Source organism: Eleutherodactylus coqui, chromosome 2 (genome assembly GCF_035609145.1).
Source record: "Eleutherodactylus coqui strain aEleCoq1 chromosome 2, aEleCoq1.hap1, whole genome shotgun sequence".
In the NCBI taxonomy this organism is placed as follows: Eukaryota; Metazoa; Chordata; class Amphibia; order Anura; family Eleutherodactylidae; genus Eleutherodactylus; species Eleutherodactylus coqui.
Window position 1 is genome coordinate 112,955,207 of NC_089838.1, and position 135,835 is coordinate 113,091,041.

A 135,835-nucleotide genomic window follows, 5' to 3' on the forward strand; every position below is an offset into this window, starting at 1 on the left:
CTCCCACTGCGCCGCCCATGTTTGAGTTGGTATTCCACTATAGCTCTACGCTGCTCATAGAGCCTAGCCAACATGTGGAGCGTAGAGTTCCACCGTGTGGGCACGTCGCACAGCAGTCGGTGCACTGGCAGATTAAACCGATGTTGCAGGGTGCGCAGGGTGGCAGCGTCCGTGTGGGACTTGCGGAAATGTGCGCAGAGCCGGCGCACCTTTACGAGCAGGTCTGACAAGCGTGGGTAGCTTTTCAGAAAGCGCTGAACCACCAAATTAAAGACGTGGGCCAGGCATGGCACGTGCGTGAGGCTGCCGAGCTGCAGAGCCGCCACCAGGTTACGGCCGTTGTCACACACGACCATGCCCGGTTGGAGGCTCAGCGGCACAAGCCAACGGTCGGTCTGCTCTGTCATACCCTGCAGCAGTTCGTGGGCCGTGTGCCTCCTATCTCCTAAGCTGAGTAGTTTCAGCACGGCCTGCTGACGCTTGCCCACCGCTGTGCTGCCACGCCGCGCGACACCGACTGCTGGCGACGTCCTGCTGCTGCTGCTGACACATCTAGATTGCGAGACAGAGGTTGAGGAGGAGGAGGAGGAGGAGGAGGGTGCTTTAGTGGAAGAAGCATACACCGCCGAACATACCACCATCGAGCTGGGGCCCGCAATTCTGGGGGTGGGTAGGACGTGAGCGGTCCCAGGCTCTGACTCTGTCCCAGCCTCCACTAAATTCACCCAATGTGCCGTCAGGGAGATGTAGTGTCCCTGCCCGCCTGTGCTTGTCCACGTGTCCGTAGTTAAGTGGACCTTGCCACTAACCGCATTGGTGAGGGCGCGTACAATGTTGCGGGAGACGTGGTCGTGCAGGGCTGGGACGGCACATCGGGAAAAGTAGTGGCGACTGGGAACTGAGTAGCGCTTTGAAAGCCTCCGTTTCCATAACCCTATACGGCAGCATCTCAAGGCTGATAAATTTGTCTATGTGGACGGTTAACGATTGAGCGTGCGGGTGCGTGGTGGCGTACTTGCGCTTGCGCTCCAACACTTGCGCTAGCGACGGCTGGACTGTGCGGTGCGAGACATTGGTGGATGGGGCCGAGGACAGCGGAGGTGAGGGTGTGGGTGCAGGCCATGAGACGGTAGTGCCTGTGTCCTGAGAGGGGGGTTGGATCTCAGTGGCAGGTTGGGGCACAGGGGGAGAGGCAGCGGTGCAAACCGGAGGCGGTGAACGGCCTTCGTCCCACCTTGTGGGGTGCTTGGCCATCATATGTCTGCGCATGCTGGTGGTGGTGAGGCTGTTGGTGGTGGCTCCCCGGCTGATCTTGGCGTGACAAAGGTTGCACACCACTGTTCGTCGGTCGTCAGGCGTCTCGGTGAAAAACTGCCAGACCTTAGAGCACCTCGGCCTCTGCAGGGTGGCATGGCGCGAGGGTGTGCTTTGGGAAACAGTTGGTGGATTATTTGGTCTGGCCCTGCCTCTACCCCTGGACACTGCACTGCCTCTTGCAACCTGCCCTGCTGCTGCCCGTGCCTCCCCCTCTGAAGACCTGTCCTGTGTAGGCGTTGCACACCAGGTGGGGTCAGTCACCTCATCGTCCTGCTGCTCTTCCTCCGAATCCTCTGTGCGCTCCTCCCTCGGACTTACTGCCCTTACTACTACCTCACTGCAAGACAACTGTGTCTCATCGTCATCGTCCTCCTCACCCACTGAAAGGTCTTGAGACAGTTGCCGGAAGTCCCCAGCCTCATCCCCCGGACCCCGGGAACTTTCCAATGGTTGTGCATCAGTGACGATAAACTCATCTGGTGGGAGAGGAACCACTGCTGCCCAATCTGAGCAGGGGCCCGAGAACAGTTCCTGGGAGTCTTCCCGCTCCTGAGCATGTGTCATTGTAGTGGAGTGAGGAGGCTGGGAGGAAGGAGGAGCAGCAGACAGAGGATTCGGATTTGCAGCACTGGACGGCGCAGAACTCTGGGTGGATGATAGCTTGCTCGAAGCACTTTCTGCCATCCACGACAGGACCTGCTCACACTGCTCATTTTCTAATAAAGGTCTCCCGCATGGACCCATTAATTGGGCGATGAATGTGGGGACGCCAGAAACGTGCCTCTCTCCTAATCGCGCAGCAGTCGGCTGCGACACACCTGGATCAGGAGCTCGGCCTGTGCCCACACCCTCACTTGGGCCTACGCGTCCTCGGCCACGTCCACGTCCTCTCGGCCTACCCCTACCCCTCAGCATGCTGTATTACCAGTGATTTCCAAGCCAGGAAAGAAATTGGCGCAAGCCTGCAGCCAAAATAGAATTTTTTCCCTAGTTTTTCAAAGGACAAGCCACACTGCGTGTATTCAATGAATACTGCTAAGTTTAATAACTGTGTTGTGGCCCTGCAAATGTGTCAGAGAACTGCAGTGATGCAAAGTTATTCGCTCCAGCAGATCAGGGATTTCCCATGCAGGAAAGAAATTGGCGCAAGCCTGCAGCCAAAATAGAATTTTTTCCCTTGTTTTTCAAAGGACAAGCCACACTGCGTGTATTCAATGAATACTACTAAGTTTAATAACTGTGTTGTGGCCCTGCAAATGTGTCACAGCACTGCAGTGATGCAAAGTTATTGGCTCCAGCAGATCAGGGATTTCCCATGCAGGAAAAAAATTGGCGCAAGCCTGCAGTAAAACGTAGCTGGCTGCGTCTGATTTTTTTTAATGCTCTGCACGCAGCACACGTACCCAGAGCCCTGAGGACTGTCAGAGGCAGGCGAAATAGAATTTTTTCCCTTGTTTTTCAAAGGACAAGCCACACTGCGTGTATTCAATGAATACTACTAAGTTTAATAACTGTGTTGTAGCCCTGCAAATGTGTCAGAGAACTGCAGTGATGCAAAGTTATTGGCTCCAGCAGATCAGGGATTTCCTATGCAGGAAAAAAATTGGCGCAAGCCTGCAGTAAAACGTAGCTGGCTGCGTCTGATTTTTTTTAACATTCTGCACGTAGCACACACGTACCCAGAGCCCTGAGGACTGTCAGAGGCAGGCGAAATAGAATTTTTTCCTTCTTTTTCAAAGGACAAGCCACACTGCGTGTATTCAATGAATACTACTAAGTTTAATAACTGTGTTGTGGCCCTGCAAATGTGTCAGAGAACTGCAGTGATGCAAAGTTATTGGCTCCAGCAGATCAGGGATTTCCCATGCAGGAAAAAAATTGGCGCAAGCCTGCAGTAAAACGTAGCTGGCTGCGTCTGATTTTTTTTTTTACGTTCTGCACGCAGCACACACGTACCCAGAGCCCTGAGGACTGTCAGAGGCAGGCGAAATAGAATTTTTTCCCTTGTTTTTCAAAGGACAGGCCACACTGCGTGTATTCAATGAATACTACTAAGTTTAATAACTGTGTTGTGGCCCTGCAAATGTGTCACAGAACTGCAGTGCTGCAAAGTTATTGGCTCCAGCAGATCAGGGATTTCCCATGCAGGAAAAAAATTGGCGCAAGCCTGCAGTAAAACGTAGCTGGCTGCGTCTGATTTTTTTTTTACGTTCTGCACGCAGCACACACGTACCCAGAGCCCTGAGGACTGTCAGAGGCAGGCGAAATAGAATTTTTTCCCTTGTTTTTCAAAGGAAAAGCCACACTGCGTCTATTCAATGAATAATGTATGTCTTCTGGCCCTGCCTACACAATTCTATCCCTGTAGTATTAATGCCGGATGCAACGGTCTGCACAGCCGGTTTTGAGAAAAAAAAAAAATATGCAACACTGCTAACAGCAGCCTGGACAGTACTGCACACGGATAGATGTGGCCCTAGAAAGGACCGTTGGGGTTCTTGAAGCCTACACTCACTGCTAACACTCTCCCTGCCTAACCACCACTTCTGTCCCTATTGCAGGGCGCAATGCTCTGCAGATCCAATTTTGAAAAAAAAAAAAAAATACAGTGCTAACACAGTACTGCACACTATTAGATGTGGCCCTGAGAAGGACCGTTGGGGTTCTTGAAGCCTACACTAACTCCTAACTCTCTCCCTACAGCAGCTCCAGCACGATACCACTGTCCCTCAGCTAACTCACAAGGCATCTGAGCCGAGCCGCGGGAGGGGCCGATTTATATACTCGGGTGACATCAGATCTCCCCAGCCACTCACAGCAGGGGGGTGGTATAGGGCTTGAACGTCACAGGGGGAAGTTGTAATGCCTTCCCTGTCTTTCAATTGGCCAGAAAAGCGCGCTAACGTCTCAGAGAGGAAACTGAAAGTAACCGGAACACCGCGTGGTACTCGTTACGAGTAACGAGCATCCCGAACACCCTAATATTCGCACGAATATCAAGCTCGGACGAGTACGTTCGCTCATCTCTAAAGTCTACCTCTCCACCTACTAGGATAATGTGGTTAGAGGCACTTGATAACATCAAATATATGGAGGAATTATGTACTAGGGATGAGATGAGGTACAATAAGTACTTGGCAATCTGAGCCAGTTTCGTGACACCCCGGACATGACTATTTGTGTCTCAAATGGAAGCCCCTCCTCAGTCATACTCTACCCTATCTTAGGTTTGCTGGAATATAGATAAAAGGTTTTGAGGTGACAATAAGGTCAGATTCCCCTCCCCTCTCTTACCTTCCATTACCCTATATCCCCCAGCTTCTTCTTTTTCTAACCTTTCATCTCTTCCTTCTTTCCTTATACCTTTACGAGTAGTGATAGTAGTAGTTTTCTTGCAATAAAAAGTTTCTTCGTTGAATGATAGTCAAGACGTTATAGAGTTGGTTGAAAATGTTTGTTACACACGAATTGGAGGCCAATGTATGTAAACCAGTTTTATTGCTTAGATATAAGAATGATGTGACATGGTTGAATCGAATGACCAATGGTGCTAGCTGACATAAATGAATAAATAAAATATATTTTGAACCATAAAAATCATCATTTGGTCAAAAAGTAAACGATGGTAGCATTTACACACAATCATAATCGCTCAAAAGACATTGTTTCAGTGAATTTTGAGTGATAATTGTTGCATGTAAATGGGCCTTTAGTGCGGGTGAAGCTTGCCATCAAACAAGGAAAAATGCACTTGGTAGGAGCTATTACGGTAGCTGGGATCTGGATAAAAAAAGAGTTAATGCAAGTTAAATGGCAGATGTCATAAAAAGGAGGGCGAGGGTGAGGAAATGAGACAGCAGTTTTTATGAAGAAAGGTTTACTATTAGAGATGAGCGAGTATACTCGCTAAGGCACATTACTCGAGCGAGTAGTGCCTTGAGCGAGTAGTGCCTTAGCCGAGTATCTCCCGCTCGTCTCTAAAGATTCGGGGGCCGGTGGTGGGCGGGGAGCGGCGGGGAGATCTCTCTCTCCCTCTCTCCCCGCCATTTTATATGTATGGCTTGAGAAAGGTGCCTTGTTTTGCACCGAAACGCGTTGCCTTATTAAAAGTTTCGTTTGACTACAACTTCTGGATTAATACTATGCACCTTGGAGCATAGCTTTATACTTTGTGGAGGACACTCTGAGGAGGGGGCTTTTGTACATCATACCCCCCTCCTTTCAAGTAAGTGTTATACCAAACTATTACCTACATGTGAACCTGTCCTCAGTTTACTCCTTTTTGAGTGCGGATTTTTTTCTGACGTTTCATTTTCTGTTATATCTGGGGGAGTTCTGGTTTCAGACCCCCCAGTTTGCATCTGCAGCTCTCCTTTGATTCAGAGGATTGGAGTACTGAGGAGAAGACGCATCGTGATTGCATCCGCATATTCCATCAAGTGTGGATTGGATCTACCTGTGGCGCTCTCCACTATTTTTGATTTTCAGTATACTCGCTAAGGCACATTACTCGAGCGAGTAGTGCCTTAGCCGAGTATCTCCCCGCTCGTCTCTAAAGATTCGGGGGCCGGTGGTGGGCGGGGAGCGGCATGGAGGGGAGATCTCTCTCTCCCTCTCTCCCCGCCGCAACTCACCTGTCACCCGCGCCGGTCACCGAATCTTTAGAGACGAGCGGGGAGATACTCGGCTAAGGCACTACTCGCTCGAGTAATGTGCCTTAGCGAGTATACTCGCTCATTTCTATTTGCTATGCCTGTGTAGCAATGCTGCAAAATGTAACCAATCAGCACATATATAGATAAAACAAATTTTTATTGTGTAAGCTGTATAAAAAGTGTATGCCCCTTGTGTTCGGGGTTCAGTATTTGAGAGACTACTCCTCTGAGATGTCACTGGTATTAATAGAATCTGTATTTCCTGAATAAACTGCCTTGGTGTGTTTCTATCCCACTACACAATGAGACTACCATGCCCCACAACATTCATCAAAAAACTCCTGTAAATGAGTTCTGAATATGTAAGGGAATGGAGGTGCACTGGACATCAGGAAAAATACCAGTTTTACCAGAGAGACTGCGTAATCTTCAGGTCAGAGAATGGCTTGTATATGGCCTCATGGTTGGTGGGCTGCTGCAGTGGCCTAGTTCACAAAACCTCCAAGATGTCAGTCCCATCCTTAATGCTGGGAGGATGAGGATACAAAGTTGTCTGTCTCCAGCAGTCCAAAGTCAGTGGACTTGTGTAGATCATTAGTGTATCTACCCTTCCCAGCCATCCCATTGCTCATTAATTACCTTAGTGGCCACCATTGTTACTACCCCTGTAAACAACATGACCACCATTTCCTGCTGCTCTTAAATTACCAAAGCCATGCATGGAGTAACTTGTCTGGAGAGGAAACCTTTCTATCTGTGTATATTCAATAAAGCTTATGAAGTAACATCTGCATATATATTAATATTGTCATTATTAGAGATGAGCGAGCATACTTGTTAGGACAAATACTCGAGCGAGTATTGTCCTCTTTGAGTATCTGCCTGCTCGTCCGCAAAGATTCGGGTGCCGGCGGGGAAGAGTGTGTGGGGGGGGGGGGGATCTCTCCTCCCCGCTCCCCCCTGCTCACTCCCGCAACTCACCGCTCACCCCTGCCAGCACCCGAATCTTTGTGGACAAGCAGGTAGATATTCGAAGAGTATTTGTCCTTAACGAGTATGCTCACTCATGTCTAGTCATTATTTCAAAAATTATTGCAAAAAGAAATATAAGAAGGACACCACTCAATAAGAACCTACATAGACAAGAAGAAAGAGAAAAAAGGGGAAGAGGGAGTGAGTAGCCTGAAAGAGATGAATGGTTATAATCAAAGCCAGGGCAGCATATGACCCACTACCCCTTCTCCTCCAACCATAGAGTCCATTTCCATCCCTGAATTTCATCCATCTAAACTAGGTATTTGTAAACTTATCACACTTCTATTTGTCACAGGCTATCAGACTTTCCATTATCTTAACCAATTAACCTCCACTACTACTCGTTAAACGATGGAGCAGTAGTAGATCTCCAATGCCTGGGGATGACCAGTCTAGCTGCTGATAAGAAATTTTTAAATAACCCTGTTTTCATTTTGGAAAGCGGCACAGGAACAATGAGAGAGGAATAATAACAGGCGTCTCTGAATAAGACTGTTCTGTAATTTGAAAATCTTAGACCAGAAGAAGAATATGAGCAGGCAATCCCATGAAATATGGACTATTGTCCAAGGCGCACCTATACATGTCCAGCTCACATCTGACGCCCTACGAAAGGTAGTAGGAACACGGTACCACCTTGTAAGTATTTTATCTTATTTTTACTGTGTAGAACATGCCATTAGTAGTTTATGAGTCTCTGGCCAATCTGCATCACACAACTGGGTGTGAAGCTCATTTTCCCAAGCCTTGGTAAAGGCTAGTTGTGATAGAGGAGTGCCGTACAAGACTGTATACTGAAGATAGTGAGCGAAATGGGAGAGTCAACTTTAATTGGAAATTTTTCAGAGGGGTTTTATTCTGTAGGAGCTCACCAAGGAGCCCCCAAAAAAGAGAAATAAGATTTTAATTGATTTAGAGAACCTTGATAATTTTTTTTTGGACAGGTGTCATGAAGCATCGTCAAAGAATGAGCCTCTTCTGTGCCTAGAAGCGTCTGCATGAAAAAAGTACAATCTCGTTTATCCGAGATCATGAAAGAATTAGGTCCAACGGTGGGTGGAAAATCTGGATTATTAAAGAACAGCAAGAGAGGACCTAGAATATGTGAATATGTGAAAAAGTATGTTTAGCAATGATCTGGTTCCAGACAGTGAGAAGTTTTGGGTTAGAAAAGAGAGATCTAAGCTATATTGATGGTGTAACGAGCTGGAGTTGTCAGAAATAACTTAAGTGGGTATTCTAGCTCAACCCTAGTCACAGTGGTGGCTACTCTGCACGGAACAATGGCTCTCGAAATAGGCGGGTTACACAAGGTTAGTCGGTGTTAGCAAATGGTATTAGTTCAATGTGACGCCAATGTCTATGAAGAATGGGGTGTTTGCAATAGTCAAATAAAGAGATGAGTCCAGATAAATTGTGGTAAACTAAAGGTATACAGTTTACTGTAACATTGATAAAACTAGCACAATGTTCACACTTGGAAGTCCAGCAGATAGCAGCAATTTCAACAGTCCTGCTATACATATGAAATAGCAGATAATACTTTCCTCGATTAAATTTTTTCTCTCTCTACTGAAGTGCCTGCCAGATTAAATTAAACATGGGTTGTTACCCAGAGATTACTTGTGGAAGAATGGAGGGACTGGTGCAGCTTCCACTACAACCCCACTGCCGTCTGACTATTTGGAGACTTGTTATACTCACGGTTACGCCAACTGCTCTCCGCACAGCCTCCATGGGGTCTGCCCTGGCTCCAGCTCCTTCCAGCAGGGATGAAAAGGACTCCACTCCCGATTCGGGTACTGTCGGATTCTGGCACTATGCTCCTGCACTTCTCACAGACTCTCCAGGTCCTCTCCTTGCTTCCTCTTCTCCATCTTGCCGTACTCTAAGGGCGCCCACCCACTGGCGTTTGCGCTTTCTGCGTGTTTTTCGCGGCGTTTTTCGCGGCGTTTTCGCGGCGTTTTCCGCGATTTTTCCGTTAATTTCCATTGACATTCATGGGTGCATTAGGAGAAAAATAAGGACACATATGCAACTGACAGTTCCTATGTTAAAAACGCAAACGCAACGCAAAAAAAACGCCAGTGGACAGGAACACATGTTATCTCTATGCCTGTGCAGGAAAAACGCAAAACGCAAAACGCAGGTAAAAAAACGCCAGTGGGTGGGCGCCCTAACTGTGCACTTCCTCTAGTTCCCCGCACTTTCTTCTCTCCTGCTGACTCGCTTCCTTTCCTCCTAGCTCACTTTCCCAGGTTTTACTCAATTCCTCCCACTTCAACAATAAGCAAATTGAATGCAAGAAGCCAATCAGAAGATGGCTATTGCTAGACATATTTGCCTTAATCCGTTTCTCAGGGAACTACAGTGCAGGGTGCCGCCTATGTCCCGATAAGGGCTCATAGCGAGGTCTCTAGGAATTACTAACCCTATTGCCTACCTAGTGTTTGATAATATTGCTTAAAATCACGTAAACCTGCTCCTCCTTCTGTTTGTGAGCAACAAAGTGCAATCTATTGACTACAAAGCAGGCTAGTGTCCCAAACAAATTTACTTATAGCTCTAGAAATCTTGTGAAAATATGATGGCGAGCTGGGAAGCACCTAGAGATGAGAGAACATGCTCGTTTAGGGCAATTACTCGAACGAGCATCGCTTTTTCGAGTAACTGCCTACCCGGGTGAAAAGATTTGTGGGTCGCCGGGGGGCAAGAGGCAGCGGGATGGAGTGGGGGTAGCTCTCTCTCCTCCTTGCTCCCCCCCGCAACCGACCGCTCCCCCCCGACGCCCACTGAATCTTTTCGCCCGATTAGACAGTTGCTCGAAAAAAAAGCGATGCTCGATCGAGTAATTGGTCTAAACAAGCCCGTTCGCTCATCTCTAGAAGCACCTGATAGATTAGAATTCCAAGTGTTTGTCCTGGTTTGACTGAATCAACATATATTTCTCGGGTTCGGGTGTTTTTGCACTCGAGCACCGCTTTTTCCGAGTAACTGACTACTCGAACGAAAAGATTCGGGGGGCGCCTAGGGTGAGCAGGGGGTTGCAGAGGGGGGGGGGGGGGGGGAGAGAGAGAGAGCTCCACCCTGTTCCCCACTGCTACCCCCCACTCCACCATGCCGCCCCCCAGTAGTCATTTACTCGGAAAAAAACGGTGCTCGAGTTCAAAAACACCCGAACAGAGCATGCTCGCTCATCTCTAGTGAGTATGTGTCTCTGGCTGGGCACCAGGTCTGATTCCGCTGCGAGATTTCACAGTCGAAATCCGACCTGGCCCTGGGAATTCGGCCTAAGTGACTGTTCCCAAGTGGTTGAATATTACTAGAATTGAGAGACTGTCCCCTATGAGGCCAAAACAGGCATATGGCTCTTCCCAGTGTGACCGATTTATGTTGTTGTGTAGTTTAGCGTAAAAGTTTATTAGAAAATATGATCACTGCCTCCAGTGTCTCTTTGTGATTACCGCACCTTCATGGACCACAAATGCCCTTCTTATCTAAGCAAAGTAAGTCCCTCTCTTGCACTATTTGCCCCTACTTGGCTCTATAGAAAAAGACAAACACCAAGACAAATGCTGCTTTTCATCTCATTTATTAGGCTTTTGATCAACAAAGCTAAACTACATATGGAAATTATAGATTCTTCATGGAAATGTTCATTCCAAGCTCATCTGGATTGTCACCTTGGTTTTCTGTATAAACAAAAGGAAACAAAAAAAAAGTGTATGTAATAGCTGGAAAAAGAAAACTGTAGTAATTAATAACAGCAATGATTAGGTTTATATCGCATTTTACATTTTAAATTTCCTAAAAACTCCTGCTGACCCAATATGGCTTGCAAAATGTTAATTAAAATACTTGTTTAGTTATCATTTAGGGGCCCCGTTTGGTGCAGAGTGTTAAGTCAGCAGAAATTCAGTCCTAAGCTCTCGCTCATGACCTGAAGGTTTCGGGTTCAATTCCCACTTGATTCAGATAGCCGGCTCAAGGTTGACCTAACCTTCCATCCTTCCAAGGTCGGTAAAAAAACAAAAACAGTCTGCAAAGAAAAACATCCTAGGAATGCATACATCTTACATGCAGACCTTGATGACTATGTTGGTGCTGATGTTTTGCAGACATGTTTAGATTTGCTGCACCTTCTTCTCTTTGCTACTCGGTTTAATTTAAAAGAGTAAACTGCAAAAAGGTGCAATACAAAATATACAGTGCAGATGTTTGTCATGCATTTGTTTTCAGTGTCCATTGACTTCTATCGTAAAACAAACGGTTTTGCTGAGTTTAAAATGGTTTAAATATTACTAATTAATATGCTGCTTTGTGTTTGGCTCATGCACACAGCAGCACATTGTTTAGTAATTGCCGTATTTTTTGCTATATAAGGCCACCTGCACACAGGCCGGTGGGACCCTGCATGCAGGATTACCGCACCCGAGTTCAACTTGCTGCCAGGCCGGTGACCCGTGCTTACCTGTCCGGTGTCTTCTCCTTTGCTGCCAGTGTGCCAGTAAGAGAACGCTGCGCCGTTGACTTCAATGGAAGCCGTCCGTGCATAACCTGCAGGAAATCGCAGCTTGCTGCGATTTCTTTCCCTTGAATGAAGGTACCCCTGTGTGGCTGGCACTTTCACTCAGGAACCCAGAAGATGGAGAAGGACCCAGAAGAAGACCGTTCACTCATACTTATAATTAGAGATCAGTGAGCACGCTCGGTAAGGTCAGTTACTTGAGCGAGCCTCACTCATCTCCAGTAACTACCTTCTCCTTCAATCATGCTCTGGAGGGCAGCGGGGGAGAGTGAGAAAGACCCCTGCAGAGAGGGACGCCGTATATCGGCTGGGCGTGAAAACCCAGCCGATATACCGTCATCTGAATGCGCCCTTAGGCTGTATTCCCACATATCTCTTGTATAGCGGTCATGTACCTTTACCATGGCATTTTTTAGGTTCATGTTAATTGGATATCAAAAATGCTGTTGAAAAAACGCTCGCGATTTACTGCGAAATGCCGTAGTTTCCCAGTTTGATTTTCAGCTGATCAGTTTGTACAGGCAAGGCCCAATGCACACAGACGGTTTTTTGCTGCCGTATCAGGAGTGGGCGACCGCCTTCAGGTTCTGCAGCAATAACCCTACATTGCATGCAATGCAAAAAAGATTCTTCATGCACACAAGCGGAAGCCAATTGCGGTTTCCACTCGCAGGTGTAAAATCACAGCATGCTCCATTTTCTTGCGATTCCCGCATGGACAGATTCCATTAAAGTCAATGGAAGCCGTCCGATCCGTGGACCATCTGCAACTGACATTGCGGATGGGCCACAGACTCTGCAGGAAAGCATGTGTTTAATTTAAAAAATCCTCTACTGCACATGTGTGGCGGCACACCGGCTGGCACTTCCGTACACATCTGCAGTGAAGACCTTGACAGGCAAGCACAGATAAGCACTGTCCTCAGCCACGGACAGGGTCAGATTCCGCGTGCAGAATCCAACCCACCTGTGTGCATTTGGGCACATTAGGGCTTATTTACTAATATTGTCTAAAAGTTAAAAAGTGCAAACTTAGGCCGCCTGCAGACGGTGCCGAAATTCCACGGCGTGATTTCCCGCGTGATTTCTGCACGTGGAAGCTGCCATAGGATTGCGTTAACAAATTCAATCCTATGCAGACGGCCACGATTTGGACGTGCGAAATCTCACGCGGCAAACAAATCGCCGCATGCTCTATTTCTGCGAGCCCTGCACAGAAACGTCACTCCCTGGCCGCCGGCTCCACTCTGCGCATGCGCCGGCTGCCCGGTAGCCGGCACTTGAAAGAGCCAGAGCTGCGGGAGAGGTAAGTGCCCGCGCTGCTCTCTCCAGACGCTCGGGTCCCGCTGCGAGAATTCTCGCAGCCGGATCCGACCCGCCGTCTGCAGGCGGCCATAGACTAGAAAGTCTTAAAATTCTGCCAAATTCATCATAGTAGCTTTGCTGAAACTTTAAGATTGTCTAGTCTAAGTTTAGACCACCTTTTAGGGGTTGTCCCGCGGCCAAAACGAAAAAATGTTCACACCCCAGTCCCCCATGTTAAGCAAGCATCACAAACTACCCATGTAAATCGTTTTTTTTAGAGCGTTTCTACTCACCATGAAGCTGTTTCATGAAGTTATAAAAATCTTTTCCAAGATGGCCGCCGTCATTTCCTAAGGTGCACCGCTGGTCTTCTCCCATGGTGCACTGCGGGTCTTCTCCCATGGTGCACCGTGGATGTTCTTCTCCAGTCTGAACTCCACTGCTGATTACAGCCACCTCATTGGCTGATCGGCACCATGTGACGGTGGCGAGCTACGCGATGACGCTGAGAAGGGGGAGGAGCCAGGACGCAGCTTGTGAGCCCGGACCCTCCAGAAGAGGATTCCTCTCTGCGCAAGCGCGACTGTTGCGGCGACCAGAGGAGAAGTTTGGTCGTCGCCATGGAGACGGGGACGCCAGCAGCGGGAGGGGGTAAGTGTATAACTTCTGTATGGCCAATATTTGATGCACAATGTATATTACAAAGTGCATTAATATGGCCATACAGAAGTGTTTAACCCCACTTGCTGTTGTGGGACAACCCCTTTAATTTAGCTTACTCCAAAAATTGTGCCAAAAATCTGGAACAATTTTTTGAAAAAAAAATCAGGCCATGCCCCTTTTTCCGCGGAACACCACTCGTTGATCACAGCCAAAAAAAGTGTCTGAAAGTGTCTAAAACACATAGTAAATGTGGTGCAAAGCTTGTTTGAGAGTTTTTTGGTGGAATCTGTGCCAGAAAACTGTAGAATTTTCAATATTAAATAAGCCCCATTATTACACAGACTTCATCTGCAGGAGCCAATCAGCTCAAAACTGCACTGTCGGAGAATTAAAGGGGTTGTCTCGCGAAAGCAAGTGGGTCTATACACTTCTGTATGGCCATATTAATGCACTTTGTAATATACATCGTGCATTAAATATGAGCCATACAGAAGTTATTCACTTACCTGCTCCGTTGCTAGCGTCCCCGTCGCCATGGTTCCGTCTAATTTCGGTGTCTTCTTGCCTTTTTAGACGCGCTTGCGCAGATCCGTCTTCTCCCTTCTTCTCCCTTCGGCTCCGCTCGGCAGCATCGGCATTTTGGCTCCGCCACCCTTCTACGCATCATCGCGTAGCTCCGCCCCTGTCACGTGCCGATTCCAGCCAATCAGGAGGCTGGAACCGGCACACATCATGGGAGAAGGGAGAAGACCGGACTGCGCAAGTGCGTCTAATCGGGCGATTAGACGCTGAAAATTAGACGGCACCATGGAGACGAGGACGCTAGCAACGGAGCAGGTAAGTGAATAACTTCTGTATGGCTCATAATTAATGCACAATGTACATTAATATGGCCATACAGAAGTGTATACCCCAACTTTGTTTCGCGGGACAACCCCTTTAACTGTTCTTCCTGCACTAGTGTGTGAAAGTTTCTTGAAAGAAGTAAAGTTGCAGTCACTGCCTGTTCCTAGTGATTGAGGCTAGTAGGGATGGCAGTCTACAGTCTGTAGGACAGGGAGCATGTTATTAGGTGGAGTAAAGAGTGGTTTAGTTTAGGAGATGTGGTATGCCTCCCTGAAGAGGTGCCTTTTTAGAGAATGCCTGAAGTTGTATGGGTCAGGGATTGCCCGGATAGCTTGGGGTAACACGTTCCAAAGGACAGGTGCTGCTCTGGAGAAGTCTTGGTAGCAGGAAGGAGAGGTTCAAATTAAAGGGGCAGCGCAGTCCTATGGAGAGTTTTGTGGATGAGGGTGAAGAGTTTAAATTGAATTCTATATTTGACGTGCAGCCAGTGCAGTGACCAGCACAGGGCAGAGGTGTCCGATCAGTGGTTGGACAGGTAGATGAGCCTGTCTGCTGCATTCAGGATGGATTGTAGAGGGAAGGTGCTACACACTGAGATGGAGATGTCAGTTTGAGGTCGGTTAGTAAAGGGCAGAAACACCGGGTCAGTTTTTGAGAGGTTCAGTTTTAGGTAGCGAGAAGACATAGACAGCAGACATACAGTTGGAGGCGTTTTGAAGGAATGGAGTTGTGATGCCCTGAGAGGAGATGCATAACTGGGTGTCATCAGCATAGAGATGGTACTGAAAGTCAAATCTCCTGATGGTTTGCCCAATAGAGGTTGTGTAGATGGAAAAGAGGAGGGTGCTGAGGATCGAGCCCTGGGGACCTCAGCAGCAAAAGAGTGAGGGGGAAGGTAGAGCCAGCAAAGGATACGCTGAATGAGTGGTCGAATAGGTAGGGGAAGAACCAGGGAGAGCAGTGTCCTTTAATCCGATGGAGTGAAGCATACTGAGGAGGAGTTTGGGGTCAACAGTGTCAAACACCGCTGAGAGGTCAAGGAGAATCAGTAGGGAGTAGTCACCTCTCAACTTGGCCATCAGGAGTTTGTTTGAGCTTGACAGAAATTACCCTGACAAAAGTATCAGGGCAGAAATCAAGAAGAGAGTTTTCGGAGAGATAGCTTATAAGGCGGGTTATTGCTCTTACATACAAGTATCAATCAACTATATATTTTTAATTAATAGTGGTGATAGTGTATGATTGAATCTTTGAGTAGGTTATAGCTAGACATGAATTTCTGTAGATATGGTTTGGACAGTTGAAAGTGACCTGTTAAATATGTACCCAGTTTGATTACTGAAGTGTTGCCATGTGAATTGTGTTCCAAAAGGAAAGTGATTGCAATTTGATAAGTTTAGTAAGAGAAAGTGCAGCCCTGTTTGTCAGAAAAATCAAAACATTATTTTAATAAGCTCAAAAGAGAAAAATATAGTTGTTTGACCAGTCCATGCAAAAAATCCCTAAAAATACTGAGTTATAGCGTTAAACGCATATACTGTATATTTACCTTTTTTCTCTTTTAAAGTAACCCACTTGTTCATTCATTGGGGGAGCACTTCCGGCACACTAAATACTTCTCCAAATAAATTATTACCCAGCCCTTCCTTCTCTCCTCCAGGTAATCCTCCAACTAGTCCATCTTTCTCAAGTATGCCATCAAGTAGCTTTTCTCCTCCAACTAGTCTATCATTCTCAAATATACCATCAAGTAGCCCTCCCTTTTCTCCTCCAAGTATTCCCCCAACTAGTCCATCATTCTCAAGTGTATCATCAAGTAGCCCTCCCTTCTCTCCTCCAAGTAATACCCCAAATAGTCCATCATTCTCAAGTGTATCATCAAGTAGCTCTCCCTTCTCTTCTCCAAGTAATCCTTCAACTAGTCCATCACCTTCAAGTGTACCGTTAAGTAGCTCTTCCTTCTCTCTTCCAAATAATCCTCCAACTAGTCCATTCTTAAGTATACCATCAAGCAGCCCTCCCTTCTCTCCTCCAACTATTTCCTCAATCCCAAGTATACCATCAAGCAGCCCTCCCTTCTCTCCTCCAAGTAATCCTCCAACTATTTTATCCTCCCCAAGTAGACTATTACTTAGCCCTGCGTTCCCACCAAGTATATCCTCAGGTAGCTGACGAGTAATACGTTTATTTCCTTGACTAGGCTCCCCTTTACTAGTTTGTTCAGACATAAGATCATCCTGCAACATAGAAAAAGAATAATATTAGTGTTGTAGAAACATCCAGTCCCAATAGTTCTTCCATTCCTGCTCATTCATACAACTGATTTTGGCACATGTTATAGCCATGATGCACAGTCACAGTAAACAGACTTTCATTGATCCGTTCACATTCACGAGTAAACATTACATGTCAAAACGCACGAGAAAGATTGTAGCATGCTCTATTTCTCTGCGTAGCACGCAGCGTTAGCCCTATACATTTGTATAGGAAGCGTATGCAATGCTGTCCATACGCAATACATTGAGATACACGGTCTCTGCCGCTTTACAAAATGACCCCTTACTCATATGTACGGGTACAAATGCAGGCCACATGTGTTCAATCCTGGAATTCTGTAGTAGCTTGAATCATGTGTTCGAACATAAATAACATTTACAGTATAGCACGAAGGTATTGATGAGCTCCATTACTGCAGAAGGACAGTGATGTACAGATTGTAGTTATTCACATTCTAAGAAGTGCAGGCAGCCTTTTACTGCCACTGAGCCATGATGTAACTATGAGGCCACGCTCACACAGGCATTAGTAAAAACACTGCGTTTTCAAATGCAACATTTTACAGCGTTTTTGAACAGCATTTTCAAATGTGTTCCACAGCCTTTTTAATGCACCCCATTATTGCAACAGGTGATGTTGTGTGTTACAAATCGCTGAAATGCACTAAAATAGAGCACACAATGCTAGAAAATCCCGACATTAGAAACGCCGCTCTCGGGGGGCTCTGCTCCTCCATAAAGACCCCTTTGCTAGCCCTAAATTAGAGCCTAAATAAGTGGAAACTCCGGGAGAACCTCCAAGGACCCATTGAAACTACTACCCAGCCTGTGAAGAACTTACCTGGAGATCCTCGCTGCAGCGGAAGGAAACAAGGCTCAGCACAGCGGAGGGTGCCCGGAACCTGCCCCGGGACCTGCGTCCAGAGGCGCCCAGCGGAGGTCTCATCCGGAGTTCCACGCAAGAGGAGAGCGGCGCAAGGTAACCCCCCTGCCTGCAGTGGAGAAGCCCTGACACTCTGTGAAGCCGTGCTCCTACCGCGGCTCTCACTGATTCCACCGCCGCCTCCGGCAGTGTGGTGGTCTGGTGGCCATTCTGCCTAGTGGAAATACATGTATGCTCGGCTGAGTGTGCAAGTTGTCACACGGCATGTGAGCACCACAGACACTGATTGGTTGCAGCAGTCACATGCTGGCTATTTGTAAAGACTGGACCACCTGACTGCCAGCACTGGATCTCTAGGGAAAGGAATATGGGGATAACAGATCCTTTCTTGCTGACCATATCAGTGGGGAATAGTGGTTATTTGTGGTCTCCATGTCCTAGATACTTTAAGTATCCCCTAATGATCCCAGAGACAACCTACACAGGAGTTTGGATACAGTATTGTGTCTTAGGGTTTTGTAGGGTTACACCAGAGTTAGTCTGCGTGGAGTGGGGGTGCTCTTGCTCTTGCCTCACAGATGGCTAGGGCAATCGTAGGGCCTCTTATAGGGATAGTGTGCTATCAGAACATCACCTGAAACCCTTGCTAGTGTAGTGGCCCAGTACATACTTTCCTGACCCCTTCCATAATGTCATACATGTCATGCCTTATGTTGGTGCACTGTGCAAATCTGTCTAGTCATTGTCTTATATGTATTGCAAAGTTGCAGCGTGTAATGGGTTAAGTGTTTGCAAAAGCCTGGGGATTGCCTGTAAATGTATCAAATTATGTCCTGCCACGTGGCATGAGTGAGAATATAAATAGGCATGCTTGAGAGCGGAAAAGGGCTTCCATCTGAGGTTGTTCACACACAGTTATTGTACTGGCTTAAATTTAAACAGTTTACAATGCTTTCATATATTTTGTGCGTCCCAGCCCCCATATTAATCCTTATCCCAGTCCATTTTCTAAATTTAAAACGGACTACACGACCACGAATTAAAGAAACATTTTTCAAACAGTTTTTTATTTTCTGATTGTAGAAGGTTTTATTCTGTTGCCTATACATGACTATGGGGGCGGCCATATTTCCTGAGCTGCATTTAAAGGGGTTGTCCCGCGCCGAAACGGGTTTTTTTTTTTTCAACCCCCCCCCCCCCCCCCCGGTCGGCGCGAGACAACCCCGATGCAGGGAGGTAAAGAAAGCTTACTGGAGCGCTTACCTTAATCCCCGCGCTCCGGTGACTTCAATACTTACCGCTGAAGATGGCCGCCGGGATCCTCTGTCTCCGTGGACCGCAGCTCTTCTGTGCGGTCCATTGCCGATTCCAGCCTCCTGATTGGCTGGAATCGGCACGTGACGGGGCGGAGCTACACGGAGCCTGCATTCTGCACGAGCGGCCCCATAGAAGACTGCAGAAGACCCGGACTGCGCAAGCGCGGCTAATTTGGCCATCGGAGGGCGAAAATTAGTCGGCACCATGGAGACGAGGACGCCAGCAACGGAGCAGGTAAGTATAAAACTTTTTATAACTTCTGTATGGCTCATAATTAATGCACAATGTATATTACAAAGTGCATTATTATGGCCATACAGAAGTGTATAGACCCACTTGCTGCCGCGGGACAACCCCTTTAACAGCATTAAGAGCATTTAGAGATTTGTTTTAGGGCTTAAACAGACAGACGTATTTGCGGAGGCATTTGCAGACGTGAAAATCTCGCCCGTATAACACGACCAAGCAGCAGCATTTTCATGGAACATTCACACAATGGACAGGAGGGGATCCACTGACTTATATGGGAGAAGTTCTAGACATGCTCTGTTACCTGTAAGGAGGTCATTTTGCAGGTAGGTGGAGGAGATAATCACAGGTTATACCTATTATGAATGATGGATCCTGTGTTATCTACATATAGGCCAACTCCAGGTGGATATAGGCTCATATTTTGGAGGTATAGTAAGCAATGTTCTGTGTCTATAGCGCTGACAGATATGCTCCTGCTCCAAGGGAAGCAGTCATGACCGGTAAACCGTCAGCTTTTCTATCCTTTTACTGTAAACAATTCCAGTTACGCTGCATAATATGTCCAATATAAAATATTAGCCTACCCGTCGCGCGTTGCTGCGAAGACAGACAGACATACATTCATTCGTTTTTATATATCTAGATAACAACCAATCATAGCGCAGCTTTCATGTTACCTCAGTGGTATAATATATAACAACCAATCACAACGCAGCTTTCATGTTACCTCAGCAGTAAGAGAAATAACAACCAATCACAGCGCAACTTTTATTCTGCCTCAGCAATATAAAAAATAGCAACCAATCACAGCGCAGCTTTCATGTTACCTCTGCGGTATTATATATAGCAACCAATCACAGCGCAGCTTTCATGTTACCTCAGTGTTATAATATATAACAACGAATCGCAGCACAGCTTTCATGCAACCTCAGTAGTATAAGAAGTAGCCACCAATCACAGCACAGCTTTCATGTTACCTCAGCAGTATAAGAAATAGCAACCAATCACAGCACAGCTTTCATTTTAGCTCAGCATTCTCAATATCCAGCAATTGTCTTGCGAAACGTTCGGCGGTGCATCATTTTCTGGTTGAACACTCATCCCGTTGCTCGTAATGCCTTTTGCTTTCGTGCTTGAGATGGAAATCAAACGATCTTTGTCTAGGGGGCATAACTGTCGACGATGCTCGCACGTGCGCCACCTATCGTAGGATAGTTGTACTATGCCTATAATCTTCCCAGGAGTGTACTCAGCAACTTCCCAAAGTCTCATGGCAATTGGATGAATGGTGTAGTAATGCATAAAGGACAGACAGACAGACATTCATTTATATATATCAGGAAGTGAGAGAATTAGATTCCGTACGTAAAATTTGGACGCTAATTGTTTTGCGCTTAGAATTGAATAATCGAGTTGGGACCCATTAGCTTTTCCTATTTATGACATATTCAATGCCCGTGCCAAATTTCATGTTTCTATGTGAGAAAATTACATTCCGTACGTAAAATTTGGACGCTAATTCTTTGGCGCATAGAATTGAATAATCGAGTTGGGACCCATTAGCTTTTCCTATTTATGACATAATCAATGCTCGTGCCAAATTTCAAGTTTCTATGACATTGGGAAGCGAGAAAATTAGATCCCGTACGTAAAATTTGGACGCTAATTCTTTGGCGCTTAGAATTGAATAATCCAGTTGGGACCCATTAGCTTTTCTTATTTATGACATAATCAATGCTCCTGCCAAATTTCCTGTTTCTGCGACATCGGGAAGTGAGAGAATTAGTGGCAACGATGGAAATCGAACGATCTACGTGGGGGGGGGCATAACTGTCGACGATGCTAGCATGCGCGCCATTTATCGTAGCATAAATGTACTATGCCTATAATCTTCCCAGGAGTGTACTCAACAACTTCCCAAAGTTTCATGGCGATCGGATGAATGATGTAGTAGCGCATAAAGGACAAACAGACAGACAGACACGCATACATTCAATTTTATATATATAGATAGGAAACAAAAGGCGCTATATGCAGGTAGTTATTTGTACAAAAATATATCATAAAGGCTCATCTTATAGTGCTGTGATTGTTATGTTCATGCAGGACACAACTACGGCTCTCTTCGTGGACGTCATCAACAAGTTAGACCAAGACATAATTAACGCCCACAAAGGACCAATATGGACATATATCACTAAAATAAAGGGAACACAAAATACGGTAAATTGAAGTAACAGAAATATGGTGATGAGATACCTAACCAACTTTGGTGAAGCAGACCCAGTCTAGAAGTAGGGTGAACAACATGAAAGGAGCGACCCCACATCAGAAACTTAAGGGCTCTAGTCTGTCCCTAGATGGGAGAAATGGAGGATGTTTAATGCAGAAGGAAAGAGTAATGTATGTGACTCACTATTTGGTAGAAGTGGATAAGCCTCACACACAATAAATAGCCACATAGTTAGCTGACAGGAGTCTGTTGCCCCACCAAACACCTCAGCCTGTATAATAACTGGCACTCATGTAGAGGCAGAAGCGGAATAAATAGACTTCCATAATGGCTAATTGGATGGCTAGGGTGGACACATCCCTGTTGGGAGTTCATACACCACAGGAGATGTTGTAGCAAGGGTGTGAAGAAGGGCACGTTATACATTGATCCAGCCACTTATAAATAAAATAGAGGCATTTTCAGCAGGCACTATAGGGGGCATATGAAGAATGCACTGTATGGTAGCGTCCGTGGCCAGCATTGCTGTAGTAGACATGATGATTAGTTAGCGTAAAATGTCTATTGATATGTAATAAACTACATGTATTACGCAGCTGTAGTAATTTAACTCTGTAGAGGCTAATGGCTGCATAATTTCATTATGGTAATTGCTGGACAATGGCATGGTGAAAGATGTGTGTTTTATAACTTTAGCCTAATGTGAAGCTCTTTTCCAGCCTCCAAGAGTTAAAGTCACATTCCTATACTGTGTGTTTTAAGTGTATCCATTTTGGGTGTCTTCCCAGCCCTTCCCCCACTCTCAACTGCTGAATCAAAAGGAACTACTTTTATCTGACCACATGTTGATAGAACAAGGACTGGCTTATACACTGGACTTGAGAGAGGTGTGGGGAGGGGGTGCGGGGAATTCTATATGGCCCGACAAATGAGAATCCTATATGTTACTGATGTAATCTGTTATACGCCCATAAAGGGCAGGTATTATGTGTTTCAATAAATTAGGGCTCTGGGATTGTAACTCCAGAGAGCTGGTTGAGATTCAAGGCTGATAACTTGTGTCCAATTGGTTTCTTTCATTATATGTGCACACTATACAATTAGAAAGCTACAGAATACCCTGAAACCTACTGGGGAAAAAAATCCAGTACATTTGGCGTCCCTGGGAGGGCAAGTAGGCTGTGATTTCTTCATTCTGGGAAATACAGAGACTGGCAGATAACATGCAGAACTCAGAGGCCCGAAAATCTACAGAACACGGTAAGATTGCTTTACATTGATCTACCTGTGTGAGATGACTTCTGCCTGTTTATCTGCGTATCTCTACTCCAGAGTGACAAATCACTGAAAGACAGGTAATGTAGTTCTGTCTACTCGATTATCACCGTGTAACCTGTCTAGGGGTATTCTGTATGCTGTGAATATTGTGTTTGAGACAGTTAAAGATTGTTTATACAAGACCAAGAGACAGATTCTGTGAGGGTTAATGTGTAAGAAGGGCGGACTTGGCTGTATAAGCCTTGAGGTAGCGCACCGGGCGCATATTCTCCTATGTATGTTGGAGGGTAGCGCCAGGAAAATAGGCGTATTCATTTGCATGATCGAGCACGGTATATGCTCTCATATGTAAGGAGGGATACGCAGGGATTAAAATAGGCGTACTTACCTGTATGATTGAGCATGTTATGTTCTCATATGTGGAAAGGGATACCCAGGGACTGTAGCTGTTGTGTGTCGGCTGGATACTCCAGATACTGTTGAGGTCTTGGTCACTGAATATAATAGTCAGTCTTTGTGTATACTCAAAGGTCTTGTTTAAAGAATGTGCAGTGTTTGTTACTGGGGATTTTACTGATAGTGAGTGGGCTGTTGCACAGATAGTGTGAGATGTATACTTTAAGCCACTGAGCATTCCCCAGTTAACCCGCCAGTTCCTTTTGTTTTGTGTTTTATTGAGTTAATGAGCATTGTGATTTGCGAGGGAAGAAGAGGTAGGTGGAATTTAGTAAAGGAGTTTTACTGTGTCCAGAGATTTCAAAAAGGATAGAATGAGCAGGCAGAGCAGAATACGGCATAGATATAGGTTGTCCAGAGAATGGGAGACAAAGCAAGCAAAGATAAGGAGTGTAGAGCATGTGACTTAGTTGCTAAAAGAAAGGAATGTCGGGTTATAGGCAGATAAGCAGAGGGCTCCAACAGACAGAAAGGTGTTTCAGATTGCTAGGAGGTGGTATAATGTAGGAAAGGGATTCATGAGCAGAATTGGGTGGGGGAGGAGGAGAGAGTGTAGTGGGGGATGTGTATTGCCTGTATCATGAACAATGTAATGCCTTTGTGTTGACTATAGCCCATCCCTATAATGGCGGCCTCACTTGCAATGTTTAAAACCCCACATTGTTCTCAAATCTTCACAAAATGTTCAGGACATTTATTTGGAACAAGCGAAAACCGCGATTAGCATTTTCATACTTAACACAAAAGAAGCCACAAGGAGGTTTTGGCCTACCAGATATATCTACCTATTACAAAGCGATCCACATGGCTAGATGGTTTGACTTGGTGGAACGCAAACTAGACTCGCCCTCCTTAAACCTAGAGAGAACATTAATAGATCAAATCGGTCAATTCCTTCTTTGGACCAACAACAAAATGCCTTATAAAAAACAAACACTCAGCCCGACACTAAGAGGCACAATCAAGGTAATGCATTCTATCAGAATAGAAAAGGGAGATCAACACAAGCTAGCACCAATGATTCCTGCATCACTGGTCCCCTCTATTCTAGCTAACAAGCTAATTAAAATAACCAACACTTGGGCTAAACTAAACTCTCTAACAATCCAAGACATCATTAAGGGAACTAAAATAAACAGCCCCTCACAAATCGATCTGCTCTTACCAAACCACTCCCTAAACTTCCTAGAGATAACAGGCATTTATTCTTCACTCAAAAAACTTCAGGAAAAATATCAGAGAGAACTGCGAGACCCGTATTGGTACGAAGCATACCTCTTTGTCCCGGAGAGACCAAAGAAACTTATGACACACCTATACAAAGGGCTACTTATGAACGCCGCACCCGACAAACCGTGGTTCCTTAGAGTCTGGGAAGGAGAATTGGGGACAACCTTTGACAGGGAAGAGACTAAAAAAATCTTGACAAATTCACATGGCTTCTCAAAATGTGTCCGCATTCAAGAAAACTCATTCAAACTGACAACCCGATGGTATAATACACCGGTCTCGCTCTCCAAACTTAATCCTGCACAAACTGACAGATGTTGGAGATGTGGCACAGATAGAGGGAACCTAATACACATTTGGTGGCACTGTCCACAAATTAAACACTTCTGGCAAAACATCACGAACCAAATAAACAAAATATGTAATACGACATATACATTTACCCCCGAGGAAGTCCTACTCTGGAAACCCTCAAAACAATTTACACCATCAAAAAATTGCTTCCCCACCATACTAATTGCAGCAGCAAAACTACTCATCCCACCACTATGGAAATCGAATCATATACCTACGATAGCACAGTGGAAAGACAAAATTTCACAAATCTATAGATTTGAGGAATTAGCCGCTTGGGACACCAACTCAAGGGAAGAATTCCTCAAACTCTGGTCACCGTGGTATACATACCTAAAAAACTAGATAATATAGCTCTATCCAAGTAGCCCTAAACGGGGTGACGTTTAAGAGCATCTAGCAGCAACAAATTCACTCGGGCGCTCTTCTCCTTTTCTCTTGACGACTTGGTTTCCCCCCCCCCCCCCTCCCCCTGTTAAGTTCCTTACCAATGATCGCAAATAAAAAGCTGGGACGCTGCAGCGGAAGCGGGTAGGAGCCCCTGGTTGAGCGGATTCACTAACCCGCATCTTCCATTGCTTCTTCCCCCACTCGCACGCCCCGTCGTCTATACATTTGAATTGACTCCTAATGAAGGGTGGATGTAGCTCCCTCCCGCTCACACAGCACCTATTGATTGAATGTACCCAACCTATACCATCATATCTTTCAAAGCAAGTTTGGTACATTTCACCGCTAAGCAAACATGTAACACTCATAATCTGTGATTTGTTAGTTACGTCCTACAATGGCTTCATTTGTGTAAGAAATTACTCACTGTTTGTAATCGATTTCTTTTCTATGCTCAAATAAAAACAAGATTGTTTAAAAAAAAAACCACATTGTGTGACTCTGCAGCAAGTGTGGTGAGCCCTGCTCTGATTCTGTAATTATTTCCCTCCCAAGTGCTTACTTTCAGGGTGTGTGACGTTACTTCCGGCCACTCCAATCTGGGACAGGATTAAGCCCTACCCTTCCTCCTCCAGCAGCCATCTTGCCTCACCTGGGAGATTTGTAGGCCCGCCCCTTTCTGCCTCTGGTGGCCATCTTGCTGCACTCGGGAGGCCTACATTCCCCAATGCCACGGTATCCAGTGCTAACATAGTGATTGTCTGAAGTAAGGTCCTGTTTGATCAGACTTTGTTACACTCCAAAATGTGGCCACCTTGGATGTGTGATAATCTCAAGGAAACAAACATTTGTTCTTTGTGAAGATGCAGCTTAGGACATAGTAGATAACTAAGCTGGTTTATAGTGTACAGAAGATTGGAGTTGGTGCACGGAGGACAGAGGACAGGGACCCATGAGCAGGGGATGCCCTCTCATGGAGTTTTCCCAGGGGCTCTGTTTTCCGCTGCCTGCTTCTCCAATGGGTGTTCAGACAGATGATGTTAAGGAAGGCTCCTACAGATGGAATAATTTCCCTACAGTCACCCAGCAAACTTTTTCACGCAATTTGACAAAGTAGTCTTGGTTTTTATGTGAGAAAGAGGAACTTAATTGCTCAGAGTAGGATGTCAATTCATCCGCATTCTTTAATGACACTAGAATATACAAAGACATAACCTTTGTATATTGACTAGAGATGAGCGAACGTGTTCGTCCGAGCTTGATATTCGTGCGAATATTAGGGTGTTCGGGATGTTCGTTATTCGTAACGAACACCATGCGGTGTTCGGGTTACTTTCACTTCCTTCCCTGAGACGTTAGCGCGCTTTTCTGGCCAATTGAAAGACAGGGAAGGCATTACAACTTCCCCCTGTGTTGTTCCAGCCCTATACCACCCCCCTGCTGTGAGTGGCTGGGGTGATCAGGTGTCCGCCGAATATAAAAGTCGGCCCCTCCCGCGGCTCGCCTCAGATGCCCTGTGAGTTAGATGAAGGACAGTGCTGTTTGTACCGGAGCTGCTGTAGGGAAAGAATTGGTAGTTAGTGTAGGCTTCAAGACCCCCAAAGGTCCTTATTAGGGCCACTGATAGCTGTGTGTTGGCTGCTGTTAGCAGTGGCAATTATTTTTTTTCTCAAAATCGCCTCTGCAGAGCGTTGCACCCGGCATTAGGGACAGAAGTGCTGCATAGGCAGGGAGAGTGTTAGGAGTGAGTGTAGCCTTCAAGAACCTCAACGGTCCTTTCTAGGGCCATATTTAACCGTGTGCAGTACTGTGCTGGCTGCTGTTAGCTGTGCTGCATTTTTTTTTTCTTCTCAAAATCGCCTCTGCAGAGCATTGCACCCTCCATTGATACTGCAGGGAAAGAATTGTGTAGGCAGGGCCACAACACAGTTATTATTCATTGAATATACACAGTGCTGCCTTTTGGTGGAAAAAAACTGAAAATAATTGTATTTGTCCTGCCTCTGTCCGTCCTAAGGGCGGTGGACACGTGTCGGCTGCGTGTGCAACGTTTAAAAATCAGACGCACCCAGCTACGTTTTACTCCTGGCTTCGCCATTTGCTTTCCTTAATTGGGAAAAAAAATACCTGCTCTGCCAGAGTTAATAACTCTGCTACCCTCACGTTCTGTGCCACATTAGCAGGGCCACAGCACAGTTATTAAACTTCTCATGTTCATTGAATATACGCAGTGCTGCCTTTTTGGTGGAAAAAAACTGAAAATAATTGTATTTGTCCTGCCTCTGTCCGTCCTAAGGGCGGTGGACACGTGTCGGCTGCATGTGCAACGTTTAAAAATCAGACGCACCCAGCTACGTTTTACTCCTGGCTTCGCCATTTGCTTTCCTTAATTGGGAAAGAAAATACCTGCTCTGCCAGAGTTAATAACTCTGCTACCCTCACGTTCTGTGCTACATTAGCAGGGCCACAGCACAGTTATTAAACTTCTCATGTTCATTGAATATACGCAGTGCTGCCTTTTGGTGGAAAAAAACTGAAAATAATTTTATTTGTCCTGCCTCTGTCCGTCCTAAGGGCGGTGGACACGTGTCGGCTGCGTGTGCAACGTTTAAAAATCAGACGCACCCAGCTACGTTTTACTCCTGGCTTCGCCATTTGCTTTCCTTAATTGGGAAAAAAAATACCTGCTCTGCCAGAGTTAATAACTCTGCTACCCTCACGTTCTGTGACACATTAGCAGGGACACAGCACAGTTATTAAACTTAGATTATTCATTCACTAGAGGCAGTGGGGCCTTTCGTTTTCAAAAAAGGGAAAAAATTATATTTGGCTGCAGTCTTGCGCCAATTTATTTCCTGCCTGTGAAATCAAATCACTGGTAATACAGCATGCTGAGGGGTAGGGGTAGGCCTAGAGGACGTGGACGCGGCCGAGGACGCGGAGGGCCAAGTCAGGGTGTGGGCACAGGCCGAGCTCCTGATCCAGGTGTGTCGCAGCCGACTGCTGCGCGATTAGGAGAGAGGCACGTTTCTGGCGTCCCCACATTCATCGCCCAATTAATGGGTCCACGCGGGAGACGGTTATTAGAAAATGAGCAGTGTGAGCAGGTCCTGTCCTAGATGGCAGAAAGTGCTTCGAGCAACCTATCGTCAACACGCAGTTCTGCGCCGTCCACTGTTGCAAATCCGAATCCTCTGTCTGCTGCTCCTTCCTCCCAGCCTCCTCACTCCACTACAATGACACCTGCTCAGGAGCGGGAACACTCCCAGGAACTGTTCTCGGGCCCCTGCTTAGATTGGGCAGCAGCGGTTCCTCTCCCACCAGAGGAGTTTATCGTCACTGATGCCCAACCATTCGAAAGTTCCCGGGGTCCGGGGGAAGAGGCTGGAGACTTCCGCCAACTGTCTCAACAACTTTCTGTGGGTGAGGAGGACGATGACGATCAGACACAGTTGTCTTGCAGTGAGGTAGTAGTAAGGGCAGTAAGTCCGAGGGAGCAGCGCACAGAGGATTCGGAGGAAGAGCAGCAGGACGATGAGGTGACTGACCCCACCTGGTGTGCAACGCTTACTCAGGAGGACAGGTCTTCAGAGGGGGAGTCAAGGGCATCAGCAGGGCAGGTTGCAAGAGGCAGTGCGGTGGCCAGGGGTAGAGGCAGGGCCAGACCGAATAATCCACCAACTGTTTCCCAAAGCGCCCCCTCGCGCAATGCCACCCTGCAGAGGCCGAGGTGCTCTAAGGTCTGGCAGTTTTTCACAGAGACGCCTGACGACCGACGAACAGTGATGTGCAACCTTTTCGCGCAAAGCTCAGCCGGGGAGCCAACACCAACAGCCTCACCACCACCACCATGCGCAGACATATGATGGCCAAGCACCCCACAAGGTGGGACGAAGGCCGTTCAGCGCCTCCGGTTTGCACCCCTGCCTCTCCCCCTGTGCCCCAACCTGCCACTGAGATGCAACCCCCCTCTCAGGACACAGGCACTACCGCCTCATGGCCTGCACCCACACCCTCATCTCCGCTGTCCTCGGCCCCATCCAGCAGTGTAGTTCAGCGCACCGTCCAGCCGTCGCTTGCGCAACTGTTGGAGCGCAAGCGCAAGTACGCCGCCACGCACCCGCACGCTCAAACGTTAACCGTCCGCATAGCAAAATTCATCAGCCTTGAGATGCTGCCGTATAGGGTTGTGGAAACGGAGTCCTTCAAAAGTATCATGGAGGCAGCGGCCCCGCGCTACTCAGTTCCCAGTCGCCACTACTTTTCCCGATGTGCCGTCCCAGCCCTGCACGACCACGTCTCCCGCAACATTGTACGCGCCCTCACCAACGCGGTTACTGCCACGGTCCACTTAACAACGGACACGTGGACAAGCACAGGCGGGCAGGGCCACTACATCTCCCTGACGGCACATTGGGTGAATTTAGTGGAGGCTGGGACAGAGTCAGAGCCTGGGACCGCTCACGTCCTACCCACCCCCAGAATTGCGGGCCCCAGCTCGGTGGTGGTATCTGTGGAGGTGTATGCTTCCTCCACTAAAGCATCCTCCTCCTCTGTCTCGCAATCAAGATGTGTTAGCAGCAGCATGTCGCCAGCAGTCGGTGTCGCGCGGTGTGGCAGCACAGCGGTGGGCAAGCGTCAGCAGGCCGTGCTGAAACTACTCAGCTTAGGCGATAAGAGGCACACGGCCCACGAACTGCTGCAGGGTCTGACACAGCCGACCGACCGCTGGCTTGCGCCGCTGAGCCTCCAACCGGGCATGGTCGTGTCTGACAACGGCCGTAACCTGGTGGCGGCTCTGCAGCTCGGCAGCCTCACGCACGTGCCATGCCTGGCCCACGTCTTTAATTTGGTGGTTCAGCGCTTTCTGAAAAGCTACCCACGCTTGTCAGAGCTGCTCGTAAAGGCGCGCCGGCTCTGCGCACATTTCCGCAAGTCCCACACGGACGCTGCCACCCTGCGCACCCTGCAACATCACTTTAAGCTGCCAGTGCACCGACTGCTGTGCGACGTGCCCACACGGTGGAACTCTACGCTCCACATGTTGGCCAGGCTCTATGAACAACGTAGAGCTATAGTCGAATACCAACTCCAACATGGGCGGCGCAGTGGGAGTCAGCCTCCTCAATTCCTTTCAGAAGAGTGGGCCTGGTTGGCAGACATCTGCCATGTCCTTGGTAATTTTGAGGAGTCTACCAAGGTGGTGAGCGGCGATGCTACAATCATTAGCGTCACCATTCCTCTGCTATGCATCTTGAGAAATTCCCTGCAAACCATAAAGGCAGCTGCTTTGCGCTCGGAAACGGGGGCGGGGGAAGACAGTATGCCGCTGGATAGTCAGGGCACCCTCCTGTCTATTTCTCAGCGCGTACAGGAGGAGGAGGAGGAGCATGAGGAGGATGAGGAGGAGGGGGAAGAGACAGCTTGGCCCGCTGCTGACGGTACACCGGCTGATTGCCTGTCATCCTTTCAGCGTGTATGGCCTGAGGAGGAGGAGGAGGAGGATCCTGAAAGTGATCTTCCTAGTGAAGACAGCCATGTGTTGCGTACAGGTACCCTGGCACACATGGCTGACTTCATGTTAGGATGCCTTTCTCGTGACCCTCGCGTTGCACGCATTCTGGCCACAACGGATTACTGGGTGTACACACTGCTCGACCCACGCTATAAGGAGAACCTGCCCACTCTCATTCCCGAAGAGGAAAGGGGTTCCAGAGTGTTGCTATACCACAAGACCCTTGCGGACAAGCTGATGGTAAAATTCCCAGCCGACAGCGCTAGTGGCAGAAGGCGCAGTACCGAGGGCAAGGTAGCAGGGGAGGTGCGGAGATCGAGCAGCATGTACATCCCAGGCAGTGCAACAGTCTTTAAGGGCCTGGCCAGCTTTATGGCTCCCCACCAAGACTGTGTCACCGCTCCCCAGTCAAGACTGAGTCGGCGGGAGCACTGTAAAAGGATGGTGAGGGAGTACGTAGCCGATCGCACGACCATCCTCGGTGACGCCTCTGCCCCCTACAACTACTGGGTGTCAAAGCTGGACACGTGGCCTGAACTAGCGCTGTATGCCCTGGAGGTGCTTGCTTGTCCTGCGGCTAGCGTCTTGTCGGAGAGGGTGTTTAGTGCGGCTGGGGGAATCATCACAGATAAGCGTAGCCGCTTGTCAACCGACAGTGCCGACAGGCTAACACTCATCAAGATGAACAAAGGCTGGATTTCCCCAGACTTCTGTTCTCCACCAGCGAACAGCAGCGATACGTAAGCAATACGTAGGCTGCACCCGCGGATGGAAGCTACGTTCTCTCTCACCATCCAAAACGGGGACATTTCTGCTTCATCAATCTGTGTCTAATATTCCTCCTCCTCCTCCTGCTCCTCCTCCTGAAACCTCACGTAATCACGCTGAACGGGCAATTTTTCTTAGGGCCACAAGGCTCACTCAAATAATTTTTCTGAACAATTTTTATAAGTTTCAATGCGCTTAAAAGCGTTGGAACTGTAACTTGAACCAATTTTTCGTTACACTGGGCTGCCTCCAGGCCTAGTTACCACTTAAGCCACATTAACCAAAGCGATTAATGGGTTTCACCTGCCCTCTTGGCTGGCCATGGCCAATTTTTGGGATGTACATTAGTACTGTTGATACAGCAATTTTTGTGGGCCCTCGCCCACAGTGTAATCAAATTAATTTTTAGACCACCTGCATTCCAGCTGAAGTTACCTCAGCTGTGTTGGGCAATGCAATGGGATATTTCTATGTACCGCCGGTGGCTTCCTGGCACCCACCCAGGCAGTGGGTCCACAGGGAGTTTAACCTACATGTGTCCACTTCTAAAGAACCCCAGTCAGACTGGGGCATGCAGTGTGGGCCGAAGCCCACCTGTATTACGCACGACATTACTACCTCAGCTGTGTTGGGCAATGCAATGGGATATTTTTGTGTACCGCCGGTGGGTTCCAGGGAGCCACCCATGCTGTCGGTCGACAGGGACTTCACAATAGGGAGTTGTACCTGCCTGTGTCTATGAATTAAAAAGCCCGGTCTAACTGGGGCATGCAGACACCTTGACAGAATGAATAGTGTGTGGCACATAGGTTCCCCATTGCTATGCCCACGTGTGCAGCTCCTGATGGCGGTGGCACAGGATTATATTTCTCATTGCTTCTGTACAGCATTGTGGGCTATCGCCCCGCCCCTTTTAAAGAGGGTCGCTGCCTAGCCGTGCCAACCCTGTGCAGTGTGTGCCTGCGGTCCCTCGTCATGGCAGACGCACTTCTAAATAGACATGAGGGTGGTGTGGCATGAGGGCAGCTGAAGGCTGCGCAGGGACACTTTGGTGTGCGCTGTGGGGGGGAGGGGGAGCGGTTGGGCAGCATGTAACCCAGTAGAAGTGGCAGTGGAGTGTCATGCAGGCGGTGATTGTGCTTTGTTGGAGGTAGTGTGGTGCTTAGCAAAGGTATGCCATGCTAATGATGGCTTTTCAGAAGTAAAAGTTGTTGGGAGGGGGGGGGCCCCACTCTTGCCGGTATTCTGGCTTAATAGTGGGACCTGTGAACTTGAGATGCAGCCCAACATGTAGCCCCTCGCCTGCCCTATCCGTTGCTGTGTCGTTCCCATCACTTTCTTGAATTGCCCAGATTTTCACACATGAAAACCTTAGCGAGCATCGGCGAAATACAAAAATGTTCTGGTCGCCCATTGACTTCAATGGGGTTCGTTATTCGAAACGAGCCCTCGAACATCGCGGGAAGTTCGTTTCGAATAACGAACACCCGAACATTTTGGTGTTCGCTCATCTCTAATATTGACATAACCTTTCTTCTTTGTGAAGATGCAGCTTAGGACATAGTAGATAACTAAGCTTGTTTATAGTGTACAGAAGATTGGAGTTGATGCACGGAGGACAGAGGCCAGGGACCCATGAGTAGGGGACGCCCTCTCATGGAGTGTTCCCAGGGGCTCTGTTTTCCGCTGCCTGCTTCTCCAATGGGTGTTCAGACAGATGATGTTAAGGAAGGCTCCTACAGACGAAATAATTTCCCTACAGTCACCCAGCAAACTTTTTCACGCAATTTGACGAAGTAGTCTTGGTTTTTATGTGAGAAAGAGGAACTTAATTGCTCAGAGTAGGATGTCAATTCATCTGCATTCTTTAGTTTCTTTCCTTATGTCTTTGTATATTCTAGATTCAGTCTCCACTGAAGCTATAATTTTATTCAGACAGGATGGTCAAAGTTAAACGGTGAAATTCCCAGGATGCCATTTCACTGGGTGACTGTTAATTTTGCTTGTGTTGCGCCCCCTTGTGTTAGAAATGTTAACTGCGACTTGAGGGGAAAAAAATCAAAAGGATATTTTCACTCAGACTTTGCTGCACACAATGTCACCTTGACCTACAAAGTGCTTGTTTTTGTGCCTCTTTGTGTCCTTTTTCAATGTTGTATTGAGTATTCCGGTTCAAAAGGGGGGAGGCATAGGTGATCTAGGTAATAGATGATCTAGGTGTTGTAGATCAGCTATTGTTTTTTTTTAAATAAAAAGGAAATAAATAATTTTGTGCTATAAGATTCTGATCCATGTGAAATAGAACATCAACATGATTATTTAGTACTGATACAGCAAGAAACTGTAGGTATGCAAACAGTTACTGGAACCCCTGTTCACAATGCATATTTTGAGCTTTTTGCAGATGGTACCAGGGTGAGGATTGATGACTCCACATCGGATATGCAGTGGTCACACAACAAGATGTCCTAGAAGCAGAAGCTCTGTCTCTGCATGTCTCAGCACAAGAAGCGAAACTGAAGGCCGTCACTGGGGCATGTAGAGTGGTGAAAGGTAAGATGGCAACCATTTACACTGACTCCTGGTATGCATTTGGCATAGCTCATGATTACGGCCCAATATGGAAGGCCAGACAGTTTTTTACCTTAGCAGGACAACCAGTTAAGAATGGTGCAGCGGTGCAGAGTCTCATGGAGGCCCTACTACTACCTGGCAGTGCAGAGCTCACACCGATTCCTACACTTGAGAAGCGAGAGACGACGCCCTCGCTGACAGCACAGCAAAGGCAGCGGCCCTCAAGCCGTGGAAGAAAGAAGAAAAGAAACTGACAGCATGAGTCAGAGGCAAAAACTTAGACATTGACAAAATTTGGACATTGATATGCTAAGGACTTTACAGTGACAAGCCAACAAGGAAGGAAAAGATAAATGGACTAAAAATGGGAGCAGCAGAAACAGGACAGCGTATGGTGAACAGTCAACAGTACTTGCCTACCACAGTTCCTGTATCCCATGATGGCCCAGCTGACGCACGGAAAGATGCACCTAGTAAAGCAGCAATTATGTCGACACTTGAACGAGGACGGGCGACTCCTGGGTTCTCTGTAGCTGCTGCATCATTTGTCCAGTTTAGCATGATCTATGACATAGGTGAGTCAGGACAGAAGGGAAAAGGTGCCCCAAAAGACACTTGCCTAGACCACTCTACCCATTTCAGGGATTGCAAATTGACTACATTCAGCTCCCACCTGTTGGGAAGTATGAATATGTGCTTGTTGTTGTTGATGTCTTTTCAGATTGGAGGCCTACCCTGCTATCAAGGCAAACAAGTAGGTAACCGCAAAGAAGCTCATGAACGAGGTAAACTGTGAATATGGGGTACCAGAAGTGATTCAGAGTCAGACAGAGGTACAGACTTCGCAAGTGAATGCAACATGTCATGTTTGCTCTGGGTGTATCCCAGGCCTTTTACACACTCTACCACCAGAGTAGTGGAAAGGTGGAGAGACTTAGTGGCACGCTAAAAAGCAAGATACTTAAAATGATGCCGAAAGTGGGGCTACTTTGGAAAGACTGTCATCCAATAGCCCTATTCAGTGTTAGATATGAACCCAGAGGGGATCATGCATTATCTCCCTACGAGATTGTTTGGCCTAGCCCTAAGACTAGGTTGCTATTATCCTCAGTAGTTACAATTACAATCCGATGTGTTGACTAAGTATGTGATTTCCCTTGTTAAAGCACTAACCAAAGCCTATGCACAGGTGTTCTCTTCCTGACCCAAAGGCAGATACTGGGACACATATCTTTCAGCCTGGGGATTGGGTGTGTGTCAAGATGTTCCTCAGGAAGCACCCTCTTGAGCCCCGATTTGATGGCCCCTACCAGGGGCTTCTGACTACTGCCACAGCTGTGAAACTAGCTGAAAGACTTACATGGATCCATGCTTCATACTGTAAGAAAGCCGCACATCCAGGAGACCAATCTTAGTCATGCTGTGGACATTACTCTGGTTAGGGCTAGTGAGAGAGGAGGGTGGCAACTGGAATCCTCAGTCGGAAGAATATAAGGGTATGGTTACCTTCTGGTATAACTCGTCCAACACTCAAGTGGCCGCATATTCCTTCAACTATTGTACTGTGGTCCCATGTCTAGGCGCAAAATCCCACCGCGGGCCAGATTTAGCTCAGTCCAGTGGGTTATATGACTTATAAACCCAGCGAATACAATATGTTTGCGCCACTGATAATGTCTAGGGAGAAGACTGCTGTTATTGGGGATCAGTGGGATGGAACACAGAAACAGACTCGTCCTATAAACCACGAAGTGCCTTAAATAAGAAAGATAAGAGCGGAAAATCCCTAATTAGCCTTAAGAATAATAAGGACAGCGGGAATAGGAAGGCTGAACTTAGTATATTGCTTGGTTTTAATATGGTTCTTACACTAACCATAGAAAATCCAAGCCCGGGGAACGAGGGGACTTACGGTTTGGGGACATACCGGTACGGGAGGACAGATCCCTTAGGGAAGTTTAAAATAAGGGATATGGTAGATGCTCCCGAATGGAGACCTTCACTTAGTCCCGTGCCCATAATTAACCCCCTCCACCCTAAGATAAAGACTTTAAAGAACATGATGATCATAGCCAACCCTACCTCTGAGGACACCTTGACAGTAGAGACTGGCTACTCTGACCAGAATCTCTGGTTGGAGTTGATGAGGTACAATGCTAACAAGAGCAACAAGTCTAACTGTTGCATGTGTGGTAGTGCCCGACCACACTCGGGTATGGTCCCCCTAAATCTCCCTGTAGATGCTGAACAGCGTTTCCTTAGTCTCTTCACAAACATTTCCACTAATTACACTGCTTGTGAGAATTGGAAAAAGGAATACTCTATAACTACTTAAGTGTTTTGCACCGGAGAGAGTATTACCGACTACCCCGGAAACTACACCTGCCATGCAAACGGGCAGGGTGGAGGAAGATTTTTGGGGAACTCACTAACGGGCATTGCTCCTCCTACAGTACGCTAATAGGGGAATGGAAGCAGAATCAGGTCCAGTCCTTAGGAGACGTTTGCTGGCATTGTGGAGACATGAGGTGGAGGACCCGTCTGGAAGGTAATTAGACAGGGGAGTGTGCCTTAGTAAAGCCCTTATGCTCCTCCACATCCTGTCAGACAGCATTGAGGAAAATGAGGTTACCCCCAATAGTTACCTTATCTCGATCCAACTCTACTGTGTTTTGTGGTTTTCCTGTCATGTTGGTCTATCTTTGTTTTCTGCATAGGTACGGCGGTTCCTTCCAGTCTTGTCACTAGGCAGAGTAGGGTCAGTGTTGGCGGCCTGGACCTGTCCACCTTTAGGGCTATCTCCAGGAAGGGTCATTGGTGTGGGTGAAGATCAGGGAGTCCTGCGCCGTGCGTACCTGTGCACACTACTAGTTTTGTAACATTACCCTAGAGTGAGGAGAGAGGCTCCTGGTGGTAGTTTTTATCTACACGTGTACATTGACGTCATAGGACAGCCAAGGGGGGTACCTGATGAGTTTTAAAAATTAGAGACCAAGTTAAAGCTAGATTCGAGTCCATTTTTCTGATCATTATGGTAAATAAAATGTTGACTGGATTAATTATGTTTATTATAATTAGCAGCGGTTAGTCGACCAATAGGACTTACCTTGACTATGACTTTTCAAAATAGAATGGCCTTAGATATGATTTTAGCTAAAAATGGGGGTGTCTGTAAGATGATAGGGGAAACTGTACCTACATCCCAGACAACATGTGACCCACAGGTAAAGACGCAGTTGCCATTAAGAAGCTGACCACACTAACTAAAAAGAGTTAGCCTTTGGGACCAGTACTTTCCATGGATGAGCGGTGGCAAAGGATCCTGGCTCAGATGGGCACAACAGTTCAGATAGCGCCAAAGGATAAATAGCGGGTTACCCGTTTAAACATTTTCCTATCCTCCATAGATGAGGAGAGCTGCAACGATAATGTAGGGGGTTCTCACCAGGACAGTGGTCACCAAAGAAGAAAGCAAACAGCAAGTTTTGAGTAAAAAAGTTTGCGCTCGTGGAAAACGTAAGCAGACTCTAACTCCACCCCTGCAAAAGCGCAGCTCAATTGGCCAATATAACGACACACCCCTACCATGAGGCGGCGTGTGTGAACAGCACGACCACGTCACTAAGCATGTCATGACCGCGTCATCAAGCTACATGACCTCCGACATGACGCGGCGCGCATGAACAGCATGATCGCGTCATCTAGTCTCGTGACCATCGATATGACGCGGCGCGCATGAACAGCGCGGCTACATCATCACTAAATCATGTGACCCATGGCGAGGCACGGCACACACAAGCAGCGTTATAACACTATACCATCATATAGAATACGCTGACACATCCCCAGAGATGCCTCCCATAACTAGAATAGGGTTGGAGTAACATCTAAGACTCCTCCTTTCTTCCCCCCCTCCCTAGAATGATGTGGGAATGACACTCCTCCCCCCAGAATGACACAACATGCTGACGTCACTAGCTCCACCCACAAGATGGCACTGCACATGAAATGAAAGTGATACATATGCTTCTATAAATGTGAGTAGGTTTTACAAATATGTCTATGTATTGGCTTGAGAAAGGTGCTTGTTGCACCAAAACGCGTTGCCTGAAATATTCTACAATAAAATTGAAAACGTAACCCGCCTACCGCAGTAATATCTGCGACCGGAAGGACATAGAGGAGTCAGCACTTTAAGGAGGGAGCTTCTTGTTTAATACACCCCCCTCCTCCCGAGTAAGGGCGCCCACCCACTGGCGATTTTTTTTTCTTTGCGTTTTGCGTTTTTTCTCAAGAGCAATTAGAATTGAATGTACTCCTGTCCACTGGCGTTTTTTTTTGCGGTGCGTTGCGATTTTTAACATAGGAACTGTCAGTTGCATATGTGTCCTTATTTTTCTCCTAATGCACCCATGAATGTCAATGGAAATTAATGGAAAAGGCGCGAAAAAGCTGCGAAAACGGACGGAAAACGCGGCAAAACCGCGCCGAAAACGCTGCGTTTTTCACGCACGAAAATCGCAAACGCCAGTGGGTGGGCGCCCTAAGTGCTGTTTTTATTTAGCTTTTACCAGACTGACGTTTCTATTCTGGGTTATCTGGCTACGTTTTCCACGAGCGCAAACGTTTTTACTCAAAACTTGCTGTTGGCTCAGATGGGCGTCGCTGTTGTATGTGAACTCATTATCTTTTCCGTTCTAGTCTGCTGTGTTATCCCGTGTCAGAGAGACCTGTGAAACTGATGCTGGAAAAGCCGCTCCCACAATAAGTTTGCTGGATGCATCCCCAGAAGGAGTGGACAAGTCCTACACCCCCTTGGAGACCCTAAATCGAACCTTCAACGCGCTCCAGTTATAGGCTCACCCGCAGAGAACTGTGAGAATTACCAGGGAGAGTTAGAGAATAGATATTTTAAGGGGGGATTGTAATAGACATGATGATTAGTTAGCGTAAAATGTCTATTGATTTGTAATAAACTAGATGTATTATGCAGCTGTAGTGATTTAACTCTGTAGAGCCTAATAGCTGCATAATTTCATTATGGTAATTGCTGGACAATGGCATGGTGAAAGATGTGTGTTTTATAACTTTAGCCTAATGTGAAGCTCTTTTCCAGCCTCTAAGAGTTAAAGTCACATTCCTATACTGTGTGTTTTAAGTGTATCCATTTTGGGTGTCTTCCCAGCCCTTCCTCCACTCTCAACTGCTGAATCAAAAGGAACTACTTTTAACAGACCAGATGTTGATAGAACAAAGACTGGCTTATACACTGGACTTGAGAGAGGTGTGGGGAGGGGGGCGGTGAATTCTATATGGCCCGACAAATGAGAATCCTATATGTTACTGATGTAATCTGTTATACGCCCATAAAGGGCAGGTATTATGTGTTTCAATAAATTAGGGCTCTGGGATTGTAACTCCAGAGAGCTGGTTGAGATTCAAGGCTGATAACTTGTGTCCGATTGGTTTCTTTCACTATGTGTGCACACTATACAATTATGAAGCTACAGAATACCCTGAAACCTACTGGAGAAAAATATAATCCAGTACATTGCATTAAAGGGGTTGTCTCGCGAAAGCAAGTGGGTCTATACACTTCTGTATGGCCATATTAATGCACTTTGTAATATACATCGTGCATTAAATATGAGCCATACAGAAGTTATTCACTTACCTGCTCCGTTGCTAGCGTCCCCGTTGCCATGGTTCCGTCTAACTTCGGTGTCTTCTTGCTTTTTTAGACGCGCTTGCGCAGATGGATCTTCTCCCTTCGGCTGGTCTTGGAAGCATCGGCGTTTTGGCTCCGCCCCTTTTCACGGCATCGCGTAGCTCCGCCCCCGTCATGTGCCGATTCCAGCCAATCAGGAGCCTGGAACCGGCACACGTAATGGGGCGGAGCTACGCGATGATGCGTACAAGGGGGCGGAGCCAAAACGCCGATGCTTCCAAGACCAGCCGAAGGGAGAAGATGCATCTGCGCAAGCGCGTCTAAAAAAGCAAGAAGACACCGAAGTTAGACGGAACCATGGCAACGGGGACGCTAGCAACGGAGCAGGTAAGTGAATAACTTCTGTATGGCTCATATTTAATGCACAATGTACATTACAAAGTGCATTAATATGGCCATACAGAAGTGTATAACCCCACTTGCTGCCGCGAGACAACCCCTTTAAGGTAACTCAAGCAGGCATTCTGGAGGGTATCTATGGCAGTGACTGTCTGGAAACATCTGCACCATGAACACTTCCAGTGATTTAAATGAGCCTTTTACAGAATGATTTATGATGTTAAAGGGGTTGTCCCGCGCCGAAACGGGTTTTTTTTTTTTTAACCCCCCCCCCCCCCCCCCGTTCGGCGCGAGACAACCCCGCTGCAGGGGTTAAAAAAACCACCCGCACAGCGCTTACCTGAATCCCGGCGGTCCGGCGTCTTCATACTCACCTGCTGAAGATGGCCGCCGGGATCCTCTGTCTTCATGGACCGCAGGGCTTCTGTGCGGTCCATTGCCGATTCCAGCCTCCTGATTGGCTGGAATCGGCATGTGACGGGGCGGAGCTACACGGAGCTACACGGAGCCCCATTCAGAAAAGAAGAAGACCCGGACTGCGCAAGCGCGGCTAATTTGGCCATCGGAGGGCGAAAATTAGTCGGCACCATGGAGACGAGGACGCCAGCAACGGAGCAGGTAAGTATAAAACTTTTTATAACTTCTGTATGGCTCATAATTAATGCACAATGTACATTACAAAGTGCATTATTATGGCCATGCAGAAGTGTATAGACCCACTTGCTGCCTCGGGACAACCCCTTTAAATACTGTTGTATAAAAAAAAGTAAAGTATTCTGGGGGTAAGACCTTTATTGGCTAACAGACAACTATGTAAGCTTTTAAGGCTGTATAATGCCCATTACTCAGCAGCCTGATGAAGGGACACTATGTAGCCTCAAAAGCTTGCATATTGTATAGAATTTTTCTGGTTAGCCAATAAAGGTCCGACCTCCATAATACTTTACTCTTTTTATGCAAAAATATTTACCATCATAGCCAGAAAGATCTAACCTTGTGCCATACTACAGCGATAGATTTGTTAGATTTCCAGAAACAGTCATCTCCGAGTATTTCCAAGCGAGCAGCAGAAAAAGATATTCTTTTGGTACAGAAGTGACGCATTTACTAACATATGAGGTTCTTGATTACAACACTGAGCAATGTGAGCAGGAAACAAGGTTAATAACATGATTTAGGCTTCTTTCACATGATCGCATATCGGCCGGCCATTTCACGGCTCCCTGATATGCGCTGTGATCTGGTGCATTGGATTCCAATGCATCAGATCACGTGGGCGTATTTGCCAGACGTAAAAACATCCGGCCAGCCAATATAGCACCAAGTGTTTTTATGTTGAGCCCAAAACATAGTTCTGAAACTATGTGTTGGGCATGAATATGTCGGGCCACTGCATAGGCTCCTATGGGAGCGGCCGTAGGTGGGAGGGAGTTTAGCAACGTGGCTGCTAAACTACCTCCCCCTGTTCTCCTCCCCTTCCCCGTACAGGCTTACCTCTCCTCCTCGCTCCGTCTCTGCAATGCCCTGATCCACCCCGCCTCCTCGCATTAATGGCTATGGGCAAGGGGTGGGATGTGGGTGGAGCTAAGCAAGCACCTAGTCACCACCCCTTGTTCATAGCAATCAATGAAAGGAGGCTGACCAGCGCTTAGCTCCACCCCCACCCTGCCCCCTCCCATTGCACAGACCGAGCTAAGAGAAAGACAGGTAAGCCTGCGATGGGGAGGGAGGGGAAATGGGATATGACCTGGTGAGGTCAGCGCATTTTCAATGGCCTCACCAGGCCATATGAACGGGTGCACAAACGTTTGATTTGTGTGCCCATTCACCAGGTTTTCGCCCACAACATAGCGTATATCAGCCGGCCGTGAAAATGGCCGGCCGATATGCGCTCGTGTAAAAGAAGCCTCAGGTGTATCCTAATAAGTGAATATATCACATCCATCTATATATATAAAGTTGAAAGCCCTCACTCGCCAAAAGTTCTCCAACTTCCCGATGTCGTAGAAACATGAATTTTGGCACTAGCATTGATTATCTCCAAAATAGGAAAAGTAATTGGGTCCCCACTCGATTATTCAATTCTAGCGCAAAAGAATTGGCGTCGAACTTTTACGTACATAATCTAAATCTGTCACTTCTCAATGTCATAGAAACGTGAAATTTGGCAAGAGCATTGAATATGTCATAAATAGGAAAAGCTAATGGGTCCCAACTCGATTATTCAATTCTATGCGCAAAAGAATTAGCGTCAAAATCTTACGTACGGAATGTATTTTTCTCACTTTCCGGTGTCATAGAAACGTGAAATTTGGCAGGAGCATTGATTATGTCATAAACAGGAAAAGCTAATGGGTCCCAACTCGATTATTCAATTCTATGCGCAAAAGAATTTGCGTCCAAAATTTTACATGCAGATTGTAATTTCTTCACTTTCCGGTGTCATAGAAACAGGAAATTTGGCACGAGCATTGATTATTTCATAGATAGGAAAAGCTAATGGGTCCCAACTCGATTATTCAATTCTATACGCAAAAGAATTAGCGTCCAAATTTTACGTACAGAATCTAATTTTCTCACTTTCCGGTGTCATAGAAACGTGAAATTTGGCAAGAGCATTGATTATGTCATAAATAGGAAAAGTTCATAGGTCCCAACTCCATTATTCAATTCTACCGCAAAAGAATTAGCGTCCAAATTGTACGTGCGGAATGTAATTTTTTAACTTTCCGGTGTCATAGAAACGGGAAATTTGGCACAAGCATTGATTATTTCATAAATAGGAAAAGCTAATGGTTCCCAATTCCATTATTCAATTCTATGCGCAAAAGAATTAGCGTCCAAACTTTACGTGCGGAATGTATTTTTCTCACTTTCCGGTGTCATAGAAACGTGAAATTTGGCACGAGCATTGATTATGTCATAAATAGGGAAAGCGAATGGGTCCCAACTCGATTATTCAATTCTAGCGCAAAAGAATTAGCATCCAAATTTTACTTGCGGAATGTAATTTCTTCACTTTCCGGTGTCATAGAAACAGGAAATTTGGCACGAGCATTGATTATGTCATAAACAGGAAAAGCTAATGGGTCCCAACTCCATTATTCAATTCTATGCGCAAAAGAATTAGCGTCGAAATTTTACGTACGGAATCTAATTTTCTCACTTTCCGGTTTCATAGAAACGGGAAATTTGGCAAGAGCATTGATTATGTCATAAATAGGAATAGCTAATGGGTCCCAACTCCATTATTCAATTCTAGCGCAAAAGAATTGTCGTTGAAATTTTGCGTGCGGAATGTAATTTCTGCACTTTCCGGGGTCATAGAAACAGGAAATTTGGCACGAGCATTGATTATGTCATAAATAGGAAAAGTTCATAGGTCCCAACTCCATTATTCAATTCTATGTGCAAAAGAATTGGCGGCCAAATTTTACATGCGGAATGTATTTTTCTCACTTTCCGGTGTCATAGAAACGTGAAATTTCACACAAGCATTGATTATGTCATAAACAGGAAAAGCGAATGGGTCCCAACTCGATTATTCAATTCTAGCGCAAAAGAATTGGCGTCGAAATTTTACGTGCGGAATGTAATTTTTTCACTTTCCGGTGTCATAGAAACGGGAAATTTGGCACGAGCATTGATTATGTTATAAACAGGAAAAGCTAATGGGTCCCAATTCCATTATTCAATTCTATGCGCAAAAGAATTAGCATCGAAATTTTACGCACGGAATGTAATTTTCTCACTTTCCGGTGTCATAGAAACGGGAAATTTGGCACGAGCATTGATTATGTCATAAATAGGAAAAGCTAATGGGTCCCAACTCCATTATTCAATTCTACCGCAAAATAATTAGCGTAGAAATTTTACGTGCGGAATGTAATTTTTTCACTTTCTGGTGTCATAGAAACGGGAAATTTGGCACGAGCCTTGAATATGTCATAAATAGGAAAAGCTAATGGGTCCCAACTCCATTATTCAATTCTATGCGCAAAAAAATTAGCGTCCAAATTTTACGTGCGGAATGTAATTTTCTCACTTTCCGGTGCCATAGAAACGGGAAATTTGGCACGAGCATTGATTATGTCATAAACAGGAAAAGCTAATGGGTCCCAACTCCATTATTCAATTCTATGCGCAAAAGAATTTGCGTCCAAAATTTTACATGCAGATTGTAATTTCTTCACTTTCCGGTGTCATAGAAACAGGAAATTTGGCACGAGCATTGATTATTTCATAGATAGGAAAAGCTAATGGGTCCCAACTCGATTATTCAATTCTATACGCAAAAGAATTAGCGTCCAAATTTTACGTACAGAATCTAATTTTCTCACTTTCCGGTGTCATAGAAACGTGAAATTTGGCAAGAGCATTGATTATGTCATAAATAGGAAAAGTTCATAGGTCCCAACTCCATTATTCAATTCTACCGCAAAAGAATTAGCGTCCAAATTGTACGTGCGGAATGTAATTTTTTAACTTTCCGGTGTCATAGAAACGGGAAATTTGGCACAAGCATTGATTATTTCATAAATAGGAAAAGCTAATGGTTCCCAATTCCATTATTCAATTCTATGCGCAAAAGAATTAGCGTCCAAACTTTACGTGCGGAATGTATTTTTCTCACTTTCCGGTGTCATAGAAACGTGAAATTTGGCACGAGCATTGATTATGTCATAAATAGGGAAAGCGAATGGGTCCCAACTCGATTATTCAATTCTAGCGCAAAAGAATTAGCATCCAAATTTTACTTGCGGAATGTAATTTCTTCACTTTCCGGTGTCATAGAAACAGGAAATTTGGCACGAGCATTGATTATGTCATAAACAGGAAAAGCTAATGGGTCCCAACTCCATTATTCAATTCTATGCGCAAAAGAATTAGCGTCGAAATTTTACGTACGGAATCTAATTTTCTCACTTTCCGGTTTCATAGAAACGGGAAATTTGGCAAGAGCATTGATTATGTCATAAATAGGAATAGCTAATGGGTCCCAACTCCATTATTCAATTCTAGCGCAAAAGAATTGTCGTTGAAATTTTGCGTGCGGAATGTAATTTCTGCACTTTCCGGGGTCATAGAAACAGGAAATTTGGCACGAGCATTGATTATGTCATAAATAGGAAAAGTTCATAGGTCCCAATTCCATTATTCAATTCTATGTGCAAAAGAATTGGCGGCCAAATTTTACATGCGGAATGTATTTTTCTCACTTTCCGGTGTCATAGAAACGTGAAATTTCACACAAGCATTGATTATGTCATAAACAGGAAAAGCGAATGGGTCCCAACTCGATTATTCAATTCTAGCGCAAAAGAATTGGCGTCGAAATTTTACGTGCGGAATGTAATTTTTTCACTTTCCGGTGTCATAGAAACGGGAAATTTGGCACAAGCATTGATTATGTTATAAACAGGAAAAGCTAATGGGTCCCAATTCCATTATTCAATTCTATGCGCAAAAGAATTAGCATCGAAATTTTACGCACGGAATGTAATTTTCTCACTTTCCGGTGTCATAGAAACGGGAAATTTGGCACGAGCATTGATTATGTCATAAACAGGAAAAGCTAATGGGTCCCAACTCCATTATTCAATTCTATGCGCAAAAGAATTAGCGTCAAAATTTTACGTGCTGAATGTAATTTCTTCACTTTCCGGTGTCATAGAAACAGGAAATTTGGCACGAGCATTGATTATGTCATAAACAGGAAAAGCTAATGGGTCCCAACTCGATTATTCAATTCTATGCGCAAAAGAATTTGCGTCCAAAATTTTACATGCAGATTGTAATTTCTTCACTTTCCGGTGTCATAGAAACAGGAAATTTGGCACGAGCATTGATTATTTCATAGATAGGAAAAGCTAATGGGTCCCAACTCGATTATTCAATTCTATACGCAAAAGAATTAGCGTCCAAATTTTACGTACAGAATCTAATTTTCTCACTTTCCGGTGTCATAGAAACGTGAAATTTGGCAAGAGCATTGATTATGTCATAAATAGGAAAAGTTCATAGGTCCCAACTCCATTATTCAATTCTACCGCAAAAGAATTAGCGTCCAAATTGTACGTGCGGAATGTAATTTTTTAACTTTCCGGTGTCATAGAAACGGGAAATTTGGCACAAGCATTGATTATTTCATAAATAGGAAAAGCTAATGGTTCCCAATTCCATTATTCAATTCTATGCGCAAAAGAATTAGCGTCCAAACTTTACGTGCGGAATGTATTTTTCTCACTTTCCGGTGTCATAGAAACGTGAAATTTGGCACGAGCATTGATTATGTCATAAATAGGGAAAGCGAATGGGTCCCAACTCGATTATTCAATTCTAGCGCAAAAGAATTAGCATCCAAATTTTACTTGCGGAATGTAATTTCTTCACTTTCCGGTGTCATAGAAACAGGAAATTTGGCACGAGCATTGATTATGTCATAAACAGGAAAAGCTAATGGGTCCCAACTCCATTATTCAATTCTATGCGCAAAAGAATTAGCGTCGAAATTTTACGTACGGAATCTAATTTTCTCACTTTCCGGTTTCATAGAAACAGGAAATTTGGCAAGAGCATTGATTATGTCATAAATAGGAATAGCTAATGGGTCCCAACTCCATTATTCAATTCTAGCGCAAAAGAATTGTCGTTGAAATTTTGCGTGCGGAATGTAATTTCTGCACTTTCCGGGGTCATAGAAACAGGAAATTTGGCACGAGCATTGATTATGTCATAAATAGGAAAAGTTCATAGGTCCCAACTCCATTATTCAATTCTATGTGCAAAAGAATTGGCGGCCAAATTTTACATGCGGAATGTATTTTTCTCACTTTCCGGTGTCATAGAAACGTGAAATTTCACACAAGCATTGATTATGTCATAAACAGGAAAAGCGAATGGGTCCCAACTCGATTATTCAATTCTAGCGCAAAAGAATTGGCGTCGAAATTTTACGTGCGGAATGTAATTTTTTCACTTTCCGGTGTCATAGAAACGGGAAATTTGGCACGAGCATTGATTATGTTATAAACAGGAAAAGCTAATGGGTCCCAATTCCATTATTCAATTCTATGCGCAAAAGAATTAGCATCGAAATTTTACGCACGGAATGTAATTTTCTCACTTTCCGGTGTCATAGAAACGGGAAATTTGGCACGAGCATTGATTATGTCATAAATAGGAAAAGCTAATGGGTCCCAACTCCATTATTCAATTCTACCGCAAAATAATTAGCGTAGAAATTTTACGTGCGGAATGTAATTTTTTCACTTTCTGGTGTCATAGAAACGGGAAATTTGGCACGAGCCTTGAATATGTCATAAATAGGAAAAGCTAATGGGTCCCAACTCCATTATTCAATTCTATGCGCAAAAAATTTAGCGTCCAAATTTTACGTGCGGAATGTAATTTTCTCACTTTCCGGTGCCATAGAAACGGGAAATTTGGCACGAGCATTGATTATGTCATAAACAGGAAAAGCTAATGGGTCCCAACTCCATTATTCAATTCTATGCGCAAAAGAATTTGCGTCCAAAATTTTACATGCAGATTGTAATTTCTTCACTTTCCGGTGTCATAGAAACAGGAAATTTGGCACGAGCATTGATTATTTCATAGATAGGAAAAGCTAATGGGTCCCAACTCGATTATTCAATTCTATACGCAAAAGAATTAGCGTCCAAATTTTACGTACAGAATCTAATTTTCTCACTTTCCGGTGTCATAGAAACGTGAAATTTGGCAAGAGCATTGATTATGTCATAAATAGGAAAAGTTCATAGGTCCCAACTCCATTATTCAATTCTACCGCAAAAGAATTAGCGTCCAAATTGTACGTGCGGAATGTAATTTTTTAACTTTCCGGTGTCATAGAAACGGGAAATTTGGCACAAGCATTGATTATTTCATAAATAGGAAAAGCTAATGGTTCCCAATTCCATTATTCAATTCTATGCGCAAAAGAATTAGCGTCCAAACTTTACGTGCGGAATGTATTTTTCTCACTTTCCGGTGTCATAGAAACGTGAAATTTGGCACGAGCATTGATTATGTCATAAATAGGGAAAGCGAATGGGTCCCAACTCGATTATTCAATTCTAGCGCAAAAGAATTAGCATCCAAATTTTACTTGCGGAATGTAATTTCTTCACTTTCCGGTGTCATAGAAACAGGAAATTTGGCACGAGCATTGATTATGTCATAAACAGGAAAAGCTAATGGGTCCCAACTCCATTATTCAATTCTATGCGCAAAAGAATTAGCGTCGAAATTTTACGTACGGAATCTAATTTTCTCACTTTCCGGTTTCATAGAAACGGGAAATTTGGCAAGAGCATTGATTATGTCATAAATAGGAATAGCTAATGGGTCCCAACTCCATTATTCAATTCTAGCGCAAAAGAATTGTCGTTGAAATTTTGCGTGCGGAATGTAATTTCTGCACTTTCCGGGGTCATAGAAACAGGAAATTTGGCACGAGCATTGATTATGTCATAAATAGGAAAAGTTCATAGGTCCCAATTCCATTATTCAATTCTATGTGCAAAAGAATTGGCGGCCAAATTTTACATGCGGAATGTATTTTTCTCACTTTCCGGTGTCATAGAAACGTGAAATTTCACACAAGCATTGATTATGTCATAAACAGGAAAAGCGAATGGGTCCCAACTCGATTATTCAATTCTAGCGCAAAAGAATTGGCGTCGAAATTTTACGTGCGGAATGTAATTTTTTCACTTTCCGGTGTCATAGAAACGGGAAATTTGGCACAAGCATTGATTATGTTATAAACAGGAAAAGCTAATGGGTCCCAATTCCATTATTCAATTCTATGCGCAAAAGAATTAGCATCGAAATTTTACGCACGGAATGTAATTTTCTCACTTTCCGGTGTCATAGAAACGGGAAATTTGGCACGAGCATTGATTATGTCATAAATAGGAAAAGCTAATGGGTCCCAACTCCATTATTCAATTCTACCGCAAAATAATTAGCGTAGAAATTTTACGTGCGGAATGTAATTTTTTCACTTTCTGGTGTCATAGAAACGGGAAATTTGGCACGAGCCTTGAATATGTCATAAATAGGAAAAGCTAATGGGTCCCAACTCCATTATTCAATTCTATGCGCAAAAAAATTAGCGTCCAAATTTTACGTGCGGAATGTAATTTTCTCACTTTCCGGTGCCATAGAAACGGGAAATTTGGCACGAGCATTGATTATGTCATAAACAGGAAAAGCTAATGGGTCCCAACTCCATTATTCAATTCTATGCGCAAAAGAATTAGCGTCAAAATTTTACGTGCTGAATGTAATTTCTTCACTTTCCGGTGTCATAGAAACAGGAAATTTGGCACGAGCATTGATTATGTCATAAATAGGAAAAGCTAATGGGTCCCAACTCGATTATTCAATTCTATACGCAAAAGAATTAGCGTCCAAATTTTACGTACAGAATCTAATTTTCTCACTTTCCGGTGTCATAGAAACGTGAAATTTGGCAAGAGCATTGATTATGTCATAAATAGGAAAAGTTCATAGGTCCCAACTCCATTATTCAATTCTACCGCAAAAGAATTAGCGTCCAAATTTTACGTGCGGAATGTAATTTTTTAACTTTCCGGTGTCATAGAAACGGGAAATTTGGCACAAGCATTGATTATTTCATAAATAGGAAAAGCTAATGGGTCCCAATTCCATTAATCAATTCTATGCGCAAAAGAATTAGCGTCCAAATTTTACGTGCGGAATGTATTTTTCTCACTTTCCGGTGTCATAGTAACGTGAAATTTGGCACGAGCATTGATTATGTCATAAATAGGGAAAGCGAATGGGTCCCAACTCGATTATTCAATTCTAGCGCAAAAGAATTAGCATCCAAATTTTATTGCGGAATGTAATTTCTTCACTTTCCGGTGTCATAGAAACTGGAAATTTGGCACGAGCATTGATTATGTCATAAATAGGAAAAGCTAATGGGTCCCAACTCCATTATTCAATTCTATGTGCAAAAGAATTAGCGTCCAAATTTTACGTGCGGAATGTATTTTTCTCACTTTCCGGTGTCATAGAAACGTGAAATTTCACACGAGCATTGATTATGTCATAAACAGGAAAAGCGAATGGGTCCCAACTCGATTATTCAATTCTAGCGCAAAAGAATTGTCGTCGAAATTTTACGTGCGGAATGTAATTTTTTCACTTTCCGGTGTCATAGAAACGGGAAATTTGGCACGGGCATTGATTATGTTATAAACAGGAAAAGCCAATGGGTCCCAATTCCATTATTCAATTCTATGCGCAAAAGAATTAGCGTCGAAATTTTACGCACGGAATCTAATTTTCTAACTTTCCGGTTTCATAGAAACGTGAAATTTGGCAAGAGCATTGATTATGTCATAAATAGGAAAAGCTCATAGGTCCCAAATCGATTATTCAATTCTATGCGCAAAAGAATTGGCGTTGAAATTTTACTTGCGGAATGTAATTTTCTCACTTTCTGGTGTCATAGAAACGGGAAATTTGGCACGAGCATTGATTATGTCATAAACAGGAAAAGCTAATTGGTCCCAACTCGATTATTCAATTCTATGCGCAAAAGAATTGGCGTCAAAATTTTACGTATATAATCTAAATCTCTCACTTCCCAATGTCATATAAACGTGAAATTTGGCACGAGCATTGATTATGCCATAAATAGGAAAAGCTAATTGGTCCCAACTCCATTATTCAATGCTACCGCAAAATAATTAGCGTAGAAATTTTACGTGCGGAATGTAATTTTTTCACTTTCTGGTGTCATAGAAACGGGAAATTTGGCACGAGCATTGAATATGTCATAAACAGGAAAAGCTAATGGGTCCCAATTCCATTATTCAATTCTATGCGCAAAAAAATTAGCGTCCAAATTTTACGTACGGAATGTAATTTTCTCACTTTCCGGTGTCATAGAAACGGGAAATTTGGCACGAGCATTGATTATGTCATAAACAGGAAAAGCTAATGGGTCCCAACTCCATTATTCAATTCTATGCGCAAAAGAATTAGCGTCCAAATTTTAAGTGCGGAATGTAATTTTCTCACTTTCCGGTGTCATAGAAACGGGAAATTTGGCACGAGCACTGATTATGTCATAAACAGGAAAAGCTAATGGGTCCCAACTCCATTATTCAATTCTATGCGCAAAAGAATTAGCGTCAAAATTTTACGTGCGGAATGTAATTTTCTCACTTTCCGGTGTCATAGAAACAGGAAATTTGGCACAAGCACTGATTATGTCATAAACAGGAAAAGCTAATAGGTCCCAACTTCATTATTCAATTCTATGCGCAAAAGAATTAGCGTCAAAATTTTACGTGCGGAATGTAATTTCTTCACTTTCCGGTTTCATAGAAACAGGAAATTTGGCACGAGCATTCATTATGTCATAAATAGGAAAAGCTAATGGGTCCCAACTCGATTATTCAATTCTATACGCAAAAGAATTAGCGTCCAAATTTTACGTACAGAATCAAATTTTCTCACTTTCCGGTGTCATAGAAACGTGAAATTTGGCAAGAGCATTGATTATGTCATAAATAGGAAAAGTTCATAGGTCCCAACTCCATTATTCAATTCTACCGCAAAAGAATTAGCGTCCAAATTTTACGTGCGGAATGTAATTTTTTAACTTTCCGGTGTCATAGAAACGGGAAATTTGGCACAAGCATTGATTATTTCATAAATAGGAAAAGCTAATGGGTCCCAATTCCATTATTCAATTCTATGCGCAAAAGAATTAGCGTCCAAATTTTACGTGCGGAATGTATTTTTCTCACTTTCCGGTGTCATAGAAACGTGAAATTTGGCACGAGCATTGATTATGTCATAAATAGGGAAAGCGAATGGGTCCCAACTCGATTATTCAATTCTAGAGCAAAAGAATTAGCATCCAAATTTTACTTGCGGAATGTAATTTCTTCACTTTCCGGTGTCATAGAAACAGGAAATTTGGCACGAGCATTGATTATGTCATAAACAGGAAAAGCTAATGGGTCCCAACTCCATTATTCAATTCTATACGCAAAAGAATTAGCGTCGAAATTTTACGTACGGAATCTAATTTTCTCACTTTCCGGTTTCATAGAAACGGGAAATTTGGCAAGAGCATTGATTATGTCATAAATAGGAATAGCTAATGGGTCCCAACTCCATTATTCAATTCTAGCACAAAAGAATTGGCGTTGAAATTTTACGAGCGGCATGTAATTTCCTCACTTTCCGGGGTCATAGAAACAGGAAATTTGGCACGAGCATTGATTATGTCATAAATAGGAAAAGTTCATAGGTCCCAACTCCATTATTCAATTCTATGTGCAAAAGAATTGGCGGCCAAATTTTACGTGCGGAATGTATTTTTCTCACTTTCCTGTGTCATAGAAATGTGAAATTTCACACGAGCATTGATTATGTCATAAACAGGAAAAGCGAATGGGTCCCAACTCGATTATTCAATTCTAGCGCAAAAGAATTGGCATCGAAATTTTACGTACGGAATGTAATTTTTTCACTTTCCGGTGGCATAGAAACGGGAAATTTGGCACGAGCATTGATTATGTTATAAACAGGAAAAGCTAATGGGTCCCAATTCCATTATTCAATTCTATGCGCAAAAGAATTAGCGTCGAAATTTTACGCACGGAATCTAATTTTCTAACTTTCCGGTTTCATAGAAACGTGAAATTTGGCAAGAGCATTGATTATGTCAAAAATAGGAAAAGCTCATAGGTCCCAACTCGATTATTCAATTCTATGCGCAAAAGAATTGGCGTTGAAATTTTACTTGCGGAATGTAATTTTCTCACTTTCTGGTGTCATAGAAACCGGAAGTTTGGCACGAGCATTGATTATGTCATAAATAGGAAATGCTAATGGGTCCCAACTCCATTATTCAATTCTATACGCAAACGAATTAGCGTCCAAATTTTACTTGCGGAATGTATTTTTCTCACTTTCTGGTGTCATAGTAACGGGAAATTTGGCACGAGCATTGATTATGTCATAAATAGGAAATGCTAATGGGTCCCAACTCCATTATTCAATTCTATGCGCAAACGAATTAGCGTCCAAATTTTACGTGCGAATGTAATTTTCTCACTTTCCGGTGTCATAGAAACTGGAAATTTGGCACGAGCATTGATTATGTCATAAATAGGAAAAGCTAATGGGTCCCAACTCCATTATTCAATTCTATGTGCAAAAGAATTGGCGGCCAAATTTTACGTGCGGAATGTATTTTTCTCACTTTCCGGTGTCATAGAAACGTGAAATTTCGCACAAGCATTGATTATGTCATAAACAGGAAAAGCAAATGGGTCTGAACTCGATTATTCAATTCTATGCGCAAAAGAATTGGCGTCGAAATTTTACGTGCGGAATGTAATTTTTTCACTTTCCGGTGTCATAGAAACGGGAAATTTGGCAAGGGCATTGATTATGTCATAAATAGGAAAAGCTAATGGGTCCCAACTCCATTATTCAATTGCATGCGCAAAAGAATTGGCGTTGAAATTTTACTTGCGGAATGTAATTTTCTCACTTTCTGGTGTCATAGAAACGGGAAATTTGGCACGAGCATTGATTATGTCATAAACAGGAAAAGCTAATTGGTCCCAACTCGATTATTCAATTCTATGCGCAAAAGAATTGGCGTCAAAATTTTACATATATAATCTAAATCTCTCACTTCCCAATGTCATATAAACGTGAAATTTAGCACGAGCATTGATTATGTATTAAATAGGAAATGCTAATGGGTCCCAACTCCATTATTTAATTCTATGCGCAAACGAATTAGAGTCCAAATTTTGCGTGCGGAATGTAATTTTCTCACTTTCCGGTGTCATAGAAACTGGAAATTTGGCACGAGCATTGATTATGTCATAAATAGGAAAAGCTAATGGGTCCCAACTCCATTATTCAATTCTATGCGCAAAAGAATTAGCGTCGAAATTTTACGTACATAATCTAAATGTCTCACTTCCCTATGTCATAGAAACATGAAATTTGGCACAAGCCTTGATTGTCTCATAAATATGAAAAGCTTTGGGTCCCAATTTAATTATTCAAATCTAAGCGCAGAAGAATTAGCGTCCAAATTTTATGTATGTAATCTAATTCTCTCACTTCCTGATGTCATTTTATATAAAGGAAACGTCGCATGGTTACCTCCACGTGGTGTTTCCTGGGTAACGAAGAGAACTATGCAAAATGGTGAAAATATGTTTTTCCTCAGTATCTCTAAAGTAACCACGACTTCATAAGATTTTCTGTGTGAACACCAGATAAACACCAGTACCAAATTAACTCGGGCGAAGCCGGGTATATCAGCTAGTTGAGTATATAAATAAGTTTCCATGAAAGACAGCCTGAATATACAGTAAAGGCCATGCCGGTTTTATGTTTTACCTTAAATTTCATATGTGCGCAGATTAAGTCTAACATCTGAGTAGAAGGGTTTTTCTTTTTGTCCTAAAAAAAGACAATCATTATTTACATTTTTTTGTAAAGTAAAGACCAGCCATGTCTGCAGGGTAACAGAAAATAGGAAACATTAATTTAAAGCATTGTTACAGTTTCCACACAGAGTCCATTTATATGAAAGTTGAGTAAAGGGGGCCACAGATGTAAGATTGCTGTTGATGACTAGACGTTACCGATAGTCCCTGATCAGACTGGTTGGATTTTTATATGACAAAGCCTTTGTTTCTACAAGAGGCAAACATCATAATATGCCCAGTCCCTACTGAAATACACAAGCAGAGCCCAATGTACATGTCTACAGTGGTTGGTTGTTGGCTTAAAAGGCACTTGGTCAGCCATTATCTGAAATCTATGATCTGCTTTAGACAACCCCTAACTAGATGTGCTCTTAGGGCGAAAGTAGAAATACTATAAAGTAAGTAACTACATTGCTACATTGCAAACTTTATTTTATCTACTACAGCTCAGAAAATGATTGTCTCTAGTTGTTTTCTACTTATTGCAGGACTTTGCTGATATACGGTTATGTACTTACCACAGATTTCTCTAGGCAGCTTTGCCCTCCGACAGAATCTTGTTCATCATTGCCATCCCTAATGACACTTGACATGGCAGGGGCTACAATACATAAAATGCTGTTAGTAACCTTTCAGTATTTTTATAATATAGATTCAAATTCTTATTTCATTTTAGCCTGTTATTGCACAGTCTTCATTAGAATGTTAATTGCAATACCCAATATGCAGCCCACTAACCACAAAAAATATAGAGCATTTGAAGAATAAAAATATGATTATATGGAGAATACAATTGTTCAGTTTAAGGGCTTATTCAGATGGCCGTATATCGGCCGCGTGTTCACGCCGGCCAATATACAGCGTCTTTCTCTGCAGGGGAAGGAGGCTGAGCTCCCGCCCCCTCTCTGCCTCCTCTCTGCCCCTCGGCACTTTTTGCAATGGGCGGGGGCAGAGCTAACTCCCAGAACTTAGCTCCGCCCCGCCTCCTCTCATTGCAAATAGTGTCGAGGGGCGGAAAGGGGTGGGAGCTCAGTGCATTGCTCAGTGTACTGCTCCCGCCTCTTCCAGCCTTCACCCCCTGCAGTGAGGGATGCTGTATATCAGCCGGCGTGAATACCCAGCTGTTTTTATGATCCCCTTTTTACGGAGGAGGATAATCGTTTAGCCTTGCAGCAACTAAACAACGAATGATAATTTGTTCGCTTATTGTTTTTAATTTAGTTTCTTCAGGCATGAAAACTAAATGATAAAACTATGTAAACAGGCAGTCGTTCACCTATGAATGGATGGCTGTTTACTGTGAATGTAGGCAGGTGACTGAAGTGATCTCTGACCCACTCTGCCTCCATTCACTGAGCAATGAGCGCTCATGTGCAAGTAAAGGAGCGATTATCGCTGGGACTATTGTCAGGCGTTTCCCATGTACAACGGCTCTAACGCCACCTGCTATTTCTGTTGAAATAGTCTTTCAGTATTTGTCAACCTCAGTAAATCAAGTAATTCAGTCTTGCTTCTCTGCTGCAAAGCTGCACCATCCCATTAGGCGCAGCAACTTCAGGAACAAACCTTCACCACTCCCTCCACATAAACACTGCAGCACAGCACAGCAAGACTGGACAGGTGAACAGTTACTGAGGTGGATACAGAATATAAACAGCAGTTGGCGCTACTCTAACATTACTCCTTGAATATGTGGGGGCAGAAACATTTTTAAGGGCATTTTCACACGGGATGGAATATTCTGGCATACAAAAAATATTCATGTCTAATGTGCAGATTTTTATGTAAAACATGGCAGAATTCGGACTCAATTAGACCTGCGTATTTTGGCAGAGGAATATGCTGTAACATCCTGCAGAGCATTACGTGTGAAAACCCAGCCGATATACGGTCGTCTGAATGCGTCGTAAGAGTAGCGTCATACGAGCGGGTTTTTGTGTGTGCATATGCACGCACAAAAACACGCGTCTATTACAAGCAATGCATTCGCTATGGTGTGTTCACATGTCCATGTTTTACACATGCCTGTAAAGATAGGACATATGTGCACAATATGGAGTAATTGTTTTTCAGGGAAGGGCTTTAAATATAATCCCTTCCCTGAAAAACAACAATTTAAGTGTTAAAAAAAAACAAAAAACTTACCTGTCCGCTGCTGCTGTGTCCCCGTGGGGATGAAGAACACGCATGGAAAAATAATTCCCTGCTGCACCGCCACATCTGTGACAGATGCAGCAAAGGAATTCTAAATCACCGTGGAGATTAAGAGCACATCTGCTGCATACAGCAGATGTTTTCTTCATCCCCGCGGGGAATAAAGAATTCCCTGCTGCACCTGCCACAACTGTGACAGATGCAGCAAAGGAATTCTTCATCCCTGCAGGGAATAAATAATTCCCTACCACAGCTGTCACAGATGACAGCTGCGGTAGCGGATGAAGCTGCCGGCATCCAGTAATTGTTTTTCAGGGAAGGGCTTTAAACATAATCCACGTCCAGCTGGCTCTTCTCCTGCACTGCTGTGAGGAGTATTCAGCAGGCGGGGATTTTAAATCCCTGTCTGCTGAATGGGCTGCCACTGATTGGCTGAGCACTGTGACCAATCAGAGGCAGCACTTAGCTACTGAATGACAGCTGAGAGCTGCCTCAGATTGGTCCCAGCACTCAGCCAATCAGAGGCAGCATTCACTCAACCATTCATGAATTCAATCATGAATTCAGCAGTGATTACTGCCTCTGATTGGCTGAGTGCTGAGACCAATCAGAGGCAGCCCATTCAGCAGGCGGGGATTTTAAATCTACGCCTGCTGAATACTCCTCACAGCAGTGCAGGGGAAGAGCCTGCTGGACGCGGCTGAGCGCCGGCAGCTGAAGAAAGGTGGGTATGGATTTTTTTTATCACCATTTTTTCTTGTTTTTTAGGGAAGCGCTTATATTTAAAGCCCTTCCATGAAAAACAATTACGGGGTGCCGGCAGACCATTGTTTTCAATGGAGCCGCCAGCAGCAGTGGCAGCTCCATTGAAGACAATGCGTGCATTATTTTATTTGCTTTTTTAACACTAAAATTCAGTTTTTTCGGGGAAGGGCTTATATGTAATTCCCTTCCCTGAAAAACAATTCAGGGGTGCCGGCAGACCATTGTCCTCAATGGAGCCACCGGCAGCAGTCACGGCTTCATTGAAGGCAGTGCACGGAGCTGCATTCACACGTGTTTTTGTACATACATGGGTGCGCACTTATGTACGCACCTATATACGCACAAAAGCACACTCGTGTGAAACTACCCTAAGTATTGCCATTGAAACTCATTCTCAATGTATAAATAATTTTTATTATTTTTTTCATATTTTTAAAGTGGTATTCTCACCTCAGACATTCATGGCATATCTATAGAACCTACCTGTGGTAGACCTTCACTCATATATAGAACAAGGGGCCCACAACCCCATCATACCTCACCTGGTCCCACTGGTTGCTAAATCCAAGTTTTATAGAAATAGCTGAGCACCTTATGCTACACTTTTTCTGTAACTCCCATAGAAGTGACTGTGAGATACTTAAACTGCAAAGCACAGAGAGATACACTGTTTCCACATCTCACAAGTTATGTGAACAGTGTACCCATTAGGAGGAGATAAAACAGGATAAAATCTTGGTACCAGATGAAAATACACCTTTACTCTACATTTAATGGCTATACATATTTATTATGGTTTGTCTCCTTTAAGGAAGTTAATGTGTTATTTGAATTCACTGCTGCTGAATAGCTCCGTATGTGGATCAGTTAAAGCATAATTCACTCTTGGACCTAATTCTTACCAACAGGGAGGAAATGGTAGAGGAAGTAAAGGTGGCTTGGACCTTAGGAGGCAGTGATCATGCTATCCTTGAATTTTGGATAAAAAGGGCAAGAAGACCTGAGAAAATGCAGACCTCAAGGTTGGTGTTCAGAAAGACAGATTTCAATGAACTCAGAAAGAGGGTAGGAAGAATCCAATTGCTGGATGTTCTTAAGTACAGAAATGCCCAAGAAGGTTGGGAAATATTGCGAAATGAGATTCTGAGAGCACAATTGTTAACAATCCCTAAAAGAAGGGAATGGGAAGCATTTAAAGAAACCAGGATAGATGAACACAGAACTTGCATACAAGTTAAAAACAAAGAAAAATATGTTTATCAAATGGAAAGAGGGGGAAATATCTAAAGAAGAATATAATGGGGTCTGCAGAAACTGTAGGGCAAGTGTCAGAAAAGCTAATAATGAATTGAGGCTTGCAACAGAGGCCAAAAGCAATAAAAAAGGATTTGGGGGATATGTCAAAAGCAAAAGAAAAGTCAAAGATACTATTGTATGCTTACAAGATGAAAATGGTAAATTGGTTAAGAATAATGTTGAGAAGGCCAAACTTTTAAATTCCTATTTTGCATCTGTTTTCTCTCAGAAAGTTGATGAAACATCAACTGATCTTCCCTGTGCTATTGGGGGAATAAAAGAATTCAGGCTATCTATAAGCAGAGAGATGGTTAGGGAGCACTTAGCTAACTTAAATGAATTCAAATCTCAAGGTCCAGATGAATTACATCCTAGGATACTAAAGGAAGCAGCGGAGGTTATTGCTGAACAACTCGCCATAATCTTTGAAAATTCATGGAGAACAGGAGAAGTCCCAGAAGATTGAAAAAGGGCAAATGTTGTCCCTATCTTCAAAAAAGGGAAGAAGGTGGATCCAGGAAACTACAGTGCTGCGAGCCTGACTTCTATACCGGGAAAGATCTTTGAACAAATTATTAAACAGTATGTATGCAAGTACTTGGATGAAAATGATGTAATTAACCAGAGCCAGCATGGGTTTGTAACAAACAAGTCATGTCAGACTAATCTAATGTCCTTCTATGAGAGTATCACTGACAGGGTTGATCAGGGAAATGCGGTGGATATAGTTTATCTTGACCTTAGTAAAGCATTTGACAAAGTATCAAGTGGGGTACCACCACAAGGCTCTGTCCTATGCCCAGTGTTATTCAACATTTTTATAAATGATCTGGAGAAGGGAATTGATGGGAAACTGATCAAATTTGCTTATGACACAAGCTAGGAGGATTAGCTAACACTAGGGAAGAGTATTCAAAAAAATCTCGAAAAGCTTGCACAGTGGGCAGCGACTAACAGAATGGTATTTAACAAGAAGATATGCAAAGTCCTACATCTGGGCAAGAAAAATGAAGAAAGCACATACAGAATGGGAGGAACTGAGCTAAGCAGCAGCACATATGAAAAATACTTGGGTATACTAATAGATCATAGACTGAACAAGAGTCAACAATGTAATGCAGCAGCCAAAAAGGAAACAAAATTCTAGGATGTATTAAAAGAAGCATAGATTCTAGATCATGTGAGGTCATTATCCCCCTCTACTCTTCCTTAGTCAGACCTCATCTGGAATACTATGTCCAGTTCTGGGCACCCCACTTTAAAAAAGATATAGACAAACTGGAGCAAGTTCAGAGAAGAGTTGCAAAGATGGTGAGCGGTCTGTAAATCATGTCCTATAAAAACCGGTTAAAGGATCTGGGAATGTTTAGCTCGCAAAAAAGAAGGCTGAGAGAAGACTTAATAGCTGTCTACAAATATCTGAAGGGTTGTCACACTGCAGAGGGATCAGCCCTATTCTCATTTGCACAAGGAAAGACTAAAAACAATGGAATGAAACTGAAAGGGAGGAGACACAAATTAGATATTAGAAAAAAACTTTCTGATAGTCAGGGTGATCAATGAGTGGAACAGGTTACCACAGGAGGTTCTCCTGAGTTCTCCTTCAATGGAAGTGTTCAAACAAAGGCTGGACAAATATATGCCTGGGATGATTTAGTAAATCCTGCACTGAGCAGGGGGTTGGACCCAATGACCCTGGAGGTCCCTTCCAACTCTACCATTCTATGATTATATGATTAAATTTACTGCAATGTATTAGCTTCTTGCTGAATATTACAGTAATGTAAACTTATGAAAGTTTTCCGGGACTTTTCTACAAATGACCTATCCTCAGTTGAATTCAATGGGAGCTATTTTCACAAGTACCAACCTGGGCCCACTGCAGTGCGGAAAGAGCTGTCAGCTTCCAACTCCATCCCCACTGACAGCTGGCCCAATATCTGCTGCTCATCAGGGCTCCCAAGTAGCGGACCCCTGCAAATGAACTATTGATAATGTATCCTTGGAAAAAGTCAGCAACAGTTGAAGTGACCCTTTGGTTTCAGGCCAAAATTCTGTTCCAGGAACAAAAGGGAAGGGAAGAAAACTACCTGCAGTTGTTCTTCTCCGCTGGCTCTGCCATCTGATCAGTTTTAGGTCCAATTTGTGGCCATCTAAAATGACTATTGCAATCTTCAGATTACCCAATCTCCACAGTGCATCGATAGTTGCACCTGCTCTCTGATTGGTCAGGGCTGCTTACCTGATCAGAGCTGACAATCAGAGAACAATGTACAGAGTGTATTAGGTAGTGTTATGAGAATAATATCATATTCCATGTACTTCACTTCCATGCTCCAAATTGGTTATAATGAGAAATAGTATGCATGAAATTGAGTCTGACTCCATGTTGGTCATTCTCCAGTACACGTCTGCTTTATTGTTAACATCACGATACAGATATAGTGGAAATGACGAATGTATGCCCGCAACATCATAACAACTCATGATTGGCTTACTATGTAATGACTCTAATGATTAACATATTTTAACAACCCAAGTTATATGCCAAAACCAAAAAGTGAAAAAACCAAAGGTTCCCGTTCTCTTAAACAAACCCACATGCAGCTAATAGACCTTCAAACTTTTTAATAATAACGCATTTCAGCATATAATTCATGCCTTATTTAAGTTATACATAAAGATTACATATACAGCTTTAAATACATGTGGAGTAACTTACAATTCGTAGCGCTCATCAGTGACATCACTTCCAGCGTAAACATGATACGTGACCGGAGTAATGGAATGCACTGTGCGTTCCATACTTTCAATGTGTTTTATTGAGCTCTGCTGAGCTTGTACAAAGCCAACATACAAAAATTTGAGACCAGCACCTTTGAATTTATGGTGCTAGTGAATAACTTTGTTAGTAGCAGCTTTATGCGATATGAAACTTTTCTAAAATCTGCATACCTTAATACATTTGTCATACAAACTTAAGCTAATTAAAATATTCTGTGTCTGTATATTTTCATATAGTGGCATAAATACATTAAAGCACATAGATTCACATAATTTAGGACATACTGCATATATAATATAATAAGCTTTTTTTTAATTAAATTACTTTTTATTCAAAGAATTTTCATTTAAATAGCATCTAAAACAAATTCTTGTATATCCATTTTCATATTAACAATATATATGAAATCCTGTTTTTTTTAGTTAAAAAAAATGAATATACCAAAAATCTAAAAAGGTAAAACACATGAATTAATGAATGAGTGAGTGCTGCCTCTGATTGGCTGAGCGCAGGGACCAATCAGAGGCAGCTCTCAGCTGTCATTCAATAGCTAAGAGCTGCCTCTGATTGGTCGAAGTGCTCTGCCAATCAGAGGTAGCCCTTTCAGTAGGCAGGGATTTTAAATTCCCGCCTGCTGAATAATCCTCAGAGCAGTGCAGGAGAAGAGCTGGTTGGACGTGGCTGAGCCCTGGCAGCTGCAGAGAGGGGAGTATACATTTTTTTTTTTTTACACATTTTGGATTGATTTTCAGGGAAGGGCTTATATTTGAAACCCTTCCCCAAAAATCACAGCAGCGCTTGTTTTCAATGGAGCTGGCTCTATTGCCGCCTCCATTTAATTCAATGGGAGAACATCGCTCTCCTCTGCCACAGCTGTGACAGAGGATTTCTTCATCTCCATGGGGAGTCCCATTTTCACTTGACATTGTGACAATGCTGTCAGTGTTCAGTGACAATGGGACTCCCCGCGGAGATGAAGAAATCCTCTGCCACAGCTGTCACAACTGTAGCAGAGGATCGGGATGTTCTCTGTATGTCAATGGGGCTGCCGCAACTACCGCCGGTCCCATTGACCACAGGTGAAACCCCTGGATGTGACAGCTGCAGCAGGGGATAGTGGGCAGCGCTCTTTTTGAGCGGATAAATGCTGCTAGCAGCACTTTTTCCGCTGTAATGCCCACTTCGGTAATGCGAATTTTTGAACACATAACTGATGTGTTTAAAAATTCATGCGTCAAAACGCCTGTGTGACTGAGGCCTAAAACTGTTAGCTCTAACAGAAACATGGATACAGCAGTCTAACATGACCTCTCCTGCTGCACTGTCTTACTATGGCTTGCAGTTCTCCCATACCCCAAGACCGTAAGACAGGCGAGGGAGAGGAGTAGGTGCTCTCCTCTCCCCACAATGCACCTTCCAGGTCACCCCCTCAGTACCCTCACTCACTTTCCCATCATTCAAGGTACATGCCCTATGGCTTTTCCATGCACTGTCCATGCAAGTAGCAGTTATCTATCACCCTCCAGGTGCTCCTCATCTGTTTCTGGACCACTATGCCGCCTGGCTCACCCACTCCCTTTCCTGCAAAATCCGAACCCTCATCCTATAAGACTTCAACATTCCCACTAATGAACCCATCTTCCCCTTTGCCTCTCAGCTTCTATCATTCACCTCCCTTGGTCTCTCACAAATCACAGTCTCTCCCCCTCACAGGGATGGCAATACTCTGGATCTGGTCTTCTTGCGTCTCTGCTTCCAACTTCACTAACTCCTCTCTCCTGCTCTCGGACCGTAACTTCCTCTCTTTCTCTGTCAAGCTTCCTAGTAACTCCCCAGACCCTCCTACCTCCCGTATGTACAGGAACCTTCAGGCTGTTCACACCAAAAATTTTGCAGAGTCTCTACAGTCTTCTCTGTACCCTATCTCTCTCCTCTCCTGCCCCAACCTGGCTGCTGCACATTACAACACCACTCTTAAATGTGCCCTGGATAAAGCGGCGCCCCTTGTAACTCAAGCCATCTAATATAGACTGCGGCAACCCTGGCTCACATCTCAAACACGATTCATCCGGCGTTGCTCTAGGTGTGCTGAACAGCTGTAAAGAAAGTCTCAAAAGGCCGCAGACTTTCTCCACTTTAAATTCATGCTCAGAACATACAACCTTGCCCTCCATCATGCCAAACAAGTCTCCTTCACCTCTCTCATCTCCTGAGTATCCCATAACCCTAAAAGACTCTTTGACACTTTCCACTCCCTTCTCAGCCCAAAACTTCAGCCCACTGTGACAGATCTCAGTGCTGAAGAGCTTGCTTCTTACTTCAAAAAGAAAATTGACGACATCCAGCATGAAATAACCTCCCAATCCCTGACTAGCCCCGACCCTAGTCTCGCCAGTACTGCATCTAGCTCCCAACAACAGAGGAAGAAGTCTCCAGACTGCTCTCCTCCACTTGCTCCACCACCTGCGCTAGCGACCCTCTTCCCTCACACCTCCTGCGGTCCCTCTCCCTGGTGGTCATCTCCCACCTCACCACTATATTCAATCTTTCTCAGACCTCTGGCATTTTCCCCTCCACATTCAAACACGCTATCAAATCCCTGCTGCTAAAGAAAATTACTCTTGACTCGACCGATGCTGCCAACTATCAACCCATCTCAAACCTCCCCTTCATCTTCAAACTACTAGAATGCCTGGTTTATAAGCGATCTCTCAGAAAACTCTCATCTTGATCCTCTACAGTCCGGCTTCTGTCCCCTATACTCGAGAGAAACTGCCTGACTAAAGTGTCAAACGACCTACTGATCCTCCTTGACCTCTCTGCAGCATTCAACACTGTCTACCACAAACTTCTCCTCAGTATGCTTCGCTCCATTGGACTAAAGGACACTGCCCTCTCCTGGTTCTCTTCCTACTTATCTGACCGCTCCTTCAGTGTCTGCTTTGCTGGTTCTACCTCCCCTCCTCTTCTCCTTGCTGTTGGGTCTCCCAGGGCTCAGTTCTCGGTCCTCTCCTCTTCTGCATATACACAGCCCCCATTGGACAGACCATCAGGAGATTTGGTTTCCAGTACCATCTCTATGCTGATGACACCCAGCTATACACCTCCTCCTGGGACATCACAGCAACATTCATCCAGAACACCACCGACTGTCTGTCTGCTGTCTCTAACACTATGCCCTCTCTTTACCGAAAACTGAAACTCTCAAAAACTGACCTTCTCCTGTTTCCACCCTCTACTAATCGACCTCATCCTGACATCTCCATCTCAGTGTGTGGCACCACCACAACTCCCAAACAGCACGCCCGCTGCCTTGGGGTCATATTCGACTCTGATCTCTCCTTTTCCCCCTACATCCAATCTCTCGCCCGAACATGTCAGCTGCACCTCAAGAACATTGCTAGAATATGCCCTTTTCTCACTATGGACACGCTAAAAACACTCTACCCTCTCCAATCCATCATGAATGCGGCAGCCAGGCTCATCTTCCAGTCCAGCTGCTACTCGGATGCCTCTGCCCTGTGCCAGTCACTGCACTGGCTGTCTGTCAAATACAGAATACAATTTAAACTCACTACCTTCATCTACAATGCGCTCCACAACACCGCACCGCCCTACATTGCTTCCCTAATTTCAATTCACCCCCCAGCCCGCGCCCTCCACTCTGCTAATGAAATCAGACTGAGTGCCCCTTTTATTTGAACATCTCATTCATGCTTCCAAGACTGCTCAAGAGCGGCACCTGTCTTCTGGAATGCGCTACCAAAAAATATCCGGCCAATCACTGACACACTAAACTTCAGACTTGCTCTAAAAATGTACCTCTTCAGGGAGGCATACCACATCACCTAAACCAAGCCCCTCTGTACTCCACTCCGTCTGATAACATGCTCCCTGTCCCACAGATTGCAATTCCTGCCAGCCATAATCAACCGGAACCTGCAGTCATCCTGATTCCGTCACTATACGGCCTGACTATTGTCTGTGTATAGCATCCCTCACTCTCCATGTCACCATACCGTGCACATCTCCACCCCCTTTACCTTCTGTATCATTATCTGTAGTATGTACGCTCATTGAAGCTCCTCACCCCTACTGTCTCCATCAATTGATTACTTCATGCAACTGTTGTCTTATTTTATTTCCCCTGTATTGTAAGCGCTGCGGAATATGTTGGCGCTATACAAATAAAGATTATTATATTATTATTTCTAATTTTTTTACCGCATTATTTATTAATTTTATGGAATAGTGTTTCTTTCTAATTCTCTTTTTTTATAATGTCTGCTTGTTTGGTGAAATCTTTTTTACATGTACAGTTTGTTTTTATACTTTTAAGTTGGCTGAAGGGAATATAATTTTTCCAACTTTTAAGATGGCAGCTTTTATATTCAAGGAAGCTATTTTAATCAACTTTTTAAAAAATGTATAGACGTGATAATGGCTTGGTCAACATGTGTGACCACCAAATCTAGAAAAACAATACTGTTTTTATTGTGCAGTAAGATTTAGATTCATTTTATTTTTATTAAGGGTATGTATATACTGCATCAATTTATTTTCTTCCCCCTCCAAAATTAGTATGATGTTGTCAATGTACTTATTGTGAAATTTAATTCTAGGGTCGATTAAGGTGTCTTTCTCATAGGCTGGATTCACACGAATGTATATCGGCTCGGTTTTCACACCGAGCAACTATACGTCGACCTCATCTGCAGGGGGGGGGGGGGATGGAAGAGCCAGGAGCAGGAACTGAGCTCCCGCCCCCTCTCTACCTCCTCTCCACCCCTCTGCACTATTTGCAATGAAAGGAGGCGGGATGGGGGCGGGGCCAAGTGTTGAGAATCAGCCCTGCCCCGTTTTGCCTCTCCCCATTGCATATAGTGCAGAGGGGCAGAGAGGGGGCAAGAGCTCAGTTCCTGCTCCTGGCTCTTCCATCCTCCCCCCCCCCCCCTGCAGATGAGGACGACGTATATCGGCTCGGCGTGAAAACCGAGCCGATATACGTTCATGTGAATCCAGCCATAATTACAGATGAGCGAGCATGCTCTTCCGAGCTTGCTACCCATTCGAGTATTAGAGTACTCAAGATGCTCGTTACTCGAGACGAACACCATGCAGTACTCGAATCAATTGTATTTCCCTTCCACGCATGTTTAGCGCCATTTTCTAGCCAATAAGCATGCGGGGAAGGGATTCCCACTTCCTGCTGTGACGTGCCAGCCCTCTGCTCGGCAACAGCAGTGAGTGGCTGGCTGGGAGCAGTAGTGCAGCTTTTTTTGTTAAGCATTTAGGGCTGTACAGGCCATTTCAGCTATACTGTTCTGTGTGTGCAGTGCATTTGGCAGAGTTTAGGGGCAGAGCTGCTGCAGTGCATTACACCGAGGTCTCACCGTGAAACAGTACTCTAATATTTTCTAGGCTACTGCAAACCATTTCAGGTATACCATTCTCAGTCTGCAGTGCATTACGCGAAGTTTAGGGACAGAGCTGCTGAGATAGGGAAAGTTTTACCGTTGGGATCCTCTCTACAAGAACCCCAATGGTCCATTTTAGGGCTACTTCTCACCGTGTGCATTATAGTTTTGGCTGCCTGGGAGCAGTAATGCCCCCTTTTTATTACGCATCTAGGCCTGTTCCCAGCCTTTCAGTTATAGCGTTCTCAGTCTGCAGTGCATTACACCAAGGTCTCGCGCAAAACAGTACTCTAATATTTCCTAGGCTACTGCAAAGTATTTCAGCTCTGCCACTGTGCAGAGCGTCTCACAATACCCTTTCCTTGGGGGGGGGGGGGGGGGGGTTGAGATAGCCACAGTTACCAGCACTATTCACTGGCTTTAGAGTCTTCTCCCACTCCATACAGCCTCTCTTATCTACAAGTCTCTGTGAACGGTAAATTACCCCTAGGTATCAGCGCAAGACAGCGGGTTAATTTTTGCAAGTCACAGCATAGAGCCTCCGTTATCTACAAGTCTCTGTGTGTGGTGAATTCGCCACAGTTGTTAGCGCTGAACAGTGGGGTAATTTATTTGGGCCCTGCTCTATACGTAATCTGCCATGATGAGGAGTAGGGGTAAGGGTCAAGCAGGCAGTCTCCCAGGAACTGTTCTCGGGTCCCTGCCCTGAGTGGGAAAAAATGGTTCCTCACCTGAGTCCGGGTGATGAGGCTGGTGACTTCCGGCAACTGTCTCAAGAGCTTTTTGTGGATGAAGATGATGGGACACAGATGTCTGTCGGTGAGGTAGTAGTAAGGGCAGTAAGACCGAGGGAGGAGAGCACAGCGGATTCGGAGGAAGAGCTGCTGGACGATGAGGTGACTGACCCCACCTGGCTTGCTAAGACAGGGCTTCAGAGGGGGAGGCAAGTGCAGCAGCAGGACAGGTTGGAAGAGGCAGTGGAAAGGCCAGGGCTAGAGGTAGGGCCAGAGCAAAAAATTCGCCAACTGTTTCCCAAAGCACCCTCTTGCGGCAAGCCTCTGTGCAGAGGGCTAGGTGTTTAAAGGTGTGGATGTTTTTTAGTGAGAGTGTGGATGACCGACGAACTGTGGTGTGCAACCTGTATCGCACCAAAATCAGCTGGGGAGCCACCACAGCCTCTTCCCCTGTGCCACAACCCGGCACACAGATCCAATCCCCCTCCCAGGATGCAGACACGAGTGCTTCCCGGCCTGCACCCATGGTCCTCCACTCCATCCAGCAACGTCTCTCAGCGCAGCGTTCAGCTGTCACTACCACAAGCGTTGGAGCGAAAGCGGAAATACACCGCCACCCACCTGCATGTACAAGCTTTAAACGTGCACATTGCCAAATTAATCTGCCTGGAGATGCTGCCATACAGGATTGTGGAAACGGAGGCTTTCAAAAACATGATGGCGGCGGTGGTCCTGCGCTACTCAGTACCCAGTCGCCTCTATTTTTGCTTGTGTGCCGTCCCTGTCCTACACCAGCACGTCTCCCGCAACATAACTTGTGCCCTCACCAACGCGGTTACTGGGAAGATCCAGTCAGAGTCAGAGCCTGGGACCGCTCACGTCCTGCCCACACCCAGAATAATGGGTCCTACCTTGGTGCTGGTATCTGCGGCATTTTATGCCACCTCCTCCAACTCTCCCCCCACTCCTCCTCCTCCGCCACCTCCACCTCTCAATTAAGAAGCGTGAGCACGTCACCAGCAGTCGGTAGCGCACGGCAGCACAGAGTTGTGCAAGCATCAGCAAGCCGTGCTGAAACTAATCAGCATAGGTGACAAGAGGCACATGGTTCCAGAGCTTTTGCAGGGTCTGACAGAGCAGACCGACCTCTGGCTTTCGCCGCTGAGCCTCCAACCGGGCATGGTCGTGTGTGACAACAGCCGTACCCTGCTGGTGGCTCTGCGGCTCTGCAGCTCAGCAGCCTCACACACGTGCCATGCCTGGCCTTCGTCTTTTATCTTGTGGTTCAGCGGTTTCTGAAAAACTGCCCCCACTTGTCTGACCTGCTTGGAAAGGTGTGCCGCATCTGTGCACATTTCCGCAAGTTCACCACAGACGCTGCCACCATGAGGACCCTGCAATGTCGGTTTCAGCTGCTAGAGCACTGACTGCTGTGCAACGTGCCCACTCACTGGAATTTTACGCTGCACATATTGGACAGGCTGTGCGAGCAGCGTAAAGCAGCTGCTACATGGGCAGCGGATTGGTAGTCAGCCTCAGCAATTCTTTACTGAGGAGTGGGCATGGATGGCAGACATCCTGCCAGGTCCTCGGAAACTTTGAGGAGTCTACTCAAATGGTGAGCAGCGATGTGGCCATCATTAGTGTTACCATCCCGCTGCTTTGCCTGCTGAAAAGTTCGCTGCTAAGCATAAAGGCCAACACTTTGTGGTTGGAACAGGAGACAGGGAATGACAGTATGTCGCTTGATAGCCAGACCACCCTCATGTCTATATCTTGGCACGTTTTGGAGGAGGAGGAGGAGGAAGAGACCGCTGGCCACACTGCAGAGGGTATTCATGCTGCTTGCCTCTCATCTGTTCAGTGTGTATGGGCTGAAGAGGAAGAGAAGGAGGAGGATCCTGAAAGTCATCCTCCTAGTGAGGACAGCAATGTGTTGCGTACTGGGACCCTGGCACACATGGCTGACTCCATGTTAGGCTGCCTTTCCCGTGACCCTTGCATTAGACGTATTCTGGCCAACATGGATTACTGAGTGTACACCCTTCTCGACCAATGGCATAAGGAGAACCTTTCCCCTCTCATTCATGAAGAGGAAAGGGGTACGAGAGTGATGCAATACCACAGGGCCCGGGTTGAAAAAGTGATGCTAAAGTTCCCATCTGACAGCGCTAGCAGCAGAAGAAGCAGTTCAAAGGGCCAACTAGCAGGTGAGGCGCGGGGATCAGGCAGCATGTCCAGCACAGGCAGGGCAACACTCTCCAAGGCGTTTGCCAGTTCTATGGCTCCGAGCAAGACTGTGTCACCACTCCCCAGTCAAGGCTGAGTCGGAGGGAGCAATGCAAAAAGATGGTGAGGGAGTACATAGCCAATTGTACCACCGTCCTCTGTGATGCCTCTGCTCCATACAACTATTAGACTTCTCTTCTCCACTGGCAAAAAGCAGTGGAACCTAATGATTCTTTTCGCTGCAACAGGAAAAAAATGCATCCTGTCACCACGAAAAAAGGGGAAATTAGCTTCGTCAATCCCTCTTGGATGTTAATACTCCTCCTACTCTTCCTCCTAAAACAGCATGTGATCACGCTGAAGTGCCAATTTTTCTGTGGCCCAAAAGGCTCTGTTTATAATTTTTTTTACAATTTTTAAAAGTTTCAACTGTTTTTATACTTTAACTGCAACCAATTTTTTCGCAGGGCTGCCTCCAGGCTCTGTTACAAATTAAGCAACAGCGAGCTGTATCTTTAAAAAATGTTTATGGGTTTCACCTGCCCTCGCGGTTGAGCAATTTTTCAGGCCCTTCCTATACTGTTATCTAACTAATTTTTCCAGCCTTCGCCTACACTCTTGGTAACCAAATGTTTTTTAGGTGTTCGCCTATACTCTTGTTACAGAAATGTTACTGGGGTCCGCCTATACTCTTGCTACAGAAATGTAACAGGGGTCCACCTATACTCTTGCTACAGAAATGTTACTGGTATCTGCCTATACACTTGCTACTAAATGGTTTGAGGGTTTTACCTATACTCTTGCAACAGAAAAGTTTCAGTGGTCCACCTATACTGTGGGTGCACAAAGATTTTTCCATAGCGTTGTTCAGCTGCCTGACATATACACAGAATGAAGTGTGTGGGGACACATGGATTTCCCATAGCTATGTAACTCATGGCACCTTTTGTCACACAAGGTGGAAGCTGGGACCAAGCCTGACCCAGGGCCCGCTCACGTACTTCCCACACCGAGTATTGCGAGTCCTACCTCAGTCATGGTTTCTCAGGCTTATTATGCCACCTCCTCCTCCTGTTTGGGGTCTAGGGATCAGCGCTGGGCAACATGTAATTGCTCTCATGTTTCCACAATTATCTGAAAAAGTGGTTTGGGCCAAACAAAAGGAGCATTACTGCATTAATGAGACGTTCACAGCTATACTAGCATCCGAGTCCGCTTTATGCCCACGATTATTGAGGGTGGGGCAGAGGCCGAAGTCCAGTGGGGGGATGCAACTGCACCAGGTTTGGCCTGTGGATCTTCTTTGCGGTTCATCCAGTCTTTGCAGTGATGAAAGCAACCGTAACTGATTTAATGAGACATTCACAGCAGTACTAGCATCCAAGTCCGCTTTATGCCCACGATTACTGAGGGTGTGAGCTGAGGCTGAGGTCTTTGGGGGGTGAAACTCTTCTATGTTTGGGCACTCTAATTTCTTTATGTGTAATACCGTCATTGAGTTTCATGGGCTCGCCTATGCTGTGGGTACAAAAAGACTTCCCATTTCGTTGTTTTATCATCTGGCACAAATACATGGACTGACTTGACTAGGGTGCAGATGGCTTTCCCATTGTGGTGTTTTACCTATCTGGCACAAATACACTGAATGACTAGGGCAGAAGTGTGGGCCAAGGTCCTTGGTGGGGTGAAACTCTGCATTGTGTGGGCACTCCGATTTCTTTCTGTGTAATACCATCTTTGAGTTTCATGGGCTGCCTATGCTGTGGGTGCACAAAGATTTCCCATGTTTTACCTATCTGGCACAAATACACTGACTGACTTGGGTAGGGCGCAGAAGGCTTTCCCATTGCAGTGTTCAGCTATCTGACACCTACACAGAATGAAGTGTGTCAGGAAACATGGATTTCCCATTGCTATTTAATTCATGGCACCTTGAGTCACATAAGGTGGAGGCTGTGACCGAGTGTGACCCTTGCTTACCACACAGAGTATTGCGGGTCCTACCTTGGTCATGGTTTCTTGGGCCTATTATGCCACCTTCTTCTCCTACTTGGGGTCTGGGGATCAGCGCTGGGCAACATGTATTATCTCTTGTGCTACAAATTACGACAGTTATCCGAGATACTGGATTAGAGCGTTCACAGGAAGCGAAACGGATTTTATAATACTTTCACAGGGTCACTGTATACTTGTGTTGGCGACTTTTACGACACCTATAGCTTCAAACCAATCTTTGGTGTTAGTATGCGCTGTTGCATTGTCAGGATGTGTAGAAGTGCTGGCACCCGAGTCCCCTTTAGGGCAACATTTGCGGCTCCTGACAATTTTGTGACGGTGGTGGCACAAGATTGGAATGATGATCCTACGTCAATTTATCATCAATTGTCCTCAGCATTGTGGGCTATCGACCACACTTTCAAAGAGGGTCGCTGCCTGGCCCTGCTAACCCTATGCAGTGTGCATCTCCGGTTCCTCCTCATCACAGATGCACTTATAAATTGACATGAGGGTGGTATGGCTATGAAGGGAGCATGTGGCATGAGGCCAGCTGAATGCTGCACAGGGAAAATATTGTGTGCGCTGTGGACGCAGGATCATGCGGAGGGGGGGGGGGGGGGGGTTGGACAGCAATGCCAGCATGTGACCCAGGAGAAGAGGCAGCGGTGTCACCCGCAGGCGGTGATTGTCCTTGGTTGCAGCAAGCCTTGAAAAAGACTTAGATTAAGTCGAAATGTCGCCATTTTATCGAGCAATAAAACCTTTTTCTACAATTTCTACACCGTTGATGCTGCCTCCTCCTTGGATACCATAGCTAAGATGTGCCAGCGCGTGTGCCTTGCTAATGAGGGTCTGTCCCCAGTAAATAGTTAGGGGGGTGACCGCCAGGCTCTTGCCCCCATTTTGGCTTAATAGTGGGACCTGGTATCCTCAGATGAGGCCATGCATGCTGCCCCTGCCATCCCCTATCTGTTTCTGTGGTGTTTCCATGGCTTTCTGATGTTTTCAGGTGTTTCACAAGTCATCCCCTATGCGGAGCATCGGTCCCATACAAAAAGGCTCGAGTCACCCATTGACTTCAATGGGGTTCGTTACTTGAAATAAGCTCTCGAGCAGTACGAAAAGTTCGACTCGAGTACCGAGCACCCGAGCATTTGGTGCTCACTCAGCTAATACCCCATGTACAAGTTAGCAAATGATTCAAGTTATATGCCGCTATCAAACACGTAATTCTTAAAACTCAAGTAGCACAGACTTTATTAATATCCCTGCCTGGAACAAGGTATGCAAGAGAGGAGATAAGAAGCAGCTCCCCCGATGAGAATGAGCATCCCAGAAAATTCTCGTGAGAAAGCTGCGTAGGGATGTATTATGACATGCTGCTTGCACATACCAGGGTATAATATTAAGCATGTTAACCATTTAACTGCTAGCTATTTCCTATGAAGGTAGATGTGTATATATACACACACACATATACACACACACATATATACACACACATTATATATATATATATATATATATATATATATGCCTAAGCTGATGTAAGAAACACATATATTATTACTAGAAAATTAGTGGCCAAGTTAGAAAATTGCAGTGACCAACCCTGGATGACCAAAAACAGGGTCGAGAGATGGCAGAGAAGAACAACTGCAAGTTTTGTACTCCTGTCCCTCCTGTCTGGAACATAATTTTGTCTCCGAACCAGTGGCCCATTTAGCTCCTGGAAAGCTCCTTTAATATTTCACTATTACAGTGAATGATCACCTTTAAACAGCATTTTTTTAATCTTAATAGATTCAAAATTTTCTTTTTTGTTTAATAAAGAGTCCCTAATACAGAATTAAATTTCTTCATTTTGGATGCCTACAGGCGCCATTAGAGGAAGTTTGGGAGTTTACTAATATTAATCTGCTAGGCATTTGGGGCTCTGTATTAGAGAAATGAGGGTATGGCTGTGAAAATGCTTAATTATAAAATTAATCAGCACAGAATGTTGGACCTAAAAATGACCTGTAATTAAAAGCTAAAGATTTGCTTTAAACTTAGGTCACTTCCTCTTCAATGGGGTACCATTCTAGCAGAGTAATATTTCACATTATAGTGTATTGATTGGACATTTTGTAGTCTGTTATCTGGAAACAACAAGAAGCAATTGACAAAATTTAAAATAAAAAGTATTGTAAGACTAAACACACTAGCACAACATATCACATATCAATGGCACTTACCGAAGCAACATACAGCTGCAATCACCAGGAGAGGACACACGATCTTCATTTTTGTCCTTCGTGCAAAGTGTTTCTTTGGTATAAACACTCACAGATGAACTGTGTAGAATCACTGGAGATTTGGGCAATTTACACAATTTGTAGTTCAGAAGTGCATCCAATATTACCCTAACATGCATCAAAAAGAGGAAGACAGTGTGAAATCACTGTGAAAGATGGGACGGATGAAATCATTATACTTATGTCATGCTGTGCCAGGAGGATCAAAGGATGTTACCTTAATGGTTATTTGTACCTTCATGTAAAGCAAATGTTATCCAACATTTACCTGCCAACAGGTAGAACCAAATATAATGTAAGCAGTTGTAAGAAATTGTAACATAGTATGTTAGGCTAAATGAAGACAATGTCTGTCTAGTTCAGCCTATTTCCACCCTCTGGTTGATCCAGAGGAAGGCAAAAATATTACTGAACCATAGCACAAATACAACAAAGTGGTTATGTGATTATGACTTATGAGTCATCTATTATGTCAAGTCTATTGGGCTTTTGTACAAGTTTATTCTTATACATCAGTGGTCTCAAATGGTTCTCCTTGTGTCATGAGTTGTAAGACCAAGACGCTCTGACTGAAATTAGTGTAGCTAGCAGTGAATGTAGTAAAATAGCAAACATAGGCTCTGTCTGCTGTCCATGGTGCTGAATTCCTCACAGGGAGCAAGAGATTACATTGTTTGCTCTTAGTAGGCAGGGGCTGAACAATGGAGCTAATTACAGAGCTCAGACCTCCTGCTGAGTTCTGCAACAGCTCCCTTAAGATCATTTCCATGCAGATTAAGCTGATAAAGTACTAAAAGCAATTAGTGCTTTTTAATACTTTATACAAAATGATCCCTGAACTTTCAATCTTTTGAAAGATTATCTGTTTGTGTAAATGGGCCCTTAGACTATTGGATGAAGTGTCCTTACTTCACTTGGTAAAATGACCTGGTGAGGAATAGGAAGTAGCTGCGACTGAAAGTCAAGGCTTCTGCACAGGGGTTATAGAATGGGGGCAAATGAAAAGGCTATTTGGGTATCTGGGAGTCTCTGTGGGTTGATGAGGAAACATGGGGAGCTGCTATTCAAAAACTGTTTTCTGGTTATAAAACTCCTTTAAGTAATCCATGTTTGGTTTGGAAATGATTTGGATTAAATCCTTCACCTGCACCCATAAATGTTGAATTATATTGTTCACAGCAATGTATGGTTCATAATACTAAAACTAAAACGAGTAAAAATCAAACTACAGAATTTCAATAGAACATTATAGACATTATTAATTGTAAGACATGATTGTTGGCACGAGTTTAAGGTTTTATGTTAATAAAGCTTAAAGTGTGCCTTTAAAGCTAAATAAGCCTAAAATTCTGTACTGATTAATTTTCATGAGATATCTTCATAGGGGTTCGAGTTCTGTTTTAAGTTAGAGATTTATGAATCCCCTGCTTCCATTCTTATTGAATTATTATTACTGAAGTTGGATTTATGCAGCTGCAATTGAGCTCTGTAATAAACCTTCAGTAAAACTATAAAAAACAAATCTCAGAGGGCTAGAAGATTCAATAAACAGTTGTTGAATAGAGATGAGCGAGCACACTCATCCAAGCTTGATGCTCATTCGAGTATTAGGGAACTCGAGATGCTCGTAACTCGAGACCAGGCAGTACTCGAGTCAATTGCATTTCCTTCCCTGCATGTTTAGCGCCATTTTCTAGCCAATAGACATGCAGGGAAGGCATTAACACTTCCTGTTGTGACATGCCAGCCCTCTCCCCCCTACAGTAGTGAGTGGCTGGCGAGATCAGGTGACCGCCGAGTACTTAAACTGATCCCACCCGCATGCAGGCAGAGGTTAGGGAAAGTGCTGCTGCTCATATAGGGAAAGTGTTAGAGTAGGATCCTGTTTTCAAGAAGCCCAACGGTCCTTCTTAGGGCTACTCTTCATAGTGTGCATTACTGTTGTGGCTGGCTGGGAGCAGTAGTGCACCAATTTTTTTTTTAAGCATCTTAGGCTGTGGAGGCTATTTCAGCTATACTGTTCTGTGTCTGCAGTGCTGTAGGCAGAGTTGAGGCAAAGAGCTGCTTATACAGGGAAAGTGTTAGAGTAGGATCATGTCTTCAAGAACCCCAAAGGTCTTTCGTAGGGCTACATCTGACCATGTGCATTATAATTGTGGCTTGCTGGGAGAAGTAGTGCATCAATTTTTGTATTACGCATCTAGGCGTGTTCCCAGCCATTCAGTAATAGCGTTCTCAGCCTGAAATGCCGTACAACCAGCTCTCACCATGAAAATTGCTCTCTAATATTTCCTAGCCTACTGCAAATGACTTCAGTTATACCGTTCTGTGTGTGCAGCGCATAACACAGAGTGTTGGGACACAGCCAATTCTATAGGGAAAGTTATACACTATACAGTCCTGAGACTCCCAGGAACTGTTCTCGGGTCCCTGCCATGAGTGGGAAAAAATGGTTCCTTTCTCACCTGAGGAGTTTGTCATGACCGATGCCCAACCTTTGGAAAGTTCCCGGAGTCCGGGTGATGAGGCTGGGGACTTCCGGCAACTGTCTCAAGAGCTTTTTGTGGATGAGGATGATGAGACACAGTTGTCTGTCAGTGAGGTAGTAGTAAGGGCAGAAAGTCCGAAATAGAAGCGCACAGAGGATTCGGAGAAAGAGCAGCTGTACGATGAGGTGACTGACCCCATCTAGTTTGCTAAGCTTACTGAGGACAGAGCTTCAGAGGGGGAGGCAAGTGCAGCAGCACGACAGGTTGGAAGAGGCAGTGGAGTGGCTAGGGGTAGAGGCAGGGCCAGAGCGAAGAATCCCCCAACTGTTTCCCAAAACACCCCCTTGCAGCAAACCTCCGTGCAGAGGGGTAGGTGTTCAAAGGTGTGGATGTTTTTTAGTGAGAGCGCGGACGACCGAAGAACAGTGGTGTGCAACCTGTGTTGCACCAAGATCAGCCGGGGAGCCACCACTACCAGCCTTACCTCCACCAGCATGCGCAGGTATATGATGGCCAAGCACCGCACAAGTTGGGACGGAGGCCATTCACAACCTCCGGATCACACCATTGCCTCTTCCCCTGTGCCCCAACCTGCCACACAGATCCAATCCCCCTCCCAGGACACAAGCATGAGTGCCTCCTTACCTGCACCCACACCCTCACGTCCACCGTCCTCCACTCCATCCAGTAATGTCTCTCAGCGCAGAGTTCAGCTGTCGCTAACACAAGCGTTGGAGTGAAAGCGCAAATACGTCACCACCCACCCGCACGAACAAGCTTTAGACGTGCAGATTGCCAAGTTAATCGGCCTGGAGATGCTGCCGTACAGGCTTTTGGAAACGGAGGCTTTCAAAAGCAAGATGGCGGCGGTGATCCTGCGCTACTCGGGCCCCAGTCGCCTCTATTTTTCCCAGTGTGCTGTCCCAGTTCTACACCAGCACGTCTCCCGCAACATAAATCGTGCCCTCACCAACGTGGTTACTGGGAAGGTCCACTTAACCACAGACACGTGGACAAGTACTGGCGGGCAGGGACACTATATCTCCCTGACGGCACATTGGGTGAATTTGGTGGAGGCTGCTCATGTCCTATCCACACCCAGAATAGTGGGTCCTACCTCGGTGCTGGTATCTGCGGCGTTTTATGCCACCTCCTCCAACCCCCCCCCTCCTCCTCCGCCACCTCTACCTCTTAATTAAGAAGTGTGAGCACGTCGCCAGCAGTCAGTAGCACGCGGCAGCACATCAGTGGGCAACCATCAGTAAGCTGTGCTGAAAATAATCAGCTTAGGTGACAAGAGGCACTTGGCTCCTGAGCTGTTGCAGGGTCTGACAGAGCAGACCGACCTCTGGCTTTCTCCGCTGAGCCTCCAACCGGGCATGGTTGTGTGTGACAACAGCCGTAACCTGGTGGCAGCTCTGCAGCTCAGCAGCCTCACACATGCCATGCCTGGAACTCATCTTCAATCTGGTGGTTCAGCGGTTTCTGAAAAACTACCCCCACTTGTCTGACCTGCTTGGCAAGGTGCGCTGCATCTGCGCACATTTCCGCAAGTCCACCAAAGACGCTGCCACCTTGAGGACCCTGCAATGTCGGTTTCAGCTGCCAGAGCACCGACTGCTGTGCGACGTGCCCACACGCTGTAATTCTACGCTGCACATGTTGGCCAGGCTGTATGAGCAATAGTGGTATACCAGCTGCAACATGGGCGTCAGAGTGGTAGTCAGCCTCCGCAATTCTTTACTGAGGAGTGGGCATGAATGGCAAACAACTGCCAGGTCCTTGGAAACTTGGAGGAGTCTACCCAGATGGTGAGCGGCGATGTGGCCATCATTAGCATTACCATCCCGCTGCTTTGCCTGCTGAGAAGTTTGCTGCTAAGCATAAAGGCCGACACTTTGCGGTTGGAACAGGAGATGGGGATGACAGTATGTCCCTTGATAGCCAGACCACCCTCATGTCTATATCTCAGCACATTTTAGAGGAGGAGGGGGAGGGGGTGGAAGAGGAGGAAGAGATGGAAGAGACTGCTTGGCACACTGCAGAGGGTACCCATGCTGCTTGCCTCTCATCAGTTCAGGGTGTATGGGCTGAAGAGGAGAAGATCCTGAAAGTCATCCTCCTAGTGAGGACAGCAATGTGTCTGTACTGGCACCCTGGCACACATTGCTGACTTCATGTTAGTCTGCCTTTCCCATGACCCTCGCATTAGATGCATTCTGGCCAACATGAATTACTGGGTGTACACTCTTCTCGACCCATGGTATAAGCCGAACCTTTCCACTCTCATTCCCAAAGAGGAAAGGGGTACTAGAGTGATGCAATACCACAGGGCCCTGGTGGAAAAAGTGATGCTAAAGTTCCCATCTGACAGCGCTAGTGGCAGAAGATGCAGTTCCGAGGACCAAGTAGCAGGGGAAGCGCAGGGATCAGGCAGCATGTCCAGCGCAGGCAGGGGAACACTCTCCAAGGCGTTTGCCAGTTTTATTGCTCCCCAGCAAGACTGTGTCACCACTCCCCAGTCAAGGCTGAGTCGGAAGGAGCACTGTAAAAAGATGGTGAGGAAGTACGCAGCCGATCGTACCACCGTCCTCTGTGATGCCTCTGGCCATACAACTATAGAGTGTCAAAGCGGGACATGTAGCACAAACTTGCGCTGTACGCCCTGGAGATGCTGGCCTGCCCTGCCGCTAGTGTCTTGTCAGAGAGGTTGTTTAGTGCAGCTGGGAGAATCATCACAGATGAGTGTATCCGCCTGTCAACTGCCAGCGCTGACATGCTTACACTCATAAAGATGAACAAAGGCTGGATTTCCCCAGACTTCTCTTCTCCACCTGCAGAAAGCAGCGTAACCTAATGATTCTTTTGGCTGCAACAAAAAAAGGGGAATTAGCTTCGTCAATCACTCACAGATATTATTACTCCTCCTCCTAAAACAGCATGTCATCACGCTGAACTGCCAATTTTTCTGCGGCCCAAAATGCTGTTTAAAAGTTTTTAAATTTTTAAAGTTCCAAAAGTTTTTATACTTTAACCTAAACCAATTTTTCTGGAGGGCTGCCTCCAGGCTCTGTTACAAATTAAGCAACAGCGAGCTGTAACTTTAAAAAAAGGTTTATGGGTTTCACCTGCCATTGCGGTTTAGCAATTTCTCAGGGGTACACTTGTACTCTTGGTACAGCAATTTTTCAGACCCTTGCCTATACTGTTATCTAACTAATTTTTCCAACCTTCGCCTACACTCTTGGTAACCAAATTTTTTCAGCTGTTCACTTATACTCTTGCTACACCAAAGTATCAGGCGTTCGCCTACACCAGACCTGGGCAAAGCACGGCCCGCGGGCCACATCCGGCCCGCTGAATAGCTCGGACCGGCCCGCAAAGAGTGTCCTGGTGACTCACCAATGAGTCCGGTGCTCATGTCCACGGGGAAAATCGGGCCCGCTACGGATTCTACATGTAGAATCTGCAGCGGGTCCCTCCTGCCCCGCGGACATGAGCGCTGAAAATACAAATAAATGACAATAAACTCACCTCCCATCTGCTCCGTTTCTTCTCTTCGCGGCGGCGTCATCTTCTTTTGTCGCGGCCGGATCTTCATTCTTCGGCTCGGCGGATGTGCACGATGACGTCGGTGACGTGCCCCGCGCATGCGCCGGGCCGAAGCAAAATGATCCAGCCGTGGCTGAGAGAGGATGGCGCGGCGCCGAAGAGTAGAACCGGAGCGGGTAAGTAAAATGTGATTTTTGTGTCCCGCGGATCCGGACGGCTTCCATAGGCTTCAATAGAAAAATGGAGCATGGTCCAGATTTTTTCATGCTCCATTTTTTTTTAAATCACTTTTATTGACGATCCGCGGGTATTTATCTACCCGCGGGTGGTCAATGCATCCCTATGGGGTGCGGATCCGCGGGCGGAAGAAGAGTTAAAATCCGCTGCGGATTTTAATTCTTCTTTTCCCCGTGGACATGAGCCCTAAGTGATGCCACTGTAACTTCTGAGTGGAGATGGGAGTGCTCCTTACCGCTCCCCTCTCCATTGGCAGACACGGGGGCCGCGCCGTAAAACGGGGTGAAACACCGGGTGTTCACCGCGCCGTATTACAGCGCCATTCATTTTCAATGGCGGCCGTATTCTGGCCGCAAATCGGGCGGCTGGAATACGGCCCCATTAAGGCAATGTGCATGGAGCCTTCGTATGTTGGTCTTGCCCTCTAAAACCATTCCAATTTCTCATGTGGCCCCATGGGAAAATTAATTGCCCACCCCTGGCCTACACTCTTGCTACATGAATGTTACAGGGGTCCGCCTATACTCTTGGTACATAAATGTTACTGGGGTCCGCCTATACTCTTGCTACAGAAATGTTACTGTGGTCCGCCTATACTCTTGCTACAGAAATGTTACTAGGGTCCGCCTATACTTTTGCCATAGAAATGTTACTGGAGTCCGCCTATACTCTTGCTACAGAAATGTTACTGGGGTCCGCCTATACTCTTGCTACAGAAATGTTTCTGGGGTCCGTCTATACTCTTGCTAAAGAAATGTTGCTGTGGTCCGCTATACTCTTGCTACAAAAATGTTAAAGGGGTCTGCCTATACTCTTGCTACTGAAATGTTACTGGGGCCTGCCTATACTCTTGCTACAGAAATGTTATTAAGGTCTGCCTATACTCTTGCTACAGAAATGTTACTGGGGTCCACCTATACTCTTGCTACAGAAATGTTACTGGGGTCTGCTTATACTCTTGCTACAGAAATGTTACTGGGGTCCGACTATACTCTTGCTATAGAAATGTTATAGGGGTCCGACTATACTCTTGCTACAGAAATGTTACTGGGTTCCGCCTATACTCTTGCTTCAGAAATGTTAAAGGGGTCTGCCTATACTCTTGCTACTGAAATGTTACTGGGGCCTGCCTATACTCTTGCTACAGAAATGTTATTAAGGTCTGCCTATACTCTTGCTACAGAAATGTTACTGGGGTCCACCTATACTCTTGCTACAGAAATGTTACTGGGGTCTGCTTATACTCTTGCTACAGAAATGTTACTGGGGTCCGACTATACTCTTGCTATAGAAATGTTATAGGGGTCCGACTATACTCTTGCTACAGAAATGTTACTGGGTTCCGCCTATACTCTTGCTTCAGAAATGTTACTGAGGTCCGCCTATACTCTTGCTACAGAAATGTTACTGGGGTCCGCCTATACTCTTGCTACAGAAATGTTACTGGGGTCCGCCTATACTCTTGCTACAGAAATGTTACAGGGGTCCACCTATACTCTTGCTACAGAAATGTTTCTGGGGTCCACCTATACTCTTGCTACAGAAATGCTACTCGGGTCCACCTATACTCTTGCTACAGAAATGTTACAGGGGTCCGCCTATACTCTTGCTACAGAAATGTTACAGGGGTCCACCTATACTCTTGCTACAGAAATGCTACTGGGGTCCGCCTATACTCTTGCTATAGAAATGTTACTGGGGTCCACCTATACTCTTGCTACAGAAATGCTACTGGGGTCCACCTATACTCTTGCTACAGAAATGCTACTGGGGTCCACCTATACTCTTGCTACAGAAATGTTACAGGGGTCCGCCTATACTCTTGCTACAGAAATGTTACAGGGGTCCACCTATACTCTTGCTACAGAAATGCTACTGGGGTCCACCTATACTCTTGCTACAGAAATGCTACTGGGGTCCGCCTATACTCTTGCTATAGAAATGTTACTGGGATCCGCCTATACTCTTGCTACAGAAATGCTACGGGGGTCTACCAATACTCTTGCTACTGAAATGTTAAAGGGGTCTGCCTTTACTCTTGCTACAGAAATGTTACTGGGGTCTGCCTATACTCTTGCTATAGAAATGTTTCTGGGGACCGCCTATATTCTTGCTACAGAAATGTTACTGGGGTCCGCCTATATTCTTGCTACAGAAATGTTACAGTGGTCCTCCTATACTCTTGTTACAGAAATGTTACTGGGGTTCGCCTATACTCTTGCTACAGAAATGTTACTGGGGTCCGCCTATACTCTTGCTACAGAAATGTTACTGGGGTCCGCCTAAACACTTGCTACTGAAAGGTTTGAGGGGTTCACCTATACTCTTGCCACAGAAATGATACTGGGGTCCCCCTATACTCTTGCTACAGAAATGTTACACGGGTCCACCTATACTCTTGCTATAGAAATGTTACTGGAGTCCGCCTATACTTTTGCTACAGAAATACTACTGGGGTCTGCCTATACCCTTGCTACAGAAATGTTCAAGGGGTCCGCCTATATTCTTGCTACAGAAATGTTACAGGGGTCTGCCTATACTCTTGCTACAGAAATGTTACTGGGGTCCACCTATACTCTTGCTACAGAAATGTTACTTAGGTCCCCCTATACTCTTGCCACAGAAATGTTACTGGGGTCCACCCTCCCAAGCGTTTCATCCGCTCAGAGACATGTTGGTGGCCCACCTGATAGATGCCGCTAAAGCCTTGATTCCGCTGTTTTGGTGGGCTGAAGCACCTCCCCACTTTCACACTGGAAAGAGAAGGTAGATTGGATTTACAATCTTGAAGAGCTGGCGAGCTGGCAGAACAACACACATGACAAATTTATTATAACTTGGCATCCATGGCGTGATTTGAGGCTCCTAGACGTTTTTTCCCAATAGTCAGTGCAGTAATCACAAACCTCCCCACCCTCTCCTCCCCTTCCCCTCCTTCCCGTCCCCCGCTTCCGTTAAGAGTTGTAAAACAGGTTCATAAGATCCTACTGGTTCCCGGGGGCCCATAAGGACCACTCGGGCAGTGGATGCGCATTGTCTTTGGTGCCCTGACTCCTTGAAATTTGCTATATTTAGCGTTGTCACTTCAGGGCCGTTGTTACTTGTGTAAAGACTGTTGTATCTTTTGATGCATTCCCATACCCTGTATGTATACAAAAATTTGAATAAAAACTGATTTGAAAAAAAAAAGAAATCTTACTGGGGTCCGCCTATACTCTTGCTACAAAAAATGTTACTGGGGTCCGCCTATACTCTTGCTATAGAAATGTTACTGAGGTCCGCCTATACTCTTGCTACTGAAAGGTTTCAGGGGTTCACCTATACTCTTGCTACAGAAATGTTACTGGAGTCCACCTATATTCTTGCTACAGAAATGTTACAGGGGTCCGCCTATACTCTTGCTGCATAAATGTTAATGGGGTCCGCCTATACATTAGCTACTTAAAGGTTTGAGGGGTTCATCTATACTCTTGCAACAGAAAAGTTTCAGTCTGCCTATACTGTGGGGGCACAAAGGTTTCCACTAACGGTCTTCAGCTGCCTGACACTTACACAGAATGAATTGTGTGGGGACACATGGATTTCCCATAGCTATTTAACTCATCGCACCTTGGGTCACACAAGGTTGATGCTGGGACAAAGCCTGACCCCTGGCCAGGTCACGTACTTCCCACACATTGCGGGTCCTACCTCGGTCATGGTTTCTCGGCCTTATTATGCCACCTTCTCCTCCTACGTGGGGTCTGGGGATCAGCACTGGGCAACATGTATTTTCTCTCGTGTTACCACAGTTATCTGGGACAGTGGTTTGGGCCAAACAAAAGGAGCGTTACTGCATTAATGAGACTAGCATCCGAGTCCTCTTGAGGCCCACGATTACTGAGGGTGTGGGCAGAGGCCGAGGTCCTTAGGGGGAAGAATCAACTGCGCCAGGTTTGGCCTGTGGAACTTCTTTGTGGTTCATCCAGGCTTTGGAGTGATGCAAGCAATGGTAACTGATTTAATGAGACATTCACAGCTGTACTAGCATCCGAGTCCGCTTTATGCCCACGATTACTGAGGGTGGGAGCCAAGGCCAAGGTGCTCTAATTTCTTTATGTGCAATACCGTGTTTAAGTTTCATGGGCTCGTGTATGCTGTAGGTGAACAAAAACTTCCCATTGCGTTGGTTTACCTGTCTGTTACAAATACACTGACTGACTTGGCTAGGGTGCATACGGCTTTCCCATTGTGGTGTTTTACATATCTGTCACAAATATACTGACTGACTGGGGCAGAAGTATGGGCCAAGGTCCTGAGCGGGTTGAAACTGCCATGTTTGGGCACTCTGATTTCTTTATGTGTAATACCGTCTTTGAGTTTCATGGGATCGCCTATGCTGTGGGTGCACAAAGACTTCCCGCAGCGTTGTTTTACCTGTCCGGCAGAAATACACTGACTGACTTGGCTAGGGTGCTTCCCTATTGCGTTGTTCAGCTATCTGAAGCATACAAAGAATGAATTGGGCAGAAATGTGGGCCGAGGCCCTTGGTGGGGTGGAACTCTGCCATGTTTGGGCACTCTCTTTTCTACCTGCTTAATACTGTCCCTGTGTTCCAGGGGCCCGCCTATACTGTGGGTACACAAAGGTTTCTCATTGCAGTGTTTTACCTATCTGGCACAAATACACTGACTGAATTTGGTAGGGCGCAGAAGGCTTTCCCCGTTGCGGTGTTCAGCTATCTGATACCTACACAGAATGAATTGTGTGGGGACACATAGATTTCCCATTGCTATGTAACTCGCGGCACCTTGGATCACACTAGGTGGAGGCTGTGACCGAGCCTCACCCTGGGCCCACTAACGTGCTTCCCACACAGAGTATTGCGGGTCCTACCTCGGTCATGTTTTCTCAGCCTTATTATGCCTCCTCCTTCTGCTTGGGGTCTGGGGATCAGCGTAACCACATCTCCTCTGCAGAGCATCGGTCCCATACAAAAATGCTCAAGTCGCCCATTGACTTCAATGGGGTTCGTTACTCGAAACGAGCTCTCGAGCATTACAAAAAGTTCAACTCGAGTACCGAGCATCCAAGCATTTTGTTGCTCGCTCATCTCTATTAAGCATAAATATAGGAAAATGTTTTTTTTATAACTTGTAATACCTTTTTTCTAATTATTAATAAAACTTTTTTAAACTAATTTTTACATATTTTTTTTTAGTCACCACAGCGGACTTACCGTATATACCGGCGTATAAGACAACTTTTGAACCCTGAAAAATCTGCTCTGAAGTCGGGGGTCGTCTTATACGCCGGTAATACAAAAAAAAAAGTGTAAAAAAAAAAATCATTACTCACCTCCCCCGGCGTTCTGTCGCGCTCCGGCAGGATGTCGCTCGCTCCTCGTCCCCGGCACAGCATTGCTTTCTGAATGCGGGGCTTGAAATCCCCGCCTCCAGAAAGCTAATACACACGCCGTCAGCCAGTTACAGCCATTCAATGACAGCATTGAATGGCTGTGATTGGCTGAAGGCGCACGTGTGTTAGCAATCACACCCATTCAATGATGTCATTGAATAGTGTGATTGGCTGAAGCCACGTGTGTTTTAGCCAATCACAGCCATTCAATGATGTCATTGAATGGCTGTAACTGGCTGACGGCGTGTGTATTAGCTTTCTGGAGGCGGGGATTTCAAGCCCCACATTCAGAAAGCAATGCTGTGCCGGGGACGAGGAGCGAGCGACATCCTGCCGGAGCGCGACAGATCGCCGGGGGAGGTGAGTAATGATTTTTTTTTTTCCACTGTATTACCGGTGTATAAGGTGAAAGTTGGTGGGTTTTCTTATACGCCCCGTCGCCTTATACGCCGGTATATACGGTAAATTCCTGATCATTTAACCGTTCCTGCCATATAATGTAATACAGCTATGGCTGAACAATGGAATGTATTGGCCAGATGTTTGCTCAGTTGGGTGAAGTGTTTATGCAATAACAACTGCCTAAACACACACCCAGCTGGGCAAATAACTCATGGAGGAAAACACAGATGATTATAGCAATTAATATGTTATTCAAGAAACGTCAGCAGTTCGCTTAAATTTTGTTCAATCTTTTGGTCGTTTGAGCGATTATCTTTGCGTGTAAAAGGGCCTTTACTGTATATCCTGTGTCTTTAAGAGGTTCATCATTCTTTTGTAGAATAACTTGCATGCTTTGGGTCATTGTCTTGCTGCATGACCTAGGATCCTTTGAGATTCAGCTCACAGACAGATGTCCTGACAATATACTTTAGAATTTACTGGTATAATTGAGAGTTCATTGTTCCATCAATAAGGGCAAGCCATCCTGGCCCAGATACAGCAAGAGAGACACAAACCATGATACTACCACCACTGTGTTTCGCAGATGGTATGATGTTATTATGCTGTAATGCAGTGTGTTTCTGTCTCCAAATCTAACGCTTCTCATTAAAGCCAAAAATCTCTTTGTCTGTCTCATCCATCCACAAAACATTCTTCAGGCAGCTATCTGACTTGTCTAGGTGACAGCAATATGCTTTTTGAAGTGCGGTGACTTTCTCCTTGCAATCCTGCTGACGAGGAACCTTCCTTTGCGGAACCACGCCTTACTCAATTTGGAATGTTTACAGCCCTCCATATTAATTCTGAATTGATAATGCGCATAAGAAGTTTTTCACACTGACACGGGGTTCAGCATGCCTAGCTTCCTCAATTCTAACTTTAATGATCGGCGTGTAGCCTATTTTAAGAGTTTAACATATCCGCCCATCTGGGCAGGTCAAAAATTACATGCATACAACGTATTGTTTAATTATTGGATAAGCATCTTGCAATTCTTCCATCCTCCGGTCATCTGTGATTGGCCATCAGGTGGTGGATGAAATGAGTGGGTTGTCTTGGAGCCACGTGGGGTTCCTTCGATATGATTGGATGTTACATCATGAACTATAAATTGCACAAACCTCCCATGTTATTTGCATACGTTTCCAGTAAAATTGCTTGGGTAATTTCTGCGGTTGTCCATGTCTGATTCCTAGTTCCGTATTAGTGCATGCAGCTGGACAGTCAAATATATTTATACATGTTGGTTACGGGCTAAATTCCATCTTTGTCAGCAGAGTTATGAAAAACAGATACTTTCATATGTAGGAAGTACTTATTGCACAACTGTCATGAACTATATTTGTAGCAAGATAGAAGTATGTATACAGAATGTTAAATTGATAACTGTCTACTGCCAAGGCCCAAAATATAGGAATACTGGACTTCCACCACAGACCCCCCTTGAAACTATCTGTTTCACTAAACTCGCCCTGCTCCGTCCCACCCCAATCCCCCACCGCTGACCCTAGACTCGCATTGTTTTGTAGACGACTGGGCCTACTACTGCCATGGGGGTATAGGATGGTTCGACATCATCACATTCTGGATCCATGATGACGACGGTTGCGCTGACAGTGGGCTTTTTGTTGGACGTCGTAGTGGGACAGGTGGACCAGGCAGTCATCAGGGTCGGAATACACTGTATGCAACGACAAACAGAAATTAGAATGACTATAAAGGTGACAAATATAATCAGGTTAGGAGAGGTGCGACTTTCACTATTTCAGGTAAACTCTGCATACCTTGTATAGAACCCCGCCTTCTTGACGTTACCTCGATTCATCAACAAGAGTGCAAAGTCAGGACTATCTAATGACTGATCAACATGACTGAACCCCTGTCTTATTAGTAAGTGCATTATCATATATATTAGTCTCGAAGGAAAGAGCTACAAGCTGATTATTCCCACTTCCCTTTTCCAGAGGCGGCAAGGTAACAGGACCAGGGGCGTTGTAACACCGGCATGTTGTGTGGACATAAGCAGAGTGCACTGCAGATAAAATAAAGCAAAGTCTTAGCAAAACCCTATCACAGTGTTCTAAATACACAATGTTCCAAAACTTATTTTCCTATATTTTTTCCTTCTCCTGTTAGGTACCTAACTGAGGAAAACAGACTAAGGTTAGCTCTTTTTAGTTAGTGCGGTCAGCTTCTTAATGGCAACTGCGTTTTTACCTGTGGGTCACGTTTTGTCTGGAATGTAGGTACAAGTCTCCCCTATCATCTTACAGACACTCCCTTTTTTGGCTAAAATCGTACCTAGTGCCATTCTATTTTGGAAAGTCGTAGTCGAGGTAGGTTCTATTGGTCGACTAGTCCCTATAAGGCGTCTCTAGTATAATTTATAAACCGCTGTTAATTATAATAAACATAATTAATCCAGTCAACATTTATTTACCCTAATGATCGGGAAAATGGACTCGAATCTAGTTTTAACTTGGTCTCTAATTTTTAAAACTTGTCAGGTACCCCCCTTGGCTATCCTATGATGTCAATGTATGCGTGTAGATCAAAACTATCACCAGGAGCCTCTCTTCTCGCTCTAGCATAATGTTACAATACTAATAGCGTGCACAGGTACGCACGGCGTGGGACTCCTTAATCTTCACCCACACCAATGTCCCTCCTGGAGATAGTCCTAATGGTGAACACGTCCAGTTCCCCTCACCCTTGCGTCAGGGTTTTCCCACTGCCCGTAAGTCCCTACTCCTAAAAGGGGAGGGATCCCTACCTCACCTCAGAAGGAGGCCGTGGATTCCCTGGGCTTATTTCCGGGCATCCATACCCTCTATCTGTACGAGTTAACACCCCACAGGGTGTGCCCTCGCCGGAACCTAAGGTCTTCTGCACTTTCCCTAGGCAAATGGGAAGTCCACTGACAGTCCATCTTATGAGACTGAGGCAGGCGCAGTACTGGTACATTTCTCCATTCTTCTGGTAACGTACCTGGTTGGCATTATCGGAACTGGCTCTTCATCTTTTTCAAACAAGGGAAACATTGGTCACATTAAAGGGAGAATACACGTACAGGAAATTACATACCCCACCTCTTCCTGCGAAAATCATATCCACGGCCACTCTATTTTGGAACGCCATGGATGCAGTGGGCCCTAACTGGTCAGCTAACCCTTGCAAAGCATCTCTGGTGTAGTTTACAAACCTCTGCTCATTGTAAGAGATATAATTCATCCAATCTACATTATTATTAACAGTGACAAAAGCAAATGAGGAATCAAAACCTGCTTTAACCTGATCTCTAGAATTAAATTAATCTGTAGACACTCATCTGTAGGACCTGGGGAAAGCAGAGACTGCAGAATGCATTACTAACAATTCCTTTGGAGAGGCCTATGACAAAATTAACAAGAAAATCATTCCCCAAATTCAGCTTCTGTGGCATGTATCCTCCTAAGAAAAAGAAAAAGTAATGAAAGACACTCAATTCAAAATTTACCCATTTTCTCTATTGCCTTTCGTATCTACTTTCCCCCTACTCCGTGGATGGTAGGGTGTGTGAAAAGCCTGGAATATACCCCAAAACAGACATGATGTGTTGCATTATTTCACCTGTGAAGTGTGTACCTTTGTTCGACTCAATTACTTCTGGTACCCCATATCTGCAGATTACCTCATTCATGAATTTCTGTGTGGTTATCTGCTCATTTACCTTAGTATCCGGGTGGGCCTCCAACCTGAAAAAGACTCGAGCAACAACAAGCACATATTCATACTCCCCAACAGGTGTGAGCTGAATGTGGTCAAATTGGCAATCTCTGAAATGGGTAGAGTGGTCAAGGCAAGTGTTATATGGCCACCTTACTTCTGTCCGGACTCGCATATGGCAAAGATCATGCTAACTGGACAAATGATGCAGCAGCTACAGAGAACCCAGGTGTCACCCATTCTTGTTCAGTGTCGCTGTCATCGCTGCTTTTGATTCTGTATACCAGCTGGGCCATCATGGGGAACAGGGACCTCTGTAGGCAAGTTCTGTTGACTGTTCGCCATACGCCGTCCTGTGCTGTCGCTCCCGTATTTTAGCCCATCTGCTTTCTTTCCTCGTTGACTTGTAACTGTAAAGTCCTTGACATATCAAAGTCCAAAGTCTTATCAAAGTCCAAAGGTTTTATCAAAGTCCAAAGGTTTTATCAAAGTCCAAAGGTTTTATCAAAGTCCAAAGGTTTTATCAAAGTCCAAAGTCTTATCACTGACTCATGCTGTCAGTATCTATTCTTCTTTCTTCCACGGCTTGAGGGCCGCTGCTTTTGCTGTGTTGTCGACGAGGGTGTCATCTCTCGCTTCTCCGTTGTAGAAATCGGTGTGGATTCTCCATTGCCAGGTAGTGGTAGTAGGGTTTCCATGAGACTCTGCACCGCTGCACCATTCTTAATTGGCTGTCCTACTGAGATAACAAGCTGTCTGGCCTTCCATATTGGGCCATAATCATGAGCTATGCCAAATGCATTCCAGGAGTCAGTGTAAAAAGTTGCCGACTTACCTTCTACCACTCCACACGCCTCAGTGAGGGCCTCCGGTTCCGCTTCTTGCCCTGAGACATGCGGAGGCAGAGCTTCTGCGTTTAGGACATCTTGTTGTGTCACCTCTGCATATCTGGTTCGGAATCATCAATCCTCACCCTGATACCATCTACAAAAGAAAACTCAAAATATGCATCATTAACAGTGTGTACATCACTACAATAATGCTATTTAAAAAATAGCTGATCCGCCATACTCAAATCACCTATGCCTCCCCTTCCCCCAGGAATACCTGATTAAAAGAAGAGTAGCCGGATCCAAGGTATTACAACATTGGGAAGCTCAGAGCAATATTGGGGGAGGCATGGAAAGAGCACATTGTAGTCGGATCTAATAGGCCAGAGATAAGTGCTTGGGTTGCACTTGCATGAGCATGTTCTGGGTGTCATTTGGGGTGTGGACCACTAGGGGGTAGTCCAATACCATCTTAGAAGATTTGTCAACCATTGCCTGTACTGCTGCCACCGCAAAAGCAGATGAGGGAGCTCCTCAAGTCACTGGATCCACCCTCATGGCTGTGGTTGTCCTTCGTGCTTTTGTGTCAATACTGTCATATAGGTGGCAGTATGAAACAAGGTCCAGAAAGGTGCGGAATTTGGCAACGGGTGTATGTACAGGTATGGCCTGCAGAACTTGGTTAGTCTTTGGAGGCCTTACAGCCTTCTGCAAGAGAAATTAACAGTGAAATTGTGGCCGGTTGGCAGTTTTTTCCAAAGCATCAGCACACAGCACCTAACATGTGTGGCTGACCCTTCACCCCCCTTTTTTTTTTTTTTTTTTTTTATTATCTAGGGGGATATTGTTTGACCCAGGGGTGTGTATCTGGGTCTCGTATATATTATCATGGTTGATACATTCAATTTCCCTATGCCTGTCTTGCAGGTGTCCCATAATTTGTCAGGATCCGTGGAAAGCTGAGTTTGGGACAGGAGAAAAAACAAAACTTTTCCTTCTGGCTATCTATGATTCTTACCCCCTCCTTGGATTAGAGACGTGTTCTTGCATCATCAAGCTCCACCCTTCTGAGTGTGGCTAATCACTTACTTCCTTATTCCCTCATTCAATGTTTGGCAGTCCTTGGGTACACATCACAACTCAATAAAGATAAAGTCTTATGCATCACACAATTTACATTTTACAAATTACGGGTCAATCTGCCCCGTTCCTCCTGTGGATACCTGGCCTTATCGTTACCTGCTTGTTTCCTATTCCTTGGCTTCTCTACCGTCTCTCTTTCTCCCTGTAGTTTATTTATTCTATATTGTCTGTGAATATACGTTACTTGTGCTGGGACTACCGGGCAAGTAACTTCCTCTTTTTAGGTCTCTTACTCATGTGACAGCCCAGCGACAGGATTATAAGGGAGATAACGGGAGTACGTGGCTAATTTTCACTTTTACAACAATTTTTGTCAGACTTCCGGCGACCGGGCAGATGCAGTATTAGATGCCGGGCATCTCCATCTGATTGGTAATGTACTGCAATTCTCTCTATTCACTAAGCTGGTGTCTTTGTATATTAATACAGACGCCATTGCAGCCCACCTTCACTTCCTCTTTTCTGACACTTAGAGAAATTCTAACGTCTAATGCATAAATCACATATATTATGTTGTAACTTCTGTCACAAAGATTAGATTCCATAACAAGATATACTAGTAGTTTCAACATCCAATATTAGTTAAATAACTAACAAATGTAACAGCACAATAATTGTTCCGCTTCTATTGAGAGTTCCACTTCCTCTTTTTAAATGTAGTTAGCAGCTCTTTTTTTTTTTCCTTTCTCCAAACACACTTACGGGCACAAGCCTATGCTTCTATGCTATTATTAACGTTTAACAATTCGAAAGCAATATAGTTTAGTAGTCTGTCTTTTACTAGAAGGGATCCAATAACGCAACCTAACCTATAAAGTCCAAACCCACAGCGCGCCGCTGTGTACGGTGCATTATCTTGGCTATAACCCAGCCAATGCATTCTCATTGCTAACACTCCCTTCTTACAGTTTAGCAGGACTGATACTAATTCTATATGACCAACAAACAAACTATTTCTATACAACAACTCAGCAGGATTAGCTCTACACAACGGACAAGCACACTAACTTTATATAGGTAGGACACACAGAAAGATTGCTTGATTAATCAATGATAACTTGACTCTCCACCCCTTCCACACTTTCCTGGAGGGTGTAAGAATTAACCTTGGTACATTGTTTGCTGCCTTTCAATTTCAATCATGGCTGCCAGATTTATGATTACAGAAGTCTCCTCAGACGCCGGACACAGTATGCCCCGCCCTAGAGTCTCTAGCATTTCTGTCAATACACAGTTTATTGATCTACCCTCAGATGGAGGGATCTACTCATGAACGTTCAAACAATAAACAAATATTTGTAGACACACTCAAATAGACAGAGCACCAGTACAACTGGCTTAGTCTCACTGCCCCTCGGGATACTGTCTGATAGCTCCCTTCTCCCGGACCCTACAAGCAGGCCTAGCAGGAGCGGAAATCCCATATCAGACTTATCTCTGGCAGTCTCCCACTGATGGGTCTCTGCAACAGGCCACCTGAACGGCTCCCTCCTCCCTCAGGAGTGGAAACACCCCGTACAGGTCCTCCCTCGAGGCAGCTATTGATATCGCCACTCGACCAGTACTCTCAAGACATGGGTGGCAAGACAGACAAATAGACGGAGCACCAGTACGGCTGGTTTGGTCTAAACTGCCCCTCGGGATACTGTCTGGCAGGCCCCCCTCCTAGGTCTATTACCAGACTCTAACGGAGCAGCGTTGCCTGTCCAGACGTTTGACCGTTTCCTGACTCCAAGGCTGTAGACTGCAAACCTGACCAGAGCAGGACCACCTAGTCAAACTACCCCGACAGGCCCCCCTGACTCTGAGGCTTTATCTCCAAACCTGACCCGAGCAGGGGGCCCCCGCGGGGACTTCCTCTCCCTTAAAGCAATTCACTGACCTTGCCAACCAACCAGTACTCTCAAAACGACAGGCATGTAAACATTCCTTTATATCTTATGACAGGTTCTTATCGAGTGATCGAGACTTAAAGAAGTACCTGTCGTCGTGCGGATCCAAATAATTCGGCCTGGCACGGCACATAGGCGAGCCTGAACTTAGCCACACAGGTATAGATAATTAATTTATCTCACCGTGTTCTGATGATATTTTGGGCCCACCAAGTCCAAGGTCGCATATGTCCGTGTCTTCTGTCCGAATTCTATGGAACCTATCGATCACTCCCCGTACGGGCCACCAGCTGACGAGGAACCTTCCTTTGCGGAACCACGCCTTACTCAATTTGGAATGTTTACAGCCCTCCATATTAATTCTGAATTGATAATGCGCATAAGAAGTTTTTCACACTGACACGGGGTTCAGCATGCCTAGCTTCCTCAATTCTAACTTTAATGATCGGCGTGTAGCCTATTTTAAGAGTTTAACATATCCGCCCATCTGGGCAGGTCAAAAATTACATGCATACAACGTATTGTTTAATTATTGGATAAGCATCTTGCAATTCTTCCATCCTCCGGTCATCTGTGATTGGCCATCAGGTGGTGGATGAAATGAGTGGGTTGTCTTGGAGCCACGTGGGGTTCCTTCGATATGATTGGATGTTACATCATGAACTATAAATTGCACAAACCTCCCATGTTATTTGCATACGTTTCCAGTAAAATTGCTTGGGTAATTTCTGCGGTTGTCCATGTCTGATTCCTAGTTCCGTATTAGTGCATGCAGCTGGACAGTCAAATATATTTATACATGTTGGTTACGGGCTAAATTCCATCTTTGTCAGCAGAGTTATGAAAAACAGATACTTTCATATGTAGGAAGTACTTATTGCACAACTGTCATGAACTATATTTGTAGCAAGATAGAAGTATGTATACAGAATGTTAAATTGATAACTGTCTACTGCCAAGGCCCAAAATATAGGAATACTGGACTTCCACCACACTACCAGCACACCATTGTTGTTTAGTGTCCTCCTGATGGTGGACTCATGAACATCAACATTAGCTAATCTGAGAAATGCTTTTAGTTGCTTAGAAATTACCTTGGATTCATTTGTTACTTCGCATATGTCCTGGAGGCGCTATATTACCTGCAGTTGATTTTGTTGGGCATCTTTTGGGAATCAAATTTTCAGCTGGCCATGATGGCCGTTAACCTTCTTAAGACTTCCTAATTGTTCATAGTGCAATAGTAGTGTTAGGATTGATTACCAATGGCCTAAGCCTGCTCTGTGATTGGCCAGAGCTGCTCATATGATCAGCGTTGGTATGGGGTGCATCATCAGAGAGATAGCGATGATGACTATATTGTATGTTATTTTGGTATGCAGTTAAGTTCTTGTACCTTCCAAGTACTGAAATGGAGAGCCTGTAGGTGGTGCTATGCGTACGGATTCTTGATGCCGCAGTAACCCGGGGAAGTATTTAAGGGCAGTTCTTGCTCTGCAGTGCAGGAGAAAGTCGACATGAAAGAAAGAGCAAAACTCAGTGATAAGAGATGGAGGAATTTACAAGGACATTGCCGGCTCCTCCACCAGGCACACGGTGTGATTAAATTCAGCGAGGCGCATAAATCTTGCGCGAATATGAACACCATTCTTTTGAATGGAGTTATATATATGTGTGGTGCAGGAAAAAAATTGCTGCATGTCCTATCTTTTTGTGTTCCTGAGAAAGCATCGCTCCTTCTTTTCAATGGGAGAGTAAAAGATATCCCTCGGCATGAGATGAGCACGTGAGTGTGATACGAGGTTTCCCATCAGTAACAATGGGAATCTCCTGCTGATCCTTCTACGCGGGTGAAAGGATCGCAATTTTATTAAAGTGATGAGAGGCCTTTTTGACAGAAAAACGCCTTGTATTGCCGCAAAAGCGCATCGGGCTGTGTGTAGGTAGCTTAAAGCTAAATTTACATGTCCATGTGCTGTCTGCAAAATCACAAAAACATCGGATAGCACAAATACACCGTCCGTGTGATGTGCGATGTTCATGGAGCCTCTCCTATTCTCATCCATGAAAAATACCAGAATAGGAGATGCTGCCATATTGTCACACAGATCGATGGATCATGTGAAGATCCATATGCATCAATAGCCGCATTGGCTACCATGGGATTCCGAGTCTGTTGTAGACTCCGACAGCACACAGACTGAAAATACACCCTGAGAGTAAAGCCTAATGCTCAGAAATATTACTTAAAAGGCATCAGGGTTTCACACTAGCACCAACTGTATAGTGTATAGCAGAAAAGCTATCAGTTTTACAAGATTATCTCCATGCAAAACCAAGAGACCCAGCAACGCTCCCTGCTGAGAAAAAAGGTGTGCAAAATAGTTCTTTTTTAGACCGGCTTCATATTGGAGAGAAAATTGTGCAAGATAGCACAAATATGAACCCCATTCTTTTGAATAGGGGCAAACACACAAGCGATTCTTTCCCGCATGGCACCGCGAGGCAGGAAACAAATTGCAGCATGCTTTATCTCCTGCATGCTCTTGCATCACAGGCCCATTGTTTGCAGTGGAGTCGGCGGTGCATCGCGGGTCTCCCATTGAAGTTAGCCTTATTATCCAGGATTGAAAATTTGTCAGTATTTCTAGTATTCTCGACTGGGTGGCCAACAGACTGGTGTTGGGCCTGTTAACAATATGAAAAAGATAAAGTAAGCCTCCATTTTGGGGACAAAATACTTTCCTGGAACAGAAGGGACGGGGGTGGGCGAGGAGGGGGGATACATGACTTGCCATTAACCAGTTCTGGGTCTGATGTTTAGCCACCCAAGATGGCTTACACAAACTTCAGACTGCCTTATTCCCTCTTCCCCAGAGTGATGCAAGGCTGTTTTGACATAAAAACGTCTCACATCCTCAGGGATTTCACATGGTGGGGGGTGTGATATGTGGTCAGGGTTTATGTCCCCATATCATGCTCACCAGTGTGAAGCTAGCCTTATAAAGAACTGGCTCTTCAGTGCTGCCTATAGGTGGTTACCTTTCATCCAGCATGTGATCCCTTAAAGGGGTTTTCCAGTTAAATACTATTGATTACTATACTATGAATTATCATCAGGATAGGTCATCAATAGTTTATGGGCCGGGGTCCGTCGCTTGGGACACCGACCAATCAGCTGAGTGAGCACATGCTATCAGCGCCGCAATAATACACAGGTTGAAGCGGAAGCCTCAGCACCGACCTCTGTGTTGTGGGCGGCGCTTGTAACTGCAAGCATGGCTCCCATTGATTTCAATGAGAGCCATGCCTGTAGTTACAAGTGTTGGCCACTACGTGGGAGGTTGGCACATAGACTTCCACTCCAAATATACAGAGGTCAGAGTGGAAGCCTCCGCGCCGAACTCTGTATAGTGGCCGGCACTTGTAACTGCAGACACGGCTCCCGTTGAAATCAATGACAGCTGTGCCTGCAGTTACAATTGCCAGGTCGGCGCAGAGGTTTCCTGCTCAGATCTCTGTGTTATTGCAGCACTGACAGCATGCGCCCATTCAGCTGATAGGTTGGAATCCCAAGCGACAGACCCTGACCGATCAACTATTGATGACCAATCCTGATGACAGGTGATTAATAGTATTTCGCTTGAAAATCCCATTATCCAGGCTTGGATAATAAGCCATGCCAGAGATAACCATATGTAGGCAGCACTGTTTTTATTTAAAGGGAATCTGCCTGCTACTTTGAGCCCTATAAGCTAAGCTTCCTCTGTGCCCAGGCCTGGTATCAGTCGGTGGCTTACTTCATCCGCCCTGTCTTAGACATGTGGCCTGTAGCCTCAGGCACAGTCCTGACGTCCTTTAGCTTCTTTGGGCACAATGTGAGGGCTTCGAAAGACAAATGTGATATGCAGCGATTATGGACGCAAGAAATTCCCAAGCGCATAAGACAGGAAATAAAACCCATTGATTTCATCAGGTTCATTCTTACATCTTTTTGTTTCCTCAGGCATAAAAAAACAGGATCTGCCCTAGCTTGTCTGCGCACCAACGAGGTCTATGGGCAGCGCACATGCCCACACATCTGCCCTCGCGAATATGCGCTAAACGCAGCACATACCCATGATCCTCAGCACCTTGTTAGGCTAATTACCCTTTTAAATCAGGGCAGGCTGATTCCTCTTCTCCTATGAATGCGCGGTACCTCCACAAATACGCTTCACATTTGCGCAGACACGAGCGCTAAATACACTCATTCACCGCACAAAATAGTTGCGCAGGAGCGAGCGTATTACGTTACATGCTTATCTGTTGAAGCCCTTAGTTTGGTTCTTCTCCTTAGGTGAGTTTAGGGACGACACAAACCTCCCTTGGAGCAGTTATAAATGAGGGGTTGATGCGCACAGCAAGGGCATATGCCCACGGTGGCCCTAGCAGTCACTAGCCCTTTTGGGTACGCTGCATCACTCTTGCACTGGTTCACCACCTCTCTTGTAGCACTGTGCTCACTATCTCTTGACTCACTATTGATGGAAATTTACTCATTTAACCCCTTGAGTGGCGGGTTTCCTACCACCCTGTCGTGCCCACCAGGGCAGGTTTTTTAAAATGGTCTAATCATTGAATTTCAACTAATTTTGCAGTTGCGTCTCAAGAGCCATAACTTTTTCATTTTTCCATTGACACAGCCATATAAGGGCTTGTTTTTTGCGGGACAAGTTCTGATTTTTTAAACAGGGGGGAGGAAAAAAAGAAATGGGGAAAAAAGAAAAAAAGGGGCCATGTCATTAAGGGGTTCAATAATGTATTAACTTCCTTCTCTGGGTCATTGCGACGCATGGATACCACGTGTGTGATTATATTTTTGATTTTTTACAAAGTAAAGGGAGACAAGTGTTTTTATTATTTTTTTTTTAATTTTTACTTTTTTTTTTTTACATTTTTTTTTCTTTTGTCCCTTTAGGGGACTTCCACAGGGACCCATCAGGACCCCTGATCACATTCCGGGGGTCTGATGGTGACAGCCCTTTACATGCTGCAGTGACAACCCTTTACATGCTGCAGTCACATAGACTGCAGCATGTAAAGGGTTAACACAGCAGAGATCGGAGGTTTTCTCTGATCTCTGCTGTAAGAGCTAGTACCTAGCTGTCCTCTGACAGCTAACAACCAGCTCTCCCTGCCACAGAGACCATCGGCTTGCTTCTGACAAGCCGATGGTCTCTATGGCAACCTGTAAACAAACCAGTGCAGGAGATTGCCGGCATGTCGGCAATATCTTCTGCTGGTTTTTCAAAGCCCTTGCACTGCTCTGTGTGGGGCTGTGCAGGCAGAGCACACTGTCACAGCTTGTGGCATTGTGCTCTGCAGCTCCCATAGTGATACATAGCCCGGAAATCAGTGGAGCTCGTCCCGGAAAATTTCCGGGCGTGCCACTCAAGGGGTTAAATAGTACTGCCCATGTGACGGCTCACAGTGTAGTTAACAGCTTGCGCTCTCATGTAACTTACACCATACCATCGGGTTTTCAACGAATATATGTCCGAGACTGAAACACCCTGTTGATAGTGGGGAGAGGGTGGGACGGTTGGCTAAAATGCTGCTGCTACCTGTGAGAGTGGGGTTAAAATGCTGCCCCTGCCAGTGTGTGAGGGATGGTATAAAATGTTGCTAATTGTGCTGCACTGTGGTAATCATCTGGTGTTGGCGAGGCGATACTTTATACTGCACAGTAGCTGTTTGGCGCTGTTGGGGTGATATTTTGTGCTGCACTTTGGCACTTGTTTGGTGCTTCTGATGTGATATTTTGTGCTGTGTGCTCCACTATCATTCTGCAATGTGGGGGGAGCAATATTGTAAGTGCTGCAGGTCTTTATCAACACAGTGATACCTAATGTTGTGTATTTTTTTCCATAAAAAGGGAGTTTTGTAGGAAAAAATATTTTTGATTTACTTTTTTAATTTAAACTTTATTTGCCTTTTTTTCTTGTCCCTTCAGTGCCCTTGAAGACACGATCATTTGATTGCTAGTATACTACAATACAGAACTTGTCCCAACCATCCCAGATTTGGCAGGACAGTCCCAGATTCAGTCATTATTACTATAAGGGGGTCACTAAAGGGCACTATTATGGGATACAGAGGGCATGACTTAGCATAAAAGGGGCGTGGTCTGTCCTAAAAATTTGCACAGCACGCGTAGCGCATCACTAAAGTTAACCCTCTTTTCGTTGCTCAAAACTTGGCAGGTATGTATGGTTTATTGTATGACACTAAACCCCCGAGAGCCATTGCATTTACAGTGCCATAGAAACAGGTGCCATAGGAGGGATGCATAAGATAAGAAGATAACTTTTCCTTTCAAATAAAGTATAACTAACACAAATATCAAATATATATATAGTTAGTAGGGTGCTTGTTTTGTAAGGATAAAAAATAAAATGTAACATTTTTGCAGACTTTGCTTACACCCTGAGTCTCAGTGATGTAAAACATATATATATATATATATATATATATATATATATATGCCAAATTTCAAGAAGATTGGATAATATTCACAGATGATTTTTCAATGTTAATTACTTTTATTGGGAAGACTAGAAATCACAAACTTAAAATACTAAAACTAGACACTAAGATGAATAGGTAGTATGATAGGCAAAACATGTGTTATATTAATCAACTTTGAACCATGCAATCCCTTCTTTTGTTCGCTTGGTGGCGACTTTTCTGTGATGCTCGACCCTCAACAAGAATTGTTTTTGTTGTTCGCCCCTGACCGATTCCTTAAACTTTTTTATCAGAGCAATTCCTCTTTCTGCGGTATCATTGATCACCTTAAGAGCGTTCACATGGCTTCTTAGAGAACCACTGCAGTATTCTGTCACATCATGGATCCCAAACAATTCAAAGTAACTAAATTATTATTAGTAACGAAATGGCTCAGGCCTTTTCCTTCAAAAACTAGGTTTTTACCCTCGAACCGTTTCATTTCCTTCTTCTTTGCAGGTTTGATTCCAAAATTTTTAGTCATATTTTCCTCATCAGCCTGAGTAATACCTTCGTCCAAAAAATCCAATGCTAGGTTTGTTTCTGACAGATACCAAAGGTGTCTCTTAGCAACTGTGAGAGCCCTTTTTTGACGTCTGCATCTGGGTAAGTGCTCAGAAGCTGTAGCATATCCAAATCATTCTTTGGAGCTCATCGACTTACAATTGCCTTATTCCAAAAGTGAACATATATGAGGCTGACAAAATGTGTAACGCGTTTCATTCCTTTCAATTCTCATTGAGGAATATTCAACTGTTTAGTGAAGAGGACAACTTTAAGTACAAATATTGCCTTTGCATCAGGCACGGTGGAGGGCAGAGCCCCTGGGATCCTGAAACTGAAGTTGTTTTTGGACCAACCTCCTAGGAGTGAGAGTTGTAATAACTCTTTGTAGTTTTCTCTTGGATGACTTCCGTCTTTTAGGACATTTTGGATGGAGTTAACCCTTTTCACTCGTTGTTCTGCTAGAAAGCCTTGAATGGGTCTTTCTTCATCAAGCATTGTCGTATGTGACTTCTTATCAAGTGAAGCCCACAGACTTTGGAACTTCCGAAAAATCTGGATGTCAGGACCATTTGATGGGTATGCCACAACACTCCTCAAACACTCATTTCAATATTAGTTCATGGGTGTGATTATGCCAAGCCAACCACAACAATGTTCGTCCGAATTACCTTTCAATTCTTGTACATGCCCCTTGGATCAGTCCTGTATTAGATGCTGTAGTATCAAAAGACATACCGATCACATTGTGACATAGCCCAAATCAGTCCACTTCCCAAATAACTACTTTAGCCATCTGCTCACCAGTGCCTTTCAGGGCAACAGGTACACGTAGCAAATGCTCAAAAATTTTGCCAGTCACTAGAACTGCAACTCTATCTTCCAAAATTTTGACACTTCCATGGGCAACTGAGAGCAACAGTTTACTATCTCAATGCAAGACCAAAAGAGGAGGATTTTCAAAGCGTAACTCTTCGATTTTTTTTGTCATTTTACTAATATTGATTGCCCGAACTCGGTAATGGGTAGCTGAAGATACGGAAATGTTTGAAACATTGTGGGCAAGGTTCTTTGCAGTTGCTATAAATGAAGTACTTGCTTGTCAAATAGAGAAATACATGAGAAGCCCATTAGTACAAAGCACTTTAACCTTTTCCAATCCACTGTCTGACGTCTGAAGACATTCTAATTGAAGGCTGTAGAGCTCCGATGTCGGAAGACGTCCGGCAGGGTATTCTTGCTATATATTACTAGCCGCTCTGTTGTCGGGGGACTCTCCAGCATGTCCCATACAGCAGTACTGGCTCTAGCCAGCAGATGGCGCCATTGTATAATTGCAGAAAAAGAAAGCCCTCTAGGAAACCCTGAATCCAAAATTGGATTGCAAAGGGTTAATATTAGAAATTTCAGTAGCTTGATATAAAAGTGATCAATGTATGCAACCCCTAAATATTATCCAATCTTCTTGAAATTTGGCATATATATCTTTTACATCCCTGAGACTCAGGGCGTAAGAAAAGTCATATGAAAATCACACATTTGGAAAAATGAAACACCCTAATAGTTAGGCACGCACAACCAGCAAGGGGGCGCTTCCACTCCCCTACAAGTAAATAAACTCACCGAGAGTCTGCTGCTACAGCCCCAGAGATCTCAGCCTCAGGACTGAATTTTGACAAGACGTACATTACAAGCTCTCAGCAGTTATGCTCAGTTGAATCAACATTATCTCTTAAAATTGTAGAACCCCTTTAAGCTCACATGGCAGCTGAAGAGTCTCATTAAAGGTTTTGAATATCCCAGTAACACGAGTATATAGTGCTGTAATTATTTTCAACTGAATACACAGAATTCACAACCATACAATTCTTCTAGAATGTCATTTAATTGCTGGATGCTTGGGGTTGCGCGTGGAAGCGGGAGGGAGAGAGAGCTCCCCCCTGTTCCCCCCTACTACCCTCCGCTCCACCCCACTGCCTCCCAGTACCCCCCAAATCTTTCTGCCCAAGTAGGCAGTTACCCGAAAAAAGCGATACTCGTTCGAGTAATAGCCAAAGCGTCATATATGATATTATCATAATGCTGTAAATGAAAATGCTAATTATGCAGATTACATAGCAACGGTCCATAACTTGTCATAGCCTTAAATGGCTTATAAAACAGTTTGTAGTCACCTTACAGGTGTACCTCTAATTTTAGGAAACGTTTAGCATGCTATTGTGAACTGACTATTGTTTTGATCAATGAGGGGGTGCTGAGACCCTACTAATTGCTGAAACGAAGAGACAGAATTGTTCAACCCAATGCTTTGTCCTTTCTACTGTGTTCAGCTCTGCCTATCGTCTGAGAAATTGGGCTAGTCGTGTATGGGCTCATGAAAAGGATAGGAATCTATATATTATGCTGCTTAGATCGCACTTCTACCCCTTTGTTTCAGTGGGAGTTCCATCGCTTGGACCTTCAATGGCCTAAACTTCTGACATGTCAATACAACATTGCAGGTACATATTAATTTAATGTCAAAAGTTGAATACATTGAGTTATACATCTATGAATGCTATTAATGATTTCCTTAAGTAAAGCTAGCTATAAATTAGGGGCGAGAAGCTTGAATTGAATCCATTAAATATGCAGTATAGCTCCATACTAGATGCGTGCTTCAGTGATTGCATTTGTCTGGAGCATTTAAAGGGGTTGTTCCGCGCCGAAACGTTTTTTGTTTTTTTTTAACCCCCCCCCCCCCCGTTCGGCGCGAGACAACCCCGATGCAGGGGTTAAAAAAACAACCCGCACAGCGCTTACCTGAATCCCGGCGGTCCGGCGTCTTCATACTTACCTGCTGAAGATGGCCGCCGGGATCCTCTGTCTCCGTGGACCGCAGGGCTTCTGTGCGGTCCATTGCCGATTCCAGCCTCCTGATTGGCTGGAATCGGCACGTGACGGGGCGGAGCTACACGGAGCCGGCATTCTACACGAGCGGCCCCATAGAAGACTGCAGAAGACCCGGACTGCGCAAGCGCGGCTAATTTGGCCATCGGAGGGCGAAAATTAGTCGGCTCCATGGGAACGAGGACGCCAGCAACGGAGCAGGTAAGTATAAAACTTTTTATAACTTCTGTATGGCTCATAATTAATGCACAATCTACATTACAAAGTGCATTATTATGGCCATACAGAAGTGTATAGACCCACTTGCTGCCGCGGGACAACCCCTTTAAAGCTTTCCGCAGAACAGCCAAACATATACAGAATGGGCAAACTTTTTGATATACGATATGTTTGGCTATTCAATTTATGAGCATGTTAGTGTATACATTTGGGTCTTTCTATATAAGTGATACAACCTCAGCCTGACAAGAGTAAACATTAAAAAGGAAAATTGACAAATAAAAGGTAAAAGTACAAAATATAAAGGAATAAGTAAGTAAAGATCGAAAATATACCCACAAATTCTAGAAAACTAATTTCATTTATTTTCCTAGCTACAAAACAAACTAACAAACTATTGCTCATTCCTGGCGTAAAGCTTCTCTGGACTTCTCCGAAGTTAAACGCCGAATGAATTGGTATCTCATAAACGAAAAACTAACCTCGAAAACAGAAGATAAAAAAATGATAAATTCCTCAGTATTTGGATAAATTATACCTTCCCTACAGCAGGGTTGAGCCTAATAACCTAATCCCACCTTTCTAGTATCTTTGCCCCCCTTTTGTGGTCAGCCCTGAGAGAGAATTCCACCCACCCCACCCCTACCTTTATACTCTCCTCCATACCTTTCTATTCCTTCCTGTATTTTGAATTGGCCCCGGCCAGGCCTTGTTCATTCTTGTGTAATGTTAATTCCGAAAATAGCAATGAAAAATGCAACATATGATAATATCTGATTGCTACTATGTTATTAGACGTTCTATACTCCAAAGATACAAGGCTAGTAGCTATATCAATGTATTAAGAAGAGGCATCTTTTTATAAATCTGCTATGCCCATGTATGTATTATTGAAAATTCAATAAAAAAATATTGTTACAAAAAAAAGGAAAATTGACAAATAAAAGGTAAAAGTACAAAATATGAAGGAATAAATAAATAAACAACCAGATACAAAGTGTATATAGACTGAGAGACAGACATGCAGATGGGCACTGCTGAACAGCTGGTAAGGAAACTACACAGCTAGGTTTATATCCTCCCAAGTGCACAAGCTACAAGTATAAAGTGTGCATTAATTCAAATGGAGGAATCTGAGGACCCCAATTTCCTTGTATTCATTTTATAGTTGCTATGCACATACAATAAACAGTTGTTATATAGTGAGAAATACAGAATATCAGCTGAGCTGGAAAGCAGAGGGAGGTTGGACACCTCCTGTCTTGATACATACCCACACTGAAGTTTAATGTGATTTGTATTAGCAAGATCAGTTTCTATCATCATATAGTTTTCTCTCATACACACCCTGCACACAATGCAATCCTCCCCTGTATTACAACACAACACTCCTCCCAACAGTATAACTGGCCCCTCCTGCCCCTGGCACCTTCATGAGGAACAAACCTAGATACCTGGGCATTGTGTGCATATGCTAATATATGCTGCACAGCAAAGTGTCTAGAGTCAGGATGGTGTGATACAAGCACTGAGATACAGAATATTAGAAGGGATTGAATAAAACATACTGGTTCCCATTTTTTTCTGATATGCTTATCTAAAAAAATTCACAAAAAATGGAGAGTAAAAAAATATATTGCAAAATAATGTTTTCGTAATAACTAGAGATGAGCGAGTACCAAAATGCTCGGGTGCTCGGTACTCGAGTCAAACTTTTCGTAATGCTCAAGAGCACGGTTCGAGTAACGAACCCCATTGAAGTCAATGGGAGACTCGAGCATTTTACAAGCTGACCGATGCTCCGCATGGGGGAGGTTGTGTGAAACACCTGAAAACATCAGAAAGTCATGGAAACACCACAGAAACGGATAGGGAACAGCAGGGCAGCACGCATGGATAGAACTGAGGCTCCCAGGTCGCACTATTAAGCCAAATTGTGGGCAAGAGCATGGCGGTCACCCCGCTAACAATTTACTTGGGACAAACCATAGGTAGCAAGGCATATGCGCTGGAACATCTTAGCTAAGCACCACACTAGCTGCAACCAAGGATAATCACTGCCTGCGGGTGACATCGCTGCCTCTTCTCCTGGGTTGCATGCTGGCATTGCTGTCCAACCACCCCCATGAGCCTGAGTCTACAGCGCACATGAAATTTTCCCTGTGCAGCGTTCAGCTGCCCCAATGCCACATGCTGGGCCTCATGTCTATTTATAGGTGCGTCTTAGATGAGGAGGAACTGGAGACACACACTGCAGAGGGTTGGCAGGGCCTGGCAGCGACCCTCTTTGAAAGTGTGGGCAATAGCCCACAATGCTTATGAGAATTGATGATAAATTGACATACGATCATAATTCCAATCCCATGCCACGTCCATCACAAAATTGTCAGGAGCGGCAAACGTAGGCATAAAGCGGACTCAGATGCCAGTACTTCTACACATGTCCACAGTGCAGCAGCGCATACTAATACCAAAGATTGGTTTGAAGCAGGAGGTGTAGCAAAAGCAGCCACCACAGTTATACAGTGACCCTGTGAAAGTCTAATTAAATCTGTTTCACTTCCTGTGAACGCTCCAACCCAGTATCTTGGATAACTGTGGTAATTTGTAACACGAGAGATAATGCATGCCGACCAGCGCTGATCCCCAGACCCTAAGGAGGAGGAGGAGGAGGGGGCATAATTAAGCCCAAGAAACTGTGACCGAGGTATGACCCTGTGTGGGAAGCACGTGAGCGGGCCCAGAGTCAGACTTGGTCCCAGCCTCCACCTGGTTGACCCAATGTGTCGTCAGTTATGGTTCCTTTCATCGCTCCAAAGACTGGATGAACCATGAAGAAATTCCACAGGCCAAACCTGGCGCAGTTGCATCCCCCCTCCCCCCCAGGATCTCAGCCTCTGCCCACACCCTCAGCAATCGTGGGCATAAAGTGGACTCGGATGCTAGAACTGCTGTAAACGTCTCATTAAATCAGTTACGGTTGCTTTCATTGCTCCAAAGACTGGATGAACCACAAAGAAGTTTCACAGGCCAAACCTGGCACAGTTGCCCCCATCAGGCTCATTAATTCAGTTTCACTCCTTTTGATTGGTCCAAACCAGTGTCTCAGATAACTGTGGTAACACGAGAGCAAATACATGTTGACCAGCACTGATCTCCACACCCCAAGCAGGAGGAGGAGGTGGCATAATAAGCCCGAGAAACCATGACCGAGGTAGGACCCTGTGTGGGAAGCACGTGAGCGGGCCCAGGGTCAGACTCGGTCCCAGCCTCCACCTGGTTGACTCAATGTGCTGTGAGTTACATAGCTATGGGAAACCCATGTGTCCCCACAGAATTCATTCTGTGTATTTTTCAGATAGCTGAACAGTGCAATGAGAAAGCTGTCTGCACTCTGCACCCTACCCAAATCATTCAGTGTATTTGTGCCAGATAACTGAACACCACGCTGGGAAACCTTTGGCAACCACAGCATAGGTGAACCCCTGAAACCCAGGGATAGTATTAAATATGAAGAAATCAGAGTGCCAAAACATGGCAGAGTTGCACCCCATCCAGGACCTCGCCCTCTGTCCACACTTCTGCTCAATTCATTCTTTGTTTGTGTCAGACAGCTAAACACCGCAATGTGAAAGCCTTCTGTGCCCTACCCAAGTCATTCAGTGTATTTGTGCCAGATAGCTAAAAAAACGCTATGGGAAACCTTTATGCACCCACATTGTAGGCGAGCCCCTGAAACCCAGGGACAGTATGAAATAGGAGAAAATCAGAGTGCCCAAACATGGCAGAGTTTCACCCCGCTCAGGACCTCGGCCTCTGCCCACACTTCTGCCCAATTAATTCTGTGCATGTGTCAAATAGCTGAGCAATGCAATGGGAAAGCCTTTGTGCACCCACAGCATAGGCAAAACCATCAAACCTTTCTGTAGCAATAGTATAGGCGAACTTGAAACATTTCTGGAGCAATAGTATAGGAGAACCCCTAAAACATTTCTGTAGCAATAGTATAGGCGAACCCCTGAAACATTTCTGTACAATGAGTATAGGAGGACCCCAGAAAACTTTCTGTAGATAGTGTATAAGCGAACCCCTGAAACATTTCTGTAGCAAGAGTATAAGCAAACCCCTCAAACCTTTCTGTAGCACTAGTATAGGCGAACCCCTGAAACATTTCTGTAGCAAGAGTATAGGCGAATCCCTCAAACCTTTCTGTAGCAAGTGTATGGGTGAACCCCTGAAACATTTCTGTAGCAAAAGTATAGGCGAAGCCCTCGAACCTTTCTGTAGCTAGTGTATAGGCAAACCCCTGAAAAATTTCTGTAGCAAGAGTATAAGCAAACCCCTCAAACCTTTCTGTAGCACTAGTATAGGCGAACCCCTGAAACATTTGTGTAACAAGAGTATAGACGGACCCCTGAGACATTGGTGTACCAACAGTGTAGGCAAACCCCTATAACATTGGTGTACCAAGAATAAAGACAAGCACCTCAAAAATCTTGTTTACCAAGAGTATAGGCGAAGGCCGGAAAAATTGGTGCACCAAGAGTACAAGTACACCCCTGAAAAATTGGTTTACCCCGAGGGCAGGTGAAACCCATAAACATTTTTTTTAAAGATAGAGGTTGTTGTTAATAATTTTTAACAGAGACTGGAGGCAGCCCTCCGAAAAAATTGGTTTTAACACAGCCTTTTTGACCGCAGAAAAATTGGCAGTTCAGAGTGAAGACATGCTGTTTTTGGAGGAGGAGGAGTAAGATCCGAAAGGAATAGACCAAGCTACTTCTCCCCTTTTTGGGGGTTAGAGAGAGGATGCATATTTCTCCTGTAGCAGCTAAAAGAATCTTTAATATCTGCTGCTTTTCACCGGTGGAGAAGAGAAGTCTAGGGAAATCCAGCCTTTGTTCATCTTTATGAGTGTAAGCATGTCGGCGCTGGCAGTTGACAGGCGGGTACGCTTATCCGTGATGATCCCCCCAGCTGCACTAAACACCCTATCTGACAAGATGCTAGCCGCAGGGCAGGCCAGCACCTCCAGGGTGTAAAGCGCAAGTTCGTGCCACGTGTCCAGCTTTGACACCGATTAGCTGTATGGAGCAGAGGCATCATGGAGGACGGTGGTACAATTGGCTATGTACTCCCTCACCCTCTTTTTACAGTGCTCTCTCTGACTCAGCCTTGACTGGGTGTCAGGGTAACACCGCTTACAGCATCAATCAGGCCCACCCCAATGCCCTGTTGCTGGCGTTAAAGAAAAAGCACCACATACGGAGGTCTGGTATAGTTCCTCACACAGGAAGTAATTGCACCCTTTATTACAGGTTACGTGATATTTTATACCCCTTATCACGTCATTAGAAGTGCGTATCTGTCTTATTGGCTCAAATCCACTGCATAACCATATATGTGATGTCCGCGGTTCCGACTGAGGCAGTGTTAGTCATATACATAGTTAAACAGTCTTTATCTAGATAAGGTGCTTCTGGGAAAACAGCCAAGCACGCAGTCTTCGTAATCCGGTTCTCCTTCACCTTCACCTAGTCCCTGGACACATCTCTCTCTGCCTTGTAAAGCCTTGGCATAACATCTAATCAAGCTTCAGTAAGGTCCATATTAAGTTTTTTTTTTTTTGCATTATAGCATAGCATAGAATTAGCATACACATAAAAAGAAAGACATATAACAATATATATACATATCCGTATTTCCTACCAACATACACATATATTTCCCTCTCAAACCCCCCTAAAAACTTATTATGGAGATCAAGTACCAGGCCTCGCACACTTCCTCGGTCACTCTTCCTCTATGTCAGGGCTTCCCCACTGCCTGCAAGGCCTTACTCTTAGGAGAGGAGCTCCCTACCTTGCCTAAGAAGGAGGCTATGGATTCCCTGGGCTTGTCTTCCGGGTATCCATACCCTCTATCTGTACCAGTTGACACCCCGCAGGGTGCCCCCTCGCTGGAACCTACGGTTTTTTATACTATCCCTGGGCAGATGGGAAATCCGCTGACAATCCATCTTAGGAGACTGGGGAAGGCGCAGTACTAATCCATCTCTCCATGTCTTTGGTAACGTACGGTGGTTGGCATTATAGGGACTGGCTCTTCATCTCTTTCAAACACAGGAAATGTTGGTGTCACATTGTCCAGCCCCTTACTCATACTCCTTTTGATCAAGTGGATAATACACGTACAGGAAATCAGCAGGACTAACAAAACGATGCCCAGGATTATACCCACTTGGATCAGGACTTTCTGCTAATCCCTTCAGCCATGAAAAATACTGGTCCCAGGGATCTGTAACCCCTGAATTCCTTTTAAGTTCTTCTGACAGACTGGTTAATTTTTTTAATAGTGACATTCACTTTACCTGTTGGTCCGGTGTTATCGGGAATGTAGGTGCAGCAAGTTTCACCAATCATCTTACATATTCCACCTTTTTCTGCTAAAATCATATCCAGGGCCATTCTATTCTGGAACGTCATGGATGCAGTGGGCCCTAACTGGTCAGCTAACCCTTGTAAAGCATCCCTGGTGTAATTTACAAACCTCTGCTGATTATAGTAAATATAATTTATCCAGCCCACATTCTTGTTAACAGTGACAATAGCAAATAAGGACTCAAAGTCTGCCTTAACCTGATCTCTGACCTTGAATTCATCTGGCACCCCCCTTGGCACTCCTATTGCATCTATATATATATGCAGATCAAAACTACCACCTGGAGCATCAACTTCTCTCTTAGTACAATGTGGTGTGGGATTCTTACCCTCAGTATAATCTGCTGGTAATATGGCTAAAGCACACTCCCCAGTCCAGTCTTCGTCGAGCCTGGTACATATCTTACCATCTCCGCACATCCAGTAGACATCTCCCAAAGACTGGACCTGTCTTTGAGCCCAGGCACCATCCTTCCTGCTTGCGCAATACCCATCAGTGAAATTTCCCCAAAATCTGCCAATACCATAATTAGCAAAGCAGGTGTAATTTCCAGGGTATATTGTAATATCTTCCCCAGATTGGGGCACCTTAGTGACGATGGGATATTCCTTCTTCCACCTCTCACACTCTGTCTTATTGGTGGTAGTGTTGGTATATAGACTGATAAAACAAGTCTCATGATTTTCAGGTAACTTAAGGGGGACCATGTCCAGATGGAGCCTAGCACTACCGCAAACATAACAGTTAGTCTGATTATGGATGTCTGCATTGTATTTCATCCATTCCAGCCATAGATTGCAGTCAGAAAAACCCGTCTCTATAGCCATGGTATCTTCAAAGGTAGGATTAGCTATAGCCATAACTCTATTGCCGTCTATTCTCAATTTGGGGGCAAGAGGATTCGTTAAAACTACAGGTTTTAATGACTGTACCCATCTAGGGTCACCTTTCATGTCTGCGATTTTAAATTTCCCCAAAGAACTATCAGTTCCCCCGTGCACCAACACCCCCATTAAAGGGGTTGTCACGCGCCGAAACGGTTTTTTGTTTTTTTTTAACCCCCCCCCCCCCCCCCCCCCCGTTCGGCACGAGACAACCCCGATGCAGGGGTTAAAAAAACAACCCGCACAGCGCTTACCTGAATCCCGGCGGTCCGGCGTCTTCATACTCACCTGCTGAAGATGGCCGCCGGGGTCTGCTCCCTCCGTGGACCGCAGCTCTTCTGTGCGGTCCATTGCCGATTCCAGCCTCCTGATTGGCTGGAATCGGCACGTGACGGGGCGGAGCTACACGGAGCCGGCATTCTGCACGAGCGGCCCCATTGAAGACAGCAGAAGACCCGGACTGCGCAAGCGCGGCTAATTTGGCCATCAGAGGCCGAAAATTAGTCGGCACCATGGAGACGAGGACGCCAGCAACGGAGCAGGTAAGTATAAAACTTTTGATAACTTCTGTATGGCTCATAATTAATGCACAATGTACATTACAAAGTGCATTAATATGGCCATACAGAAGTGTATAGACCCACTTGCTGCCGCGGGACAACCCCTTTAAGTAGTTACCTGCATCACCTGGTCCTGGGTTTTTAATGGTCAATGTCAGTGGCATATTAAGCCATGGTCCCGATTTCTATAACTCTTTCCTCGCCGCAGCAATGTCATTCGGCTAATCAATGATTCTCCCTTTTTGTCATTATTTTGAGCAATCTGAGGCTTGTATCCCCAATCTTTCCCAGTGTTCCAACCTACTGCCCCCCAATTCATGCATTCTGTCCCCCAATGATCATCTGTGACACATATATACATTTCTCCTTGAGTATAGCATTCATATTGCCCACTTGATTGTACAAATGTGCGGTTACCTGCTCCTTTACCTTAGTAACAGGATAGGCCTTCATCCTGAAAAGACATCAACAACAACAAGCACATATTCATACTTCCCAACAAGTGGGAGCTGAATGTAGTCAATTTGCAATCCCTGAAATGGGTAGAGTGGCTCCGGCAAGTGTTATGTGGCAAATGTACTTCTGCCCTGTTGCCTACGGCACAGATCATTCAAGATTGGACTAATAATGCAGCAGTTACAGAGAACCCAGGGACCACCTGTTCCGGTTCAAGCGCCGACATCATTGCTGCTTTGATAGGTGCATCTTTCCGTGCATCAGCTGGGCCATCATGGGGCACAGGGACCGTGGTAGGCAAGTTCTGTTGACTGTTCACCATACGCCGTCCTGTTCTGCTGCTTCCCGTTTAGGGCGCCCACCCACTGGCGTTTTTTTACCTGCGTTTTGCGTTTTGCGTTTTTCCTGCACAGGCATAGAGATAACATGTGTTCCTGTCCACTGGCGTTTTTTTGCGTTGCGTTTGCGTTTTTAACATAGGAACTGTCAGTTGCATATGTGTCCTTATTTTTCTCCTAATGCACCCATGAATGTCAATGGAAATTAACGGAAAAGCCGCGAAAACGCTGCGTTTTTTTCCCGCGGAAAACGCAAACGCCAGTGGGTGGGCGCCCTTATAGTGCATTTTTCCTTTTCTGCCTTGCATTTTTCCTTTTCTTCCTTGCTGGTTTATAACTGTAAAGTCCTTAGCATATCAATGTCCAAAGTTTTGTCAATGTCTTTTCTTCCACGGCTTGAGGGCCGCTGTCTTTGCTGTGCTTTCTACAATGGCGTTGCCTCTTGCTTCTGCAGTGTAGGAATTGGTGTGAGCTCTCCACTTTTTCAGGTAGAAGTAGGGCCTCCATGAGACTCTGCACCACTGCATAATTCTTTATTGGCTGTCCTGCTGAGGTAAGACACTGTCTGGCCTTCCATATTGGAGCGTAATCATGAGCTATGCCAAATGCATACCGGGAATCAGTGTAAATGTTTGCCGTCTTACCTTCTGCCACTCTACATGCCTCAGTGAGGGCTTTCAGTTCCACTTCTTGTGCTGAGACATGCGGAGGCAAAGCTTCTGCTTTTAGGACATCTTGTTGTGTGACCACTGCATTTCTGGTGTGGAGTCATCAATCCTCACCCTGGTACCATCTACAAAAAGCACAAAATATGCATTGTCAAGAGGGGTTCCAGTTACTATTTTTAAAACCTGAATTTTCTTGTTGCTTCAATACTAGACAATCATGGTGATATTCTATTTCATATAGATCAGAATCTTGTTGCTAAAAATTTAAAAATAGCTGATCTGCAATACCTAGATCACCTATTCCTTCTCCTCCCTCTGTAAACCAGGATACTCAATCGGAAAACAGTAGCCAGGTTCAAAGTAGTACAACATTGGAAAAAGATGCTATGAGGCATGAAGAGAGCTGCATCTGACAGGCCAGAGATTAAGTGCTTGGGTTGCACTTGTGTGCATATGCTCTGGATGTCATGACGGATGAGGACCACTAGGGGGTAGTCCAGAACCGTAACCTTGTTCCCCTCACAGAAGTCATGGACCATGCGGTAGGTGTCTACATGGACACCTCTTTGTGTCTTTTCTTGACTGAAAAAGAAAGATGTTTGCTCGTGCTAAACCCCCATTGGAACCAAGTCTCACACTTGTCCCCCATCAACATTTCTTGTGGGAAACTAAAGGGATACTGTTCGACCCATGGGGTGTGTGTTCTGGTTTTGAACAAACCATCATAGGGGGTACATTCCATTTCCCTATGTCTGTCTTGGAGGTGGCCAACAATTTGTCAGGACCAGCGGAAAACTGAGTTTCTGCAGCGGCTATCAGGGCAAACACATGAGCCGGGTCCACCAAGAGAACAGTTTGTTTACAAAATTCTTCTGAACTGGCACTTGAGGTCTCAACCTATACTGATCCATTCAGTGAGAATTTGATGGATGCAGATAAGTCTTGTAAGATGTCAGCACCAATAACAGAGACATGTAGAAATCAGACCTCAGGACAGCAAGGTTTCACTGGTGCAAATATTTAAAACATCCCTGACAGCTTGATAAAGACTGCAGCTAGCAGTCGAAACGTCGCTATATTATCCAATTGTGAGGAATAAATATACATCCCTTGAGATGTTTTAAATATTTGCTCCAGTGAAACCTTGCTGTCCTGAGGTCTGATTTCTACATATGCTATTCGTGGATTTTGATCCAGTCCACTACGGGGCGAGCAATATTAATCACTGCATGTGATCTATATAGTATGCTGCTGTAACCAGACTGCTTGGAATAACAGAAACATGAGTTACATCAAGGCAGAATAATCTGCAAACATCTATCCATATTTGAAATGTGATATTCTTTAAGAAAAGTCATTATTAGGGCGCCCACCCACTGGCGTTTGCGATTTTCGTGCGTGAAAAATGCAGCATTTTCCGCGCGTTTTTCGCGGCATTTTCGTGGCTTTTTCGTGCCTTTTCCGTTAATTTCCATTGACATTCATGGGTGCATTAAGAGAAAAATAAGGACACATATGCAACTGACAGTCCCTATGTTAAAAATTGCAACGGACTGAAAAAAAACCGCAAGTGGACAGGAACACATTCAATTCTAATTGCTCTTGAGAAAAAACGCAAAACGCAAAGGAAAAAAAATCGCCAGTGGGTGGGCGCCCTTAATCTGATCCTGCCTGCAATGTCTCGTCAAATTTGAGACAAAAAAAAAAAATTTCCTGGCTGCCCAAGCTTCTCACCCCCTCCTTTGTGGGCAAGAGAGGCATGACCCATTACGTACTTCTACATCATCTAGCTCCACCCATTCAATTGTGGCCGTTTGCATGTTTCTTCATGCTTTCATTTAAAGTTCGCAATCTTAAAATTCACATCACAAACAAGTAAAGTCTTATGCAGAGGGGGGAGGAAAACTTTTATCCCCAGTCAATATCTGCATCACACATTTTACATTCATCACAATCTGAGAACGGCTCATGAACTCTCATCCATCCATGCGGTTAAGTCCTTCCCCTCACCCCCTCCATTTGAAGGTGTACCAGGACATACAGATACACAGAAAAGGAGTGTGACAAACAAACATACATCACTTGTAAAACACCGAGGTGAGTGTTACAATGTTATAAAATACATGATTCTATTGAGATGAGATTGTGAATGAGTGCTATTTTTGACAAATTATGTGAAAAAGTTTGCTGAGTGACTGAGGTATAATTTTTATCTTCCTTATTTGCGGAAGCTGTTATGTGCTATATTAAACGCTAATGTCTTTTAGAATGCATGGGTATCTTTCAGCTCCCCATGTCTTTCCTTCTCTGTCTGTAACCCTGAGCAAAGAGTGAAGTCCGAGAATGACAGCCCCCACCTTTGCAAAATAACTCACTGTTATCTCTCTGTGAATATGAAACACAGGCTGATCAAAGTTGTTTTAGTTTAGCTATTCCCTGCATTTAAACTCATAAAGAATAAATATGCTAGGTGTTTCTGACAACGCAACATGTTCTGCATTTTCAACCCCTGTATTTTTAAAAGTCCCCACAGGATGTGAGTGGGGTAAAACTTTCTTACACTTGTATGAAACAGACCAAGACTTGTCCATTTGTGACCTCAGACCCCAGCAAGAATGTACCTTAAAATTCCTATCTTTCCTTCCTTCTAAGACAGTATAATTCATTAGATTAATTACAAGCTTCTATTCCATTAAAGCAAACAAAGCTACTTTCCAAGGTTAGTATCACATTCTCTCTCTGTTCTTATCTCTTGGCCTTGGAGGAGGAGAAGAAGACAGAGGCAAGGAGGTGAGCTGTCTCTGCCTCTGTAGGTGCAAGTAAACAATCTTTCTCTTACTAAAAGCGAGCTCAGTTAACCATCTGTGTGTGTGTATGTATATATATATATATACACACGCACATATACATTCATATCTATTTACCTAGTATTATAAACCTCTTCCTATATATCTATAGGTGACACAGTCACATATTGATCCTCTCTCTCTGCCACCAAATCACATGCCTTGTAACCTTTCTCTCCACTATGCTTCTTCCCCATACTGTACTTTCAAATATTTCACTTACAAAAAACATTCTTAGGCAAATAATACATGTACATACTTAACTTTCCCTGACTGTCCCTTTGTTCTTCTTCTACCCATCCCTCTTTAGCAATTGCAGCTGCCGTTTTTCCCCACATTTCAGCACTTTCTAGTAAACATTTGTCTTTTAAGGCACCCTTCTTTGTCCTAAGGACATCCTCCCAGCCACTATACTGTAATCTACCATGTCACACATTTTCATAAGGGTTTTCTTACATTTTACAAACTGGGACCCTCGTCTCTTCGCCACTATTTCATCCTCCCGACGACGGCCCTTAGGGGGCTCCGTCCTTTTAAACACAGACTTAAACATATTAAAAACGACACTAAAACTACGCGTCTCACAGAGTATTTCCCTCTAGCCCAAATTATCTGCTCTCTGCTTCTGTGAGACTAATAACCTCTGCAGATATTCCAAACCAATTCTCATTTCTGCTAAAGCACAGCTTTCTTCAGAGTACAGCAAAAACTAAAAACTATAAGCCAAACTCTAGTGGGTGATTGATACACTTAGCAAGGTCTGTGGACCGTGACAGCAACTCTGAAGCACACAAGTTACCATGTAGAACTCTTAACCCAACCTGTCCGGTTACAAAGCATATACTCTAAGCGTAAGACTCAACATAAGAAAATATGCTGGTCCTACCTTGAGCTCTGAAAGTTGATCAGGCTCGGTTGCAGCCGGACGGCTTCTCTGTAACGGGGATCCGGGCGGTCTGGGCTGTACGGCTCTGGTTTTGCTGCCCCACATTGGGTGCCAGTTGTCAGAGTAACACTGCTTACAGCATCATTCAGGCCCACCCTAATGCCCCCTTGCCGGCGGTAAAGAAAAAACACCACACACACACGGAGGTCTGGTATAGTTCCTCACACGGGGAGTAACTGCGCCCTTTATTACAGGTTACGTGATGTTTTATACCTCTTATCACGTCATTAGTAGTGTGTATCTGTCTTATTGGCTCAAATCCACCGCATAACCATATATGTGATGTCCGCAATCCGCCTCAGGCAGTGTTAGTCATATACATAGTTAAACAGTCTTTATCTAGATAAGGCGCTTCTGGGAAAACAGCCAAGCACCCGGTCTTCGTATCCGGTTCTCCTTCACCTTCACTTAATTCCTGGACACATCTCTCTCTCTGCCTTGTAAAGCCTTGGTAGAATATCTAATCAAGCTTCAGTAAGGTCCATATTAAGTTCTTTTTTTTTTTGCATTATAGCATTGCATAGAATTAGCATACACATAAAAAGAAAAACATACAACAATATATATACATATCCGTATTTTCTACCTACATACACATATATTTCCCTCTCATGGGGAGTGGTGACACAGTCTTGCTGGGGAGCCATAACACTGGCAAAAGCCTTGGAGAGTGTTCCCCTGCCTGTGCTGGAATTGCTGCCGGATGCCCACGCCTCGCCTGCTAGTTGGCCCTCTGAACTGCATCTTCTATGGCTAGCACTGTCAGATGGGAACTTTAGCATATCTTTTTCCACCAGGGCTCTGTGGTATTGCGTCACTCTCGTACCCCTTTCATCTTCGGGAATGAGAGTGGAAAGGTTCTCCTTATACCGTGGGTCGAGAAGGGTGTACACCCAGTAATCTGTGTTGGCCAGAATGCGTCTAAGGCGAGGGTCACGGGAAAGGCAGCCTAACATGAAGTCAGCCATGTGTGCCAGAGTCCCAGTACGCAACACATCGCTGTCCTCGCTAGGAGGATGACTTTCAGGATCCTCCTCCTCTTCAGCCCATACACGCTGAACAGATGAGAGGGAAGCAGCATGAATACCCTCTGCAGCGTGGCCAGCAGTCTCTTCCCCCTCCTCCTCCTCCCCCTCCTCCTCCTTCAAAACGCGTTGAGATATAGACGTGAGGGTGGTCTGGCCATCAAGCGACATACTGTCATCCCCCGTCCCCTGTTCTAACTGCAAAGCGTCGGCCTCTATGCTTAGCAGCGAACTTCTCAGCAGGCAAATCAGCGGGATGGTACGCTAATGATGGCCACATCGCCGCTCACCATTTGGGTAGACTCCTCAAAGTTTCTGACGACGTGATAGATGTCTGCCAACCATGCCCACTCCTCTGTAAAGAACTGCGGAGGCTGACTGCCCCTCCGCTGGCCATACTGCAGCTGGTATTCCACAATTGCCCTATGCTGCTCGTAAAGCCTGGCCAACATGTGCAGCATATAATTCCAGCACGTGGGCACGTCGCACAACAGTCGGTGCTCTGGCAGCTGAAACCGCTGTTGCAGTGTCCTGAGGGTGGCAGCATCCACGGTGGACTTGCAAAAATGCAGCGCACCTTGCCGAGCGGGTCAGACAAGTGGGGGTAGTTTTTCAGAAACCGCTGAACCACCAGATTGAAGACATGGGCCAGGCATGTCACACATGACTATGCCCGGTTGGAGGCTCAGCGGCGAAAGCCAGAGGTCAGTCTGCTCCGTCAGAGCCTGTAACAGCTCGGGAACCATGTGCCTCTTGTCACCTAAGCTGATTAGTTTTAGCACAGCTTGCTGACGTTTCCCCACCGCTGTGCTGCTGCACCGTGCGCTACCGGCTGCTGGCGATGTTCTCACACTTCCTAATTCAGAGGTGGAGTTGGCGGAGGAGGAGGTGGGGGGGTTGGAGGAGGTGGCATAATACAACGCAGAAAACATCACCTAGGTAGGACCCGCTATCCTCGGTGTGGGTAGCACGTGAGCGGTCCCAGGCTCTGACTCGGTCTCAGCTTCCACCCAGTTCACCCAATGTGCCGTCAGGGAGATACAGTGGCCCTGCCCGCCAGTACTTGTCCACGTGTCTGTCGTTAAGTGGACCTTCCCAGTAACCACGCTGGTGAGGGCACGGTTTATGTTGCGGGAGACGTGCTGGTGTATGGCGGGGACGGCGCACCGGGAAAAATAGTGACGAATGGGGACTGAGTAGCGCGGGACCCCGCCGCCATCATGTTTTTGAAAGCCTCCGTTTTCACAAGCCTGTACGGCAGCATCTCCCAGCTGATTAATTTGGCAATGTGCACGTTTAAAGCTTGTGCATGCGGGTGGGTGGCAGCGTATTTCTGCTTTTGCTCCAATGCTTGTTGTAGTGACAGCTGAACACTGCGCTGGGAGACATTGCTGGAGGCCGTGAAGGACCGTGGAGGTGAGGGGGTGAGTGTGTGGGTGCAGGCCAGGAAGCGCTCTTGCCTGCATCCTGGGAGGGGTATTGGATCTGTGTGCCAGGTTGTAGCACAGGAGAAGAGGCAGTGGTGTGACCCGGAGGCGGTGAGTGGCCTTCGTCCCACCTTGTGGGCTGCTTGGCCATCATATGCCTGCGCATGCTGGTGGTGGTCAGGCTGGTAGTGGTGGCTCCCTGGCTGATCTTGATGCGACAAAGTTTGCACACCACTGTTTGTTGGTTATCCTCGCTCTCACTAAAAAACATCCACACCTTTGAACACCTATCCCTCTGCATGGAGGCTTGCCATGAGGGGGTGCTGTGAGAAACAGTTGGGGGATTATTGCCTCTGGCCTGCCTCTCCCCCTGGCCACCCCACTGCCTCTTCCAACCTGTCCTGCTGCTGCACTTGCCTCCCCCTCTGAAGCCCTGTCTTAGCAAGCCAGGTGGGGTTAGTCACCTCCTCGTCCAGCAGCTCTTCCTCTGATTCCTCTATGCGCTCCTCCCTCGGACTTACAGCCCTTACTACTACCTCACTGACAGACAACTGTGTCTCATCATCCTCATCCACAAAAAGCTCTTGAGACAGTTGCCGGAAGTCCCCAGCCTCATCACTGGGACTCTGGGAAATTTCCAAATGTTGGGCATCAGTCACAACAAACTCCTCAGGTGGTTGAGGAACCGTTTTTTCCCACTCAGGGCAGCAACCCGAGAACAGTTCCTGGGAGTTTGCCTGCTCAGAATCAGTCATTTTCTGGGAGTGACGAGGCTGGGAGGAAGGAGGAGCAGCCAGAGGATTCAGAAGTGCAGTCCCTAGCTCGGTAGTAGTGGACTGCGTGGAGAACTGGGGGTCTGATACATTGCTGGACACGTTATCTGCGATCCATGACAGGACCTGCTCACACTGCTGTGCTTGTAATAAAGGTCTGCCACGCAGACCCGCAAATTGTGATATAAAGCTGGGGAGCAGAGAGTCTCAGCACTCTCCTAATCCCTCTGCAGCCGGCTGTGATTCACCCCACCCAGGACCACGGCCTGTGCCCACACCCTCACTTGGACATCCGAGTCCACCTCCTCAACCCTTACCCCTATTCCTCATCATGTCGGATAAAGATAGAGCAGGACCCAAATAAATTAACCCACTGTATAGCGCTAAGAACTGGAGCTAATTCACCGCACACAGAGACTTGAGGATAACAGAGGCTCTATGCTGTGACAGAAAAAAATTAAACAGCTGTCTTGCGCTGATAGCTGGGGGTAATTTACCACTCACAGAGACTTGTAGATAAGAAAGGCTGTTTGGAGTGGCAGAGAACTATTAACTCAGTGGATAGTGTAGATAACTGTGGCTACTTCACCGCCCCCAAGAATAGTGTATTGTGAGATGCTCTGTACAGGAGCTGAGAACTATTAACCCAGTGGATAGTGCAGATAACTGCGGCTACTTCATTGCCCACAAGGAAAGTGGATTATGAGATGCTCTGCACAGGTGCAGAGAACTATTAACCCAGTGGATAGTGCTAATAACTGCGGCTACTTCACCTAACACAGAGAACGGTAGATGTGAAATGCTCTGTACAGTCCTAGGAAAAATTTGCGTACTATTTAGCGATGAGAACTCTGCCTAATGCACTGCACATAGAAAAGGGTAGATGTGAAATGCTCTGCAGTGCCCCAGGAAAAATGAGCATACTGTTAAGTGATGAGAACTCTGCCTAATGCACTGCACACAGAGAACGGTAGATGTGAAATGTTCTGTACAGGCCCAGGAAAAAATAGCGTACTGTTTAGCGATGAGAACTCTGCCTAATGCACTGCCCACAGAGAATGGTATAGCTGAAATGCTCTGTACAAGCCCAGGAAAAATTAGCGTACTGTTTAGCGATGAGAACTCTGCCTAATGCACTGCACAGAGAACGGTAGATGTGAAATGCTCTGCACAGGCCCAGGAAAAATTAGCGTACTGTTTAGCGATGAGAACTCTGCCTAATGCACTGCACACAGAGAACAGCATAGCTGAAATGCTCTGCAGTGCCCCAGGAAAAAGTACAGTACTGTTTAGGGATGAGAACTCTGCCTAATGCACTGCACACAGAGAACAGCATAGCTGAAATGCTCTGCAGTGCCCCAGGAAAAAGTACAGTACTGTTTAGGGATGAGAACTCTGCCTAATGCACTGCACACAAAGAATAGTATAGCTGAAATGCTCTGTACAGGCCCAGGAAAAATTAGCGCACTGTGTAGCGATGAGAACTCTGCCTAATGCACTGCATACAGAGAATGGTATAGCTGAAATGCTCTGAAGTGCCCCAGGAAAATTTAGCGAACTGTTTAGCGATGAGAACTCTGCCTAATGCACTGCACACAGAGAACAGTAGATGTGAAATGCTCTGTACAAGCCCAGGAAAAATCAGCGTACTGCTTAGCGATGAGAACTATGCCTAATGCACTGCAGACAGAGAACAGTAGATGTGAAATGCTCTGTACAGGCCCAGAAAAAATTAGCGTACTGTTTAGCGATGAGAACTCTGCCTAATGCACTGCACAGAGAATGGTAGGTGTCAAATGCTCTGTACAGGCCCAGGAAAAATTGGCGTACTGCTTAGCGATGAGAACTCTGCCTAATGCACTGCACACAGAGAACAGTATAGGTGCAATACTCTGCAGTTCCCCAGGAAAAGGTAACGTATTGTTTAGTGATGAGAACTCTGCCTAATGCACTGCACACAGAGAATGGTATAGCTTTAATGCTCTGTACAGGCCCAGGAAAAATTAGGTACTGGTTAGCAATGAGAGCTCTGCCTAATGCACTGCACACAGAGAATGGCATAGGTGCAATGCCCTGCAGTGCCCGAGCAAAAATGAGTGTACTGTTTAGCGATGAGAACTCTGCCTTATGCACTGCACACAGAGAAAGGTATAGATGAAATGCTCTGTACAGGCCTAGATGCTTGAAAATAATAATTGGTGCACTACTGCTCCCAGCCAGCCACAAAAGTAATGCACACAATGAGGAGTAGCCCTAAAAAGGACTGTTGGGTTCTTGATGTCAGGATTCCTGCCTAACCGCATGCTACCTCAGCGTTAGCAGCTCTTTCCCTAACGTCTGCCAGCATGCGTCTGAGGTGAGCGCAAGCAGTTTAAATACTCGGTGGTCACCTGATCTGCCCAGCCACTCACTGCTGTAGAAGTGCACAGGGCTGGCACATCACAGAAGGAAGTGGTAATGCCTTCCCCGCATGGTTATTGGCTAAAAAATAGCGCTAAACATATGGGAAAGGGAAATGAAAGTGACTCGAGTACCGCGTTTTGCTCGACTCGAGTACCAAACATCTCGAGTAGCCTAATACTCGAACCAGCATCAAGCTTGGACGAGTGTGCTCGCTCTTCTCTAGTAATAACCAATTAGGTTACAGTTACTGTTTTCTAAAGTGAATTAGAAGATAAAATGAGTACTCTGGTTGTCATGCATAGCTTCTCTATTTATGATTACTTTTTTTTAATTAGAGATAAGCGAGCACCAAAATGCTCGAATGCTTGGTACTCGAGTCAAACTTTTCGTAATGCTCGAGAGCTCATTTCAAGTAACTAACCCAATTGAAGTCAATGGGAGACTTGAGCATTTTTGTATGGTACCGATGCTCCGCATAGGGGATGATTTGTAGAACATCTGAAAACATCAGAAAGTCATGGAAACACCACAGAAACCAATAGGGAAGGGCAGGGGCAGCATGCGTGGCTGCATCTGAGGCTCCCAGGTCCCACTATTAAGCCAAATTGGGGGCAAGAGCCTGGCAGTCACCCCCCTAACAATTTACTTGGCACAGACTCTTATTAGCAAGGCACACACACTGGCATATCTTAGCTAAGCACCACACTAGCTTCAACCAAGGAAAATCACTGCCTGTGGGTGACACCTCTGCCTCTTCTCCTGGGTTGCATGCTGGCACTGCTGTCCAACCTCCCGCACGACCCTGCGTCCACAGCGCACACAAAATTTTCCCAGCGCAGCGTTCAGCTGGCCTCATGCCACACGCTCGCTTCATAGCCACACCACCCTCATGTCAATTTATAAGTGTATCTGCGATGAGGAGGAACCAGAGACACACACTGCAGAGGGTTGGCAGGGCCAGGCAGCGACCCTCTTTGAAAGTGTGGGAGATAGCCCACAATGCTGATGAGAATTGATGATAAATTGACTTACGGTCATCATTCCAATCCCGTGCCACCTCTGTCACAAAAGTGTCAGGAGCTGCAAACGTGAGCATAAAGGGGACTCAGGTGCCAGCACTTCTACACATCTCCACAATGCAGCAGCACATACTAACACCAAAGATTGGTTTGAAGCAGAAGGTGTCACAAAAGTAGCCACCACAGGTGTACAGTGACCCTGTGAATGTCTCATCAAATCCGTTTTGCTTCCTGTGAACGCTCCAATCCAGTATTTCGGATAACTGTGCTAATTTTTGTAGCACGAGAGATAATACATGTTGCCCGGTGCTGATCCCCAGACCCCAAGCAGGAGGAGGAGGTGGCATAATAAGCCCGAGAAACCATGACCGAGGTCGAACCCGCAATACTCTGTGTGGGAAGCACGTCAGCGGGCCCAGGTTCAGGCTCAATCCCAGCCTCCACCTTGTGTGACCCAAGGTGCCGTGAGTTACATAGCTATGGGAAATCCATGTGTCCCCACACACTTCATTCTGTGTAGGTGTCAGATAGCAGAACACTGTAATGGGGGAAGCCTTCTGCGCCCTACCCAAGTCATTCAGTGTATTTGTGCCAGATAGGTAAAACACCGCAATGGGAAGTCTTTGTGCACCCACAGCATAGGCGAGCCCATGAAACTCAAAGACAGTATTACACATAAAGAAATCAGAGTGCCCAAACATAGCAGAGTTTCACCCCGCCAAAGACCTCGGACCTCTGGCGAACCCCTGAAACTTTTCTGTTGCAAGAGTATAGGCGAACCCCTCAAACCTTTTAGTAGCAAGTACATAGGTGGACCCATCCAACCTTTTAGTAGCAAGTGTATAGGCGACCCCCTCAAACCTTTCAGTAGCAAGTGTATAGGTGGACCCCCCAAACCTCTTAGTAGCAAGTGTTTGGATGGACCCATGAAACTTTTCTGTAGCAAGAGTATAGGCGAACCACCGAAACATTGTAGCAAGAGTATAGGCGAACCCCTCAAACCATTCAGTAGTAAGAGTATAGGCGGACCCCTGAAACTTTTCTGTATTAAGAGTATAGGCGAACCCCCGAAACATTTCGGTAGCAAGAGTATAGGCGAACCCCCAAAACATTTCTGTAGCAACTGTCTTTTGAGCAATAATCGTTGTGTGTAACTGCACTTACATCCTGCACTTTTCGTTATGCCTTCGCTCATCGAAAGATGACAATGAGCCTTATCAGGGATTCACAGCGGGATACAACTGATACTATTGTTTCAGCTGTATCCTGCTCCCTGATAACATGCTGGGTATGAAGAACAGAGCGGTCCAGCTCTGTTCTCCATACCCAGCACGGAGTGCTCAGCTGTATAACAGCCGGGCGCTCCATGCAGAAAACAGCGGGACACCCCGCTTTTCTCCTGCATCCTCCACTGGCAGAGCAAGGTGATCGCTTATCTTGAGCAATCATCTTGTGCTGTGAATGACACAAAGATTATTGCTCAAAAGTCTCTTGAGCGACATCTTTTGAGCAATAATCGTTGTGTCTAAATGGGCCATAAGCCAGAGCTAGAGAATGTTTACATTGGGAGATAAGAGCAGTGAACTTCTCTGCCCCTTTTCTTGAAGCGTCCAGCCAGACCTGATAACTTTTTGGAGCCAAAAGCTAACAAAGGATGTTCACTTGAGACAAAGAAAAAATGTAATTTAGAAATTCTAAAAGATGTGTATGTCACAGCTCGCTGACAAGAATATTTTGCAAAATGTCGCCTCACCGCAATTAAGATGCAGGGACTCCCATCTTTGTGAGATGCTTAGAAACTTAGAACTGCATATTTGGGACAGCATACACCCGAGGATACTGGTGTGTGGACTCAAGATGTAGGTTAAAATCATGACCAGGGCATGCCAGACTCACCACTGGCACCTTACTACTTATTACCCCAAGAATTAGCCTGAACCACTTTTATTTGGAATTTTTGGCCACAGCAGCCATTTTATTAAATAAAGTTATAAAACATTAAAATTTAAACATACAGGGAGGAGGCCCTTGGAGACCCAACCAAAAAAACTAAGGGTCTGGTGCTGAATATATAACAAAACAGACCTTGCCTCCAACCGTACTACTGGCTCGGAGACACCACTAGCCCCCCCCCCCCCCCCCCACTGGGAGGCTAGAAACAACATTTCTCCAGGCCACCCGGGATTCCTTCCCTGGCCTTCCCCACTGCACCAGACCCAACCACAATACCAATAGGGTGATAATTGTTCCAGGTGAGGCCGCCCCCACCATAACTCCTTCCACCAATATAAAACCCGCCTCCAAGGACCCCACCCCCCACCCGCCAAGCTACCATGACATTATCAACATCCTAAAACATTCAAACCAACAACCTTTCCTTCAATTTAAATTCTCCCTTTCTTGTCCTTAATTATTGTTATCTATAGGGAGGTGGGTGGAACTCTCTGAGTACTTGAAAAATATGGCGCTTCCGCCCAAATTAACCCCTTTTTATCCTTTCCTAACCCTCACCACCACTTACAGTTCCTCCAATCCCTCACTACTGTGTAACATGACCACTCCCCCTACCACATGTAACTCTTAACCCTCACTATGCCTCCCTGTCTCCCTGCCAACCCTGTCATGCAGGGCCTACACTTATGTGCCCCTTCTTGGGCACGTTCCGGCCTTGTCCTTTACCAGGGTATGCCAGACTCACCTTTGGCACCTTACTACCTACTACCACCACACCAGACCCAACCACAATACCAATAGGGTGATAATTGTTCCAGGTGTGGCCGCCCCCACCATAACTCATTCCACCCAATATAAAAACCCGCCTCCAAGGACCCCCCCACCTGCCACAGCCAGCACGACTTACTCCCTAAGTCTGCGCCTCTCCCTACAATAATAATGCTCTCTCTATACCTTCCTGAATACCTAAGGACCACATGTCCGTGCCCATGTCATTTAAATGCACCCCGTCTTGCAACCAGTAGCCACCTACTCCGCCTTCCAGACTCTCATGTCTCACTTTTATACCCCCATTCCGAACCACAAAAGCAGAAATATGCCGATTAATTTTTATCCTAGCTTTATTAATTTTTTCAACCGATCTAGCCATCCTCCACGACTTGCGGGGTAGCATCTCTGAACAAACAATTATCATGGCCGGAAACAATCTACGCAGTCTCAGAAAGTCGTGCTGAATAGCCCTCCTTACCTCCCTTGCTGGTCACCCTCCAAGGTCATTACCCCCTGCGTTCAGAACTAATATAGCGGAGCCCTATCGAGCTCTGCATATGAGGTAATTTCAGGCAATACCCTCCCTCACATCATACCCCGTATACCCATCCACTGAATAATAGCTTCTCTCCTTGAGATGCCCAGCTGTCTTCCATCCAGTCTAATGTTCGCCCGCTTCACTGCCCAGAAAACAAAGGAGTGTCCTAGAATCCACACCAAAGCTGGTCATTTACCTGTCAAAACACAAAAAACCCCGGAAAACGACTGCAACCTATCTGTTTTTTTTTTTATATGCTTCCAAACCATCCTTCAGGTCGCACGTACAACCGATACTGATTTGATTTCCATCGCCCATTTTTTTGCACTACTACAGGGCTCAATCCCCACTCAAACACCTCTGTTGCTGCACCTATTCTAAATGAATGGGAGGAGTACCAAGCATTTTCAAGGCCCAACTTCCATAACGCTTTATTTAAAACTGCCCCAAACTGAAACTTTGATAAAAAAAAGATCCATCTCCATGTCAAAATAATGGGCCTCGGCTACCCGGTAATTTTTCCATCAAGTTGCTCAGACACTTTACCGGGCACATTCCAGCACTCGTCACTCTCCCTAGTATAATCTTTTTTTTCCCTCCCAGGCTGATCTGTCTTAGACCGCTTTAGCCATATCTCTATTCTATTGTTTTGCACCGTGACATCTGACCTCTCCAATCCCCCCCCTATTGTCCGACTGGGTGACACCAATTCGCCAATGCGAAAAGCACCAAAGAAAGCAAAAGAGAAAACCGCTTGAAATAGAACAACCTCCATGCTATCCAGGCAAACCTCCTCCAATACTTTACCCAATTGTTCTAAAATTACAAACGAAATCTGCCTCCTCCTATCCTTCACTCTCTTTTCCTTCTTAAAACTTTTCAAAGCCTGACCTATAATAAAATTTTTTGTTATATCCTGTATACCCTGAAATTTAAAACCGAAAGCCAAATCCGCCATCACTCTTTCAACCTTTGCCTCTGACAAACTCTCACTATAAGCTTCGCTCAACAACCATAACAACGCCCCTACCCTATCCTCATCCGAGTATACCTCCCTAATCTTATCAATCCAGTGCTCCCATTCGCTCCAAGCTGCCTCGTAGGCCTTCCAAGTGCCGGCCACCAGCGACCCCTGAATTAGGTGCTCCGTTGCACGTCGACCAGCGGCCAAAGTTCTGAAGGGCATGCTTGTCCTTCCACGTCCGCCTCTGGCACCAGTGTCCGAAAATGCTCCCACTGAAAGCGAGAGAGTGAGTCAGAGACTGCTACCACCCATGCTTTCAAAGTTAAACATAACAATACTAAATTGCATAACAAATCAATGACTGGCGGTGAATGCCACCCATTGAACCATAGCTAATAAGGAGCCGCACATAGGTGACCCTGCCACACCAACGCATAAAAAAATCATCCAAGTAATTGATGACGGAATACACTCCCGCCAAATCACCCATTCTAGAAAAGAGCTAAATGCCCCAGAATATGCACAGGACATTGAACAGCCCATGGGCAAGCATCTGTCAACATAATACCACCTGTCCCTAAAACACCCCAACAACCTGCAACTCTCTGGATGAACCGGTAATAAGCGAAAAGCCGATTCAATATCGGTCTTTGCTAACAACGCTCCCTGACCATATTTTTGCACTCATTTTACCGCTGTGTCAAATGAAGTGTAGACCACCGAGCAAAGCTTGGGGTCAATACCGTCATTGACTGATGCCCCTTTTGGATATGATAAATGTTGAATTAGCCGAAATTTATTCGGCTCTTTTTTTGGGCACCACCCCAAGCGGTGAAACAATCAAGTCTCTCCAAGGTGGAGAAGAAAATGGGCCCGCCATTCTTCCTAACCACACCTCCTTATGCAACTTCTCCCTAACCACCTCCCCATGCTGTAAGGCTGACTTCAAGTTTTTTAATGAAAAAGGGACTTGATGCCCTGGAGGAGGTATTCTAAAACCATCCCTAAAACCGTTAAACAATAATAAACTTTTTTCCCGGTCCACGTATCTATTTAGATAAGGGACCATCTTTTGAAGCCTCACTGGCATCCTCCCTTTTTCCACTACCACCTCCGCTTCTTCCCTTATCTCTCTTAAAGCAACGCGCTGCTCCGTGACAAGCCCCATCCCATACTGAGCAGACATGCTTAAATCTGCATGTTGCTCCAAACTTGCATTTTCCCTTGTTAAATAGCCAGCATACGCCTCGCTTCTTAACGCTATATTGTCCTGCCTTTTGCCCTGTTCCTCCACCACTCCCTGAGCCGGCAGCGCCGGCTCCTCCCTGAAAAGAATGCCCGTAAAGTGCCGGGGCCATCACTTTTAACCATAGCCCTATATCTTTGTGATCCCATCTTAAACTAGGCCTTATCGCCTTTCGCTGACTAAACTGTTCGTCGTAGCGAAGCCAGGTCTGCCCACTATACATGCAGTACGCCTCCCCTATCGCATCCAAATAGCAAAACAAACCTGAACAAATTTCGGGGGCTTTTTCGCTGATCACACTGGCCAAAATAGCAAATGCTTGCAACCAATTTTGAAAATTCTGTGGAATTAACCTCCATCGTTTCTTTTCCTCCTCTTCCTTCTTGGATTCGGTCTTCTTTCCCTTATCCAAGTTGAACTTTTCTAATGGCAAAAGGGAAAAAACCTCTACATACTCATCCTTTCAGATTTTTTTGGGGCCCCTAATGGCCCCTCAAAACATACGTACACCTCCCCTCTTGCCTTGTCTTCTAAGCGAATCGCCTCTCCATCCCTTTCCGTCAGTATTCCTACAGTCACCTCAGACACCCCAGACCCAGTTGTAACCCGTTGACTCCCCAATAAAGTTCCTCTATCCTGCAAAAGTCTGTCTGTACCTGCCGCCAACCATGCCGCCACTGGCGATGCCGATGCCTGACTACCCAAACCCAATCCCTGCTCACAACGAGCCAACATCTCTCGCATATTACCCAATAATGAATGGATATCTCCCTCTTGATGTCCGGCCACCGGACCTTCTCAACTGCCCCTAGCTACATAACCATCCCCCACCCTAGCAACATTAGCATCATCAATATTAGATGAGTGTTACCAAAAAGCATGGTTACCAGGCCGCATGGGCGCTGTGATCCCATCAGCCATCCGTGCTGCTTCTGTTGCCGAATCATCCAACTGGTACCGGAAAAGACTCCCTTGCTGTGCTCGTCCCGCTTCTTGATTCGGGCTGAGTTGTCGCCTGTCAGGCTGCTGTGCCAATACTGCTGACCTAACCTGCCGGCCACCTGCCACCACCTCACAGTGCAACCCTGCATCCACATCCCTGCGGTGCTCCGACGAGCTCCCCGTGGCCCTTGGCGGATCTTTAAGTTGCCATGCAGCCTCTCCAACAGGTCCTGCTCCCTGTGAGCTAACCATCCAACCTTGCTGCTGCCCTGCTCTCCCAGGACCCACCAGTCCACAGTCACGCTGCCTGCCCCCCCCCCCCACCCACCGGGCCGGCACCTCACCCTGGGGGGTAGCCGTGTCCTATCCTGAAGGATGGTGTCAGGCCTCCCAAGCCCTGCCCCCCGAGGAGAGCGAGACCTGCAGCTGGCTGTTGGACCCAGTCGTTGTCCAGGATTCCTCCTGGATGGTCTGTCACCACTGCCACTAGCTGCAGGCAATGGGTGACCAGCCAGAGGGACCCCGGAGGGGCTCCTCATCCTGCACCGGGTTCTAGGCTCCGCCTCCTCAGCTATCAATCTTGCTGGAGGTCGCTGCACTCACTGTCCCTCTGCTCTGCCTGCCGCCGGCTCCGTGCTTGCCGCTCCTGCTGCCTGCATCTGTAGCCATCCGGGGGGGTGATGCTCCGCCGCTGCCCTCAGGATTGCTATTGCTTCCTCAACTGACACCATCCTGGTAAGTAAGTCTCTCCCAAAGTCCTTCCGCACGCACTGACGCTACTACCACTCCGCTCCCACTGGGCTACCACTTCAAAAAGCTGCTCCTGACACTCCAAGCACTAGTACCCACCTATTAATTAGTGAATCTTGTCTGTGTTAACACGAAACCATATTCTCCGAAGATTGTATTAATAATTCATAAATGGGTTCCAGTTTACCGATAATGAAACTGGTTTTGTATGAGTATTGTTAGATCTCTGGAGTGCGCTAGAATGGATCAGGTGGATGATTTGAGTGTTCGCTTTGCATGCATGCAGGAGCCAGGGAAAGCTGGGTACAAATCAGCCTGTATTCTAACAACTTTAAGCTTGCAATACTGCAGAGTGATCGAAGATAGGGGCATGATCGATAAGTATCATCCCTTCTCCTCTCTCCTCCTGTGCAGTATGGGACAAAATGGTTTGCAGGGCAGGGCCGGGCGGATTGCTGTAGAGTTGTGGCAGAAGGGGGAGGACACTTGTCTAGGTGATGGTAGAGTCCCAGAAAGTTGGGTACCACTCACTCCACAATCTAAGCCTTCCCCTAGCCTGTACGTGACAAATTCGGTAAACTGCAACCTGATAACAATGGACGCTGAGACACACACAGAAAGTTTTTACAATAACTATCTATCATCTCATCTAGTAAGGGCAAATTCAAGAGGGAAGGATATCATCTCAACTTTCCTAATGTCCTGAAGTCAGCTGATTGATACTGGACAGCTAGGTGGACACTTCATTCATCTCTTTATATTACAAAGGTTACTTTAGAGGAACCGAGGAATAAAAATATGTATACACATAGAGGAGCGTTAGATTCTCCTCAGGCTGCATGTATCGATGTCCCTCCCATTCTCCTAATTTGGGACCTAAAGAATGCTTGCGCCAGATTTCATGCTTGTACAACACTGGGAAGTTACATTACATAGGGTGCACTTACTTTTGCAATTAGCATTGAATAATCGAGTTGTGACCCCTTTACTTATCCTATTTAGGATCTAAAGAATGCTCATGCCAAATTTCACATTTGTATGACACCGGAAAGATACATTACATAAGAGAGCACTTACTTTGACAATTAGCATTGAATAATCGAGTTGTGACCCCTTAACTTTTTGTATTTAGGACCTAAAGAATGCTCGTGCCAAATTTTGTGCTTGTACAATACCGGAAAGTTACATTACATAGACTCCTATGTAATGTAACTTCCCGGTGTTGTACAAGTGCAAAATTTGGCACTTACTTTTGCAATTAGCATTAAATAATCGAGTCATGACCCTTTTACTTTTCCTATTTAGAACATAAAGAATGTTCATGCCAAATTTCACACTTGTACAACTCAGGAAAGTTACATTACATAGATATCTCTCTCACTCTCCCCCCGCTCCCTTCCGCTGCCGCCCCCCCCCCTTACATGCCGCTTGCGCGACTACACAGTTACTCAATAAGACAGCTACTTGATCAAGTAGCAGCCTTTAACAAGCATGCTCGCTCATCTCTAATAGGGATGCATTAGCATCCACAAAACAATTTAAAGCATGCAGATGTGCATTTTTTTTCCGCAGCGTGCGGATTGCACGCATGGGAGAAAATCACAGCATGCTCCATTTTCTGCAGATTCCCGCATGGACAGCTTCCATTGAATTCAATTGAAGCCATCTGATCTACGGCATAGCCACAGCTGTCACTGTGCACGTGCCGCGGATCCATGGGAAAGCAGGACATTTTGAAAAGAAAAATTCATTACACATGCGCCAGACACATCCACCGTGCAGAAGAAAGATCTGGCCGCGCCGGAGGAGACGAGGCTACAATGCCTTATAATATCCATTAAAAAACTTCTGTATTGGACTCTGAATATGTAAGGAAGTGAGTGGAGATGAACTGGACTCAGGAAAAACACCACTTTTACCAGAGAGACTGCATAATCTACAGGTCAAAGAACAGCTTGTGTATAGTGTGATGAATGGATCTCATGGTTGGTGGGCTGCTGCAGTGGCCCAGTACAGTAAACCTCCAAGATATCAGTCCCATGCTTAATTCTGGGAGGAAGAGGATACAAAGTTGTCTGTCGTCAGCAGTCCAAGGTCAGTGGACTTGTATAGGCCATGAGTGTATCCACCCCTCCTGGCCAACCAATTACTCATGAATTACCTTACCACCATTGTTACGACCCCTTTCAACAACATGACCGCCATTTCCTGCTGCTCTGACATTACCAGAGCCAGGGAGAGAGTAACTTGTCTGGAGAGGGAAGCCTTTCTATCTGTGCAGTCTTATCAGTAGCAAATGCAAGTCATGGGAACTGCATATTCCTGGACTATTACTTCCTTGTTTCTGTACCTGTATCTGTGCCTGTGGGCCCTGTGCTACAAGTTGTTTTCTGCTCTCTTGTTGAAGAGCACCAATGATGCCTTAGAGCTCTTGTTCTTGCCCTTTGGCGGATGGCAGCTTCTCTGTACAGACTTGCTATTTTTTTTTTCATTATTAACTTTATTACACTTTTTTTTTTGCAAAGACAGGCAAAGTATAAAGGATGATACCAACATTTATGGTAACACCCCATGTGCTGAGAACATAGGTATATGACAATAGAAATAAAATTATGTCTTACAAACAGAAGAGTGCCTCATCAGTATTCTAATAACATATAGTATCTTTCCAAATTAACAAAATGTGTTATATCCAATATAGTTTATGAATTAACATCTGCATTTATTAGTATTGTCCTTATTTCAGAAATTATTGCAAAAAGAATTATGAGATAACTAAGAAAAGGAAACCACCCAATAAGAACCAACAAAGACAAGAAGAAAGAAAAGGAAGTGAGGAAGAGAAAAAAAAGGGGAAGAGGGAGTGAGTAGCCTGAAACAGATGCATGGTTATATTCAAAGCCAGAGCAGCACATGACCCACTACCCCTGCTTTATCACTGGAAGGCCTTAAAATCTAAAAAGTAACTTTTATTAATATTTAGGATAAAAAAAAACACTTACTCGAACCTGAGGTGGTTGGGACTAAGCAGACACACAATTGCAGACGAACCACATTTAACTCCTAAACAGAGGATGAATTGGGAGTTGGCAGATGTTAACAATATAACGGAATGAATTCACTGGCTAGCCAAGATGCCCAAGATAAGGCTATTAAATGGCTAAACCTAATGCCGGAGTAAGGACCCACTCAAGGCACTACTATGGCACAGATGGATAAGGCTGCGTATATAAGCAAGCTTGAATTCCGTATATCTAACGCAGGGGGTAAGTTAAACCCAGGTTAGATGTTATGTCCTATGCACCAATTAAATTCTGCGTTTATGAAAGCACAGTGGCAGAGGTAATTAAAGCCACGTGTTTAAAATGTTACCTCCCAATAGGGACTGATAGCAACCATAGAGTCCATTTCTGTTCCTGAAATTCATTCATCTAAACCAGGTATTTGTAAAATTATTACACTTCCCTTTGTCATAGGCTATCAGACTTTCCATTATCTTAACCAATTAACCTCCACTACAACTTGTTAAACGATGGAGCAGTAGAAGATCACCAGTGCTTGGAGATGACCAGTCTAGCTGCCGATAAGAAATGTTTAAATAACCCATATTTCACTTGGGAACGTAGCCCAGGGATAACGAGAGAAGACCAATAATGGATAAAAACGCCCAATGAGACTGCTGTGTAATTTGAAAATATTAGACTAGAAGGAAATATAAGCAATCCCATGAAATATGTAATATTGTCCCCAGTGTGCCCATACATGTTCAGCACACATCCAACACAGAGGGAAAAGCCCTATCAAAGATAGTAGAGAACGTTACCAGCCTGCAAGTATTCCATAATTCTTTTCTTGTGTGGAACACGGCATTGGTAGTTTATTAGTTAATCTGCATCAGACAACTTGGTGTGACGCTCATTTTCCCAAGCCCTGGTAAAGGCTAGTTGTGATGGAGGAGTCCCGTAAGACAGTGTACTGAAGATACTGACTAATATTGGGAGTCATCTTTAATGAGAAATTTCCCAGAGGGGTTTTAATCTGTAGGAGCTCACCGAGGTGCCCGAAAAAAGAGAGCGAAGATTTAAATTTATTTAGAGAACCATGATACATCCTTTTTTTTTAGAAAGTTGTCATCAGAGAAGGAGTCTCTTCCGCACCTATAAGCGTCTGAGCGAAAGAAAATTCCATCTTGTTTATTTCAGTTCATTAAAGAATTAACTCCAATGGTGGGTGGAAAATCTGGATTGTCAAAGAGCGGCAAGAGAGGACCCAGGATATGTGAAAAAGTATGTTTAGCAATGACCTGGTTCCAGACAGTGAGGAAGTTTAGGGCTAGAAAAGAGAGCTCTAAGCTATGTCGATGAGTTTTGTGAACCTTTGGCAGTGATTTAAGTGATACAGGGGATATTTCTGACCTAAACCAATCTGCGGCTTTTGTAAAAACCACTGTCTGATAATATTGCTTAAAATCAGGTAAACCTGCTCCTCCTGTTTGTGGGCAACAAAGTACAATCCACCCAATACAAGGCAGGCGAGTGCCACAAACAAACTTATAGCGCTAGAAAGCTTGTGAAAATATGATGGCGAGATGAAAAGCACCTGATAGATATAGAGAAATCTTGGCAGTACATCGATTTTAATTATATTGATCCTGCCAAACCAGGACAAACACTTGGAATATAATCTAAGGCATTGTTTCTCAACTCCAGTCCTCAGGGACCCCCAACAGGTCATGTTTTCAGGATATCCTATAGTAAGAACACCTGTGGCAATGTCTGAGGCACCGACAATATTTACATCACCTGTGCAACACTGAGGAAATTCTGAAAACATGATCTGTTGGGGGTCCCTAAGGACTGGAGTTGAGAAACACAGAT

The 135,835-nt window shown here is 45.1% G+C and overlaps 1 protein-coding gene across 1 annotated transcript; it reads right to left on the minus strand.

Annotated features, from left to right (window-relative positions):
* Positions 1–10,582: 10,582 nt before the first annotated feature.
* Positions 10,583–113,416, minus strand: LOC136610627 (uncharacterized). The gene is made up of 6 exons (XM_066589838.1): positions 113,332–113,416; positions 74,098–74,265; positions 55,001–55,083; positions 54,391–54,453; positions 15,899–16,586; positions 10,583–10,699 (listed from the first exon to the last, which is right to left on the minus strand). The coding sequence occupies exons 2-5, from the start codon at positions 74,144–74,146 to the stop codon at positions 15,933–15,935; spliced, it is 849 nt and encodes a 282-aa protein (XP_066445935.1). The 5' UTR covers positions 74,147–74,265; positions 113,332–113,416; the 3' UTR covers positions 10,583–10,699; positions 15,899–15,932.
* Positions 113,417–135,835: the final 22,419 nt, after the last annotated feature.

What these genes read in the sequence shown, in the direction of transcription:
- LOC136610627 (XM_066589838.1), bottom strand. Translation starts at nt 74,146, where the DNA reads ATGAAGATCGTGTGTCCTCTCCTGGTGATTGCAGCTGTATGTTGCTTC. An exon ending in TGCAGCTGTATGTTGCTTCG is followed by an intron (nt 55,084 to 74,097) that starts GTAAGTGCCATT and finishes TATGTATTGTAG; the next exon opens with CCCCTGCCATGTCAAGTGTC. An exon ending in GCGCACATATGAAATTTAAG is followed by an intron (nt 16,587 to 54,390) that starts GTAAAACATAAA and finishes TCTATGTTGCAG; the next exon opens with GATGATCTTATGTCTGAACA.